Below are 144179 nucleotides of genomic sequence, written 5' to 3' on the forward strand. Positions count from 1 at the left end.
ATGCAAAGATGGGATTGATTATGCTAGATTGATCCAAGAGACTAATTAATCTAATGATATGCATGATTAAGCTATGATGATAATGCAATTAAGCTAGAAAAGAGATTGATTAAGCTACACGATTCAACAATTATGCTAGAAAATGATCAAATTAAGCCAATGCAATTGCCTATAATAATGCACAAATGATATGTCTATAGTAACAATGCCTAAATTGATAATGAGATGGGATCCTTTGTGCTCCAAAATGGGGGATATTTATAGCATTTCCAAGGCCAGGAGTGAGTTGGTAGGAATGAATGGTCAAGATTGAGTCTAAAGATATCAAGGGTGAAATTGGAGGAGGTTGGAGAAGAGGTTGGAGGAAGGGAAACTTGTCATCTCTATGGTGACAAGTGTCAAGGATCCTTACTCATGAGAGGGAAAGTGTCCAAGGGAGGAAACATGTGGCCGAAGTGCCATGTGTCTCAAGGGAAGAATAGCCACACCATAAGAGGTTAGGATAAGGAGGTTAGAATGTGAAAAATAGGATAGGGTTAGGCAAATCCAAGGTTAGGTGGAATGGGTTAGGTTAGAGGGATGGTTAGGTTAGGTGGTTATAAGTTAGGAGGCATGTGGGTAATTTGAATTTAAAAATCCAAATAATAGGAAACAACTAATTAATTTTCAACAACTTGTAAATTTATTTGTTTTAATTAATTAGAGGATTAGAAGAATTGATTGAAATGGGGGGGGGGATTAATTAATCAAAGGGGACCATTGAAATGAACCTATTGGATAAATCCTTAGATTTATTAATAAGTAGATGAAAGGGAGGATTTAATCAAATTGCTAATGAATTCAATTAAACTAGGGAGGGGGATTAATTAAATAATTGCTTATTTAATTAATCATCTTCAGACCATTTTTAGGTGTATACACCTTCTAGTTTCCTGAAAATACTCATTGAGAACACATCATTGATGTGAGAAAAACATGCATACCCTTACGCATAGTGAGTTGGGGAGATTTCCAGTAGATGGGTGTAAACACAGGGAGAGGATGATGCAATTCCAAACCCAACAAAGCAAACTCTTGACTAGCTAGGATGAAAATCAGATATGAACACATGAAAAACCAGGGACAAACGAAAATTTTGTATTTGATTATGCAAGTGATAGCTAATAATAGAGGCACACTCAATAAAACTCCCAGGAGCACAAATTACAAGAATGAAATGACACATCCAAAAATCAAAAGAATTAGTACAAGAATTTCCCACAACACGGTGCAAGAGGTTTATAATTTCTACGAATTCATCCTTAAAGTGAATTCTTTTTAATTTTGTGGGAAATTGAGACTTACCTCCCTTTTTTAGACTTTATCCAATTCCTGGCAATGCAGTTCATACACTAGTCCCCATGTGTTCGAAAATACTCTTCACCAGCTAGAATAGACATGCTCTCAGAGCCTTTTCTCTTAGGAAGGCACAAAGCAGGGGAGATGCTTTAAGAATTAATCCATGCAACAAACCTACCACCTTCTGCTTGGATTTATTGTGTCTCTAGGTCGTATCTTTCAGAACATGCGATAATTAAATATGCTCAAGGAACAACAGATGGAAAACTAGCTGCGGAAGACAAACCACACTGAAAAATTCTCTCCCGCAACAGATGTCTCTCGCTTCCTTCAAGTTCTTGTAGAAAAGTCTCTAATTTCAATTGCTCCACTTCTATGTCTCGCACGTCTGCCCAGCGATTTTGTATCACATTCTACATGGACACAAGCTAGATGATGCACCTTGTGAAAATTTAAAAATGAAGGCTGGTTCAAAATTCATTCGCCACCCCATTTGTTTCCTCGAGTGATGTGACATGCCTTAAATGTTGTGATTACTTCTCCTTTCAAAATGGTCCTTAATTTGTCTTATTCTTGCTGACAAAGCAAACAACAATAATCTGTACAAAGACTTGACACAAAGGAAATGCCCCAAAATCTAGGTGAAACTTGAAAAGTCATTCGATTGGGAAAATATGAATTTAAGATCCTATCGTCAGGACTTACAAAATTTCCACAACTCTCACTAGAGCGAACGAAGCACAAGACAATGGGAGGTCAGGTGTTCGGAAACTTTCTAACCCTGAGACAAGCTTAGAAAAGGAACACATCGCACGACATGATTTCTGGAACTCATAAAACCCGCGACTGGAAGCTTAAAGCATGAAGCGACAAGGAACACTTAGGAAAAATTGAATGGTGACTCAAAATTTTAAAAAGGGGGGGGCAACACCTTACAAATATATTCAGACTACAATCTGGTTAAGATGAACTGAAAAGATAACATCTGCTAATGCCTGATGATAGTTCCGGTTAAGCATATTTGTCTAACCTACAACAATCTTTTCTCAATAAACTACAATGAAAGATAAATTCACTTGTTTTCACATAAACCACTCTCTGATAATGCAGACTCAACACCCATACCCAAATTAAATTAATATAACACCTATTTATACAAATCATCAACCTTGACTACAAGGTTGGCCAAACCCTTAATACCTAATTACAAAATCACATCACACAATACATAAATTAACCACCAGACCAATACAATGCCATAGACAACATAGCATAGATCCAAATCAACTCTCCAAACACACACCATCACCAGAAATCTCTCCAAAATAAATTGCAACATGTTACACTACCAAAAATACCACATAACGCAAAGAATATCACCAGACCCATAACATCTTCAATAAATCACACAAGGGTCAATGCAGACCACGAAGAAAAATAGAACATGATTAGGAAACACCAACAAGCACATTAGAAGCACCCGTAATAGCTGCACTAACACCACTTATTCAGATCTTCATCGATCAACACACTAACACACAAAAACACTTATCAGTAGCAACTCGGATAAGAAAGATAGCTTGCGGAGAATCAAATCATGAACCATTTGAAATGAAGATACACATGAACATCCCAAACAGTCTCCCAAATCCACAACACAAAATATAATCATACTGAAGCACAACAGACCAAACACCAGAACGTTGCAACACTGAACACTAAAAACTAGTCTCCATACCAGAATCCTCAACTCGATCAAATCATCACACAACATCATGGAATCAATAAAGAATGAAGTATATCTAGTTGATTCAACATCCCAAATAGATAAACCAACCATATCAACTAACTCCAAACATCAGATCACAAAAACAATTCTCTGCAACACCAAAACACAAGAATATGTTGACATCAATGACAACACCATATCCTAGCAGCAATAACATCCAACAATGGATATTAGTCCACTTTATTACACCATCACACTCTTATTTGCACCCTTAATAGTAGGTGTGTCCTTTATCATTTTATCCTAATTTATCCTTAATCCTACCCTAATTTCAACTCTCAAAGCATATTTTTCATATCTACACATCTTGGTTTGAGCCACCGAACTGGATTTAATATTAGAATCACGATAGCTTGCATCCCTTGAAATATGGAAAAGAGTTGATAGGACCATGGGCACCATGGTCCCACACTTTTTTCCCCAAATTTTGGGAGGATAATTGAACGGTCTTATCCTATTCAAATCTAGCTCCATGTGAAAATATATCAATTCTAAGTCAGCCTAAAGGTGATTTCAATAATGAAATCCCTATATAAGGCATCCTTATCAACTCATTTTCACCTAGAGAAGTTAATCATCTATCCCCACCATGTATGCATTCATGAAGCATTCATTATCAAGAATTTTCAGAGACCTCCAAGGTTCAATATTCATCATCAAGCATTGTGGAGCAAAGTCATGCCAATTTTCATGAAAGCATGTGTGTGTGATTAGGGTTTTGTCATGTTCATGTCATTTTATATAACATATGTGATCACATCCAAAGAGATAAACATTATCATCAACAATTACAGATCTAAGGTATATTTCCTTAAATAATTATTTCATTATTTGCATTATTTTATGTAAGATTAATTCCTAAATCAGGGTTTGACTTAGGCAAACCTCTATTCCCAACAATTTCCCCCTTTTCACTATGTGTAGGAACAAGTACAAAGTTGCATTCGAGAGAATCAATAGGATTTGCAGAGACGAACAGTTCACCTTTTGATGACGAGAAATTCAAAGGACCATGGCACCCACCACCATGGTCTCAAAAAATTAGGCCAAACTTCTGGGAATAGATCATTCATATTTTTTTCTACTCAAATCTAGGTTGGTGTCTCTATGTGATGACTGTAGCACATTGTTTATGTTCGATCTCTACAATAATCACCTATTTATCTTAATTTTAGCATTTTCAAAATTCAACTTAGAAAGAGGGAGTCAAAACCCTAACCGGTGAATCTAATCAGAAATATTAGCCCATTCCTTAGTTAGATTGAGGCTAGATCTATTGGATTCACCTCTCTTTCAATGTATAGGTTAATTTGGTTCATTGGTGGTCTTATCCTACTTGGTGAAGCCCTAGTTCCAAATTACACCTCTACAATAACATGCTAGTCTTTTGGACGCATGCTACCTTAAAGCAATTTCTCTCAATAAGGTGTATGCAATTGCTTTAATGTGGGGGAATATACTCTACTCAATGTTACTCTTTATGTACATACTATGACATGCTACATACTCAAGTTACTTTGCAAACTGAGACTTTTTCTTTTTAATTTGGTATTTTTCTTTTTCATGACTCATAGTAAGCAAAAGTTACTGGGCTAATGTAGGCATGTGCTATCTCTCCTCCTTTCTTATGTTGTCCCTTTTATCTCGATGTTAGAGTAGTGAGACCCCAAAGTCCTTGTGGGCTTAGTATGACTTGTCTCTTTAATATCTTGATAGAAGTCTTTTGATGCAACTTTGTACTTTACTGAGAGTATGCTTAGTCTCACACTCCCACTAAAGTGTGGGATACATGTACCATCCTAAATTGTACTTGCCTATAATTTTTTCCTCACGTAGGCCTCTCTTTGACATTCCATCTTCCAAGGCTTGATTAAAATGTTGATTCTGCTCACACCACTTACCTATTCCACATTTTCATCATTTTTCTAGCTCAACCCCCAATTTGGAGTCATAATTCTAAGATTAGGACATACCATGCCCTGGTCCCAAATCAGGACCAGGGTGTACTAAGCCCTAGTCCCAAATCAAGACCAATGCATACCATGCCTTAGGCCTCTCAATTAGGCCCCAAATTGTGCCCCCTTAACAATCATCATGAATGAGTGGGAATTTGGATCCCATGTCGACCTATTGTGGAAATTTAATTTAATTTTCAATAGTCAAGTATAAAAGGATGTCTACCCCTCTCATTTTAAACCTAATTAATCAATTTATCATCCTACACTCTATAAAATTCAAGTGAGTGAGAAATTAGTCATTCATCAATCATTAGAGTAGACTTAAAGTCAAGTTCAAGCATTAAAGATGGCATTCATGATCAATGTTTTATGAAGACATCCTACATAAAACCCTAACTTCTTTTTGTGAAGACATACAAAAATTCATCAAGGTAAACATTGTGGGTTTCGACACTACATTTCAAATTTAATCTTTCATTGAAAAGGAAAGTACTTCAGTCTTTCATTACATTTATCAATTCAATTTCATGGTTAATTCTAAAACTACGGTTTGACCTCTCGTAGACCCCTATTCCCAACATATTTCCATTTCTTTCTGTGTGCAAGAAATAAGTGCAGAGCTATATTCAAGAAATCTGGTAGAGTTGACAGTGAGGAACAGGTTTACCTTTCGATGGAAAAAAATTCGGAGGACTAAGAAAAATTTGTGCTACTTGGTCCGGATAAATCAAGCCCAACTTCTGGGAATAGGTCTAACACATCTTATTTTTCCCAAATCCAAGTTTGTGGCTTAATGGGATATTTGTAGTTTACTATTTATCTCAGATTGCTTCAATATTTCATTGTTTTCCCTTAATTTCACAATCAATCCAATTCAACTTAGGAAAGAGGTTTAATCATAATCAACCTAGTTGAATCCAATTAGAATCTCAGTCTCATTCTGACAAGGATTGAGCCTAGATTTATTGGGTCCAACCCTCTTTCAATATTGTCGTGTTAATTGGGCTAGTTAGTGGTTTTATTATCTTAAACCCTAATTCTCAATTTTCACTGCATGACACACAATTTTTGAGTGATAAATGCCATGACAAGGGATGATCATTCAATGGGTGTATAATTAAGGTCATAACCGACTAGAATAGGACTAATGTAATATATGGCTTGTTATTTTTCGTGTTTATCAACCTATGCAAGAAGTACCCTCGACACAACTATAATGGATGATATATATAAGAGGAGTGGTTGATCCAGAAGAGGAGGCATTAGAATGGGTGGAGAGGAAACATATTCCTTGAGTTTTTCAAATGTCTTTTTATAGAGACAATCTCACTAAAACTTTGTATCCTTATGAGATAGGTGGGAAAAGGGTTGACATTTTTCTACAAGATGAGCAATGAACCTATGGATAGACTAAAGCTTTCCTTGAAGACTGTGAAGCTGCTTGAGATTCCTAGGAGGTGGCATTTCTATTATAGCTTTAAATTTTGCAAGGATAACCTCAATGCCATGTCTTGAGATAATAAAACCTAGGAGTTTGCCTAAAGTAACCCCAAAGACATATTTCTCAAGATTGATTTGTAGCTTGTACTTCTTAAGTTTTTCAAAAATCTTGGTTAATACATCAATATGCCCCTCTCTTGTATTTAATTTTTCAAGGAGGTTGTCCACATAATTTCATGTAGAAGGTCATGAAAAATTATGCTCATAGCTCTTTGATATGTGGCACAAATGTTCTTGAATCCAAAGGGCATAACTTGATAACAAAAGGTTCCCCATAGTATATTAAAGGTTGTCTTGTTTTGATCCTTTGTGGCGATTTTAATTTGATTATAGCATAAAAATCCATCCATTAAGGAGAGAATTTCATGCCTAGCTATAAGGTCCACTATCATGTCAATATTAGGCAAAGGGAAATCATCCTTGGGAATGCTTTATTAATGTCTTAAAAGTCTATGCAAGTAAGGATACCTCCAGATGGTTTGTGACTGTGTACAATATTTGAGACCCATTCTAGATAATCAATGGGATGAATGAATCCAACATCTAACATTTTCTACAACTTTAATTTAACCAAGATGGCAATTTGTGGATGCATCTTTCTCAAATTTTTCTTAAAGCATATAGCATTAGGATGCAAATTACAAGATGATGAGCTGCAAGTTCATGACCCAACCCTTACATATCGACATATGACCATGCAAAATTATATTGTAGCCTTGTTAGAAATGCTATGGTATTCCTCTTTTCTTGGTCATTGAGAGTTTTGGAAATAAATATGTTCTTTGGATTCTCACTTGTCCCAAGGTTAACTTCCTTGGTTTCTTTAATCAATATGGATGATTTCTCTTGCTATGGGGATACTAAGATAGGGAAGTTAATTTCCTCATCCCCTAGAGCTTGATCCAGGTTTTCACTACTAGATACATCATTTCTTTTTACTTTTTTATTGTTTGATAGCGCATCATTGAGGTTTTCACTAGGAAACTTCTTATTTTTGTAGCGTCCTAAAATTGCGACACTTGCAATTTCGACTGCATTTCGGTCTTCACGATGGCGACGCAACACGCAACCTGAATGGAGACCCTGAAACTTGCTCACGACACTGAAAACTGCATTTTTCAAGCACCCTGGCCTGAACCTCCTTGCACCCTGCTGTCCCGGGAGGTGGGACCAGAGCGCCCAGCGCCCTGGTCCTTCAGGACCAGGGCGCCCAGCGCCCTGGTCCCTGGGTCCTATTTTGGGCCCGGTCTCCTAAGGAGATTGCGGGTCTTTTTGTTTGCAATTTGGAAATTACATTTCCTGGTCGGCCTAAGGTCGGGAAAATCAGTCTATCAGCCCTAAATGACAAGTATATAAACTACATTTTTCTCTCTCATTTGGAGATAACACATACATGAGGGAAAAAAGCGTGGAAACTATATTCAAGCATTCAAGCCTTCAAGCATTCCTTCAAGCAATTGATCATTTCAAGTCTCCATTCAAGGCTAAGTGTTGCATTCAAGTCAAGGATTCAACCATTGAAGAGGAGATCACATACTACATGCTACAACATACAACATACAACATCTATACCTTCGCACATAAGGATACAAACATCCTTAGAACAAGGTATTAGTACTTGTTTTACATACATTTTACATTTACAGCTCTTGCTCATTTCTTGGTTAATTCCAAAACCGGGGTTTGACCTAAAGGCAAACCCCTAATCCCTAACCCCCCAATCGTCTTCGCTTTTCTGTGTGTAGTTTGCAGGTACGCGGCTGAAATTGAAGATCTGGAATCCTTGTGCAGAGACGAACCGATCCCCCTTCGTTTGAAGGATTTTTCGGAGGACCATGGCGCCGGGCGCCATCGTCCCGACAACTTTTGCTCAAATTTGCAGGACAGCGCCGTATCGACATTTTACTGCTAATTCCAGGTCCACAGCTTCATACTATATTCCTATCTCAGTTTATAAGCGAATCTTTGTCACTTTCTATGTATTCCTAGCTTAATTCTTCTATGCACATTCTTTACAAAAGAGGGTAGCCTTGCTTTCTTAACCCTTGAAACACATTTAGCATCCAATCTTGCATTGCGTAGGATTGGATCTTGTGGGTTTCAACCCCTCTTTTGAATGTAAAGTCTCTCCCCTAAGTGAAAACCATCGAATCCTAGCGAACCACCCTTCTCTCTCCTCGGAGTTGGAAGAGGGGAGAACAACTAAGGTTCGATCGCGATTTTCCGCTTTACATTTTGGTGAACCCGACGTGAACATCCTTTCTGGTTTTTCATGCTTAGATCTGAAAAAATTGATTACATTTCCATGTTTGATCTTTTGCAAAATTTTAGAGGTGATTGCATAAAAACCCTAAATTTTCTTTTTAGTAATTGAATTTGCGAAATGTCTAAATTTTAATGCTTGTTTCAGATCTGCCCTTCTATTACAAATTATCAGTTCATATCTATGCTTTAATTTTGAAAATTAAGTGGTTAAGTGTCAAAACCCTAATTTTTGAAACCCTCTTGATTCAACCTTTGTCCGACAATTTCACTGATCAAAACATCTCCAAATCAGCTGTAACTTTGGATTCCGCAATAAAATCACAATATCTTTCATCCCTGAAAATTTGGAAAAAAGTTGCGAGGACCGTGGCGCCGAGCGCCATCGTCCCCGACATTTTTTCCGAAATTTCGGGAGCGAGATCTTACTGTATTTTCCTGCTAAAATCCAGAATTTTGGCTGATTTTATCAATTTTAACACCTTCAAAATTACAGTCAAAGTTGGTCTTGTGATTGCTTGGATTAAGGCTTCTAAACATTCAAAAATCATTGAAATTGAAATTTTGTGTCAAAATTGTGTTCTTACTGTCCTAAATCTGAAAAGTGTGTTTGCATTCATTCAAAATTTCAGCGCTTTATTCAAATTCTTGCATTTTGTGACTTTTGAAGTTAAGTGCTTAATTACAACAACTTTGATTTCCGCTTTCAAAATTGAATTTTGCGTGAAATTGAGTCAATTTTCAAATTTCAAAATTTGCATTGCTCTTGACATTCCCTCTAAAATCATAAAATTCAAAATTTCAGTTTCCCTCTCTTTTTCAAAAATTCAAATTTTGCATTTTTCGACAATCTTGGTAGGGTTCAATTTTGAATTTGCAACTTTAATTTGGCCTATCTACAGATCGTAAAATCACTCAATTTTTTCAGATTAGCTCTAAAATCATCATACCTTTCATCCCTGCAAATTTCGAAAAAAGTTGCAAGGACCGTGTTGCACTCCGGGCGCCACGGTCCCGGACATTTTTTCCGAAATTTCGGGAGACTGTCGTGATTGCATTTTACAGCTTAAATCCAGAAGATTGGCTGATTTTACTGAAAATTGCTACCTCTAAATTCAAAATCTTCTCTCTCTTTCTAGTGCATGAGTTTTACAACAATAAGCCCTACCTACACTATTCCCGTTAGACGAAGCCGTAGAATTAAGTCTTTCCAAGGTTTAATTACTGAGGAAATGGAACCTAATTTGAATAGCCTTTTTAACGAGGACATGGGTAATTCCTCTAATCCTCCTAATGATGAAGAAGCTCTCCATGAGGTTTCTGTAGAACAACTTTCAAAATTGGATAACCAATTTGATGATTTTCGACAATGGATGTCTCAAGAATACCCTGATAGTCAAGCTCTTCCTTTAATTGAGGGTCTAAAACGTATGCTTCAAAGTGATAAGAATGGAATTGATATTTTGCGTGGTATTGCACACATTGTGGATTCAAATGTGATGCCTATGAAGAGTTGTGCCGAAACCTTAGGTTATACACAACCTCCTACTCAAGACAATCATTCTATTCCTTTGACGACTCCTATTGCTAGTATACCTACTTTTACATCAAACATAATGACTACTTCAACACAAGACATTCCTCCTATGATCACCAGTCATGGGGGCAACCCTTCTTCTTCAATTAACCCTCTTCCTTCATTTAATCCGACTTCTTCATTCATTCCTCCAATGAGTGTTCCTATTACATCTCCACAAATGAACATGACGCAAGGGGGCAATTCGTTTAACCATTCCATCCTCCTTGTAGTGTTCCTCCTGTCCAATCATCTCCTATGACTAATTATCATAGAGTCCCACCACCTTACTCTTTACCTTCTTTCAATAACATAACACCTCCATCTCAATCTAACACATCCAATATGAATTCTTTGACTGAAGCGACCATTAACAATCTTGCACAAACTGTCTCTTCTTTACAGCAACAAATTGCCTCTATGAATCAATCTAAGTTTAGTGTGCCCACATTTGATGTTGTGAGCCCACTTTCTCTTGACATTGTTCGAGCTATCCCTCCTAAACATGTTGAAATCCCGCATTTGGAACTTTATAATGGTAAAGGAGATCCTCTAACACATGTTAAGACTTTTCAAACAATTTGTACTGATTTTGCTTATGACCAAAGGTTGCTTGCAAAACTGTTTACTAGAACATTAAGAGACAAAGCCCTACAATGGTATTGCTCGTTGCCTTCCTATTCTATTACTTCTTTCGAACAACTTGCAAATGCTTTCATTCAACAATTTCAAAACAATATAAGTCCTAAAGTTACTTTGATTGATTTAATGCATTGTAAACAAAGTGTTAAAGAAAAAGTGACTGATTTCATTGGTAGATATAAGCATTTGTATGCTCAAATTTCTTTTCCAGTACCTGACAATGATATTCAAAGAATCTTTATTTCTAATTTACAAAAAGATATTCGAGACAAACTTTTTTTTTCTGAGTTTACTTCTTTCCAACAGTTGTGTGCCACTCTTCACAATTATCAACTGACTGTGAGTCAAATGGAACAATCACATCCTATGGCTCCGAGTGATAAGGGTGATAGCAGTCAACAACCATTTGGGAAGTTTAAACCGAACAGAGATTCTATTAAATTCAATGAAAACATCATCAACAACAATGTGAATGCAGCATCAGGTGTGCCTCCTATTTCTAAATTTTTCAAGAAAGAAAGAAAGTATACTCCTTTGAATGAATCATTGCATAGTATTATGAATAAGTAATTGGAACAAAATGTGCTTACTCTTCCTCCTATAAGACAAATTGATCCTGCAAAGATTACTTCACCTTATTTTGATAACAAATCTTTTTGTCAATTTCACCGTCAACCTGGGCATGATACTGAAAAATGTTTTTCTTTAAAGGGTAAAATTCAAGATTTGATTGATAATAATACTATCTCTATTTCTGGAGTGAATGATAAAGGCAATACATCTGTAGCTCCTCCTAATCAAAATCTTCAGATTTTCACTGATCCATTACCTTCTCATACCTCTAATGCAATTGAGGCTAATGATTCCTCTCTCTTATCTGATGGTCTTGTGTCTATGGCTCCGAATGTGATTAACTTTGTAGAGCAGCAAGAAATCCCTGAAGAACCTTCCATCACATTTGATTCCAGTGAAACCATTAGGGCACCTGATGGTCCTTTATACATAGTTGCAAAAGTCAAGAATACACCTTGCCGTGGAGTGCTTATTGATCCTTCGTGCATGATTAATGTTATTACTGAAGAATTTCTTTTTACTTTGCAATTGAATCAAGTGATCTATGACAAAACAGATGTAATTGTGAAATTATTTGATGCATTTTCTTCTCCCGCAATTGGTTCTATTACATTGCCTATTGAGGTCCATAACAAATCTCTTAATGTGAACTTTGCTATTATTCCATCCTCCGAACAATTTCGTGTGAAGCTTGGCTATCCTTGGCTATCTTCCATGAAAGCTATTGCTTCTCCTATTCACAAGTGTTTGAAATTTCCCCATAATGGTGAAGTTGTTACTATCAATCATAGTCTCTTTAAACCAGCTGAAAGAACTTCTAGCGTTCCTATTGATTACTTTTGGCCTAAACAATTCCAATCTCTTCCCCCGCGAAGTGATCATTTTTTCAAATCTTATCAAAAGTGGAAAACAGATATGATCCTATCTCTAAGTGAACCTAGAACACCTAAACTTGATATTCCTATCATTCTTGAGAAGGAAGTTCTTCCTTTGAAAGATAAAACTAATGTCTTTCCTCAAGAAGATTCCCAACCCATCCCTATGGATGTGACTATGTCTATGCCTAATAAACCTTCTAAAAGTAGACCTATACCTCCTCGTCATGACGGACTTGGTCTTCTCCCTAAACCAAATATTTTTCCCTTATATGGAGCAGTTCCTCCTCCTTCTTTTTATAGAGAGAAGAGACCTTCTCCTTCTCCTATTATCCAGCCTAAGAGACCACAACCTAAACACCCAAGTGCTAAGGACGAGAACATTCCTCCTCCTCAATCTTCTCCACTTCCTACTAAGACTAGACGAAATCCTTCTGCACGTGAACGCCGGCAAAAGCGTCGTCTTAGAGCTCAAACTTTGCAATCTCCAAAAACACCTTCAACAAGCATTATTCCATTTTCTCCTCAGCCAGACATTGAGCCTAAATCTCCTAAACATAAGATGCATGATGGTCTTGATCCTGTGCGAGTTAAAGATCCTATTTTTATAAATCTTGATGATGATATAGATGAAAATGTTATGCATGATGAAAATGTTACTCCTCTTGCTTCTGATAGTGAATATGAACTTGTTGATGTTGATAACCATTTATCTAATGAATTTTCTAAAGCACTTATCCTAGCTCCTAGACAAGAACACCGTGGCTTGGGGTATGAACATAGCCCTTGTTTGGATCTTGTGATAGCTCCATCTGCTGTGTTGGATGTTCCTCCTCTAGTGTGTTCCCTGCCTTCCCGAAACATTGATCAGCAAGATCGGGGGGTAGATGACGTGCTAGACTAGTTACATTAGCATAGCAGATTCTCTCCCCCTCTCTTTTGTTACTTCTTCTATGTGTTATTCTCACTCTTCTATTTGTTGTCCTTGGTGTTGTCTACTTGAGGACGATGCAAAGCATTGAGATCTCTCGGTCTCTCTCATGTTGACTCAAAAGACACATGTGTTCCCTTCTTCTAGGTGACTTTCCTTGATTGGGGAATGAAGAACAATTATGCATACATACATATGATATATATACATGAATTATCATACAACATACTGACCCTGAGGAAAGTGAAGTCACCTCATGCTTTATGTTTTGTGTCTATTATCCTTGGGTTTATCTCACACTTGGGGGCTAAATCCTTGCGATAACGTGCTCCTTTCTCATTTCTTATGTGTATCACTATGTTAAAACAATCACCCCCGGTGAGGCGTGTGCGATCGCTTTAACATAGGGGGGCATACATCCCGTTCATATCTTTTCAAGATACTTGAAAATTTCTTGGTAAATTTAACCTTGCCTTGAAAATTTTTGATATCTTTCTTGCATGACTCATAGTGAGGGAACCTTACTACTGACAGTCATGGTTCTTCCTCGTGATCTTCCCTTTTACTTTTTCAATCGAAGTCGTAAGATCCTTAGTCCACTGGGGGCTTGGTGTATCTTGCCTCCTTGACGTGGTGAAAGTCTTTCAATATTGTTTCCTTGTACTTTACCGGAAGTATGAGCATACATACTCCCGCTAAAGTGGGGGCTAAATGTAGCGTCCTAAAATTGCGACACTTGCAATTTCGACTGCATTTCGGTCTTCACGATGGCGACACAACACGCAACCTGAATGGAGACCCTGAAACTTTCTCACGACACTGAAAACTACCCTGGCCTGAACCTCCTTGCACCTTGCTGTCCCGGGAGGTGGGACCAGAGCGCCCAGCGCCCTGGTCCTTCAGGACCAGGGCACCTAGCGCCCTGGTCCCCAGGACCAGGGCGCCCAGCGCCCTGGTCCCTGGGTCCTATTTTGGGCCCGGTCTCCTAAGGAGATTGCGGGTCTTTTTGTTTGCAATTTGGAAATTACATTTCCTGGTCGGCCTAAGGTCGGGAAAATCAGTCTATCAGCCCTAAATGACAAGTATATAAACTACATTTTTCTCTCTCATTTGGAGATAACACATACATGAGGGAAAAAAGCGTGGAAACTATATTCAAGCATTCAAGCCTTCAAGCATTCCTTCAAGCAATTGATCATTTCAAGTCTCCATTCAAGGCTAAGTGTTGCATTCAAGTCAAGGATTCAACCATTGAAGAGGAGATCACATACTACATGCTACAACATACAACATACAACATCTACACCTTCGCACATAAGGATACAAACATCCTTAGAACAAGGTATTAGTACTTGTTTTACATACATTTTACATTTACAGCTCTTGCTCATTTCTTGGTTAATTCCAAAACCGGGGTTTGACCTAAAGGCAAACCCCTAATCCCTAACCCCCCAATCGTCTTCGCTTTTCTGTGTGTAGGTTGCAGGTACACGGCTGAAATTGAAGATCTAGAATCCTTGTGCAGAGACGAACCGATCCCCCTTCGTTTGACGGATTTTTCGGAGGACCGTGGCGCCGGGCGCCATCGTCCCGACAACTTTTGCTCAAATTTGCAGGACAGCGCCGTATTGACATTTTACTACTAATTCCAGGTCCGCAGCTTCATACTATATTCCTATCTCAGTTTATAAGCGAATCTTTGTCACTTTCTATGTATTCCTAGCTTAATTCTTCTATGCACATTCTTTACAAAAGAGGGTAGCCTTGCTTTCTTAACCCTTGAAACACATTTAGCATCCAATCTTGCATTGCGTAGGATTGGATCTTGTGGGTTTCAACCCCTCTTTTGAATGTAAAGTCTCTCCCCTAAGTGAAAACCATCGAATCCTAGCGAACCACCCTTCTCTCTCCTCGGAGTTGGAAGAGGGGAGAATAACTAGGGTTCGATCGCGATTTTCCGCTTTACAATTTTATTTTGATTTTTTTGAATAAGGGAATTGATTTGACTACCAGAGTGTGCATTATCATTAAGTTGGATCCCAAATTGTAGTATGATCTTCAAGGTTTTCTATTTCTAGGAGTTCCAAGAGGGCATTATCATCGATGCAGATGTCAAGGGTTGGTGTTCCTTGTTGGTCCCAATTGATTAGCTTGGGGTATACAAGTGAGAGAATGGACGAGGTGGAGGGGTGATAGTGCAAATGTGGGTATCAAAGAATAGTTCATTAAGGTATTCGAAAGGAACTTTGTAGAATTCATCCTCATTAGAGTCATCAACATTAGAAAGAGAAACTGGTGGAGCACCTACAATGGTTATCTTAGAACCTAGGAAGTAATCCAAGCCTTTGTTGTGTTTGTAAGAGATAGGTGCAATTGGCTCCTTTATTCCTTGTCCTTTAGACCCTAGGCCATGTCCTTGATACCCCATTTTTTTGGCAATATCAAATGCCTTAGTATACTTTTATTTCAGAACATTAATGGGTTCTTTATCCTCCTCTTTGTAGAGCCATGCACGGTGAAATCTTCAAGAATTCTTCATCTTATGGAACCCACTGCTGAAAGGTAGTCTTCTCACATTGGATAGTAGGATTTTTCTGAATTTGAATCTACTTCCATAAGACTTGGGCGAGGTAGGGAGATTTCCTACATAAAGTGCATTTTGAAGACTATATTCTCCACATCCATTGTCAACAATCTTAGCCTTGATATTAGGTTGGATAGGATTGGGGATTGAGGCAGCATTGGAGTTATCAATGGGTGGTGTGGAAGTGGAGGTATTGATAGGGCAATGATGGATATGTTTCCCTTTAAGTAGTTTGCAATATTGGAAGGGTTGTGGATTGGCGAGGATTGTGATTTTCCTACCATTATATGGTAATTCAAGGATTTGATGGTAAGTGGATGGAACAACTTGGATGGAATGGATCCAAGGATGACCAAGGAGAATGTTGTATGGGAGATCAAGTTATAATATTTGACAAGTTGTTTCAACTACTATTGGGCCCACTTGGAGAGGTAATGTGATCGTGCCTTTGGAGACTCTTTTTGCATCACCATATGCTTTTATTGTGATTTCCCCCTTTGAATCAATGATATCCTTGGGGTATCCCAATTTTTTTATTAACTTATATGTACACAAATTTAAACAATATCCACCATCTATTAGGACCCTTTTGATTTTATGCTTATGTACAATGGATTCAATATGAAGAGGTTTATTGTGAGAGAGATCATTGGATGGGACATCTTTGGAGGTGAAGATGAGGTGGTATTAGGTAGAAAGATTTCCTATAAAGGCTTGAAAATGTGAGACGTTTCAATATTATCAGGGACACGTGACTCAGGTAAGGCCTTTTCAAGGATTTCCTTATGGATAGGTGATGTCTTAAGGAGCTCAAGAATGGAAATTTGTGTAGGAGTTTTGATGAGGTGATCAAGGATGTCATAGTGAGATGTGGATGGAATTGAAAATGAAGGAGGAGGAGGGTCTCCTTGGATAGCTACCCTTCCTTTGTAGGTGGTTACATTAGAATCAACAAAGGGAGAAGAAGCTCCTTGGATAATGACTCTGCCCCTTTGGGGTGTGGTAGGATTATTGGCTCCTTTAATTGTTATGGTGTTAATATGGTCATCAATTGCCTCTATTTGGCCCATAAGGGACTCAAAGGATGATATGATATTGGTGTAATAATATGGTACTAAATGAGATGATGAGGCTTTTCCTTTATCATTCTTAGGGAAAGGATCCTTACAAATCTTAAGCTTCTCATTGGATGTATTTGATTCAGTCCCTTCAACCTCAACTTCGCCCCTATTGATAAGGTCTTGAATATAATTCTTTAGCTTCATACACTTTTTAGAGTCGTGACCTTTAATACAATGTTATTAACAATATTCGTTGTCATTGTACCATGCGGGTTTTGGTTTATTCTAATCATAGAGTCGGGTGATGAGATATTGAACCATATTAGCCATGACTAGTTGTTCAAAAATAACATTGGTAGGTTGGGAAAGAGGTGTATACTCATGCTTTGCTTGGGTGTTGGATTGGGGTGGTTTATGGGTGATGAAAATGTTAGTGTTGGGTTTAGGTTGGTTTTTTTGAGCTAGGGGATTGTAGGGGTGGGTTGGATTTGGGAGGTGGATTGGATGGTACATGAATCATTTAGACATGATTGACATCTATCACACCATCATTTACCACATTCTAGTTCTTGGCCCAAAATTTGAGCTTGTCATTAAAGGATGAACCTTGGGACTCTTTTTGATAATGTTTAATGACACCTTGTTCCAATAGCACCCTTTCTAAGGCTAGAACTTTCTTAATGACTTCTTAAAAGTCTTCAAGGCATAGTAAACATAATCAAAAGGACATTTCAAGTACAAGGTTACACAAATAAAATTCTACTCGGTGTGATTCAGGGATGTCCCAAGGAAATGCAAGAAGTTGGCAACGGTTTCTTCATTTATTTGCTTGGTATTACATAAGTCCATTATGGAAGAATCACTCTCAATTTTGTACCTATAATGGGCCACACATTTTCAGTAAGATCGAGAAATGAAGTGATAGATCCATGTGGCAAGTTAGAGAACCCTGAGAGGGTGGGGCCTCCTAGACTCTTTGAGAAGAGTCTTCTTAGGTAGACACCACTATAAGAGACCTCTTGACAAGATATAAAGAACTCCTTGACATTTTCTCTAGGGTCTCCCTTTCCTTTAAATTGGCCAAATTTTGGAATTTTCAAAGTTGAGAGGATAGGGAGGTACAAAGATTGATTTGTTAAAAGGATAAAGATATATCTCTTCAATTGTATAGGCTTTCTTTTGGTGTCCATCCTATAGTTTTTAAAGTAAATTTTTTATGTCTTAGAGTTCTCTTACCAAATCATTAAGTTGAGGGTCATTAGGTTGTTGGCGGTGAAGGGGATGATATTGATGGTGTTTATTGGAGGTAGATGGGTGGTAGCTAGAGGTAGGGGGAATGATAGAGCCTATGTATTGCTATGAGAATATAGGAGCATGAGTGTTGGTAGTGGAAATGGTTGTAAGGGGTTGGGATATTTGAGCGGTGCTTGTAGGTGGAATACTTGTGTGGATGAAATCAGCCATGTTGTTCAAGGATATGGAGGTAACAGGTGGATTAGTGGTGGTTAGGGGATGGAACTATGTGATGATGCATTAATAATGGAGTTGAGGATTGGCTGGGTGGTATGAAGGAACTCATTTTTTGTTGGGGTGGTGAGGATAGACGTGTCAAAGTTTGGAGTCTAGCCCCCTGTGGAATGAGGTCCATAAAAAAGGCACTTGAATTAGCCTTAATTACGTTTTCCAGCATCTCTTGGTTATATGCATCATTTAACAAAGACGACAATCGTGGGGAGATATCGGGTTGATCAACTAGAACCTCTTATTCTTGGTTTGATTTGGACATCCCATGAGGGAGGTTTAGGTCAAGGAGCTCATTAGTATGAGGATCCATTGGTTTCTTCTTTTGATCTCACATGTAGAGCATACAATGGAAAACCTTTAAGGTGTGGGAAATGAAAGTGTATTAGGTGATGAAGATTGAAAGATTGTAAATGTATAGGTTGGATTTTGGACTACAAGCGAAGGTTTGGACTTAGGATAATAGATTAAGATTTGGATGAGCTTTGGACTTAGTACTAGGTTTTGATTGGATTGGTTTGGATTAGGTTGGATCAAATTTGGATTAAGTTGATTTGAATTGGATAGATTGGATTAAGATTTGATAGAGTAGGATTAGGTTTAATTTAGATTAAGTTTTGATTTGGATTGGGATTGTTTGTATTTGATTTGGGCTTGGATTATGTTGGATTTGATTTGTATGGGATAAGGTAAAGACAAAACTAGGTAAGACTAAGATCCTTAGTGAAGTACTATGATTTGAATTAAACTAGGTAAGACCAATATCCTTAGTGAAGGACTATGATTTGGATTATATCTTTTCCTACTTAGGATAGGCAATGTTCGTAAGAAATATTAGATAGGGATTATGGATTTTAACCCAATAATTAGGGCTAACTAAGTGCAATACTTAAGATAGGTAAGTTCTCAAGCACTACACTAATTAGGGATCACAAAGGATTAAGAATATAGATAAAAAATTGTTTAGTTTGATGTGGGATAAGGATTAAGGATTGGGGATGATGAATTTGATCAAAGGATTGCTTAAGGTTGATTTATTAAGTCCAAAGGGGATAATGGAAGGTTGATTTTGAAAGTGAATGGAATGAAGGTGGATGACTAGGATGATGAGGTGGAAGATGATCATGTCAATGAGGGATTTAGTTTGCAGGTCTATTAGGATTCCCTATAGTTGTAAGTTTGTTGTACCATGTGTCAGAAGTGTGTTTGTTAGCTGATGTGTCAAGTAGTGATGTTTCAAGTTTTGTAATATCACAAACAATGAAGGGCAGATAGAGACATGTCGATTGTTAGGTCTAGACATTGAACAACGAAGATGATGTTTCACAAGCGCAAACACCAAACCAGAAGCATAGACACCGAAGGATAGTGTCAAGTTTGTCAAACTCTTGGAAAGAAATGTCAAACAATAATACACATTGGCCAATTTTTTAATGATGAAGCTATGATAGAAAAGTCTCCTGAAAGTCAATCTCCACTGATTTCAATACAAATAAAACACTTCAAGAACTTTTCCACATCCTAAGGTCAAGGCTCCATTGCGATGGTGTTAGACTTGCGAAACCTGGAGTCTCTATTGACTCAAATGTGCAATCACCTTAACTAGTGTTGGACACTCTTGTCTTTGCAAGAGATGACAACTAGGAGCCTCAAGGATTGGAAGGATGACCCAATTACCCTCTCCTTGAAAAGTTACAAGAAGATTATGCTAAGCCAAGGATTTTTGTCTCATCTCAAGGGAGCCTTATGGAGAGTAGCTTCAAGGTGTGATTTTACACCTTTGTACCAACACTAACACAATGTTTGGTCAATCAAAAAGGGTGGCTTTTACTTACAAAGGTATTTGGTCATTATTCAGGGGACTTGTGTGCCTGCACTTGCTAGTAAGCCATTTAGGGCTTTAGTTTATCTCGTGTGGCTCTAAGTCCACCCCCAAATTGACACTAATGACATACACCCCCAAGTAAGGCTTTGGTTTTCACCTTTACCATTTGTATAGAAGCTGGAAGGAAATACCACTTTGGGTCATTCACCTTTGGAGTAATACTCTCTCCAAGAGTAGACCCTCTAAACAAAAATAAAATAATGGTAAGTTCTCTTGCACCCAAGGTCCACGAAGGTGAGGGGAGAGGATACTTTTATTCCTAGACTGAACGCAAAGGGGGTAGGTCTGGCTTTTGATCCCCAATTTTGCACAAGGGGAGAGCGTATGCCTTCTGCCTCAAAACATTGCAAACAACAATCAATTAGCCTTCTAATTATACTATGTGAAACTACTTTAACAAATGCAATGAAAAAATAAATAAACCTGCAAAACCACTAGTTAGTAGTTTCAAAATGTAGTCTTGGACAGTCAAAACAAGCTGCACAAACAAGTTAGAGTTACCATAAAACTAGAAAACCTACTGCATAGGCAGAGACGTCAAAGTGCAGGTGCAAACGCTGAACAATGGAGATGCTAAACATCATAGATGTTGAAGTACTAAAAACAAGTAAATCAACTAGTCTAACAAAACAAAACTAATCTATTTTTATTTTTTTTGATATGTACATTTTTTTTATTTTTTATTTTTTTTAATAAAATATAGAAAGGAAATGATTTATACCTTCCAATAGATACAACATTCTGCAAAGTTAGATGTTGAAAGACAAAGTTAACGTTTGACAAGTGGAGATGCCTAACCAGGGACCTGCAAAAAATAGTTAGAAACACCAACTGAAAAATATTGCAAAAAGATTATTAGCATGAAGACGATGATCTAGGTGCATAGACGTTGATCCATAGTCCGTTACAACTTTACCAAAACTCACACAAACTTATTTCAGTATCTAGAGATGTTGGTCCCACTAAGCATGCCAAAATGAAAGCAAATAAAAATATGACTTGAACAAGAATTTAACATTAAAATTAAGTGCAAAGTTACACAAGTCTATACCTTTAGTGCTCCATGGATAGAACTAAAGTGAAGGAACCCCTCTCCACTTGATTTGCTCTTTTGGTGATTGAATGTGGATTGCTCTCCTTGTTGCATAACAAATGATAGATTTTGGGGTTATTTTAGTAGCATAAGGATAGCATGAAATTGTGTTGTGGATATCAAAGAGGAGACTCCAATTTATAGATTTTTAGAAGGGAAAATTGATGATTGAGATTGAAAGTTGATGAAGGGTTGAGATTGAATGAGAGGATATGAGTTGGATTGAAGGCTTAGCCTTGTGACAAGTGTAACAAGATGGAGGCATTGGGAAGAACACTTCTCATGGGGAAGAGGGAAAGATGTGAGCACATCTTGGGAAGAACATGGGGATGACAAGTGAAAACAAAAGTGACAAAGTGGAAGAGATGTAAGAAGGTGAAGATGACAAATAGATGAAAAAGGAAAGTGTAGGGTGGCTCCATTGGAAAGATAATTTTTACACATATGTCAGCACCTATTTTTTATTTGGTCAAAGAATGTGTTGGAAGTGAGAAAGTGACTTGTGCATACAAGTCATTTAAGAGGGGTGGCACATGTAAACTTGGGTGGGTGTAAATAATTTAAAATTGGAAAAAATGTGAATACAGATTAATTAGCCTAAATCAGTTAAGTATTAATTAATTTATTTAGTGGGAGGATTTGTAGGAATAAAAAATATTAGTTAATTAATTGATAATTAATTAACTAATTTAGATCAGAAGAAAATTTGGGATATTGGCTTAAGTGGGATTTGATTTATTAAAATAATTTAGAGGAAATGGAATATATAATTCATTAATAAATAAATTATATAAAAGGGGGCATAATTAATTAAATATAACTTAATTAATTATTTTAGAAAAATAAATGGACATACATAATTAATAGAATCAATCATGTTACAAGGGACGGTTTCAAAAATAATTTCATTACTCAAAATCTTTTTAACTTGAAGTTAGTTTATTCCAAACCTTGTTATCAGGTAGTTTATTATTTGATTGTCTTAATATAAAGTTATTTAATTATGATTTTATAAAATTATTATATATACATATATATAGAAATTTAATAATTATATATATATATATATATATATATATATATATATATATATATATATCTGTTTCTTAGACGTAACTTTTAAACATCTTGTTTCTCGTTTCTCGTTTTTGGTAATATAGATACTAGTATATTAAATCAATAAAAATTAAAATATAATATTATTATATCATAACTTATAACATAATGTATTTAATATATGTGCATGTATGAGTGATATACCTATAGACACCTAAAATTAATTTTGTTTTATTTAAATTATATAGGCTGCATACAATTTTTTTTTACCTAATACAAATTTTTATTCTAATTTTTATTCAAAAGAAATATATTTTTAATTGAATTAATTATTCCCTATTAATAAATTTTGACAAAATATTTTCTATACATTGTAATTATGAAATAGTAGATTTTTTTAAAATATCCTTATTTTATTTTATTTTAATACATCTATCTAAATATTATAATTTTGATGAGAGTATATAAACTTATTATTTTGTAGTCTCATATAAACAATTTTCAAACAATCCAATTGAGAAATCAAGTAAATAAACATTTAGAATCCATATGCAAAAAATAGACAACATACCATCAAAGTTGATACAAGATATACTCATGATGAAACAACCAACCTTAAAAAACATTTATCATCCATGTATGATTAACAATACACCATGAAAGCTTTCAAAACCCTAGCCATCATAGCCATCAACAAACAGTTCATGTGAACATCATGCAACCACACATCCCATGCCATGCTTTCAACCTTCACAAATGCTAACATGTCCGACCCTCACAAAACCACCAAGTGGTATTACATCAAAACCATGTACTACTATCATGAGCTAACTACCCCTTGACCCCACATCTAATAATGGATATTTTATTATTATTTTTTTTAATATCAAATAATTAAATTATAATAACCCAATATTACAATACAACTCATTAAGTGGCCTTGAGAATATTCTTAAAGAATATCTTGTGCTACTCATATAATAAATAAAATATTACAATTATAAACATTATTATGCAAGGTGTACAACACCTTTTTCACAATTGAATTTTGTTAACATTAATATACACATGCCATTACACTCATAGAATGCCTCTCAACATTGATTGATTTTTTAAATAATTTAATATATTTTTAATATATCATATAATATTCATTATTATCAATTGGTAAAACTATCCATTTCAAAAAATTTAATCTATTTTTAAACTTCTTATGTTTTGTTTTAAGCGATGTTTTTGTTATTTTATACAGATCAAAATATTTTAGTGAATCAAATTGTCAAAAAATATTTTTTTACAATTTAAAAACTTAAAATAATCACATATAAATTTTTATAAAAACATTTTTTTTTTAAATAAACAAATTACTCTTTTTTAATAACCAATTAAACTAATTAGAACTAATTGCTATAGTACTAGCATAACTAAGAACTCAATATGAAGCCTTCGTAGTAGGTGAGATGATCGTTGAATTTTTCTGCGGTAGATGTACGTTCCTGCGGTTGCTAATTTTCTGTACTGTTGGAATTTAGTTCGTTGATAAGCGTTTACTTTTGGTAAATGAACGTTCCTGTGGTTGCTTTTCATAGCAGTTTGCTTTAGCTTCCGTTTCAATTTCCAAACATCTGATTTGAAATTTTCGTTTGGGAAGACTGTTAGATAGCCGCTCCAAAGTACTCCAAAGCATTCAATTAGATAGTAATTGCGCCGATTGGTCATGAATTGGATGGACCTATATAATATTTGCCGTTAATTGAATGGACCTGATACAATATATATATGCATTATTCTTTCCGGTGAACTAGATGCATTGTATGAAGAAAGTACTGTGGATGCATATGGAGTATTTGAAGCTTCCCAGCAGACGAAATAGGGATGTTTTGCATCAAAGTGGAATAGGAGAAGGAAAAGAGATAAATGATGATTATAATGGAGGAGATAATGATAGGCAAAATGTAGAGGCAGATGGAGATGGTGGTGCAGCTTTTGTTTTGGTCTCCAAAGGTATTTGCTACCCTCTAAACTAAAAGTTGTATATATGCTGTGTTTGATAGTGAAGTTGATAGACTACACACACTTAATTTCTCGGGGTTTCGAATTGAGAAAGAGCTAGTAGCTCATTTGCTCATGGTTATTAAGCTTGGTTTTATAAAATTTAAGTCATAAAATCTAAAGAAGCACATAAATTAAGAATTTGTTTAATAATCAAAGCTCATCTAACTGCATTTATTCAACAAAGTCACCACAATCTGGAGGTCAGACTCACAAATGACCTTTCACCACCCAAGATCACAACTACAGTCCACAACATATAATATGGCAAGTGCCTCCATCAAATTGTTAGAATGTAGACCCTTATAAACAGAAAAAATAAATTGAACAATATCATAATTATCTCGCCCAACTCCACCAATACCAGCATGACCCGGATTTCCATGAGATGAACCATCAATATTGATTTTCAAAACCCCGTGAGGAGGAGGGCACCAATGCCCCTCCCTACTAATCTTTTGAAGAGGATGGAGACACCTATTTCACATGATCTGTTGAACTCTTGAAATACCCCCTAGAAGAGGAATATTGAGGCGATCACAAAGAACAACATCACCCGGATCCACATGTTCGAATGGAATGGTGTTGCAGATTGTTTGGCCAAATGGGCCTTGTATCAAATGTACAATTGGAATATTGTGGATTGGGGCTAATTACCCCCAGAACTGTCCTGAGAGTTGGACTACTTAGTTGAGATTGATAGGGTTGGTTAATGTCTTAGCTCTGTGATGTGGAGCTTATTTCTTTAGAGGGCGATTCCTAACATATAACCTCTTGAATGATGTGCAATGGGCTCTAATCCATGCACTATGAGAAAATCAAGAGTTGAACTTTTGATCTGGATTACCTAAAGTGGCAGTTGAGTTTGAATGAGTTGATCATGCAAGTCACCACTTAACACTCATTACATCTAGGTGACGCTCATGGGGTGAAGCACGAACTTTCAAAGTGGTCACCCATTTAGTACTATTCTACACAAACATGCTTAACAATGGAGTTTCTTTCAAGATCAAACCCACTTCAAATGAGAAAGCAAACTCAATGGACTTGATGTTAGAAGAAGTTCTATGATTAAGTGCACTTGAGTTAGAGTAGTACTATAATGGGAACATCACATAGATGCAATAGATGCTAAGTGAACAATTTATTTTTATTTTTATTTGTTTTAAATGTTGTTTTTGTTATTTTATGCTTATTTTAACCAATCAAATTGTTAAAAATTAATTTTTTACAATCTTTTTTTTTTAATAACCAATTAAACTAGGGGAAGAGCACCAGTAGTTGAACACGTACCAATTGTTGTGAGGGTTGTTGATACCTTTTGTTCCAAAAATTGAACAAATAAAACCTATTGTTTGAAACATAAAATATCAAATTTTGTTAGTAAATGTACCAATAGTTGTTAGGAAATGTACTAATATTGTAAAAAGTAACCAATCAGGTGATACCATATCAGCTGCACAACTAATGGGGTCTCTTTTGCACGCCTATTGGTTTCACTTTTTCTTTGGGCTGTTTTGGACACCTTGGTAAAAAGCTTGCTGATGTGGCATCATATTTGATGATGTGGCCCTGAAACCTTAGTTATAAGCAGGGGACTTGCCAAGTAAGTTGCTGTAAAAAAATCGGAGTGATTTGAAATTTCCACGTAAGATTTTGAGAAGCGCGAAGTTAGGGTGCACAACTACTGGGTCCTTTCCCCTAATTAGAACTCACCTGAATACAATAATATTAGCGTAACTAAGGCTAGATGAGCTGCTGAGAGTTTTAGGAATATTTTAAATTTTGGAGTCTCATGAATTTTATATTGTAATTCAGCTTAAAAATTTAAGCTCCTAAGTTACAAACTTAAGATGTAAAGAGCTCTATTTTTTTAAAAGATTTTAAATAATCTGATAGTAAATTTTTCCGCATCTTTCTTAAAAATAGAGCTTAAGAGCCGGGGAGACCCATATAGGTGGAATGATCGTTGAATTTATTCCTACGGTAGATGTACGTTCCTCGGTGGATGTACGTTCCTGCGGTTACTAATTTTCTGTACTGTTGGATTTTAGTTCGTGGAAAACAGTTTGCTTTTGTTACCTATCATTCTGTGTTTCAATTTCCAAACATCTGATTTGAAATTTTCGTTTGGGAAGACTGTTAGATAGCCGGTACAAAGTACTCCAAAACATTTAAGATAGTAATGGCACCGATTGGCCATGAATTGGATAGACCTGTACTATATATGCCGTGAATTGCATGGACCTGATACAATATATGCATTATTCTTTCCGGTGAAGATGCATTGTATGAAGAAACTGTCGGATGAATATGGAGTATTTGAAACTTCCCAGCAGCTCAAATGGGGATATTTTGCATCAAAGTGGAATAGGAGAAGGAGAAGAGATAAATGATGATTATAATGGAGGAGATAATGATAGGCAAAACGTAGAGGCAGATGGAGATGGTGGTGCAGCTTTTGTTTTGGTCTCCAAAGGTATTTTCTACCCTTTAAACTAAAAGTTGTATATATGCCGTGTTTGATAGTGAAGTTGATAGAATCAACTTTCTTAATTTCTTGGGGTTTCGAATTCCAGACAGAGCTAGTAGCTCATTTGCTTATGGGTATTAAGCTTGGTTTTACAAAATTTAGCCTCAGGATTAGAAGTCCCAAAATATATAGATGTAGATGAAAAAATAGTATTGTGATATTTATATCAACATTCAATTGTGTAATTTTTGAGTCAAATTCATTGTCTCATATTTTATGAATAGTGGTTTATACAAATCCATTTCATATGAAAATGAATGATCTATTTAACATTCATTTTTTTAATTATTGAGAGGAATTGAGAGTAAGCTCTGTGACATGGAGCTTAGTTCTTTAGAGGGCCAGTCCTCACTATAACCTCTTGAATATTGTGGGATGTGCTTTAATCCATGTGGGATGTGCTCTAATCCATGCACCACGAGCAAATCAAGAGTTGAACCTTCGATCTGGATTACCTAAAATGACATTTAAATCTGAATGAATTGACTGCCACTTAAATCTCATTACATTTAGATGATGCTTACGGGGTGAAGCACCAGAACTTCCAAAGTGATGATCCATTTAGTACTATTCTACACAAACATGCTTAATAATGGAGTTTCTTTCCGGATCAAACCCACTTCAAATGAAAAAATAAACTCAATAGACTCGATCTTAGATGAAGTTCTATAATAAAATGCACTTGAATCGGAGTACTATTAAAATGGGAACATCACATAGATGCAATAGATACTGAGTGAACAATTTATTTTTATGAAAATGGGTGCTGCAGCATCAGTAGCTAACTGCATATAATTGTTAGTGTATATAATTGTTAGTGTTATATGATTCATGGAAAATATAACAAGGACTGGTTCCAGAAGAGAGATCTAAAATCTGGGACATTAAATTTCTATACAATTTATTCCAAAACAGTTTTATATAATTTTACGCTGCAAACAAGATCACCCTAAATAAAAATTTGTGTTGTTTGTTTTTGTTATTACAGGAACATGGTGGCATGCGGGGTTTCATTTGACAACTGCCATTGTAGGGCCTTCTATTCTTACTCTGCCATATGCCTTCTCTTGCATGGGATGGACGTTGGGACTCGTCTCCCTCTCTGTAGCAGCGGCTGTCAGCTTCTACTCTTATAACCTGATGTCCAAAGTACTCGACAATTGTGAGAAGAATGGCCGTCGTCACATCCGATTTCGTGAACTAGCAAGTGATATCCTTGGTATGCAATGCTGATTTATGCTTTTTTAATTAATAATCTAGATTTGTGAGTTGCCTTTCATACTTTTCTGTATAGCTTCCTTTAGCACAAGCATATTAACTCACCCATAATTCATCCTCCGATCGTTTGAGGATAAGCAAGAGATGCAATCGATTTTTTTCTGTTTAACAGAACTCACAATCGAATGCTCTGCTCACCTGATTCATGATGTCGTTTAATATTTTGAATTGACTATGAAGTAAGTTTGAGGATTATCACACAAGAAAATGGGCATAGAAAAACAAAGTTAGGCTTCCATAATTAGCCTACGCATTCAACCTCTGAGCATTTGGTAACCGTTAAAGTTTGTGGGTGATGAAGCAAGGAAAAAGGTTATTCTATTTATATATGCTTTGTGGATTCTGCAAAAGTTCTTGTTTTAGGTGGTGGAATAAATGCTGGGAAAGAAAGGAGAAAGTGTAAGTCCCAGTTGAGCGGGAAGAAACAACATTATAAATTTATAAAAGGGTTGTTGCAGAACTTGCAGTACCCACGAATTATACAAATAGAAGCAAGAAAAATGTCTCGCTCTCACCGGCTGTTTGGGTGATTAAGAGCCCTTCTATTTTTTTATATTGTTTTCTAACGAGACTCGCTCTACAGCTATTGGTAAGGGTAGAGCAAAGAAAAATTAGAGTAGAGTTGTTGCATATATTTAGACAGGGGGGAATGAAAGGGAGTCGAAAAAAAAAAGCAGCTCTATGTGGTCACCGGTAAATTGCAGATTTCACATTAGAAGAGTAAAAATTTATAGTCTTTCTTTCGGGAAGGGGTAATGTAGTATTCCCACTAATTTTTTTTTTTTTTTTTATCACAACAAATACTTCAATGCACCCATTAAAGTTAGGAAATATAATCTCAATACTGTTGAAAGTAACCCTTCCACTTTTTTTTATCACCAAGAGCCCAATGTGGGAAGGTGAGAGCATACGGTGATAAGGGGTTTGTTAGCTCACTGATCTGCTGGAAATTACAATGCAAGTGCAATACTGGACGGCAACCCAGCCCCTTCCACTTTTCAGCGGGATGAAGACCAAGAACTTGACAGTAAACCAGCCAAGGGAACAAAAGCATAACCAGAACCAAATCACTCTACCGCTTATGCAGTGGGAGGACTTATACATAAAAACTATCAGTCAACCGCATATTTCAGCGGGAGGACAATGCCACTCCACCACTTATTCAGTGGGAGGACAAAAGTACAAATGAAATTACAAACACTAAGGCGGCCCAACCAGCCTCTTCCACTTATGTAGTGGGGAATTACAATGAGCACTTCAAGTTCAATAAGAGGTTAGTACTACTAACCAATGATACAAGATGATTACAATGAAGTACTACAAACATTCAATCATAGACTAAAACTGATTTTAGGCTAAAACATAAAAAAACAATTTTGATATAAATACCAGCATCTCTAGAAATGGGCCAGCAACACAAAAATGCACACAACTCTTCCGGATCAGCTCCAAAATGCTCACGAACTCAGGCGAACAACTGCTAAGACCAAGGCAAACAAACAAGAAACTCAAACCAGCACCAAATTCACCACACACTGATGGCACGCAAACCAAGGCAATTCCAAAAAGGTACAGCTAGCTGAGAATTTCGGGTTGCTCTCATAAATTCCAATCAACACCAAATCAAACGCCTTTCCAGAGGAATGATCGCCTTTCCAATACGCTTCCGACGAGCCTCTACCCAAAAGAAACGGACACTCAGGCAGAGATCTATGAACAAAAATCCGCTTCAGCCACTCCAAACCAGCAACACAGAAAACTCACCAAAACTCTAAAACTGAAAATCCTCACACCAAAATCCATTCTCAACACACCCACCAGCTAGGTACTGTATTGCAAGTACGAAACTGTGCTAACTAGGAAGCCTCAACTCCGAAGCTCAGTTTTGCTCTCCATTTCGGTAGCATCACAATGCAAATTCTTTAGATGATCCAAATGAGAGCTCAAGGCTCTTATTTATATTTTTTTGCTCTCCTAAATTCAAATGCAAATGCGCCCAAATACACCCAAATTACATGTCGCTTCATTACACCCCAAGGGCACCCAAACACATTTGGAATATATTAAATAAGTCCCCTCAAAGGTGGCGTCCCCTTCCTTTAGGCAAGTTCGAACTTTGCCTAGGACTACAACTTGCAAACAAAACATAGAGTGATGCTCATGAAATAAGTTCGATTTCTCTTATGCCATAGACTTAGGAAAATTGATAAAATCACTTGAATAAAATAAACTTCTATTTCCCAAAGTCGTCCAAAATATAATAATTAAATATTAACCTTAGAATGCAGTGCTAATATTTAATAAATCATCCTGCAAGCCAAATACTGCTCAAAACCCAAATGAATTAGGACTGAAGTGTCGAACCATCCACTGGACGGAACTGAATCTTTGAATTGCCCTTCTATAAATAGAACCACTTGAACTGATACTTACTAAAAATAGTAAGTCATGCAATACAGCTCTGAAAAACATAATCTTCGCACCCAGTGATAGAACATGGAAAACTCAGTAAGATAGAATCATCCAAACAATCAACCCCTGACTTACTAAAAATAGTAAGTTCATGTTGCACCAATGTTTGAAACCCTAATTCTTCATTCCACATAGCCTACAGGTCCCTGGAATAGGCTAATGGACCACTAAAAGCACATCATTGAGAAGGGGACATTACGGTCCGCCCTCCCCAAAATTGCTTGTCCTCAAGCGACTGTAAGGCTGGATGCAGTAAAATCTCCTAATTTTCCCATGTAGCATCCTCTGCTGGCAAATTTTTCCACTTGATCAAATTTTCTTTGATCACCCTTCTCCTCAAAGAACGCTCCCTGAAATCAAGGATAGCTTCAGGAATCAAAACTAGCTCTCCCTCCTCATCAAGCGGAGGTAACTCTGTTGAAGCAACAACATTATGTCCAAGAGCCTTCTTAAGGCGAGACACATGAAATACATTATGAATCCTGCTGCTCGCCGGTAGTTCCAACTCATATGCCACTTCTCCAATCCTCCCGTTGACTCTGAAAGGCCTATAGAATCGTGGTTTCAATTTCTCAACTCCACTCTTCTTGAGAGTAGACTGCTTGTAGGGTTAAAGCATCAAATAAACCATGTCGCCCACCTCAAAGTTGCGCTCAATTCGCTACTGATCAACATACATCTTCTGCTGATTCTGCGCATTTCTGCGCATGTTGGAGATTGTCCCTCAGAATCCTCAAAATATCTTGACTCTATTGCATCACATCCTTCGCCTGAGGGGTTCTTCTATCACCAAATACCAAGTCAACGAAGCTAGGAGCTTCATAACCATATAGTGCCATGAATGGTGACATCCAGATGGACATGTGATAGGAGGATTTGTAGCAATACTCTCCTAGGTGAAGCCATCTCACCCATGTATTCTGTTGGTCCGAGACATAGTTTCTAAGATATCCTTCCAACCACCTATTGACTATCTTGGTTTGTCCATCAGTTTGTGGGTGATAACTTGTGCTTGGATTGAGCATAGTACCACATAATCTGAAAATCTCCTGCCAAAAAACACTTAGGAACTTGTCGTCCCTATCACTCACAATGTTCTTCGGTAACCCATGTAACCTGAACACCTCCCAAAAGAACACTTCAGCAACCTGAGCTTCTATAAAAGAACTGGTGATGGCGAAAAAGTGAGCAAACTTAGTTAGTCTATCCACCACCACATAAATGCTATCCTTCCCCTGAGCCCGTGGCAACCTAGTGATGAAGTCCATGGATATACTTTCCCATTTTTGACCAGGAATGGGCAAGGGTTGTAGCAAACCAGCTGGCAGAGTGTGCTCATCTTTGTTTCTCTGGCATGTATGACACTCCTTGATGTACCTCAAGACATCATTTTTTAGTCCTTTCCAAGAAAACCTCTCTCGGATCTGCCTGTATGTTTTGAAGTAACCTTGGTGACCAGCAAGGGGAATGCCATGGAAAGTCTTCAAAATCTTCTCCTTCAGCTTAGATTCAGCCACAATGAAGATCCTTCCTTTGTATAGAATCAACCCTTCAACCAATTTGTATTTTTCATCATGAAAAGTACCCTCTATAATGCTGGTTGCAAACTGATTTTTGGCATAATCAGCAAGCAACAACTCTCGCCAATCGGTAGTAAGCTCGCACAACGAGCTCAAATGGGGCCTTCTGGACAAGGCATCAACCACAATGTTATTCTTCCCTTTGACATACTCAATATCAAAGTCGTAATCCTGTAGCTTACTCACCCACTTCTGTTGCCTTTTGTTCAAGTCTTTCTGATGCATGAAGTGTTTAAGACTATTATGATCAGTCTTAACAGTGAACTTACTCCCCACAAGGTACTGCCTGAACTTTGCAAGGGCATGCATTATGGAAAGCATCTCCTTGTCATATATTGAATATAGCCTTTCAGGCCCTCTCAACTTCCTACTCTCGAAGACTATAGGATGCTTATCTTGCATGAGGATTGCACCAACACCTTCTCTAGATGCATCACACTGCAGTTCAAAAGGTTTGGTGAAATTAGGTAGAGCCAAAACAGGGTAGGAACTCATGATCCCCTTAAACTGATCAAATACTGTCTGTGCCTTTTCGGACCATTCAAAAGCTCCTTTCCTTGTAAGATCTGTGAGGGGGGCAGCCAACTGAGAGTATCCCTTCACAAACCTCCGATAAAAGCCATAAAGACCCAAGAATCCCTTTAAGTGTGTTATGTTCTGAGGAGGAGGCCCTGGCTCTAATCTTTTCATGTTCTACCTTCACACCACTTGCACTGATAATGTGACCAAGGTAGAGCAATTCTTCCATTCCAAATTCACATTTGGACTCCTTTGCAAACAGAGACTCGGATTCCAGTATGCTTAACACTTCATCCAAGTGTTGTAAGTGCTCCTTCCAAGATTTGTTGAATATGAGTATGTCATCAAAGAATATGAGTACGAACTTCCTCAGCCGTTTCTAGAAGATTTTGTTCATGCATGACTGAAATGTGGCAGGGGCATTCGTTAAGCCAAAGGGCATGACTAGGAACTCAAAATGCCCAAAGTGGCATCTGAGAGTAGTCTTCTCCACATCTGAAGCTCTCATCCTAATTTGACGATACCTTGACCCGAAGTCAATCTTAGAGAAGAACACTGCACCATGTAGCTCATCAATTCTCGGAATAGGATATCGATTCTTAATAGTTTTCTGATTCAGGGCTCGGTAATCCACGCACATGCACATGGTCCCATCCTTCTTTTTCACCAAGACAACAGTCGAAGCAAATGGGCTTTTGCTTGGCCATATGTAACCCATGTCCAGCAACTCTTGGATTGCTTTCTCAATCTCATCCTTCTGCTTCTTGGAATATCGATAAGGAGTAGTCATAACCGGCTTAGCTCCTTCTTCAAGCTCAATGATGTGTTCTGCACCTCTTTCAGGAGGTCTACCAGGAGGGAGGTTCTCAAACACCTTACTCCTCTTGGTTATCAAGGCCTGAATATCTTCAGGATTGCTCCGATTCTCTTCTAGTGGTTTAGAGGGCATAACCATGACCTTACTTTTGTCTGTGATCAATGCTTGAATGTCTGTAGAATAGCTGCCCTTGTCTACCAATGGATTTGATGGCATTATCAAACACTCTGCTGCCCACTCCACCTGGCTATGGCGGATCAGCCTCTCCATCCTCTTCAACGAGACAACTCGAAGCCCCCCATTTGACATTCCTCTCAATACCACCTTCTTCCCTTCAGACATAAATTTCAGCTCCATGGTTTGCAAATTTAATGTAATCTCACCAAGAGATCTCAGCCATTGAATCCCAAGGACTCCATCATCAGTCCCACCAATGCTAACCACAAAGAAGTCATCTCTAATTTCATGATTTCCCAACTTCAGAGACATGTTGGAAATCATCCGGTTGCAAGATATGGTGGAGCCATCTGCTACCATGACTTTGAAGCCTTCTACTTCCTCTGCCACTAGCCCCCTCTTTGCATCAATTCTCTCATCAATGAAATTATGAGTCAAACCTGTGTCAATGAGAGCAATGAAACGATGCTCTCCTATCACACCCCTAACTCTAAAGGATTCATTTTTGTGAATGCATGAGAGTTGAGCAACTACTCCTCTGTCTTCTGACTCAATTTCAGGCCCTTCAGGAGCCTCTTTGTACTCGTTGTCCTCAATTTCAGTCTGCTGTTCTGACATTTCAGAATCTGATCCATCTGCAGAATAGCACTCCATTTAATGCAAATTGCCCTTCCCATGACACTTATGCTCTAAGGCCCATGGTTCTCTGCAAGAATAGCAAAGATTCTTCCTTCGAAGCTCTTGACGGAGCTCATCATCCATTCGCGAAGGAAACCTCTTGGTTTGATTTGTAAACTTCTTCTTATCCTTTCGGAAAGAGAAAGGCTTGGACTGAAATTTGTTCCTTGGGGCAGCCAACTCCATGCTTCGATATTTCTTAATGGCTTCTGCCAAGGTGGGCGGATCAAATGCTTTAACCCAACCTTTCAAAGGTTCCTCAAGTCCTTCAGTGAAAAAGACCACTAACCGCTTCTCAGAAATACTACTTACCATAACCGAGAGATTTTGGAATTCAGTTATGTAAGTGTCCAATGAACCTTGCTGTTTGAGTTGAGCAAGTTCTCTAAATTTCACCTCTGGATCCTTGGTATCAAACCTTTCAATTAGCTTGTTGGTGAAATCAGCATATGTGGTGATCAAGTTATGACCAAGGGTGACCAACCCATGGTACCACCATTCGTGGGCCACTCCATCCAAGTGCAAAGTAGCAAACTTGATGGCGTCTTCTTCAGGCATAGGCCTCAAGGACAATTAATTGTCCAACTTCTGCACCCATGCTCTAGCTGTGCTCTTAGTGCTCCCATCAAAATGTGCCAGAGTCACCCTTCCAAGAGCTTGTTGATAATCTCTTGGGGCAGAAAATTGGTTGTCATTCCTCCTTACTCGCTTCATTTTTTGATTCATGAATTGATCCAGAGTGAGGATATCTCGGATCTCCCCAGGGAGAGAAGCATACTCCATATAGCTGTTCCTTATTTCATCTGCTGTAGGTATCTCCAATTCAGCTTGCTGTGCTTCTCTTGGCAGGAAGACAGGTTGCAGAGGTCTTGGGGCTGAACCTCCACTGTTGCTCCCATGGTTACTCCCATTTCCATTTCCTACAGGAGAATTAGAAGTGCTGGCTTCCAGTCCATTGTTGGGCTGGTTAGGGGTCCCAACAACATTTTGGTTAAGTTTGGCCAGCAATTGAGACATCATATCCATCATGGCATTGAATTGTCTCTCAGCCTTCTTATCAGGTGCCTCATTCTGTTCTGTAGCCTTATCTACTATTGAATCCACTGAATTTGTAGAATCCAATTCTTTCCCTTTGTTTCTCAATACCTCTGTAAAGGTATCTTCTTCCGGCACTACAGGAATCTGAAACTGTTGTTTCTTCTGTTCTCTGTTAGTAACGGACGCTCTGTCACTCATGGAGAATTCTGACGCCTTTGAAACTAATAGGATGGCAGGAAAATCAGCTTTGATACCACTATAGTATTCCCATTAATTTTTTTTTTGTTTTTGATCACAAAAAATACTACAATGCACCCGTTAAATTTAGCAAATGTAATCTCAATACTGCTGAAAGTAACCCTTCCACTTTCTGATCACCAAGAGCCCAATGTGGGAGGGTGAGAGCATATGGTGATAAGGGGTTCGCTAGCTCACTGATCTGCTGGAAATTACAATGCAAGTGCAATACTGGGCGACAAGCCAACCCCTTCTACTTTTTAGCGGGATGAAGACCAAGAACATGGCGGTAAACCAACCAAGGGAACAAAAGCATAACCAAAACCAAATCACTCTACCGCTTATGCAGCGAGAGGACTTATACATAAAAACTATTACTCAACAGCATATTTTAGTAGGAGGACAATGCCACTCCACCACTTATTCAGTGGGAGGACAGAAGTACAAATGAAATTACAAACATTAAGGCGGCCCAACCAACCTCTTCCACTTATGTAGTGGGGAATTACAATGAGCACTTCAAGTTCAATAAGAGGCTAGTACTACTAACCAATGATACAAGATGGTTACAATGAAGCACTACAAACATTCAATCATAGACTAAAATTGATTTCAGGTTAAAACATAAAACAACAATTCTGATATAAATACCAGCATCTCCAAAATTGGGCCAGCAACACAGAAATGCACACAACTCTTCCAAATCAGCTCCAAAATTCTCACAAACTCAAGCGAACAACTGCTAAGACCAAGGCGAACAAACAAGAAGCTCAAACCAGCACCAAATTCACCACACACTGATGGCACACAAACCAAGGCAACTTGAGGAAGGTACGACCAGTTGAGAATTTCGGTTTGCTCTTGTAAATTCCAATCAACACCAAATCAAATGCCCTTCTAGAGGAATGAGCGCCTCTCCAATACGCTTCCGACGAGCCTCTACCTAGAAGAAATGGACACTTAGGCAGAGATCTATGAACAGAAATCCGCTTCAGCCACTGCAAACCAGCAACACAGAAAACTCACCAAAACTCTAAAACTGAAAATCCTCACATCAAAATCCACTCTCGACACTCCCACCAGCTAGGTACTATATTGCAAGTACGAAACTGTGCCAGCTAGGAAGCCTCAACTCCGAAGCTCAGTTTTGCTCTCCATTTCGGCAGCATAACAATGCAAATTCTTTAAATGATCCAAATGAGAGGCCAAGGCTCTTATTTATAACTTTCTGCTCTTCTAAATTCAAATGCAAATGCGCCCAAATACACCCAAATTACATGCCGCTTCATTACACCCCAAGGGCGCCCAAACACATTTGAAATATATTAAATAAGTCCCCTCGAAGATGGCGTCCCCTCCCTTAGGCTAGTTTGAACTTTGCGTAGGACAACAACTTGCAAACAAAACATAGAGTGATGCTCATGAAATAAGTTCGATTTCTCTTATGCCATAGACTTAGGAAAATTGATAAAATCACTTGAATAAAATAAACTTCTATTTCCCAAAGTCGTCCAAAATATAATAATTAAATATTAACCTTAGATTGCAGTGTTAATATACAATAAATCATCCTGCAAGCCAAATACTTCTCAAAACCCAAATGAATTGAGGACTGAAGTGCCGAACCATCCACTGGACTGAACTGAATCTCTGAACTGCCCTGCTATAAATAGAACCACTTGAACTGATACTTACTAAAAATAGTAAGTCATGCAATACAGCTCCGAAAAACATAATCTTTGCACCTAGTGACAGAACATGGAAAAACCAATAAGATAGCATCATCCAAACAGTCAACCCCTAACTTACTAAAAATAGTAAGTTCATGTTGCACCAACATTTGAAACCCTAATTCTTCATTCCAGATAGCCTATGGGTCCCTAAAATAGGCCAATGGACCACTGAAAGCACATCATTGAAAAGGGGACATTATAGGTAATCGATGAACTATTTAAAAAAAAATAATTTTCTAGTTTAAATTGATCTTGGCTGTACTGATCTGCATCCCTTTCCAAATTGGGAGGTATTTATATTTTAGCTGTTGCTTCAATTATGTTTCTTAAACTGAGTGAGAAAAGATTGTTTTTGTGGACTACTATCTTTGTTGTTTGAGTGCCTTTTCGATTGCGGCCTTCATATGACAAAAAAAAATAATCATGTGAACTTTCTAGCTCTTAAAAGGCTATAGTAATGTAGTCAAATAAGATCTACGTTACTCGGGGATGCGTCCCCGGTTTTTTTTTGCAGGCGTCCCCGTTCCAGGTACATCCCGGGGATAGGGGACTCGTAGGAGACGTCCCTATAAATTCTGTATATTGACAGTGAATTTTGACAATGAATTCTATAAGCAATTTGACTTTAACTCTCAATTTAACACAAATTTGGCATAAGAACTCTGCTAGTTCTTATATGTTAAGGTTCTATAATGTACATGTGCATGCTTCATCAATGTTTTCATATGAATATTTTAAATTTCCCTATATATTTTAATTTTTCCTATTTTTATATAGCTGTCCCTTTTGCCGTCCCCTTGCCGTCCCCAAAATTGGAAAAAAAAATCGCCATCCTAGAAATGCGTCCCCTGCAATTTACTCTTCATCAATGACTGTTAGTTGTCTAGATTATGAGCTGCACAGATCTTTTGGGAACATTAATAAGAAAATAAAGTTTTCATTTCATTGCAGACTTTTTGTAGAATCTACTTAGCAACTTAATTCATACCCACAATATGCAAAATTTCTGTTTTTCATGTCGCATGATGCATAACCTGCATTGGTAACTTATTCCAGTTTGAATGATTACTACAGGTTCTGGATGGATGTTTTATTTGGTTGTGTCAGTTCAAACGACAATCAACATGGGCGTGTCCATTGGGAGCATTCTTCTAGGTGCCGAGTGTTTGCAGGTAAATAATCCCTTACCAATGTTTATCGCATTAAAAAGCATTTGCTTTTTTTTAAAGTTACAAATGCTGGGAAGGGCAAGAATCCACCTCGAAATTTAATTCAATAGGATGATCATCAGATATTATGTGAGAAAGAAGTCACAAAATTGCCTTGATCAACAAGAGGTATAAGAAAATTCTTCTTGTTCACAAGGAGTTTTTCTAGTCTACAATCAGGTCTATTGTTACCTTTCCCGTTTTTACACCAAGTCTACCAAATCCCCCAAATTATTTTCATGCCTAAATAGTTTTTAATCCATTCCTAAATAATTATCATGACATATCCCCCGTTACGCTTCTCATGCTTAGTAACAACATGAAAAGCTTCAGGCCAAATAAATTTGAGACACTATTCCATGGAATCGCATTAGCCTTCACCTAATGTAATTGAACAAAATCAATATTTTCTCTAGAACTGCAGTATATTCTAATCACAGCCTTCATATCACAAGCTTCTAGTCCCCTAACCTTCCAATTGGTGATCATATTTAACCTGTTGATGATGGGGGTTTGAAGGTCATCTCGAGGTTTGAAAATCTATGTAAATAGCTAGGTATATTCTACTCTTTACCCTTCTTACCCACTCTTAAATTCGGGTTTGGGATTTCTTTAGATTTTCATTTTAGGGTCTACATCATGGCTTTGATCGAGTGCCTCAGCATAGTTGTTATCTTCCATAGCATCATTTTACATCATGCATTTAACACTACTATTTGTCTTTTGGACCAGGCATCATTATCCCTTCACCTACCTTTTTTCATTTAGCACCATAAACAAAGGTGTACTGATCACCCTTTCAATGTTATCACCTAACGACTAAAACATTTCATTCCCCTCTCAAGCTCAAATAGGACTGGTAGGGCATCTAAGAGTACCAATCTTGTTATTCTCAAAATCTTGAATTCGATCAATTAGCATTATCTCAAGCCAACCAAAATCATCCATAGATTCATTTATGTTAATCACATTAGCAGCCAACTAAGAGATAGCCTATTTCATTTAAGGTTATTCTTAGGCTAACCACATACTCTTTTAAAACATTCTCAACATATTTAAGGCACATAAGTTCTGGATATTGAACATTGATTGGGGTATCTTTAACCTGATTAGACATCTCTTATGGTTTTCCTTGAAATTGACGATCACCTCTTCCCCATCCTTGTTTTTTTAATGATTGAGGATTACAAGACAATATTTCCTAAGATGACCATCTTTCTTGCAAAACAAGACAGTAATAATGCCACTTGACACTAGGAATTCATAAAATATCTCTTTCTGTAAAAATGAAATTTTGGGGGTTTATGGAAGAGACCAAAGGATGGTAGGTAGAGAAATGAGTACTCTGGAATTCATGTGAGGAAAAGTCACTGTAGCTTCCTCTATCTCAAAAACTTCACCAATAGGTGTAAGGGATTAAGGAAGAAATACCCACAAGTGAAGGGTTATGTTGTGAATTTCTACCCAATGAGTACTTTTTTAACTCTTTCAAATTTCAAATCAATATCCCAATCTAAATCCCTGAAAGGGAGTTTCCCATATTCTAGAAACACCTATTGAGAAATCTCCTAGCCATTCTAGGGCTTTTCAAGAAAACAATAATTTCTTTTGCATAAACACCACACATTTTTTCCTCAAATTGAGCTCACCTGATCTTAAAAAACTTGTGGGAAGACTCAACCACTTAATTTGACTACAAAAACAAAATTCTCTCTTCCTTTAGACCAACCTCTTCCTCATTAGGAGCTTTCTGCATATCTTGACTAGGGAACGGACAGGAGAAGAGGCCTAGCTTTATCTCTTGTTCCATCTTTCCCTCCATATCCTACATGCAAATATACACACAGTTCAGTTTAAAAGAACTCTCTACGATTGTCCTGCTGCTTTTTCCCTACCCACTATTGTAAGTTTGGAACTTGTGCCACCACACTTTCTACCTACATGATGTCCATGAATTTTCTCCTGTCAAACAATTGCCTGCTTTTAGTGATTGCAAATTGAACCAAAAAAGTTCCTATTTGGTTTCAATTGAAGTGTTTGTTTTTCCATTATACTTTTCTGAATTTTTGTTCAATTTAAGGATTGTTTCCATAATGCTTATTGTAGTGTTTGTTCGTTATCCTTTTCTGTATTTTTGTTCAATTTAAGGATTGTTTCCACGATGGTTATTGTAGGATAAAATGAGGCTAAAGGGCCTTGTTAGCAAGAAAAATGGGGAACATAGACCGAAGTTCTGAGCCCCAAGTACTTTTTGTGTGTTGTATTTATACCCCCGACTCAGTTATTGTAATGTTCCTTCTTGGGATCTTTCTGATTTGTGCCCTAGAATAACAATTCTAGCTTAAGTCTAAGGAGGTAGCTCATTTACAAACATAACTTTATAAAAATATTATCAAATGTAGTACACAATTTTAAGATAATCCTGGTTTTGGTCCTACAATAATATTAATAATCATTAAGAAGTAAGAATATATGATAACCCTTAATTTACAAGCATTAACATTAAATATCAAGATTTCATGATGTAATGTCCCCTTTCGCGTAATCGCTCCTAGAGGAATTATTAGCCTCTTTAATTCCCGTAGGCTGTAGAATTAATTAATTTAATTATTTAATATTATTCCTCAAGAGTAAATCATAAGGGTAATATTTATTATTATTTAATTAATTTAATAAATTTATAAAAAGACTTTAATGGTGATTTAAGTGATATTTTAATAGTCACTTTATTAAGTCCTTCAACTCAAATTTAAAATTAAAAAATGAGAGGGGAAGCCAAAAGGCATCTAAAAGCTTCTCCGATGGTTATAGAAAAGAAGAGATTGGGCTTCATTTGGATTATGTTTAGTTTTATTTCTCATATTGTTTTGGAGAGCTTTTTGAAGCTTGTGCCCTAGGATGAAAACCCTAAGGGTTTGTTGGTTTTGGTACCGAGACAATCTGTCTTGGCCAGTTGCATGAATATCACTCAGGTATTTTGTAGTGCTTTCTCAGTTGTTTTGATTGAATTTGTGAAGTCTCCTTTGGAGACAAATTTGCTGGCTGTCCTGTTTTATTTGAGATGCTTATTAGATATGGATGCTATTTTGATAGTTGGGAGGAATAACATGGGCATAGATTTCTTTTAAGTAGTGATTGCTTGATCCTTAGCTTAGCAGAAGGGATAATAAAAAATATTATTTACTTTATGTGAGTTGGCTTAATAAAGGGAGACTCATAAAGTTCGAGTTAACCCCACGATCCCATGCAGCTGCTTAAGTGCACTTTTTGCTTAAATTTAAGTAGTTGGAGTGTTCCACGCAAATTTAAAGTTATAGGAAAAGAATAGTTTAGAATCTTCACCTATTTTAGTGGAGCAGCTATTGTTTAGGAATTGATAATAATCTATGGGAAAAAAGTGGGGGCTGAAAATAAGCAGCAACTGTATATTGCCAAATATGTCATGTGGCTTCACAAATTTCTTTCCCTCTCTTTTAATATCTTATTTCTTTTTTTTCCCTCAAATTTTAATTGCACAATTTTTGTTTAAAGGGGTAAATGCGTCTGACCCGGAGCTATGAATTGCGGAGGTCTCAAATGGGAGATCTCATTCCCATTTGAGGATTTAACAATAGCACCATAGTGGGTTTGAACCTTGATGGCAAGAACAACAACACCACAACTTAACCATCACACATGCCAATACCTAATTGCATAAATTATTTTGAATACTATTAATAATAATTTAAAATGGCTACTTAAAAATAAGTAGAAAAGTTAAATATTCATGGAGCTACGAGCTCCATGAATAATTCCTAAATAAGTTGAAAAGTGGCTGCTAGCCAAAATAAGCTAAGCAGCCGCATGGGGCCCTGCCCTAAGCATTCATGTGATTTTACTAGCCCAACTCCTTTTTGTTTGGTGTGTTAATACTTCAAGTGCATGAGTTTCCTTTTTATCATGACATCCTTAGTTTTGGCAGAAGGTTTATTTTACGTGGAACCAAGTCGCACCTGTAGCATGAAACCTTCATTCTAGCATGGCTCCATTGGAGGCTTCGAATTTCAATGTCTCCGATAACCATTGCAACAAATATTTCACTCGGGAGTAGTCTCTTTTTTTAGTGATGGGAAATTAATCCGCCTTTCCATTATAGGAGTGGAGTCTATAGTTGAGCGTGGCCTATCGTCTTCTCTTTTAGTGCTAGGTTCTTGGTTGCATCTATCCCTAATTATTGGTGTATCTTAGTTCAATGAAATTTTTTTATTCCTTGAGTTGCAGAGGTTGATATTTATACCATTTCTCATATATAAGCCTATCACCTCTAAATGCAGGCTTATCATCTTGCCCCTATTGAATGTAATCTTCAATCTATACTGCTGCAATAAAGAGGTTAGACTGTTATCATTCTCATTGTCTGCAATATTTTATTTTTTGGATTGTTTGATGAATATGGTAGATGTTAGAAAAATGTTTGTTTGAATATTGCTTTGCAATACATTATTCATATCAAATTTGCATTAATTTGTTCAAACCTATGTTACCTGGAAATGCGTTTCCGGCTTCAAGGCACCTGTTTTGGAAACCGTCCCAGTTTCGGGGACTTGGGGATGGCCTGAAACGTTTCTCAGCCGTCCCCGATCCTCAAAAATTTCCGGAAACCGTTCCGGAAACTCGGGAACGGTCAACATTTTCCTCGGGGACGGGACGACAGGGGATGCCCAAGCTGTCCCCTGTTCGTCTCGGGGATGGCTAGCCGTTTCCGGCTCATACAACAATAAAATTTTAAAAAAATAAAAATGCAAAAAATTATTATTATTTTAAGAGCAATTAATTTAAAAAAAAAAAATTTGGATCCCTGATTGTTAAAGTAATTTTTTTATAAAAAAGTAAATTTAAAAAAAAAATAAAAAAATCACTTATATAATATTATAATATTTATTATTTATAAATAATTATTAATACATAATAAATATTATAATAATTTTATATTTTACAAATTACAAATAAATAATTATAATTTATAATCTATAGTTTGCAGAAAAGTTAATAAGTTTATTAACTTTATTATTATCACCGACGATTATATCGATATCATATGATATGATATATATCGATATCATATGGGACAATCATGCATAAGTAAAAAGAAAAAAAAACCACCAATGGCACAATTAGTTGAGGCTTCACCATTTGGCATATGACGAACAGGTGAAAATAGGCTCTCGACCACAGATGGATGTGTTGTATTCATGCATGACTGTACAAATAGATAATAGTTTTCTTATTTACAAATAGGAAATGGATAAAAAATGACATCCTCTATTTGTTTCTATTGGCAAATAAAGAAAACACTAATAAAGTTCACCAGTATTCACATTTTTTTTTACTGAGAAGTAAAGTCCCATTTTGAATGCAGATACATTTGGAAAGACATGTTGGAATCAGGGATCATTGAGAGGGGGGGGGAATTAGTGATCTACCGGTTAGTAGATTTTCAAACTTAACTTTCAACCACTGGATGCAAACACTAAGAATTGAAATGCAAAAACATGAAACAAACAACCACAAGATCATAACACTGGTATTTTTATGTGGAAACCCAAATGGGAAAAACCACGGTGGGATTTGAACCCACAATATTATTCCACTATGGCCAGTAGCAAAACAATATTACAAAATGGGAATGCATAGGCATTCAGGCACACTGCCTAGAGCTCACTGCTCAATTACAATAACTCGAAAGACTACAACCCTCAGGGAAGTCTCACTAACTTACAAAGTTGTTACAATGATAAATTACAATGTATGAACTTTGAAATAGCATCTACTATGCTTTGATGAGTTCTGGTTGAGTGCTAAATACACTGACTGGATCGCCTTCTCTGTTCTACCCCGTCCTCTGTCTCAGTCAGCTACCAGATCAAGAATGTGCATGTGAAACTGCGCCAAAACTAATTCTCGATCACCTCTTACTCGCATACAATTGCACCATACACTAAAAAGATCACCCACACCATACTTATATACCGGCAACCACAAAATAGGTCATTTACCATATCGGCCTGAAGATGTAACGTGTAGTCACATGTCGGCTTGATCGGATCCAAAACGATAAGTGCGGATCACCAAAATGATAATATAATGATGTGTCTAAGTCGGCCCAATCATCTCAAACACGCTTCAATGCACCGCAATCACCAAAAAGCTTCCAGACCCAAAACTGCTCTGTTCTTCTTGAAATACTGGTTAATCAGCTACCGTTTAACACCCGCTTTCGGATAAGAAGAATTACGACCACCGGATCAGATCTCCATGAAGAGATGCCATCAATGACAATCCTAAACCAATAATCATCCACCAGAAACCACCAAAAATCACCAGATGAGTGTCAATTGCCAACAATCTCCCCCTTTGGCATTGACGCCAACACTCATGAAAAATGACTAAGCGTTGAGCACTGCACACCGGTTCAAAAGAATCAAAAGAATTTCTAAGGATCCTCCTTAGACAAAGAATTCCACTCTTCAATAGCATTGCACATTTTTCACCATTCCTCTCCCCCTTTGACAACAATGCCAAAGATGGGGCGTTGTCCAAAATTTAGGTATAGAGATATTTATAAATACTTGAAGATGTTAGCATAAGTAGTCTTCAAAAATCCTAGGTGAGTATCCCACCTACTCTTCAAGTTGTCCAAAACTGTGATAAATGCACTAAATACAGTAGCATGAATTTCTAATTCCCTTAGGTCAGATGACACAGGCCAGGCCATCTCCTTCATACGATCCACCTTATTACTTAATATAGTGTCCAACAGGGTGGCAATTAGGTTTTGGAGTTCACCTACTTTTTTCAAAATTTTCTCCTTATCCACTTGAAGGCTTGAGATCTAATCATGTAGGGCTATAATCTGCCCTTCAACACTTCTAGTTAATGTTACATTAGGATCAAAGGACTGAGAAATTCCAACAAGGTTACGTTGGCAAACACCTATCTGCTTGTCAATATCTACAGTGAACTTAGGCAAAATTAGGCAGAATTTGTACAATTTACCGGCTTCTGACAATGTGTTAGAAATAATCTCCAATCTCTTATTCAGTCTCACTCTATCATCCTCTATCATCTTCCAGAATGTTTTCTTCCTAACATCCTTAAATTTATACAAAACTTTCTGTGTAGTAGTCTTCTCCAAAGAATCAAAACTGCTATTTACACTGTTAATTAATTGTAAAAATTTACCGGAGGGGCTGTTATTGGAATCTATTTGTACATTAGGAGCCACCTTCTGCAAAACATCTACTGACATCAAAATTAGCTTTTTATCCTTAGATTCCGACTTCACCAGATTTTGACTGGCCTGGGATTGCACAACAGCTATGAGCATAAGCTTCTCAGCAGGAGACATCTTTCCAAGATCAACAAAACCATCAAGATTAATAGGGATCTGAGGCAGGGTCCCTGTAAGTGGAGGAGTGACAATTGCGGGATCAGCTATACCTTTGCCTTTGTCAACCTCAACAACCTTAGCTTTTGTTGTCTCAACATTCTTCTTCTTTCCCTTATCCTCTTTATTTGTTGCACTGGTGTTGCCACTTGGTGCAGTATCAACCTGTTGGATCTTAGGGGCTGCAGAGCTATCCACCACCAGAGGAGCATCACCGGTCTCAGCATCAAGTGCAGTGTTACCTTGATCTTCTGGATGATCCTCAGACTGAGTTTCAACCTTGTGACGTCCGGAAACACCTTGCTTATCTTCCGGCTGATATGGTTTGAATGCATCCTTGTATAGAGGGTCATTCTGAATTATCTTTCTCTATACATCCTTTGTTTCTTTCCTCACCTCTTCCACATTTCCAATCATCAATCTGTTAATCCTGTTTTTACTTCTAAATTCCTTCTTGTTTGGCTCTTCAATCAATCTCTTTGCTTCACTTTGTGAAACACAAGTGATTGGAATCAGGGATCATTGAGAGGGGGTGAATCAGTGATCTACCGGTTAGAAGATTTTCAAACTTAACTTTCAACTATCGGATGCAAACACTAAGAACTGAAATGCAGACACATGAAACAAACAACCACAAGATCATAACATCGGTATTTTTACGTGGAAACCCAAATGGGAAAAACCACGGTGGGATTTGAACCCACAATATTATTCCACTATGGCTAGTAGCAAAACAATATTACAAAATGGGAACGCACAAGCATTCAGGCACACTGCCTAGAGCTCACTACTCAATACAATAACCCGGAAGGCTACAACCCTCAGGGAAGTCTCATTGACTTACAAAGTTGTTACAATGATGAATTACAATGTATGAACTTTGAAATAACATCTACTATGCGTGAATGAGTTCCAATTGAGTGCTGAATACACTGACTAGATCACCTTCTCTGTTCTACTATGTTCTACCCTATCCTCTGTCTCAGCCAGCTACCGGATCAAGAATGCGCACGTGAAACTGCGCCAAAACGGATTCTCGATCACCTCTTGCTCGCATACAATCACACCATACACTAAAAAGATCACCCACACCAAACTTATATACCGGCAATCGCAAAATAGGTCATTTACCATGTCGGCTTGAAGATGTAATGTGTAGTCACATGTCGGCTTGAATGGATCCAAAAAGATAAGTGCGGATCACCAAAATGATAATATAATGCTGTGTCTAAGTCGGCCCAATCGTCTCAAACACCCTTCAATGCACTGCAATCACCAGAAAGCTTCTGGACCCAAAACTACTTTGTTCTTCCTGAAGTACCGGTTAATCAGCTACCGGTTAACACCTGCTTCCGGATAAGAAGAATTACAACCACCGGATCAGATCTCTATGAAGAGTTTCCATCAATGACAACCCTAAACCAATAATCATCCACTGGAAACCACCAGAAATCATCGGAGACTACTGGATGAGTGTTAATTGCCAACAAGACAATCCTAACGTAAGGTAATATTTAATGATTTATCTTCTCAATATTATTATGTTGCTACTTGTTATTATTAAATTTCATTATATATATATATATATGTATGTATATACATATATGCATGTATGTATATATGTATATATGTGTATGTATGTATATATACATACATACATATATATACATATATATATATAGCTAGCCGTTCCCTGCCGTCCCCTATTCCGAGCAAAAAAAAGACGTCTCGGAAACCCTTTTCCCCATCCCCTCGTCCCGAAAACTCGGGGTAACATAGGCTCAAACATTCAAAGAAACCACAAATAGAAAACCCTACATTTAGTTAGAATAGAGAGTTGTGTGCAATCAAAAATTAATGTCCTAAGGCAAAAATTGAAATCACGGGAAGGGGTCTTATACATGATAACGTGTAAATCCATATAAACATCATTCATATTTAAACCAAGATACATCAATAGCATTAATAATTTTTCCAAGGAATATTCCTATAGTAACCATATTAGGGATTTGTTGAAAAATGTTTGCAAACAACAATCTCAAGGTTGGTTGTCCTTGTATTGTTAGAGCGTGCGTGAATCCCCCATCCCTCCATCTTGGGGTAGCATACTTGAGAAGACCCTCAAGCCTAGAAGCACTCATTTGCCTCTTGGCCCAATAACATGGCAAGATCTTGGGTCCACTCCATCCCTCAGTCCATCTTGGAGGCTGGCCATCCTCCTTGATCAAGCCCAAGGGCACTCATTCGCTTCCCAACCTGCGAGTATGGAAGGATATCCAATCCATCTATCTTGGGGTGGATTGATTGATAAGATCCTCAAGCCCAGGGGTATGTTTTTATTTCTGCTATGTTGATGTGCTTTTAATGCACATGCAAACACAAAATAAAATACCTTAAGTATCTTATCCTCTCTTGAACAAAATCTCTCGGATGCTGAAGATTAGCTTAAGGATCACTTGAGAAGACTCCAAGGTTCACAAATGTAGGGTCACTACGTGTGGATAAGCTCCGTTGGTTGATGTGATTATGCTGGAATCACAAGGGGACTTACATTCGAATGCTTGAATACTCGATTCGCCGGAACTTAGATCATCTGATGTTACAATATGGTGATGCTTTGATCCTAAACTAGCTGGAGTTTAAAAAATGGCAAATGATGAGGGGTTGAGAGAGTCTATTCTAATCCTAAGAATGTAGGAAGATGAATGAATGACTAGATGGAATCCTACTGAGCGAGGTCTCACCATCAAACTGAACAATTTGACACAATCTTAGTGCAATCTTCTAAGGACATTTCAAGGTTTTTCGAATCAATACCATCAAACATTGATCACCATTCAAGTTAATGCATAAGCAATGAGTGTAGAACGATTTGAAGTTAAGTTCATATCATTCCAGTTGACCATGCAAGGCTCACTTACAATCGGTAAGAGGCTAGTGGTATGGACAAAACAGATTCCACATGAATACATTCAACAAATTCCTCCATTCAATCTAATCAACATAAAAGCAAATTGAGAAGCAAAGACCATGTGAGTTGTTGAAGTAACAAATCAAATTCACCATAACTTCAATGAAATCAATTGTTCTTTACAACCATGTTTGGCAACAATCTTTGCCTTCTCCTACTCTAACTTCTATTCCAATTGCTATTCTATTCACTATTAGCCAACTATTCTAACACTATTAACTATTAACCTTTACAAATGAAGAGTTTGAGCTTTTATAGAGAGCTCAATACAATGAATGGCCAGAATTGAATCTCCATCAATGGCCAATATTTTACAATGAAAATAAATTAGGGTTTGTTACTGTTGTTGTAAATAATTATTCATCTTGGATATTATTACACCTTACTTAAGTTTACTTAGGTACATGCATTTAATAGTAGTTTGGGTATGAGACACTTGGGTGTTTGTGCCACATTGGGATAGTGTGTGTAGGAGAATTTCCACCTTTTATGGTGTTGATATTATCTTGTTGTTACATTCCACCTCATGTGGAATATTATATTGTTTCTCCTACCTACCCACACCTATTTCCTACCTACCCTTGTTTCTTATTGAGCCACATGTCATGTTTGTGTGCTCACATATCCATATAGCCTTGCTTATATAAGCAGGCTCATCTACATTGTTTGTATAGACAATCACGGACAATCATTGAACATCTTGTAATGATCCAATTGAACACATTTTGCATCTTGATAGACTACAGTTTATTCCTATCAAAAAATAAATAAAAAATGTTGGTGTTGTAAATAAGCCACACCCGGACCGACGATGGATTGGTCCAAGAGGGGCCAGTAGCTCAGTGGTAGAGCACTGCAGCAGCGTATGGAAGGTCCTAGGTTTGAGTCCCAGCTGGTCCATGTCTCAACATGGTATTAGAGCCATTAGAGTGTCATTGGTTTGCCAATTGAGAGAAATTTGATGCTATTTGGGGTTGTGTATTTTGGAGCTTTCTATTGCAGGTTATTATTGAAGTTTGATGGGTCAAATTTGAGGTTAACATTGGATTGGGGAGGTCCAAGAAAGTCAGTTTTGCCTTTTGTTTCATCCAAATCAGACTTCGGAGGCCAAATCTAGAGGCATTCGAAGTTTGAAGCTGCAACGGAAATTTTCTAGAAATCATAATTTTGCAGACAATTTTCAAATAGTGATATTTCACTCATCCGGACTCCTTTTTCTGAGCAGTTTTTTTTGTTTTGGGATATAATTTCGTGATCTATACAGTGGTGTAGGAATTTTCTGTTTTTTCGGATATAGGTGTTTCAGAATTCATGAAATCTCGATTTTTACAACTTTGGAGGCTTCATTTGGGCTCATATGGACTCCTTTTCAGGTGCTATTTTTTTTGAAAGTGCATAATTTTTTGTCTAATTTCATAAGCTGCCATTAGTTTGCAGTGATTGTGAGTAGAAATTGTACTTTCAATATTTGGTCATTTTTTGGCCTATTTGGTACTTGTATTTTGCTTGGATCTCAGTTTAGATCACTAGAAGTATTTGTTGAAGTCTCTTATATCTCATTTTGAGAATTTGTAATCATTGAAATTAGAAGTTCACTTTGCCATTATTTGAAAGTGCCAATATGATCTTTTTATGGGGGGTCAGTTGTTCATTTATATCTCTTGGTGAAATTCCATTCGGAGGCATCTTCATCTATAATAATCTACAGGGCTTCTTTGTTGGTGGCATCATTTCTCATGTTTCCACATTTAAATATTCTATCATGTTGTATGCTCTTTCATGAGCAATGTTGTACTCGCACTATCATAAAGTGCCACACCTCTTTGTATCTTGTCATTGTTGACTATTTGATGTAATCCTCTTGTACACGTAGATTAGGAATATCTTGTGAAACTTGGTGCATGGCTCCAGTTGAGACTTAGATTGTACACATTTGTGCATGGCTCCCGTGAGACTTGAATTGTACCAATATTTTTGCCATTTACGAGTATCCAGATGATGCTTAAAGCAGGTTGTCTTCATGCCTGATCTTCTTTTTGTTGCAGCGAGTGATTCATCGTCATCGATTTGGTACCTGGTTTTGTCACACTTTGACATTATTGGTGCAGCATTGGCTCTCTTTCTTCATTATGGGGAGGTATTTTGGTCAACATCATTGGACCATCCTTGGAAGAGATTCGATATTGAAGGGGGGCTTCATGGTCTCTTCTTCTCTCTTATGGGGGGGGCATTTTTTGTTCTTCTCATTCATCATTGAGAGCATTGTGTGCTTTTTTCATCTCTCTTTGGGGGAGTTTTTTCCCACTAGGTTTTCTCCCTTTCTCCATTTGTGAGAGATTGAATTGCATAGTTTTGCTTGCATTTGCATTTTGTACATGGCCTAGTAGCTAGGACCCATCTTGCATTGTTGACTTGAGTCTTCATTCCCCAAGTTACACTTAAGGGGGGGTGTTGGTGTAAATAATTATTCATCTTGGATATTATTACACCTTACTTAAGTTTACTTAGGTACATGCATTTAATAGTAGTTTGGGTATGAGACACTTGGGTGTTTGTTCCACATTGGGATAGTGTGTGTAGGAGAATTTCCACCTTTTATGGTGTTGATCTTATCTTCTTGTTACATTCCACCTCATGTGGAATATTATATTGTTTCTCCTACCTACCCACACCTATTTCCTACCTACCCTTGTTTCTTATTGAGCCACATGTCATGTTTGTGTGCTCACATATCCATATAGCCTTGCCTATATAAGTAGGCTCATCTACATTGTTTGTACAGACAATCACGGACAATCATTGAACATCTTGTAATGATCCAGTTGATTAGTATCTTCATCTTGTTACTTATTTACAACACCAACACCCCCCTTTAAGCCACAACTCTCGTGTGCTTGGGGCTCCTAGCCTGAACTTGACTCTGATACCATGTTGAGACATGGACCAGCTAGGACTCAAACCTAGGACCTTCTATACGCTGCTGGAGTGCTCTACCATTGAGCTACTGGCCCCTCTTGGACCAATCTATCGTCGGTCCGGGTGTGGCTTATTTACAACACCAACAGTTACAACAAACTCTCCTTAGCCAATGAGAAAATTACATTCCATGAGTGTGAACCAATAGATATTAGGGGTAGGTGCCTCGGAGTTTGTGCCATCATTGTTGAGTCAGGTACATTTCATCTAAACATGCTGATGTGGAACCCCTCTAATTGGTGAGTGTTAGTGACTGGGATGATGACTAGGATTCCACCTTTATCTTTCCCTTTGAAGGCTTGAGAGATCATCATCATGAAGATATTTATTGATACTCAACATTATTCAGCTTCGGTGATGATGACGATGATCGTTTAACTTTGATTAAACTCTTCTAAAACTATCTGCTCTTGAAGGCTTCAATCATAGATGTGCAAGGTGTAGACCTTAGTTTTGAGGTATTGATGTACTTCTGACGTCACCATTGTCTTTCTCCTTCGAAACTCCAAACTCCTTCTCTTGTGACTCTCTTCATGTCGTTGAAAGTTTCTTGTGTGATCTCCTTATTTCTTTCTTCATTTCCTGCAAAACAAACAAGCGAGTATCAAATATACTTGATATATAAATTTAATTAAAGCATATAAAGAGATTTCGCCCTCATAAAGGGACACTTGAAGTTGCTTTTTCACTCTTGGAGAGGATCTCTTGAAGTATATCCCATCCTTGATGTTCATTAAGTTTCCCTCGCCTTAATCTTCTTCATTTTCTTGAACTTCGCTCATATCTTTCAAATTGTGAAGTTTTCTCATGTAGGTCAAATTATGAAGTTGAGAATTGCTTATTTGGGCTTGAGCATGAAGATCACTCTAAGTGGCATGCACTTGAAGCTTGTTTCAATCACCTTCCTTGCTTGTCTTTCTCAATCCATGAAGTTCACTTGTATGAAATTTGTTTCATTTCCTTGTGCATGAAGCTGGTCCAAATCTCATTTTTCATTATCACTTTGACTCCCAAATCACTTTTCTCAAGCATTGAATCAGCTCGAAGCAAAAAGCGCTCTTGATCTCTTGCACATGAAATTCGCTCTTATATGCTTGGAGGTGAAGTTTGAAGTTCGCTGTTATATCATGAATCTTGAAGTCTGGTGTCCTAGGTGAATTCATCAAATTCACTCACCTATATGGATTCATGAAGTTCACTCTTTTACCTCACTTCATGAAAAGCGCTCCCCTACCTCAATTTATGAAGATGATTTTTTCTCTTGTAGGCTTGATCATGAAGTTATAATTCACTCTCCTTCTTGAACTCATGAAGTTTATTCTTAGTGGTTCGCTCCAATTTGCTCAAACATGAAGTTGACATTCTCTTATAGGCTTCAAGCATGAAATTCGTTTTGATCACCTTGCATCTTCAAGAAATCATGGAATTCGCTTCAAATATGTCACTCATGAAGTTCGCCTCAAAAGGTGAACTCATGAAGTTCGCTCCAAAAGGTGATCTCATGAAGTTATAAAATCTCTCCAAAACAGTAACTCATGAAGTTGCTTCAAATGTGTAAATTCGCTCTAAACCCTTCAAACCTGAAGTTTGCTCCAAAATGTGAGATCACGAAGTTCAACTTCGCTCCTCTACATGAAGTCATGAAGTTCAACTTCGCTGAGAAGTGCAACTCATGAAGTTAGAATTTCGCTTCAATTACTCAAGTCATGAAATTCGCTCCAAAACTCTAACTCATGAAGTTAGAAATTCGCTCCAGAAGGTGAACTCATGAAGTAAGTGCTCTCAACTCCTTCATTTCATTCCTTTATAGCTAATCTTGCCTATGAAATCTTGAAAGTGAAATTCGCTCTAGTGCCCCAACTCATGAAGTTCGCTTGAGATCATCTACTCATGAAGTTAAGAATTCGCTCCAAAAGGTGAAGTCAAGAAGTGTGAATTGCTTCATTGAGCTTGTGAAGTCCACTTCGGATTGTTCCCTTAAAGGTAAATGTTATTACTTCACCTCTTCAAATCCATTTATGAAGGCTTGAGTAGGAAGTTCGCCCCAAATTTCTCCAACATGAAGCTTTCTCCAAAGTTGCAACTGCTGAAGTCTGACATGAATTTTAGTTACTTACATAAGGAGTGTTCATGAAGTAAAATTTGCTCCCCAAGAGAAGCATTTGAAGAGGCCCTTAAATAACAAATCTTCCTCATTCATGATTGAACTCATCATATCTAGACTTTGCAAATCTACTTACTTCACACTTATGCAAAACTATCCACCTGACTCCTAGCCACTTAAGCGTTTATACCTCTCTAATGCAAAGACTAATAGCTAAGACTCGACACTACCTAGAAAGAAGGAAAAAGTGGGGGTCCCCATTTGCAATGGGGTGATGTGTGAATACCTCACAACATGGTCTTCTACACCCCTTGGCCCACAAGCATGGCAAGATTTGAAATATCCCCTGTAGTGAATTGACTGGAAAACAAGGAATATTTACTGAAAACTTGACTCTTCAATCTGCGTGTTATGCTGTTTGGTGTTTGCATGTTATGCTGACAGAGTGTCTTAGAAATTTTCAGTGTGATATGGAGGACTTCAAACACATACTTCTCATAAATGATCAACCATAAATGATTCCTAATAAATTGGACAATTACCAAAGATGCATTTGCTACTAAATTATAGAAAAAATGCTACTTTAGGCACACTTACATACACCAACAGCTTGCTGTCATTTTGACAAACAGTTAGCATGAGACCTCAGACAAAAATGAAATATGAATGCAACCTTATTTCTTCTCTTTCATTCAAAAGGATGTTCCAATAAGTCCTTACAATGATAATATAATGACCCAAACTCAACCTATTATTGACTCATAATTTTCTGAGTACAAAGACAGCCATGACTCCATACATAAATATCATCAAACATTCATTGAAATCAACACCAAAATGAACCTGGTTGAGACGCCTTGATGTAAGGATGAAGAAGCAATCAATATCCTATTTGTTAAGCCAACTCCATCAAATATGAAGTGTTTCCAAAATTGCCCCTGCTGTTCATGGAGGTCTGATCATGAATGATGGATCAGCTACTAGTCCTTAATCTCCTTTCCAAAAATGTTTGCCTTTCCTTCACAAGTGTAGCGCTGTTTTATTGATGAGATTTGATGCCAAATGGGTGAGTTATGAGCAAAATCGAAGGGTGGAGGCTTCTGCCACGATTTTGTCTTGACTGATATAGCACTGATTCTTCCACAATGCACCCTCAAAATGTCTCAAAAAGAATCGCCTAATTCCCCCAAAATCATCGCTGGCCTTAGTAGGAAGATTTGATGCCTTATTGGTGAAATATGATCCAAATCGTGGGTTAGGAGGAAAGATTACGAACTTGCTTCAGACCTGTAATTCCTAACAGAAAACTCACGAGTTCACTTCAAAATGTTCTTCAATAGGATCGCCCTATTCCTCCAATCAAAATCGATACACAATGGACACTCAATCTGAAAAATCTGAGAATACCATGAATGCATCCACCATGGAAATGTAGCAAACTCAATAAGCTCTATATGGAAGACTGATTTGTCTCCCACTCTTAGCTGCAACCCCTCGGAAGGTCTTTCACTCCCTCAGTTATGCTATCTATGGGATCTTTTGTTCCCAAAGACACTCTTCTGCAGAAACCTCCTGGTTCTACAAATCTAATCAATTCAATTGTCAACTCCTGGCTGCCTTGAAGCTCAACTTGATCTCCTTTAATACTTTTTCACTCGAACATCCAGAAGCTTCTAGAAGTGACTTTATGATATATTATTTAATTAGTCACTTTATTAAATTAATTAAATCCAAATTCATCTTTTATTTTAATTTGATAACTTTATAAATAATTAACTTAATATTATTAAGTAAAATAATTAATTAAGCTATCCATGAAAAATAATAATTATTTGGACAACTTAACTGATTAAATTAATTAATCAATTCTTCTCCAAAAATGGGGACATTACAAGATTTCTTATCCATCCATCTCGGGGTGGCGTGCTTGATATCTTGTGAACTTGGAAGGCTGGTCATCCTTCCTATTTGCAAGCCATTTCTAACAGATTCAAAACTGATTTCCTATAGAAATTCGTTATATGCATTTGCTAGTAAATAACCATAAAAGAAATGAAAATAACTTACTTAAAATTAGCAAATAATTGATTTCTGCAAAGTACATCTATATATCTATTAATTCATAATCTAATATTATACTCAAGTTTATCTCAAACAATATGATTTCTGAAGACAAAATTATTTCTGCCTTATATCTTAGTTTCCCTTTTGTTTTCCAATTATCACTTCATGGTTTCTCCTCAAAGAAATGACTCTCAATTAATATCTTTGTTTAATGGGGGAGAGTAACACTCCCTTGTGAACCAACATCTTTGTACAAGGGATGCCTCCCTCATACCCCATGTGCTGATTGCTGAATGTTAATCGCACTCCTTGTTAGAAATTGTCGCCTATCATTGTTAATCAAACATAATATTAAGTGACTGTTGACCCTATTATTTCTCTTGCCCCTGTTTAAAGGTAGTGGTTAGGATCTTATAATGCTGCGATCCTGGTGAGTGAAGAACTTAAGTCAGGGGCATGACAGTCTGCCCTTCTCAAGTGTAATATAATCTCCTGATTTTTTTTGAAAGTTGTTTTGCTGATATGAATGATCATAAGGAATGGATAATGAATTGTTTGCTGATTGTTCTTTATTGTTTTCAGATTTCATTAATGTTCTCATTGCAATGACTTTAAATTCAACACAGCATAATGAAGAGCAAGTGCATAGAATCACCAAGATATCTATTTTCTCATCAAAATCATATTACATAGCACCAAAAAGTAGATTAATTACACATATTGCAGAACTGTAGAATGCAGATTTGACTGTGATTAGCAATCAAAAACACTCTGAAAGCTTGGGGTCTAATTCTTGCTCCAATCTAGGGTCTATGGAGTGTACTTTGAACCTATTCCAGCAACATATCAACACCCAATCAACTTGCAGATGCAAAGAGTAATCTTCAATGGTTATTTGTTCTTTCCAACTTCTGAAATACCTAAATACCCTCCTACAACAACCTGGGAACCTAAATCATGAAGGGCGTTTGACATAAAATGATAGTAATCACATACCTTGATGACGAACTGATATGATCTCTTTCAGATGTATTTAGACGTCCTAGATGAATCAAAATAAGATGATTTTGCAGACCATAAAGGGCATATATGCCTCTTCAAACTCCCACATGCCAAAACCCAAGATGGGTGCTACCTTCATAGGGGTCATTTCATCTAGAAAAAAAAATGCAAGTCCAAACACACATGTTATATACTGATTCTCTGTGCCCAAGAGGAGGAATCACTTTGCAACAATATCCAAAATAATATCTGACATAATTTTTTGGAGATATGAGCCAAGATGTGGATCCCAAGGTTGCTGGAAATGTATGGCTAGCACTGAAAAAGAACCCAAAACTTAAAAACTCACACAACGATCTTAAAACCAACACTATACACCAAAATATTGAGCACCCATTCAAAAAACCTTGTAAATCTTCATTTCTATCAAACCCACTTCACCAAAAACTCAGAGTATCGAAGTATTTCTTGACTAAAACCCGACAACCAGCTAGGGTGGATCTCCAAAACCAGACCAATTGCAGAGGGTTTTCGTTCTTAGCAATCCCAAGAAATCTCCAGGTTCATTTCAACATCTCGTTATGTGTTCCAAATCAGCATGAATGAATGAGAGGCAAAATCCAAATATTCAGACGTGAAGGGAGAAATTAGGGCAAATTTGAATATTCATATATAATATTGACTCGAAAAATGCCCCCAAATGACTTTTAAAACATAACTTTTGTCACCGGCGCCTAGGCATCCCCCCTTTTGGAGACGTACATATAAAATATTAATCACTTAATATTTTAAGTTATAAAATATTAATCACTTAAGTTATACATATATTCTGTTTTGATTTATTAGTTCATTTATTTTTCTCATTTGGGACTCTATATCAGCCTTTGTAGCAAAAATATTCTTGAACTTGTGGGTGTTCCAAAATTTGATTTGTATTTTAAGTACTGCAATTTCTGACATAGTTGATACGTTTTAGAACCTTGGATAAAGGGTGCATTTTCCTACCAAGATTTAAGAAGTGGTAAGAAGGAAGGGTCTCTTAACAACATTTGTTTAAACTTGAAAATTGATCTTGGTTTAGAGAGAGCTTCTCCAAAGGACGGGTACAGTTGAAGTGAAAAATGATTAGAGCCAGAAAGTGGTAAAATATCTGATTTGCATCTGCTATGTGCAGCAATCCACATTGGATTTACAAAGAACTAGTCTAGTCTCTCAGCAATGAGAAGGAAATATTTCCTCTTATTAGTCCAAGTAACCTTACCATTTGATGGGATACAATCTAAAAGTCTGTTATTGCACACAAAATCATTGAAATCTTGGAGTGTTTTGAGGGGGGCAATATACCTCCAAATTTGTCTTGCAGGGAAACAATGGCATTAAAATCAAAACCCAAGATAAATGATTCTTCTTTTTGAGTTGCTAGGTTTACAGATATAGTGTCCCAGAGTAGTTTTTTCCCAACTGTCAAATTAGGACAATAAATGTTCAACAGTTGGAATTTAGAATCAAAGTGTTTGGATTGAACCTGCATCCAGTTAGCCTTGTTTGTAACACTTTCAATCTAGATATTTTTCTCTTTCCATAAATGGCTAGCCCACCAGATGCTCCCATGGAAATAGAGGCTAAATACTTCCATCTTTTCCATTTGTTGAAAGGTTGGTTACTCTGATTTTCAGAAAAAAAAATGGTTTCTTAGAGTAAAACAATATCTGCCCCACATGAATCTATTTGAGATTTGACGAGGCGATGTTTGTGAGGGGTGTTGAAGCCCCTAACATTCTAGGTTATGATTTTCATTGCTGGCTAGGAGAGAGACAAGCTCTCCACGACCTAATTTTGTCATCTAGAGTGGTTTGAATCCCTGCTTTAATTTCATCCTTAGTTTTCTTGGTCTTCGGGGGTCAACCTCTTATCTTTTTGACTTTTTTGAGAAGAGCTTTTTTGGACTGAATCAAGGGAGGCTGGTGAGTTTCTAGGGATGGAGATTGATCAGCGCATGAACTTTCTCCTGAAACTTGGTCTACTATTTCCTTGGCCAATTGATCGTAGACTTGCACTAAAACATCTCCAACCAAAGTGTCTAACTTTCTTGCTAGAAACTAACTTTTAATGGCTGCTAAACAGACCTTGTCTGAATTTGCATATTTTGCACCCTATTTTGGATCTAGAAGCAAAGAGTTTTATTTTTCTAGTTTAGAGAAGATAGTTTCTAATTTTCCACCCAAATCTGGTGATGGGGTTGAATAGACCTGATTTTGAAATAAAGAAGGTAGACTGATTGAAGGTGGAATCGGCATTCTGGACACCATCTTCTTAAGTTCGAAAGAAACCTCTTGAATTGGGGGTGGGAAAAGCTTTTCTCAGGAGTTTTTGAAGACCACCTAGCTCTATTCCTTTTCAATAACCATTATGGATAAAAAGAGATTTCCTACACCTAGACCATCGATTTAAGGGGTAGCACCATGTGTTGGAGAAGAGGTGACTTTCTGGAACTACCACTAATACATTCTGGAGAGATCTCTGATCTTGAAACACCCCAATTGTAGGAATATCTAGAGATTGATTTTGAGAATCTGAACAGCCAAAGAACAATCCAAACTTCTTTGAAATGTGGATATTTCCTATGAACAACCCATTTGACTTTATAAAAAACTCTATAAAATGAAGTTAAAATTGGTGTAATAGCTGCACAATATTCAAAATAGAAACTGAATGACTACTAGTCACGGAGTTGACTTTGTCTGCTATTAAAAAGTTTCCATAATCAGAATCCCGTGCATTAAAAACCTTCAGAGTGGGGGAACAAAGAGCTTCTGAAAACGGGTTTGAGGATTAATTTATCTTTAGGAAGAGAAGGTAATTCTATTTCTTGGATATAAAACATAAATCTGGGTTAGAAGTTGGATCCTCACAAACCCTAATATTGTCACCTAGGGAGATTTGACATTCATTAGTGAAATGCCTTAAGAAACGACACTTTTGGCACATTGATTCTGTATTTTCAATCAAATTGATACCAAAAACCATTCTTAGATTGAATTGAGAAAATCTTTAGAAGTATCAAATAGCACAGAAAAACAAATTAGATGTTCAACACAATAAAAAAAATTAAGATCATGTTTAAGGAAAATCCCCATTTGGTTCACAAGGGTTTAAACCAGTTCCAAAACATGATACTCCAAGGGAAGGGAAGGCAGTTGAACCCCGAATGGAACAAATTTGATAGCAACTTTACGAGGATTGAAATTAGGGACCCATAATTGAGTATGCAGCTTGACCCCATCTAAGAACTAAGAATTAACTTTATGGTCTGCATTTGTGTCTTTCTTATTGGAAAAAATCGCTACAAAAAACCATTTCCATGATCTAAAAAGAAAACCTCATTAACTCCTGCCCAATGGAAGTGAATCTATTCTAGAAGTCTATCTATTTCACAGTTAGAGTTCCGGAACTTAACTATCAAAGCTCTTTGTCTGAGCTCAAGTCTTCTCACTTAAGGATTCTTCTGAGAAGGTTATTTTGATTGAACCTTCTTCAACTTTGTCTGCCAATGTTAGAAGGACTTGGTTCCACCTTAGGAACCAAGGAGCTTGTGGCTTTTTGCGAACCCATTTCTTCATAATAGTTCATGAATTTGTAGGTTTGTGTCAATGATATCTATCTCCTTGAAACCGATTAGGGTTTTTGTGGAAAGAGTGGTATTTTCTATTACTATTGCCTCTTTTGAAACTAGTATTGTTTCTATTGGAACTAAAGTGGCCTGCATTGAAAAATTCCTTGGGCTAAGCAATTAGGTTGAAGGGGCCTCTAACAATAGGTATATTATTTGGGGTTGTGGCTGGAGAGCTCCAAAAATGGGAATATTATTTGGGAACGCTGTAGGTTTCTTGATGCTTGAGAGAATATTCAAGTAGGATGACCTTGCCCTAGGGCCTAAACCTCCTTCTGAGAGCATGGGTTTCTTGTTGGGCTACACGTGGGAAGGGTTCCCAACCAGGTTAGGTAGGAAATTTTGAAATCTGCCCGTTGAGGGCCATCCGACATATGCGAACCCCATTCATTTTCGGGAGGGTTAAGTTAGGACTAGAACTAGGTTGAATATGTCCCATTTCCAACAATTCTTTAATAGTTTTCTCAATTTCTTCTTTATATTTTCTTGAATGTTGGTAAGGTGTGGTAATAGAGGCTTATGCTTCTTGAAGTTCAATAGTATGTTCAAAACCCCTTTTTAAAGGAAGTCCTTGTGGAATGTTGCTAAAAAGCTTCTTATGTTTGTTTAGGAAATGTTGGATGTTAACATGTATAGCTTTGTCCCCATTGGATGAGGATTTGTCAAGTATCATACATTGTGCTACCCACTCTACTTGTCCATGTCTAAAGGATCTCTCCATTCTTTTGGATGATACTACCATTGGGTTCTCATTAGATGAACCTTGTAAGTTTACCTCCTGGCCATTGTGTTGGAAACAAAGTTCTATCTTTTGAAAGATTTGGTAATATCTCCCTAAAGAATGGAACCAATGGATACTCAATACCACATCGGTATCACCCATATTCACCACATAGAAGTCTTCGTTAATTTGATGTCTTCCTAATGTGATGCTCAACTGTTGGATCTTTTGTGTGCATGGGGTAGTGAACCCATCTGCCATGACCACCTTGAATCCTTCAAATTTTCAATTTCTATGTTCATCCTTGTGACCAATTCTTCATCAATGAAGTTAATTTAGTAGGAGAGTCACTTTTTGTCCTCGTAGAACACTACAAATTCAGAGAGGGTGGTATTTGGGTGCCCTCGAGAGTGTGGCTAATGTTCCATTTTTTTCATCATCTTCTCTACTTTTCTTTCTTTGATTTATGAATTCTTCTTTGTAATGTCCCCTTCTCATTAGTACCCAAACATTCACTGGGTTGGCCTATTATTTGACCCTCGTAGGCCAAGGAGTTGATAAGGGGGTCGACTTGGCAGCTAATATGGCTTCACATTTTATTTTACATGATTTTATGGTGAGATATTGTGTTCTCACGTATGATGTAACGTGTGCACTTTATAGTTTAGAAATATTTTAATATTTACTAAAGTGCGATTAAAAGATTTATTTTAAGGAGGTGATTAAATATTATTTTATTAAAAATGGAATCTTCTAGGAGGCGGCCAATTCATGTGTTGAAAAAGGATAAAAAGGGAATGAGCCTCATGTTGTGATCATCGGTTATTTGACATCTCTTCTTGTGTTAAAAATTGTGGAGCCAAGGGTTTCAGCAGATTATTAGTCATTGGGAACGATACCTCCCTTTGATTCACATAACTAAGGTGGTGAGAGATCCTCCGAAGGGTTGCAATTGAGAGTGAAGGATACCTCAGTCCTTCATACTCGAGCTTATTGAATTCATGGCAGCATCATGGTAGACAATTTGGAGAGTGCTTCAGCTCATTGCTATATTTGACATCTATGGGCATCGATATATTAAGGAAGGCAAGGGGATTTCACTAGGAGCATTTTGGAGGTGAATTGAGGTGGTTTCATGATTATATATCAGGTCTGAAGCAAGTTCGACTAGTCTGCCATATTCCACGATTTTGCTCATATCTCCTTGTTGGTGCATCGAACTTATCATTGGATTGGAGTGCTCACTCTTGGGGAAGGCCACGATGATGTTAGTTGCTTGAAAGGGAGCTAAGGAGCTGATATTCATTTATTAGTCACTTACATCAGTGACATGGGCGATTTTTGGTGAAGGGTTCTATTTGGCACAAGGAAAGCTTTAGGAGAGTTTATTTTGCTTGCTTCTTCATTTATACACCAAGGCGCTTCATCCAGGTACACTTTTGGCATTGTTTTCATTGAGTTTTCAGAATGTATGTATGAAATTCATGGCTGCCATTAGTACTCAGAAATTCTGAAACTAGTTCATTGTAAGCCAAGAGTATTGGCCATTTATAGACATTTTGTAATCAGTCTATTGTTTTCAATAATATGGAGGAATAAGGTTGCATTCAATCTATATGTTGTTACTTCAATCCTTTAGTTGCATGCCAATTGTTTGTAAGAATACCAGTCTGCTGTAGGTGTGCATTTCTTGCATTTAATTCATGTATATGCATCTGAAAAACACAAAAAATTTTGCATGATCATCCTAGAAGGTTGTCTTAATGTTTTAGAATCATTTGCAAGTATGAATATCATTGCCAAAGCAAGTCTGAACTCTATATCAGTCATATGCCAAGTCAAACTGCATAACACTTGGAGGCCTATTACACTACTGAATGTGTCCTATAAAATACTGGCCAAAGTTTTTGCTAAAAGGATTGAAAATGTCCTTCCTAAGATTATTAATAGCACTCAAACTGGCTTCATCAAAGGGAGATACATTTTGGAAAATCTCATCACCTGTTGGGAATCTCTTCATTGGACCCAGACTTCTAGGCAGAATGGTGCAATGTTGTTGATTGATTTTGAAAAGGCCTACAATAGGATTGAATGGAAATTTGTTCTTATGATGTTGGAGAGCTTGGGCTTTCCTCCTTTCTTTTGTCTAATGGTCCAAACTTTGTTAAAGGATGTGAGAGCTTGTGTGGAAGTGAATGGAAAGAGATTAGAATACTTCTCTCTGTCCCACTCTATTAGGCAGGGTTGTCCCCTTGCTCCAGCCTTGTTTGTTATAGCTTCTGATGCTCTTCACTATCTTTTAAGAGATAACTCTCTCTCTTGTAAGGTTAAAGGGGTCAACCTTCCTAATGGAGATGAGGTTCTCAATATCCAATTTGCAGATGATACTGCCATTTTGGTGAACCTAGAAGAATAAAATATGGGTGCCCTTATGACTAAATTGGACATATTTTGCAAGGCCTCCGGGAGTAGAATATCCTTGCCTAAATACATCATGCTGATTTGGAACCACCAGGCTCCAACATGGTTCACTAAGTACTCTATCTCTTGGGGTGGACTTGAACATCAGGTCAGATACTTAGGAATCCCCTTTGCCATTATCCTCAATTTAGAGGAGATGTGGGAATGGGTCAAATTGAAAATTGATAAAAAACTCAGAAAATGGAACACTCAGTATCTTACTATGGCAGGCAGGCAGTGTATTTACATAATCTTCTACTGATCCTTGCTTTAATTGTGTTAGTTCTTTGAAGTTCCTTTTAGTATGCTTTTGATTAAATCAAACTAGAGCTTTTATGTAAATTCATTGTAGGTTGTTATGTTTTGGTGCCTTTAATCCCACCAATCATGTACAACCTGTTCCAAATGTAAAATGACAAATTTGACAGCATCCTCTTAAGTCATGGGACTAAGGGAGAAATAGGTGTCCAGCTTTTGGGCCCATGAATGTGTCATGAATTATGGGGACTTCCATTTTATCCACCCTTTGATGTTAGTCTTTATTAGGTCATCTTTTTTCCTTTCTAGGAGTATTTCATGCCCTAGCATAATAATATTCTTTAAATGGGACATTTCTCTTAATGTCAGGTCAATTCTTGAGTAGGCCTCAACATGTTTGTCAATGTCATTAATTGGTGAATTGCTTTCTTCTTCTTCTTCTTCTCTTGTTGGCCCTTCCCTACGTAAGAATGAGGGTCTTGTTAACCTAGGTGTTGACCCTATTGTTATTCTCTGATTTATTAGAAGTAACATCCCTCCCATTAGTTTGGCTGAGCCTAAGGGTGTTACTTGTGTTATTCATGTTTTCTAGGGCTTGGAGAAATATTGGAGTTGTCCTCTCATTTTGTTACATGAAGGCCCTCAATTTATTTCCTAGTTGTTAACCCATTTTATTTCTTTAAGTAAGGTTGTTACTTGCTGCAAGTTTCTTTCTTTCTCTTTCCAATGCCCTTTGAACTCTTTGGCTTAGTTGAATAAACTATCTTTTGATCTGTAGGCTAGGAGGATCATAGCTCTAATACCAATTACAATATTGTCCCTTCTTGGGATCTTTTTGATTTCTTCCCCAAAATAAAAATTCCAGTCTTAAGTCTAAGGAGCTAACTCATTTACAAAAAAACTTTATAAAAATGTTATCAAATTTAATACATGATTTAAAATAATCCTGGTTTAGGTCCTACAATAATGTTAATAATCATTAAGAATTAAGAATATATGATAACCTCTAAATTTACAAGCATCAACATTAAATAACAAGATTTCATGATAACATATAAATTATTAAATCCATATAAACATCATTCATATTTAAACCAAGAAAAATCAATACCTTGTCCCTCCATCTCGGGATGGCATATGTGAGAAGACTCTCAAGCCCAGGAGCACTCATTTGCCTCCCGAATCACGAACATGGCAAGATCTTGGGTCCACTCCATCCCTCAATCCAGCTCGGAGGCCAGCTGTCCTCCTTGATCAAGCCCAAGAGAATTCATTTGCCTCTCAGCTGACGAGCATGGTAGGATTTCCAATCCATCCATCTCGGGGTGGCGTGCTTGATAAGACCCTCATGCCCAGGGACATGATTGGATTTCAGGTCCTCAACACTCCCTAGCCCACAAGCATGGCATAATCTCTTGCCCATCCATCTTGGAGTGGTGTGCTTATGCAATGTCCCCATTTTTGTGCCTTTCTAAGCATCAATGTTTTTTAGGGATTAGCCTAACTAATTGGTCTCCGTAGGCTAATGAGTTGATTCGGAGGCAATTCAAGGTTCTTCAGTTGACACTTTGGGTGTCATTTTCTTGTGTTCTCCTTTCCAGTGCATTGAGATATTTGAGATTTATCTTCCAGGGGTCATTTAGGCTCTATTTACACTCACTGTATTCAGTAAGTCACATGGACATTGGGCTAGACCTTACTCTTTATAGTAAACCATTTGGATGGTCAACAGGCATTGTGGTTACCCTTGGGGTGTTGGCAGAATTAATTAATTGTTTTTATATTGGCTTTAATTGGAGTTTATGTTTTATTTATTATTTTTAAAGTAATGACTTTAATAATATTAAATATTAAAAGTGAATTTATAATTAATGATGTTATAAGGGCATTAAATGCATGTACTTATTTAAGGATATAAAAATCATTTATTAAAGCCAAAAGTGGGCCCTAACAAATGGAGGTATAATGTAAAATTCCCTCTTTTTTTTTTTGGATTTCAAGCACAACAACATTACAATGCACTCGTTAAAGTTAGGAAATATAATTCCAATGCCACTGAAAGGTAACCCTTCCACTTTCTGATCACCAAGAGCCCAATGTGGGAAGGTGAGAGCATATGGTGACAAGGGGTTCGTTATCTTTCTAATCCGCTGGAAATTACAATGCAATTACCAAACTGGGCGGCAAGCAAGCCCCTTCCACTTTTCAGCGGGATGAAGAACACAAACTTGGCGGTAAACCAGCCAAGGCAACAAAGCATAATATAACCAAATCACTCTACCGCTTATGCAGCGGGAGGACTTTTAATTGAAACTATCACTCAACCGCATATCTCAGTTGGAGGACAATATCACTCAACCTCTTGCTCAGTGGGAGGACAAAATTGAATTACAAACATACAGGCGGCTAAGCCATCCTCTTCCACTTGTTTAGCAGGAAATACAACATAGAATGAATTCGTCAGTACTACTGAAGTAATTCTTACAATGATAGAAATGTGAAAGGAGATAGAGTGAAGTACATATCTTATGAATTCACTAACATATTCTAACCAATAATACTACTTGCTGTTCTGAAATCAAATACAAGGAAAACGCAAAACCAGCCATCCCGAAACCCACTAAATTGCTTGTAATTCACTCAAAACCCCATAGAATCATGTCAAATCAGAAGCAAATGAAGTGTATGACATAAAAAAACAAAACAATACCTCGAAATTGCAACTGAAGAGCACCAACAAAAATGCACGCATCCCAATGCAATTATGGAAATGGCGTTTTTGCTGAATAGTTCGATTTGCAACTAAAAATTGGAGAGTTCTCCAAATGCCATGCCAATATAGGAGACTTATCGTCTCTCCGGTACGCTTCCAACAAGACCTCACCCAAAATGATGCATTCAACACACAGGCAGCTACGAGCAAAATACACTTTCAGCCGGCACACACCAGCAACACCAGAAAACCAGCAGCACACAAATCTTTACCTACACACCCAAAAATCACCAAAAATATCACAACTACACACCACAGCTAGGAGTGATGTCTCACACTCGAAATCGGAAGGAAGGATCTAGGAGGTATTCACCCTCGAAGAAATGTCTAGAGTCATTCTGACAGCATAACGATATATTTTCTCTGGATACCCTAATGAAGAGCCCAACCTCTGTTTATATAGCTTTTCCAATCTGAAATTCAAATGAAACTGCCTCCCAATTTCGCCTCATTCCAATTGCATTTCATTTCATGGTGGAACCAAAGTGGCGCCCACTTTTCTAAGTCAAAATCATGCCAAGGAGAGGGGCCATGATTTTTGGCATTATAATTTTTTTTAAAATATAAAGAATGAAATCTCCTTTTAATCTCCAAATAAATCGCCCAGGCATGACTTAGGAAAAATATCATATTTTGCACAATTTCCCATAGCATCAATAAGTAATAAAATAATAAAATAATAACCTTAGGATAAGGAATAATATTTAATTAAATTGCTTATAGTTCTAGGACTGATTATTAACAGAATCTAGATGAGGTTGAGCAATGAGGATCACTGAATTGTGCTGGGACAGGACCAAATCCAGGACTGCCAAAAATAGAATGCCCCAAACTGCTACTTACTAAAAATAGTAAGTTATGAAATAATGCTCCAAAAATCGTTATCTTCGCAACCAGAGAAAGTGCTTGGCGAGCTTAGAAACTTTGTACCATCCTGACAGCCAAACCCTAACTTACTAAAAATAGTAAGTTCACATTCCACCCCTGACAAGTCTGGTTGGAACTCCAAGGAACATGGGAACCCTTAATTCACCTTTCCACATAGCCTACGGGTCTCCGGGATAGGCCAATGGACCACTGAATGCAACATCACAAGGAAGGGGACATTACATATAAGGATATTAAAGTGACTTTATTTTAATGAAGAAATTATATGAGGGGTCACTTTTTTATTATTTCCCTTTGGAAATTTAAATAGGTTCTGAAAACTTCATGAGAGGATTATAAAAGGAGATTTGAGGAAGTCATTTCATATACTGGGTCTATTTATTTTCTATTTGCGAAGCCTGAGAGCTTTGGCCTTCATTACAGGAAATTTGAGGACGGAAACCCTTGGAGTTTCTTAGTGGATTGGATGAAAACCCAACTCCACATTGAGAGGTGAATCCACCTAGGGTTCATCATTGAGTATATTTGCAGGTTTACATCAATCTAGAGCTTCAGCCAGCTAGGGTTTGAAGTTTATTTGCAGGAAGGCATATAGCTTCACGTTTGGTGGTTTTATTGCCATATTTTGCATAATACCTTGGATGGCTAGGGTTTGGCATGAATTTTGTGAAGATTTTGAAGCTTTAATTAATGTTGAAGGCTTGCTACAGTGACAAAAAGTGATGTGAACAGTGCCATGAATAGTTACTTGAGTAGTGAGTTCTTGATGGTGTTCCTACCACCTCAAATCTGCTGCAAATTAATCATGGCTTTTGTGTTAATTTCAGTCATTATGATGCATTAATATCAGTGTTTCTAAGCAGACAAAGACCCTTCTGCGGTACGTTAATGTGAAGAGATTCTACAACATATATCCATCATATCAACTGTTATCAGCACTGAGGAACAATCAGATTTGCAATCTGGGTCATAAATAAAGATTTCAGTCTGTAGCATCCATGTTCTAGTAACCTGTAGATAAGGGAAACAGCATTATGGTGGTTGTACATGGCTGTTTAAGCCTGATAAGGCTCCAGTGAAATTTAATATCATCACATTGTACTGACCGGCATCTTTGGAGTGGTAACAGAGCAGACAGGGTAGTAGAAATCAGCTGACTTAAGCTTGGCAAGGCATGACATGAACAATAGTTGAAGGCATTTAAGAGAAACATACCTTACTGCTGTTATCTAGTTATATCTGCTAAATTTCAAGGTCAGATTTTGTCCTCTTTGTACTCAGATTTTTGTAACAGCAGTTGTAAAACTTATTGATGCTCATTCCTTTGCAAACGAAGTATAGCTAGCTCTTGGAAAATGCTCTGAGTAATTTAATTTCTATTTAGCTTCATATCTCAATTAGTTTGGTTTTATGTAAGTTGCATGGTCTGAAACTAAATAAATCTGAAACACAGGCCTTGCAAACAAACCTTCAAGTATATAACGTGTTGGCAAATTGGTGTGGGGTAAAATCGCAAAACAATTTGGTGCTAGAAAAGGGGTAGCATATTACAGCTTAATATCTCATGAATTCAGAAGGCTGTGGCTGTCCTTCCTATTTGCAAGCCATTTCTAATCGATTCAAAACTGATTTCCTATAGGAATTTGCTATATGCATTTGCTAGTAAATAATTATAAAGGAAATGCAAATAAATTACTTACAATTAGCAATTTAATCTGTAAAGTACATCTATATATCTATCAATTCATAATCTGATATTATACTCAAACTTATCTCAAGACTCAAACAATATGATTTCTGAAGACAATATTATTTCTGCCTTATATCTTAGTTTGCCTTTTGTTTTCCAATTCTCACTTCATGGTCTCTCCTCAAAGAAATGACTCCCAATTTATGTCTTTGTTTAATGGGGGAGAGTCACATCCCTTTGTGAACCAGCATCTTGTTGCAAGCGATGCCTCCTCTCATAACCCAAGTGCTGATTGCATAAATTTTAATTGTTCCCCTTGTAAGAAATTGCTTCCCATCATTGTTAATCAAACACATTATTAAGTGAACTTCGGCCCTATTATTTCTCTTGCCACTGTTTAAAGGCAGTAGGTGGGATCTTATAATGTTGTGATCCTGTTGAGTGAAGTGCTCAAGTCAGGGGCTTGATCGTTATACAAAGGGAGCAAGGAGTTAATCCAAATAGAGTACTAACTAGGTAATTGAACATAAAGCATATAACATAACATATATGGAATTCCTGTATATTATTATTACCAAGATCAATCAGGTACATTCATTTCATCCTTATATCTTGTATTACATCATATACATTTATCTCTTCTATCTTCTATATATGTTCATTTATATTCCTACATATGCATACACACTCTGTTACATATATCTTTTGGTATACATATATCTAGAAGATGGGGCATGACTCATCTATTCTATCCCTATTTTAGATAATGTCTTTTGAGTCTCAAGCTCTGCAGCCTCTTTGCAATAGAGTGTGGTACGTTTGCTTTCGATTCTGTCTATTCTGCTACCTTCTTGCCAACATCATCCCGTCTTTCAAAACGTTGGATTGTCCTCAAGTCAACTCTATTATATAAGAAGAATATCCTTGTAGATCTCCTTCAGATTGGCAAAATTATTGTCCCAATGTATTTTGGCCTATTGTTGTTGCTGACTTTGCACCTGGATCTGCATGAGTAAATGCTCTTCCTTTGGAAGTGTGTAAGGAATTTGGATCTTCTGAGCTAACTATTGGGCTTTTTGAAGGAATCCAGTAATATGTGTCAACTTCAAACTCACTACCCTGAGTTGATGAAATTTATGCTTAGATTTATCCTGCTGATCTTGGAGCTATTGAAATTGTATGTGCAATGCTTCAATTTCTATTGGGGATTGGTCATCCATATCTTGAAGAGCATCATATGCGGTGGCTCTCTAAAGTATCTGCACCTCAAGTTGATCCATTTGAGCCTTGAGAGGAGTTGTCACTATCGGTCATTGTAAAGAAAATTGGTATACGGCGTTCATGAAAGCCTCGGTGTTCTTTAGTGTTCTAATGGGGGATTCCATAGTGGAATGGGCAATGACACATTTCTTTTTTTCCTCATCCATCCCTTTTATTTGCATCTTAGCCTAGATTTGTTGCCGCATTGTCTTCTTCTGCAGTTGGATGTCCTTTATGGCCCCATCTACCAATATTTTCAGTTGCACTGTTAGTGGTTGAAAGGGGTCCCCTTGTAATTGAGGAAAGTTTTTCAGAATATCTTTGACAACATCTTCTAATTGCTCTAAACTATCCACCCGTTGTTTCAATATCTCCTCCCTTTCTGTTTGATGTAGTATATCTCCCAATTGAAATTTGTGTAGGGGGGAGATGCTGCCAATGTCCGTTTGAGAGCCTACCAATGGGAGTTGGAGTAGTTGCGGTGAGGCTAGTGGTTGAATTTGATTTTGTCTAGCTAATGAATCTTTGATAGACTACATTGATGATGTTGCATAGGATGAAGGTGTATGTGAATGCGAAGGAAGAGAAGATGTCCCTGATGTTGATTTGGAAGAATTGTTTTTATATTTTGCTTCTTCCTTGCAAAGTTGTTGGTATGCTCAGACAATGGCTTCCCTTATATTTTTCTTGTACATTTTTGATGATGTCCAACTTCTCCATCATCAATTTATCTAACCTCTACTTTGACCAGAGTTCTTTTGTTTGGATTTCCAGGATTCAATGCTTTTGCGGAGGTGTAACAACAAGGGCTATCTCTCCAATTGCAAGATCCCTTATCTTCTCTTCTTGTTTTGCTTTCTCCCTTCTTGTCTTTAATGCAGTAGTGTTGTGACGTTTTCACACATCGCCCCATTGCAAATGGGGACCCATGTTTTTTGCTTTTTAGGGTTTGTTTTTTTAGGTTTTTAGGGTTTTGTCGGTTAGCCTTTGCATTTTGAGTGTCGCTCAGGGGATCACATGGATAGCAAGTCCGGCTTGAGTGATGTCTTGATCCTGAAATGTGGCTAAGTCTGGAATGTCCTGAAATTTGGCTAAGTCTGAAGTCTTGACCCTGAAATTTGGCTAAGTCTGGAATGTCCTGATCCTGAAATTTGACTAAGTCTGGAAACTGAAAAACCTCAAAAAGCTAGATTTTGGAATATAACTCCTAGAGGTCTGAAACCACTCTCAAACATCCTGAAAGTATATATGGAATATAACTTAAAGCACTTATACTTAAATGTTATATTCCATAAAAGTTATCTTGATAGAGAGTTCGAAAAGTCAAATTTCGCTCCTGTCCTTCACTGAGGATCCAGAGCGAATTTCGCTCCTGTCCCTCCCAGGAGGACCAAGGCGAAGCGCTCCTGTCCCTCACCAAGGGACCAGGGCGATAATACTTATTTGAGCCATTCCTGACCTTGTTTGGACGAATTGAGACATCAAAGGCATGGTGAAGGGCAAAATGAGCATGATGGAGCATCCAGACTTGATCAAAAACAATGAAATGATGAAGTTTTTGCCTAGAAGGTCAAATTCGATCCTGCCTCTCACTGAGGGACCAGAGCGATTTTCTTTATATGCACAATTTTAGACCTTTTTTGGATATTAACTTTTATTCATAGCATGAAGCAGGATGATATCTTCCCTAGCAAAAACATTTCATGGTGAAAAGTGAAGCATTTGGGCCTGGAGGACAAAAATCGCTCCTGTCCCTCACTGAAGGACCGGAGCTTGAAATCCAAAATTGCCTTGTCCTTGAAAGATTTGAACGATTTCGCGAATTGAGAAGATCAAAGGAGATACATTTTATCAGTTGAATATAATTTGAAAGTGCAATCATGAGGAAAATTTGGCCTAGAAGTTAAATCGCTCCTGTCCCTCAGCTAGGGACCAGGGCGAACTCAGTGATAGCTCTCGTCCCTCTCCCAGGGACCAGAGCGAAATTCCTCATGAGGCATGTTTTGGGCAAAAAGCAAGCAAGTTTTGAGTTTGAAGCGAGAAAGGAGGATGAAATGAACCCGTTGAAGACAAATTGAAGATTACAAGACATCAATAGGAGACTCAAATTGGCCTAGGCGCTCCTGTCCCTCTGTCAGGGACCAGAGCGATTTTTGCCTTAGGTCAATTTCTCGCCAAGTTTGAACAAACTCCCGGCCAAGGATGAATGAAAGGGGACACAACGAGTCTATTGAAGATAATTTTTGAAGTTAGCAAAGTGTGATGGGGCCTACAAGTCCAAATTCGCTCCTGTCCCTCAGTAAGGGACCAGGGCGATATTCATTTTATTAGCCAGTTCATTCAAAAATCACGCCAAGTCAAGGACGTACAAGGTTGCACAAGGTCGAAGATATCATTTGGAAGGCAACGAACAAGAAGCAAAGGTTGAAAGATAGCAAATGTTGGCTAGAGCATAAAATTCGCTCCTGTCCCTCACCAAGGGACCAGGGCGAAAACCATTTAAACATCGAATATGCCTTGTTAACGACAAGTAGAATATGCATGAAGCGAAGGGATAACGTCATTGCTTGCCATATAATGAAGATTGGTGATTGAAGAAGCAAGATCAAGGAGAAAAAACCAAGATCGCTCCTGTCCCTCACCAAGGGACCAGGGCGATATCAACCTCAGGAGGCACTCATCCACAAAATCAAATCAATCAAGCTCGAGGTTCTTAGCGAAAATGCCAGTTTCAACGTAAAGATGGAGATTTTGAACGTCAAAGGCGAAAATCAAAGGCTAAAATGGAAGTTCGCTCCTGTCCCTCAGTCAGGGACCAGGGCGATAATGGTTTGTATCTTTCCACCATCTCCAAGTTTTGGCGTTAAAACATTTTTTTGAATTTTATTAAATGCTAGAAAAATCGATAAATTGGAATATTCAATTGATAGCATTTAAAAATTAACGCATGAGCATTTAATTGATAATTTTGCCTATTTAAAAAAAAAAAAACGAATTAATTAAAAACGATGGCATTTAATTAATTAATTATTATTTTAAATGAAAACTTGGAGCGCTTGGATTTACTTGTTTTATTCTTACAAAGTCGGCCTTTGGTTTTATTTTAAAATTGCTTTTAATCACCTTATTTTGCAAAAGTCGGCCTAAGGTAATGCATGGGGTAAGCGCCTATAAAGGGAAGGTGATAATTTCATTTTCAAATCATCATTTCACCTTCATTCATATGCGATTTGGAGAAGACAAAGAGAGGTGCGATTTGTATTTACAAGGAGTGAATTTCATAAAGGAGAAGTGCGAATTTAGCAAAAGGAGTGCGAACTTGAAGTTAAAGTGGGGCGAACTTGCCAAAGACTACATTGAAGACCCCCCCCAAAGGTGGCGAATTACTAAAGAGGATCGCTCGTTTGAAGGAGATCACATTGAAAGTTTCAAACATTAATTTTTGCCTAGGCGATTTTCTTCATTTTGCATTTTTTGAGTTAGCTCTCAAGTAAGGTATGGCAAGATCCCTTGTTTTAATTTTAAATTTTGATCGTCATAGCCTTAAAGTTTGAATTTTGAAATTTTGAATTGTGATAGCTCAATCGTTTTTTAGGAAATGATAACTCAAGGACTTATCATGAAGTTTCCTAAATTTAATCTCTAATCTAGTTATTCATTGCAAAATCATGTTACTAATTTTGAAATGTTGTGTAGGCATCAAATGGAGATCTCATCAAGGAAAATCAAGCCAGATCAAGGACGGTCTCCTCAAGGACGATCAAGCAAGGACAAGGGCGGCCTCCTCCAATCCAGCGTTTCAAAGCAGGGTACAACAGTCGTCCTGCACATCAAGGACACAAGAAGTTAGAACAAGGGTTCGTTGAAGAAGCAGATAGTTCCAGATGAATTAATTAAAGCTAGCTTCTCAACAACACCAAGTTGAATATTTACCAAGTTACAAGTGTTAGACGAGGTGGCATCCTAGTCATCACTTCTCCAGTCAGTGTGGTCCACCTCAGCATGTCCAGATTCAATGTACCTAACTCACGGAAGGTGGCACAAACTTCGATGTACCTACCCCGGCTATTCATTGGTGGAATTTTCCAGAGAGGACATGTGTCCAAGCAATACAATTATTTCATTGGTCAAGCATTAAATGTTATGTAATGGTTGTAACAAACCCTAATTATGGGTTTCATTGTAAAATCTTGGCCATTGATCTCGAATTGATCTAAGCCATCGAATTGTATTGTGGGCACTATATAAGCCCTGGCCTTTCATTTGTAAAGGCTAATTAGCAATAAGTTAGAGATAGTATGTAAATAGTTGGAAGAGTTAGAATATAGTTGATAGAATAGCTATTAGAGTAGAGTAGAGAGAGAAGGCAAAGATTGTTGCCAAGAGGTTGTTGTAAAAGACTTGTAACTTCATTGAAGAAATGGTGAAATTTATGGGTCGATTCGACAATTTGCATGGTCTTTATACTTCTCGTATTTGATTTCATGTTATTAGATGAGTGGAAGAAATGTGCTTGATTGATGGTGAAATTCGTATATCCATACTACTAGCAGTTTGTTGATTGCAGACTTGCCTTGCATAGTCAACTGGAATCATTCAGCTTAAGCTTAACTTCAATTGTCGCTTCTTCATCGATATGCATCAACCTGATGGTGTCTATGCCTGCAGTGATGATTTGAACATCATAAAGCTTTCCTTCGAAGATCGCACTAACCTTGTGGAGATGTTCCTATGATGTCAAAACAAGACTTAGTTAGAATTTCACCAAAGATCAATCATTGCTCCTACATTCTTAGTATTAGGATTAAATCTTTTCCTCGCCCTCGTCTTTTTCCATTTTTTCAAATCTAAGCTAGTAAGAGCCTGTGTTCCAGCAAAGCGGATCAGAAGTTCAATCATCAAGTGTAAGTCCCCTTGTGATTCCAGCAAATCACATCATACCACTGGAGCTTATCCACACGTAGAGACCCTACTAAAAAGAACATTGGAGTCATCCTAACTGATCCTTCTTGCGAAATCTTCAGCAGTTAGCGACTTTATTCAAGAGAGGATAAGATGCCTTTGGGTATTTTATTCTGTGTATGATTGTGTACAAAATACACGTCAACAAGTAGCTAGGGAGTTTGGAAGGTGGTCCATTAGAGCCTCCAACATTGTGTTGGATGCTACCATGTATCACTTTAAAGCTCTTTCTGTGATCAGTTTATTGGGTACCGTCATTTTAGTATATTTCTACAAGGTCATGTCTAGGACCTATTGTGACGTTTTCATACATCACCCCATTGCAAATAGGGACCCCCGCTTTTTCGCTTTTTTTAGGTAGTTGTTTTTCTTATATTGTCTTTGCTTGGCAATAGTTTCCTAGTTTTAGCCTTTGCTAGTGAGGGAGAAATGTTGTCAAGGGATGCAAAAAGTTGTCAAATTGCAAGAAGGTCGTCCTAAATGTTAAGTCCTAACAATTTCGGAATGTGTCTATCAAGCCCTTACTTCACCTTTGACTCTAATGACTTCTCAAACTCAATGGTAAAAACAACACATAATTCAATGCATCATAATAAATGGCAAGACATGCCTCAACATCAAAACCCAACATGCAATCCAAGAACAATTAAAGTAACCTAAACTTAATGCCATTATACCAAGGAAGAAGGTAAGAATCCAAAATGCATTCCCTCAAAGAAATTAGAAGCTGTCCTGTAGGATACTCTTTCTCATTCTATAAAGATCTATTTATGTATTTAATGTGGTTTATGAAAGGAGTAAAGGCACATGTGCTAAATGTATGCCTTAAAAGATCATTGTTCATGAAGGATTTACTATGGAAGGGTGCATCACCCTAGGTGATGTCACGTATGTGTAATCGTGTAATTTAGAACTAGGGTTTTACTTAAGGTAATAAAATCACTAAATAGCCAAATTAATCATACATTGAAAGAGGGGTGAATCCAATAGATTTAGTCTCAATCCAACTAAGGAAAGGGTTGAGATTTTTTTATTAGATTCATTGGTTAGGGTTTGATTCCCTCTTTTTAAGTTGAATTGGAGAAATTATGAAATTAGGGCGGAATAGGTGATAAATGAGGTATTTTGATAGAGACAATAAGCTACAAATGTCCCACGGAGCCATCGACTTGGATCTGGGCAAAATAAGATGTCTGGAATCTGTCGTTAGAAGCTTGGCCTGATTTATCGGGACTAGGTAGAATCAATTCGCCATGGTCCTCCCAATTTTCCTTTGTCGAAAGCTGACCTGTTTGTCACTGTTGACTTTGTTGGATTCTCCGAGTACAACTCTATGCCTATTTCTTCCACATAGAAAGAAAGGGAAATATGTTGGGAAAATGAGTTTGCCTAAGTCAAACCTCGGTTTAGGAATTAACCTTGAATCAAATAATGCAAATACTAAAATAAATATTGAATAAGTATACCTCAGATCTACAATTGTTGATGATGATGTAATTCTTTTTCAATATAATCACAAATGTTTTATGTAATGGCATGACAAACACATGAACATGAAAAACCCTAATCACACACACATGCTTGCATAAGATTGATGTAATTTTGCTCCATGCTTGAATGATGAATATGCAGCCTTGAAGATCTCTTAAAATGCTTGATAATGAATACTTCACGGATCCATGAATGCCCTAATTGATGTTCTTCTATTGCTTAGGTGAAAACAGGTTGATAAAATTTCTTTATATAGAGTTCACTAGGTAATTTATCGATGAGAAAGAGGAGCAATTAGCACCCTGATCCCCTTCAATGGGACCCAACTTTCAAGAGAAGGGAGGGACCTATCTCTCCTGCAGGAAATGAATTTGGTGGCTCTATATGATTGTTGGAGGTCGGCCTAATCAGTAAATTGACCTAGGATCTCATATATAAAGACATTAATCAATTCATTTCAATCCTAAGTCTCCATATCCAAGCAATCAAGTACTCAAGCATTGAAGCATTCATCATCAAGCATTTTCAAAAATCTTCAAGGTTGCATTTCCTTCATTAAACCATTGTAGAGCAAAATTAAATCATTCATATGCAAGCATGTGTGTGTGATTAGGGTTTTGTCATGTTCATGCCATTTCATACAACATATGTGATTACATTCAAGAAGCAAAGCATCATTATCAGCAATTGCAGATCTGAGATATACCTTTCCATTGTTTATTTCAGTATTTGCAATATTTCATTCAAGGTTAATTCCTAAACCAGGGTTTGACTAAGGCAAACTCCTATTCCCAACCCATTTTCCCTTCTTTTTGTGTATAGGAAGTAGGTATGGAGCTGCGATCTTTATGATAAGCTTTATTTACAGAGATGAATAAGTTCCCCTTTGGACCGCGAAAAGTGCGGAGGACCGGTTCAACAAGTATACCAGTCCCAAGATTTGAGGAGCTCCTTATGGGAACAGATTTGAATACATTAATATTCCTTGGATCTAGATTTGTGGCTCGATCCGGCTACTGTAGCTCATTGTTTACATATAATTACTTCAATTCCAACATATTTACCCTATGTTCAACATTTCAACAATTCAACTTAAAAGAGGGTAATCAATTCAAATCTAGTAAGTCCAATAGAATTCTCAGCCCTTATCCTTGCTGGTTTGTGGCTAAATCTATCGGGTTTACCCCTCTTTAATGTAGTGGTTCCTAAGTCTAAATATTAGTGGTTTTCATACTTCTAATTATGGAAACCCTAATATTTTCACCATTATAGTATGTAATGGCATGATAAACACATGAACATGAAAAACCCTAATCACACACACATGCCTGCATAAGATTGATGGAATTTTGCTCCACCATGCTTGAATGATGAATATGCAGCCTTGAAGAACTCTAAAAATGCTTGATAATGAATACTTCATGGATGCATGAATGCTCTAATTGATGTTCTTCTATTGCTTAGATGAAAAAGGTTGATCAAATGTCTTTATATAGGGTTCCCTAGGTAATTTACTGATTAGGCCAACCTCCAACGGTCATGTGTAGCCATGGGGACCATGGCGTTTTGGGGCAACATAGTCTAGACTAGGGCGTTCCCTCTTCAAACAGGACCAAAGTAAGGCACAAGGGGGAAGGGTACCCCACCATGGGACCCACCAATGGGTGTTCATGGCCTCAAAGTTGGAGAATAAGGTCAAGCCATACCTAGAGAGGGGATGAGGGTAAGATATGCTAAAGTGGGAGCACGACATGAGGTGTATATTGGACCGGTGACAGTTTACGATGCTACAATATGTTATTGATTTTCATCAAGAAGAGAAATCCCTCAGACATCATGATATTTTTGTTAAATATTATTAATTCAAGAAGAGTGGATTTGTGGTATGCATTGAAGCTATTAATGTGGGTACCATGGGTCCTAACATTAACGTGATGACAATAAAACTATATAACTTACTCTAAAGAATGGTTATAAGAATCAAATAAGAATTGGAGCTATACAACATATTCTAAAGAATGGTGATAAGAATCAAGAACTGGAACTATAAAATTTACTCTAAATGATGGTGATAAGAATGAAATAAGAATTGGAGGCCTGTAATCATATTGAATGTTTCATAGAAGATCCTTGCTAAGGTGTTGACCAATTGAGTTAACCAGCTCCTTCCCAAACCTTTGTCTGCCACTCAAAGATATTTGGAGGCTCAATACATCTTTGATAATTTTATCACTAGTTGGGAGGTTATGCAAGACTTTGAAAAAGCCTATGACATATTTTAGAGAGAATATATTGAATTATTGCTCAAAGTTATTGGTGTGGGAAATGTTTTTATCATGATAATTTTGATCCTTTTATGTAATCTTTTCCTATTCTATTATGAAGCATTGTCCTTTGGCTCCTCCAAGTTTTGGGCAACCCACAAGCTCAAGAGTGTTTCCATGTTTCAATAGATTGTTGAACTCTAAGTTTGGTAGGGTGCAAATCTCATTGACAACATGCTTGATCAAGGTTTGTGTGTTTTTCAGGTTATAGAAGTGTTGTGACCTTTTTCACACATCGCCCCATTGCTAACAGGGACCCCCTCTTTTCTTGCTTTCTACGTTGTTAGGTTAGGGTTTTGGTTGCTTAGTGGGCAATTTTGTGTTTCCCGTGCCCGAGTCTCCGAGTTTTGATCATATCTATTGTCGTTTATGGTTTTGAAGTTATAGGATCAAGCGCATGAAAATTGAGATTTTAATGATCCTAGTTCTGTCTAAGTGTTGACCCTTTGGAGTGTTCACGTATTTTTAGACTTCCTCATCGGTGATTTTAAGTGCTAAAGTGTTTTCAGACCTTTTGGAGTTGTTTTCTCTCTCCTAGGGAGTTATTCGAGTTGATTTTGCACTTTATCTTGATAGATTTCCTTGTATTACGCTCCAATTTTTGATGAATTTGTCTAGGTCCAATTGAGTTTTATTGAATTTCGAAGTTTCCAAGTGATTCTGAGTGAAAAATCATCATTTTTCGGATGAAAATCCATATTTTAAGGGTAAAAGGTCAAAATTGTATACTAGAGGTTCTTTTCCCCTCATATTCCTGACTACCCATGGTTTTCCCCACTCAAAATCCAAACTGGACATGGATTTCCCTTGGAATCCATACTTGCTTCATTTTTCCACCACTGTGAATCCATACTAGGGTCGTTTTTCCCCTGGAAGCATTAAATTTTGATTAAGTGTCAGGATTTGTCCTGACTACCCATGTTTTTCCACCAGGGAGGTATGGATAGGATTGCGGATGACATTAGTCTTGATTCCACACCTGGGTCGATTTTCCACCAGGTCTTCTGTGACAAGTTTTGAGAATTTTTGTGTAGACTCTCAGTCCAGACTCAAGGCGATTTTCCACTGAGAGCATTTTTAATGATTTTAAGTCCGGATTTTCATCCAGATTGAGGTCAATTTTCCACCATGGGGTAGTTTGAGTGAGTGAAGTGATTTTTAAGTCCGGATTTTCATCTAGACTAAGGTCGATTTTCCCCTAGCCCCATTTTGTGTGCATTTTGATGGATTTTGTTGGGAAATTTTGTCCATACTTAGATCGATTTTCCCTTATGGGGAATATTTTGACATTTTAAATGATTTTGATGAGATTTTTAAATCCCTACTTGGATCGATTTTCCTAAGTGGCTCAAATTTTGATTTAAATTGCAATATTTTGATAAAGAGAGCCTTGTTTTAATTGTTTTTTTGTAAAGCAACGATTATTTAATAAATTTTAAAAAACAATTAAATGATTTGCAATAAGCATTTAATGTTTTCAACCTTCTAGAAGCAAATCGGTTTCACCAAAGCAAGTATAAGAACAAGTTTTTTATCCCACATTGCTTGTGTGGTGAGATTTGATGATGAAAGTGAGTTCAAATAGAGAGAAATCTAGCATTATTTTATTGTTAAGTTTGCCAGGTGTCTCCATGCAAGGGCGATTTTCTTTCTTATTGGCGATTTTTGATGAAGTGTTTTGGTGAAGAGGTTGATTGAAGACTAATCTTTTTTCTCCATTGCTGCCATTGAAGTTCCTTGACTCCATTGTTTTCAGATTCTCGACTTTTGGGGAGAGAGCGATTTTTCCTAGTTTGGCAACTTTGATGATTCTAGAGGACTCTTACCTCTAAGTTGGCGATTTTCCTTTAGGTCCGCCATTCTTACATGTTCTTATCAGACTGATTTGGCTGCCATTGAAGACAAGTCATGCCACGATTTTGGTCAAAGTCCGCCATTTTGGAGAAATCCACGATTTTGGTGAAGGGGCGATTTGTTGTGATGGGGTTTTGACTCCAAACTTTGATGATTTTCCTTGATATCACCTTGCTCACTTGCTGTTCTCAGACCATTGTTGGCAGATTGTATGCAGATTGAAGACATTTTCCAGATTTGAAGGTGATGCCATAGTTGGGAAAATACAAGTTTTATTTGGCAAGTGTTTTGGGGGCATATTTTGATGGATTCCATGCGTACTTGATACTCCCATTGCTCCTTACTTGCTGTCATTCCTCAGATCTGAACTTTAATGCCATTGTTGTAGCAGGGGTGACCTCCATTGTTGGCTGTCCATCTATTTTCAGAGTTAAACTTTCATTGCCAGCCAACTCTAAACTTAACGATTTACCTTTGGGAGAATTTTCAAGTCTTTTTCAGTCAATCGCTTGACCATTTGAGAGCTGTTACAGGTCTGCAACTTCGCCATGGCTGCTTGTCCTCAAAAAATTTAACTCTTACCAACCATACCATTTTTCCCAGACTTGATTTGCTTTCATTGTCTAAGTTGTTCTCCATCAAATTTATGCATATTTGGGTGATTGCAACTTGTTTTGATAGGCTAATTTGTATAGTTGCAGGTTGTCTTCAGACTTTGTTGACCTCCATTTGTTTGCCCTCTCGAGTAAACGGTTAAATGCAGAAAGTAAATGCACGGAACATAATGGAAATACATTAAATAACCAGTCTCTGTATTAATTCAACAATCCATGTACATCAAGTGCTTATAACATTACATTTTACACAACTATCATGATGATTCTCTAAGAAGGAAAGGTAGTGCAATATATAACAGCCGAAGGGGTGCGACACAACCGTCGCGACTCCAACTATCTACCCGTCGGCTAACTAACTGACCGCCGTAACTCATTATTACCGACGACAACATAAACATAACATAATGATTATTCCCGGCAACATCATCCCCTCCAAGAAAAGAAGTCGACTCCGGATGACTTAATACAAAATAGAGATGACATTAAACAAAGCCAAGGTAGAGAACTGCAGGAACTGCTGACGCCAGTCGAGCCCGGAACTCATACACCTGCTGCGTCTCGCCTGAAAATCCTTTTCTGCTACCATTCGATGCTCAAGTGTGGATTTCCCCATTATTGCTTCCTTTGACATCCTAGTCCTCCTGTGCCTAAACCAAACTTGTTTGCAAAACAAGTTTTTCAATCTCAGCCTCCACCAACTGCTACTCAAATGATACTGTCTCCCTAGCCAATTTGTCCTCGATAGCCACCCATGCTGCTCTCCCGGCATCCAACTCCTGGGTACACTGAACTAAGTCTCACGCGACTACTGCCTCCAACCTGGTAGTCAGCTCCTCCTGAGCCCTCTGTGCATCCACCAAGGCAACCTCACGTCCAACCGAGACATACTCTGAGTTCCTCAAAGCATACCAGTCATGCCTGGAGGTGGCCACAATCCTCTGGCACAAATGCTAGCAGACACCTCAAATCCTCCATCACACTCCCCAAAGGCTAATAACTGAACTGAATAACTCCCTGTTGTCGTACGACTGCGCGGACCTGCAATGCCTTCCCGCAACTCTGTTTGTTCGCACCCTCCAAATCCGTCTCCCTCTACGGCTTATGGCTGCCCGCCAATGCTTAGCTTCAGGCTTCTTTCTCACAGTACGAAACAACCCACACTTACCATGACTTCTCGGATGCCCTTCGCCCAACTCCAAAAAGTGCATTGTAGCTCAAAAATAAACTGGGGGTTTAGGGTTTGGGGACAGCGCCCCAGCGGGGTCGAGGGGCAGCGCCCCTCGCGGGTTTAATTTGTTATGTGCCATCCTGTCGTGCCGTGGTATTTTCTCTTTCCCCCTCGTTTAAACCGTAGCCGCCATGCTCCTTCAGGTTTACTATGCTGCCTGTGCGGTTATAAGGCCACCGCACGGTGATCCCGCAGTGTTGGTGACGTGTGCAGGCTGCTCCTTTCTTTTTGTTTCTTTGTTTGCCCTTGGCAGTTCTTATCCCGTCAGTGTGACCACCGCATGGTGGTTCCACCTTCGGTGACTCCACCCCACCTACGGTGGTTCCACCTTCGGTGGCTCCACCTACGGTGGTTCCACATCTTTCTCTTTCTTTTTTTTTTTCTTTTTTTTTTTCTTTTTTTAAAATTTTTTTGTTTGTTCCCCCGTATGGTCAGCTGACCCGTACGGCCATACGACTTTTTTTTAATTTTTTTTTTATTTTATTATTAGTTATCTAGAGAGTCTTCGGCTCGAGTCCCCTGTCTCTGAGATCGCCCTTCATCCTTCTCAGTTTTCCTCGCCCAATGGTCTCCTGCTTTTGTCTCGTGCCTCTCGAGTCCCCTGCTCGGCCTCTCAGGTCTCCTTCCACCCTCTCGGGTCCCCCTCCGACCTCTCGGGTGTCCTTCCAGCCTCTTGGGTCGCCTGCGCACTTCGCGTGGTAGGGTTTCAATTTGTACCCATTGGTGGCCAATCTATTTTCAATGTCCATCCGAAGACCTGGAACCACAAATTCTACAGGGACCACGGTCTCCTTCCTGGAACCACAAATTTGCACCCCTTCGGCTAACTAACTGACCGTCGTAACTCATTATTACCGACAACATAAACATAACATAATGATTATTCCCGGCAACACCATTGTTGTAATGTCCCCTTCTCAGGCATGATGTTTCAGTTGATCGATGGCCTATTTCGGAGACCCGTAGGCCACTCAATGGGTGAAATTAGCGTTTCCAGTTTTGGAGGTTGTTGTTGCTCGTGAATTAGAGTTTGGATCGCGGATTCTTTCTGGGTTTTCAGAGGGCTTCGTAGTGGTATGTGCGGCTTTGCGTTTCAAGCACTTGACTCATTTGAACGGGTTCTTGGGTCTTTGTGGTTTTTACAGAAGATTTGTGAAGGGCTATTCATAGAACGCTGCTCCTCTTACTGACCTCACGAAAAAGGGAGCTTTTTGTTGGACAGAAAAGGCTCAAACTACTTTTGATAAGTTTAAGAAGATCATGAGCTCTTGTCCGGTTTTGGCAATTCCAGATTTCTCCAAGCCCTTCGAGCTACAGTGTGATGCATCTGGAGAAGGTGTTGGGGCTGTTTTGATACAAGACAAGCATCCCATTGTGTTTGAGAGCAGAAAATTAAGAGGTGTTGAAAGGACCTACTCCATCTATGACAAGGAAATGCTTGCAATCATGCATGCATTAGCTAAGTTCAGACAGTATTTGGTGGGGAGCAAATTCGTGGTCAAGACTGATCACAATAGTCTCAAGCACTTCATGCATCAGAAGGATTTGAATGAGAGACAACAAAAGTGGGTGAGTAAGCTTCAAGGTTACGATTTTGACATTGAGTATGTCAAAGGGAAAAACAATATTGTGGCTGATGCTCTATCTAGGAGACCTCATCTGAGTTCATTGTGTGAGCTTACTACTGATTGGAAGGACATGTTGCTCGCTGATTATGCCAAAAATCAGTTGGCAATCAGCATCATTGAAGGTACTTTTCATGACGAAAAGTACAAGGTGGTTGACGGGCTGATACACTACAAGGGTAGAATCTTTGTGGTGGCTGATTCTAAGCTCAGAAAGAAGATTTTGATGACATTCCATGACATTCCAATTGCTGGTCATCAGGGTTTCTTCAAAACATATAGGCAAATTTGAGAAAGATTTGCTTGGAAAGGGCTGAAAGGGGAAGTTCAACGCTACATCCAGGAATGTCCTACTTGTCAGATGAACAAGAATGAGCACACTCTACCTGCTGGTCTGTTGCAACCTCTTCCCATTCCCAACCAAAAATGGGAAAGCATATCAATGGACTTCATCACTGGGTTGCCAAAGGCCCAAGGCAAAGATTGTATCTATGTTGTAGTGGACAGATTGACAAAGTTTGCTCACTTCTTTGCCATCACGAGCTCTTTTTCAGCAGCTCAAGTTGCAGATTTGTTTTTTCATGAGGTGTTTAGATTGCATGGGTTGCCGAAAAACATTGTGAGTGATAGGGACAGCAAGTTCCTAAGCACCTTTTGGCAAGAAGTCTTCAGGATGAGTGGTACGGTGCTTACTCCAAGCACTAGTTATCACCCCCAAACCGATGGACAAACAGAGACAGTGAACAAGTGGTTGGAAGGCTATCTGAGAAACTATGTTTCGGAGCAGCAAAGAGCCTGGGTGAAATGGCTCCACATAGGCGGGTATTGTTACAATTCTTCCTTTCACATGTCAATAAGGATGTCTCCCTTCATGGCTCTCTATGGTTATGAGGCTCCTAGCTTTGCTGATTTGGTGTTTGGTGATAGCAAAGCCCGTCAAGCCAAGGATTTGTTGCAGCAAAGTCAAGACATCTTGAAATCCTTGAAGAACAACTTGCAGATTGCTCAAAATCAGCAGAAGATGTACTCTGATCAACGACGTGTTGAGCGCTCTTTTGAGGTTGGAGATATGGTTTATCTTCGACTACAGCCATACAGACAGTCTACTCTCAAGAAGAGTGGAGCTGAGAAGCTCAAGCCTCGTTTCTATGGGCCATTCCAAGTCATCAGAAAGGTTGGAGCAGTAGCTTATGAGTTGGAGCTACCTTCGAGTAGTAAAGTGCACAATGTCTTCCACGTGTCTTGCCTCAAGAAGGCACTTGGACATAATGTTATTGCTTCTTCACAATTACCACCTTTGGAAGAAGAAGGGCAGTTGATTTTGATTCCAGAAGAGATTATTGATTCCAGAGAGCGTTCTTTGAGAAGAAGAACAATCAAGGAATACTTGGTGAGGTGGAAAATTTGCCCTTGGAGGATGCAACTTGGGAGAATGAGGAGATTTTGCAGCATCCAAACTTGCAATTGCTTGAGGGCAAGCAATCTTGGGGAGGGCGGACTGTAATGTCCCCTTCTCAGGCATGATGTTTCAGTTGACCGATGGCCTATTTCGGAGACCCGTAGGCCACTCAATGGGTGAAATTAGGGTTTCCAATTTTGGAGGTTGTTGTTGCTCGTGAATTAGAGTTTGGATCACAGATTCTTTCTGGGTTTTCAGAGGGCTTCACAGTGGTATGTCCGACTTTGCGTTCCGAGCACTTTTTGGAATTTACTATTTTTAGGAAATTCTATTTCTAGTAGTGGTCTTGATTATTTCGGCACAGTTGGTTCTCTTCTTTAGTTGGTTCAGTTGGCTTTGTCACTTTTGGCCTTGGAATGTTTTTGGAGAGATAAGTTCATTTCATTTAAATAATGTTATGTTTTAATGTTATAATTAAAGTTGACCCCTTGGCCTAGCTTCATCACTTCAAGTTGTTTTAAAAGGTGGTCTTCAAGGGTGGACGCATCATGGAAGGGATTTAATATTTCCTAAGGTCTAAAATCTTGCTTATGAAAAGGGGTGCCAACTTTATGAAGAGAAGTGAATTAAAATAAAGGTTAATTAAAGCTTTTAAAAGTGGTGCCATCTCTTGGAGGAAAATTCAAATGTGAAATTAGGGCGCACTTTCTAGAAGCCTCTTGAGATTCCTTGTTAAGCTTATAAATGAAGGCCTCTTCCCTTCATTTGGGCATCTTATGTCTATTATAATGTTACTCTGCCGGAATGGTATTGGGGTTGCTTCGAGGAATGAATGCCTCCTAGCCTTGGCATTGCTTCTTGCTTGAAAGATAGCAACTAGTGGTGATTTAGTGTAGTTGTGAGAGTTTGTAGTGAGGATTGCATTGTAGCTTGAGTTGTGTTGGAAGTTCAGTTATTTGCATTTCATTTCATTTTCGGGAGTCGCGGTTAGTAGGGCAGATTTGTAGTTTCACTCATGTATTTCAAAACAAAAACATATTCATTCTGGGTATTGCATATTTCCTCTTGTTTTGGCTGGGTGCTCCTTTGTGCAAATTTGCAAATTCTAATATGAAGTGTGTTATTTTATAGAGAAGAATCGCCATTATTGCTTGGCATCACTGCTGGGAATTGCCTTGGGGTTCGCGTTAAATAATCTGTTGGGTTAATGTCTGATTTCTTGGTATTGGTTTGGTTGCCTCCTTCATAGGAAGCCATTGTTTTTGGTTTTGGGTCATTTGGACTAGTATTGAGAGAGTAATGATCATTTTAGTGATTCCATGGTGTTGCTGATTAAGCATTTCAAGTGCAGGTCTGTCATAAATCAGAATATTAAGATTGATCCTTGAGAAGAATTTCTTGGACTTATCATTTTTGTTAAGCCTAGTAGAGTCTTCTATATTGTTGCAGCATTGTATAGTCTTAATCTTATGATCTTGGCAAGCATTCACTATCAAATTGTAAGCTGAACAGTAGTACTGGCAACATTTCTTCTCATTTTCATTTCACGCTTGTTATTTACATTTAATTCCATTTCTAAGTTCTTAGCATCTCTGCCATATGGTAGCTCCATTCCCACCCTGGGTTTGAAAGCACATGCTTGGTGTCGAGTTTTCCTTTCAGTAGTTGTAATTGTAAAGATCCTCTGACCATATGTTAGTCCATCTTGGGTACATTCTTGGTTAGAGTTGTATTCCACATTGTTTTGGTTTAAGTGCTAACCCTAACGGACGTGTGTTGCATTACTTTTTGTAATTGAAAAATTGAAAAAATTGGTCTGGGATATTTCAGTGGTATCAGAGCTTCACATCCTGCCATCCTGTGAAACAAACCTTCTATGAGTGACAGAGAAAGAAGGTCAGACAACATCAGAGGTTTTGAGGGCTCATTGGGAGTCTTCTTCGGAAACAGAAATGGGGGACAGTGAGAGGCCAGTGGGTGGTACTAAGAGGTTTACAAGCAATCGGGATGAAAGTGGAAAAGGAAGGGAAAGAACACCAAGTCCGGGAAGGAGGTTCGAGAGGAAGATGGATGCCTTATTGGATATGGTATCTCTCATGATGGGGAAAATGGGTCAGAGTTCTAATTCACAGAACAATCAAGGGCACACCGGAGAACACAGCGGCTCCAACCAGCATAGTGAACATGTTGCTCCGCATACCTCAAATAGAACAAACATTTCTTCCAGGCCTTTTAAACCCACCTTCTTGGCACCGGTGAACCCTCAACCTGATCCAGGAGAGAATGCATCATTTGTGGAACAGTTGAGACTTGATCATGCTGAGTATATGATTTCGTGGACCATAAAAGGAAGAATAAAGGACATGGGAGACATCGTGAACATAGGGAAGCAACAGTACAGAGGGATTTGCATCAAGCAATCAACAAGGTTATGCTTCCACATTTTGATGGGAGTGACAGTAGTTCAGCTAGAGCTTGGATACAGAAGTTAGACAATTATCTAGCTCTTAGACCCATGACAGAAGAGGAGGCAATCAAGTTTTCTACGCTTCATTTAGATGGGGTAGCACACGAATGGTGGTACCATGGTCTAGTCACCTTGGGGCATCGGTCGATCACTACCTATGATGAGTTCACCAATAGGCTCATACAGAGATTTGAGAAAAAGGATCCAAAAGTGCATTTCAAAGAATTGGCACAACTTAGACAACATGGCACAGTCGATGCTTACATAGCTGAATTTCAGAGGCTTTCAGTAATGGTCACGGGAATTACCGAGAGGCGGTTGGTGATCCTATTCAGTGAAGGGCTTATGGAACCACTCAAGGGTTGGATTACAGCTTTCGATCCACCCTCCTTACAAGAGGCAATGAAAAAAGCAAGAAATATGGAGTGGGCTGCTCCTAAGGCAAAAATTCAATCCAAGCCATTATTTCACAAAAAGGATAAAGGAAAGGGACCTCACCAAGGAGTTCAAACAGCATAACACTCATGTCACAAGGCTGGATCCAGAGACACTTAATGAACTCCGAAGAAAGGGATTATGTTTCCGGTGTAGAGAAAAATCGTCCCAAGATCATATTTGCCCAAAGGGAGTCAAAATTCATCAAATTGAATACTATTCAGCTGGAGAAAGCGATTCTGATTCTTCAGACCGGCAATCAGATTGTGATGACAGCGAAGTGGAAAGAGTTCCCGAAGAATCTGAAGGTGAAAAAGGAAGTGGGGGTACCTTGGCTCAACTTTCGAGCTTTCAAAAAAATGAATCCTTCAAGGTTCGAGGGATGATTAAGGGGCAGCGAATAGTTGCTTTGATTGATACTGGAGCAACACATAACTTCATTGATGAAGTGGTGGTGGCAAAGAAAGGGCTGCAAACAGAAGATTTTGAAGGCTTCAAGGTTATGGTTGCTGATGGGTTTCACATTTCTTGCACCAAGAAGATCCCAAATATGTCTATGCAATTGTGCAACTACGAAGTCAAGGATGACTTCTATGTAGTCAACATTGGAGATACGGATGCTATCCTAGGCATTCAATGGTTGCGTTCACTTGGAGAGATCTCCCTAAATCTGCAAACCATGGAGCTCAATTTTCAATCCAATGGGAAGAAGGTGGTGTTAAGAGGAATGTCTAACGGTGGACCTCGGATTGTGTCATTCAAGAGAATGGCAAAGTTGATTCGGCATGATCAAGTTGAGTGGGCTGCGGAATGTATGATTCTCCCAGCTAGTCCGGTTGAAACAAAGAGGGACTACCCTCCTGATATCCAGTCCTTACTCACCAGGAAGAGTAAAGTGTTTGCTGATTTACCTCCTAGGCCACCTCCCGAACGAGGCTCAGAGCATGTCATAGAGCTCAAGGAAGGGGCTAAACCAGTTATCACAACTCCATATCGGTACCCTAAGAAGCAAAAGGATGAGATTGAGAAAAACATTAAGGAACTCTTGGAGATGGGCTTCATTCATCCAAGTAAGAGTCCTTTCGCTTCAGCAGTTGTTCTTGTGAAGAAGAAGGATGGTACCATTCGCATGTGTGTGGATTATGGTGCTTTGAATCAAAGCACCATTAAAAATCGATACCCCATTCCAAGGATAGATGAGCTCATAGATGAGCTACATGGAGCCAAGTTCTTCTCAAAGATTGATTTGAGGTCGGGCTACTACCAAATTCGGATGAGAGAGTCTGATGTTGAGAAGACAACATTTAGATGTCACTATGGTCACTTCGAGTTTTTAGTCATGCCATTTGGGTTGACTAATGCTCCTGCTACCTTCCAATCTTGTATGAACAGAGTCTTTCAGAAGCAGTTGAGGAACTTCGTGTTAATCTTTTTTGATGACATTTTGATCTACAGCAGGACATGGGAAGAACACCTCAAGCACGTAGAGGAAGTGCTTAGCATCCTTGAATCAGAAAGTCTGTTTGCCAAAGAATCCAAATGTGAATTTGGAATGAAGGAGCTACTTTACCTTGGTCACATAATCAGTGCTAATGGAGTGAAGGTTGATCCCGAAAAGATCAAGGCAATAGTTGATTGGCCACCCCCAGAGAACTTGACTCATTTGAAAGGGTTCTTGGGTCTTGTTGATGTGTATTTTGTACACAGCCAAACACAGAATAAAATACCAAAGTATCTTATCCTCTCTTGAACAAAGTTCCCGACTGCTGAAGATCTCGCTGAAGGATCAGTTGGCGTAACTCCAAGGTTCTGTTATGTAGGATCTCTACGTGTGGATAAGCTCTCTGTGGTATGATGTGATTTTGCTGGAATCACAAGGGGACTTACACTTGACGACCTAAACGTCTGATTGGTTGGAATCACAGGATTTCACTGGCTTAGATTTTGAAAAAAAAAGGGAAAAAGGACGAGGGCGAGGAAAGGATCTAGTTCTGACACTAAGAATGTAGGAGCAATGGATGATCTTTGATGAAATTCTAACTAAGTCTTGTTTTGACATCCCAGGACCATCTCCACAAGGTTAGTGCGATCTTCGGAGGAAAGCTTTATGATGTTCAGATCATCACTACAGGCATAGACACCATCAGGCTGATGCATATCAATGAAGAAGCGACAATTGAAGTTAAGCTTAAGCTGAATGATTCCAGTTGACTACACAAGGCAAGTCTGCAATCAACAAACTGCTAGTAGTATGGATATACGAATTTCACCATCAATCAAACACATTTCTTCCACTCATCTAATAACATGAAATCAAAAACTGAGAAGTATAGAGACCATGCAAATTGTTGAATCGACCCATAAATTTCACCATTTCTTCAATGAAGTTTTACAAGTCTTTTACAACAACATCTTGGCAACAATCTTTGCCTTCTCTCTCTATTCTACTTTAATTGCTATTCTATCAACTGACTATTCACTATTTCTAACTATTCACCTTCTAACTACTGACTAACTATTTTCTATTAGACTTTACAAAATGAAGAGCCGGGGCTTATATAGTGCCCTTAATACAATTCAATGGCTAAGATCAATTTGAGATCAATGGCCAAGATTCTACAATGAAAACCCTAATTAGGGTTTGTTACAACAAATTCAATTTTGACCAATGAAATAATTGTATTAATTGGACATGTCTTCTCTGGAATATTCGACCAATGGATAGCTAGGGTAGGTACATCGAAGTTTGTGCCACCTTTTAATGAGTCAGGTACATTGAATCTGGACATGCTGAGGTGGACCAACCCGACTGGAGGAGTGATGACTGGGATGCCACCTTGTCCAACACTTGTAACTTGGTAGATATTCAATTTGATGTTGCTGAGAAGCTAGCTTTAATTAACTTTTCTGAAACTATCTGCTTCTTCAACGAACCCTTGTTTTGACTTATTTTGTCTTTGATGTGCAGGATGATGATGTACCTCGCCTTGGAACGCTGGATTGGAAGAGGTTATTCCTGATGATGCTTGACCGAAGAAGGCTGTCCTTGTCGATGCTAGACGGGAGGAGGTTGTCCTTGTCCTGACTTGATCTTCTTTGATGAGGGTCCGCCAAGTAGTTGATCTTCCGACTCCGGGATCGCCATTTGATGCCTACACAAAAGATTAAAGTTAGTCTTTGAGCATCAAACCTTAAAGCATAGAATTTAGGACCTTCCAAGAGAATGATTTAAGATATTAATTTGGAAATGACATGACAAATCCAGAATTCTAATTTTTCAAATTAAGTATGAAAATGGGATTTTGAAGACTTAGACCTATGAAAATCAAAACAAATCCTGAATAAGAACTCCAAACAATTTGATTCCTCATACCTTCCCTTGAATGCTTAACTATAAAACTTGGGGAAATGAAGAAAGAAGACCGGATTTTGCTGGACAAAGGTTGAATTGTGGTCTTCCTTTGGATGAATTATGCCTCCATTAGCCTTCAAAAGAGCTTCACTTTCCACTAGCCTCCAAACACTTAGCAAATTCTGGAAATTATCCTCCAACTTATCAAGAAATTCGCCTCCAACTCAGCTAGGATTCTCTCTTCAAATTGCTCCTTAATTTCGCACTTAGAAGGAAGAATGAATGATTTGAAACTTGAAGCAATACTCCCCCATTATATAGAGCGCTCACCCTAATCAACCATGAGGCCAACCTAGCAAATAAGCCTTAAAATAAAATAAAAACCACTAAAAAGGAGGTCGACTTGACAAATAAAGGCAAATAACAAATATTGAGCGCTCAACTTAATTTTTTCATTTTCAAAATTAATTTCAATGCCTCCAAGGTGGATTTTTTTTAATTATTTCAAGGCCTAAAAATTAATTTATTAAATTGCCAATGCCTTAATTAATGCGAATTTAATTCAACCTCCAAAATGTTTTAATTTAGGGAATTTAGTGCAAATTGGGAATATCAAGGTTTGATTGAGGCTTAGTGAAGCTTCTTCAAGATTTCGCCCTGGACCCTCTGGAAGGGTTAGGAGCGATTTTTCAATTTTAGGCCAAAATTTCACCTTAGTTTGATCATTAAACTCCTTCAAGGCGATCTCCAGGGTTCATTTACGTCCATTGTTGAGCTAGCTCATTAAAATTTTGAAGGAAATAGTGCATTTAGGGGGATTTCGCTCTGGACCCTCTGGAAGGGTCAGGAGCGAAATTCATAATTGGGCTCCAAAATTTTCATTTTCTAAAGTTCACAACCCCTTCAAGGCATCCCAAATAGGCTTTTTCATTGCATTCCAAACTTAGTCTCATTCAAAACTTGGATAAAAAGGTGGATTTAGGGTTTTTCGCCCTAGACCCTCTGGAAGGGTTAGGAGCGATTTTTCCTCCTTGGGCTTACTCTTTCATCATCTCAACTTCAATCCACTTTACAAAGCTAGGCAAAGGTCTTCTTCTTTCACTCCATCCAAGCTTGGTTCGTCCCTGCAAGGCAAAATAGGGGATTTTCAAATTTTCGCCCTGGACCCTTTGGAAGGGTCAGGAGCGATTTTCAAGCTTTGAGCATGCTCCTCCATCCTTTCAACTTCAATTCACCTTCAAGGCTAAAAAAACACTTCTCTTTTCATGTTCAACCCAAGATTCACTTGATTTTGCAAGAGCAAATAGGTGTTTGAAGAATTTTCGCCCTGGACCCTTTGGAAGGGTCAGGAGCGAATTTTCTCATTTGGGCTCAATTCCTTCTATTTTCACCTTATCCCATACTTGCCTTAGCAAAAATTGATATCAAAGAGTGATTTTGAGAAAATTCGCTCTGAACCCTTTGGAAGGGTCAGGAGCGAAATTTTCATTCTTGACCAAAAATCATCATTTTTCCAACTTGAAACTTCTTTGCAAGGTAGGTTTTCATCTTTCATCATGCTAGGAATAAAGTCTCATGTCCAAGGAAGGCCAAAAATGTGATTATGAGGAATTTCGCTCTGGACCCTCTGGAAGGGTCAGGAGCAAAATTGCCTTTCCTGGACAAAACTCCTTCATTCTTTCATCTCCAAATGTGCCTAGGCTTTCATCATGTTCTTTCGACCTTTCATCATGCCTTTGATACTCCAACTCGACCAAACTGAGCAAGAAATGTCTCTCATAAAGATTTTCGCCCTGGACCCTCTGGAAGGGTTAGGAGCGAAAATTAGGTTTTAAGCAAAATCCTTCATCATTTCAAGTTGAAACTTCCTCAGGAGGCAAAAAGGAGTTGTCCTTGTTTCACTCATGCCCAAAACTTGACCTCTTTTATTGCAAGATAAGAGATATTCAAATTTTCGCTCAGGACCCTTTGGAAAGGTCAGGAGTGAATTTTTCTTCCTTGTCCAAAACTCATCATTTTGCATGCTTCCAAATCTTCAAATGATGTCCCATCTTCATTCCAAGAGACCCTGCACATAAAAATTTAGCCAAAATTAGTGACAAATAAGTTCAAATAAGATTTTCGCTCTGGACCCTCTGGAAGGGTCAGGAGCGAAGTCTTCATTCCAGACTTAAAATCCATTATTTTTCAAGGTTTTCAAACATTTCCAATTTTCCCTTCAAAATACCCTGCAAATCAAAATTTGGTCAAATAAGGCAAGAAATGAGTCCTAGGTTGAAATTCGCTCTGGACCCTCTAGAAGGGTCAGGAGCGAAATTCGCTTTGGACCCTCTGGAAGGGTCAGGAGCGAAATTTGACATTTTTAGACTCTCCGTCAGGATAATTTTATGGAATATAACATTTAAGTATAAGTTATATACTTTCAGGATGTTTGAGAGTGGTTTGAGACCTCCAGGAGCCATATTGCAAAATCTAGTTTTTGGAGGATTCTTCAGTTTTCCAGACTTAGTCAAATTTCAGGACTAGGACATTCCAGACTTAGCCAAATTTCAGGATCAGGTTATTCCAGACTTCATCACTCATCAACTTGACCTCACTCAAGCAGAACCTGCTATCCAGGTGATCCCCTTGGTGACACTCGAAAGCTAAAGGCTAATAGACAAAACCCTAAAAGACCTAAAGAACAAACCCTAGAAAGCAAAAAGCAGGGGGTCCCCATTTGCAATGGGGCGATGTGTGAAATGATCACAACAGGTCTTTGTGGTTTTTACAGAAGATTTGTGAAGGGCTATTCACAGAACGCTGCTCCTCTTACTGACCTCACGAAAAAGGGAGCTTTTTGTTGGACAAAAAAGGCTCAAACTACTTTTGATAAGTTTAAGAAGATCATGAGCTCTGGTCCAGTTTTGGCAATTCCAGATTTCTCCAAGCCCTTCGAGCTACAATGTGATGCATCTGGAGAAGGTGTTGGGGCTGTTTTGATGCAAGACAAGCATCCCATTGTGTTTGAGAGCAGAAAATTAAGAGGTGTTGAAAGGACCTACTCCATCTATGACAAGGAAATGCTTGCAATCATGCATGCATTAGCTAAGTTCAGACAGTATTTGGTGGGGAGCAAATTCATGGTCAAGATTGATCACAATAGTCTCAAGCACTTCATGCATCAGAAGGATTTGAACGAGAGACAACAAAAGTGGGTGAGTAAGCTTCAAGCTTACGATTTTGACATTGAGTATGTCAAAGGGAAAAACAATATTGTGGCTGATGCTCTATCTAGGAGACCTCATCTGAGTTCATTGTGTGAGCTTACTGCTGATTGGAAGGACATGTTGCTCGCTGATTATGCCAAAAATCAGTTGGCAATCAGCATCATTGAAGGTACTTTTCATGACGAAAGGTACAAGGTGGTTGACGGGCTGATACACTACAAGGGTAGAATCTTTGTGGTGGCTGATTCTAACAGGTGCGATGTCGAAGTCCGGACTTAAGGAAAGAAGAGAACAATAGAGGATTGTGGAGACTAGATTCTATCCAGAATCCAAGATGTCATCCAGATGGAAGGAGATTACGGATACAAACATGCATTTCTTGAGCCTAAACCTGATGCGATAGTGGATGTTCGGAGTTGGAAATCAAATTCCTTCCCCAGCGTATGTAAACATTATGAAGAGTGGTATTTTTCAAGCCGCTGGATTTCCACAGTCCATACAGTGCAGTGAGCTTATACTAGAGTGTGCACGATGTTATGATCCTCGCTCACGAATGATCAAGACTCCTAGGGGCGTTGTCATTGCCTACCTTGCTAAGGATGCGATTGTTGAAGTGTTTGGAACTCCACATGGAGCAGACATGAAGGATGTAACTAAGGATGAATATGAAGATTGATACACGAAGAAGATGGATGCGTGTAAAAATTTGGTGAATAACGAGTGGATGATCGAGCCTAGGCTTCATCATTCCAAGGGTCCCAAGACGCTCATGTGCACAGACTTCAAAGAGGAATATAGTGACTTAGTATTCCTGCTTAACCGACTGATGGGGATGCCGCAGGGTGCAATATACAATAGATGGATGTTCTATTTCATTCAGGATTGTCTTAGAGAGACATTGATAAATTGGTTCAAAATCATAAGTGACAATCTGGAATTTCAGTTGACGAATGTAGAGCGGTCCAAGTCATTCGCCATGACTTCCTGTTTGGTGTACATGCTTGCACAGTTTGTTACATACAAAGGATTGATATGCAATGGTGAAGTCGGGAATGGGCAAGGACAATTCAGGAGTTATGAGTGCTATCCCCAAGTGAGCATGTATAGAATTGAAGATTATAAGAGAGTGAATGATGTATTCACAATGTACATCACGCGGATGCTGCAAGGCGGAATCCACAAGAGGTTGTCCAAGGAGGCAACAAAGCTAATATAGAAATATGGATCATGGTATATTCAATTTCCCACTTTCACTTACCTTAGGATTCATGGGTTTCAATCCGAACCCTATAGGCTTCCTAGGTATCCTTCCGACAGAATGATCTTGTTGGAAGTGGTGAGACAACTTCTAGAGTTTAATTCCATTCAGAAAGAGAAGCATAGGACAGGCATGACATTCCCTATTTCAGTTGGGAAGACGTTGGAGGTTTGCCAGTTTGCCTTAGCCGCCAGCACTGCGAGTGAGGAGCTTGCATTCTATCCAGATAAGAAAGTTGGAAGGATCAGGGGAGAGAATTTCATCCACAAGATAGACATAGAAGATTATTGGGCCAACCCAATGGACGATCAGGCAATGAAAAGACGAATGTGGTCCAGAATGTTAGTGGATTTCATGAGGAAGTGTGGACTTTTCCTCATTCCTGATCAGGTGTTAGATGATAGGGATCATACACATCCACAGTATGAAAATGAAATGAAGAAGGTGATCTTATTGCCTAATTGGTCAAAATCAGAAGAGATAGATTTAAAGATATTGATGAGAGAGGTCTTGAGTTTCTCCCATGCATGGGTGGATATTCAGACGAATAAGTTAGTTGACATGGGCGTTTCCTTCTCTTATGAAAAGATGAAGCCGGATGAATCTGCTTCCGAGGATGATCAGAGGACTCTCATTGATGTCAGGATTCATGTGGATGAAGAGAATCAAGCTCCCAAGAGAAAGAAAAACACACCAGGAGGAGTCAAGGCCAGAGGGAAGAAGATTGAGGGGGTCAAGAAGAAGAAGCAAAAGACCATGATTCCTTCACCCCCTCTCAGTGTCTCATCAATTAAGGAAGTTGAAATAACAGAACAGAATAAGGAGACCCAACAATGTTCCAACAGAGTGATACTACTAGAGAATATTCAGGATTTACATGCCACAGCGACATCTGCTCCACCAAATGAGAATGATGACCAGTTGGGATCCCCTACCGTCCTTTTGGAGGTTAGTTTGGGAAATGAGATATATGATTTGACCAGGAGTAATCTTGATGATGATGATGATGATGTTATCTTGGCATTGAGAGGACTTGATCAAGATATGTGTCTTGATGATGGTATGGAGATATCCGCTATTCCTGATTGGCTGATGAAAAGTATGGAAAAGAGTAAAAAGATGATAGAGGTACAACCTATTGATAACATTGATGACTACCTAGCTAGGAGAAATAAGGAGAAAGAACCCAAGAGAGCTGAGATTTTGTCGCACATAGCTAGAGATGAGACAGGAATGCGGATTGTGCAGGTCGTTGTTCCTATTGGAGGTGTGATGGCAAACATTGCTACTCCTATGGATTTCCAGATTTCTTCAGTTGCCCTTGGCCATACTACAAGAGAGCAAGAGTTTCAGGAGGTTGGTGATAACCTTAGGGCGATCAGCGCAAGGTTGGATAGAGAAATAGAAGAAAAGGAGAAGTACAAAGAAGAGAATATCAGACTTAGAGAGTATATTGCAAGGATAAGGCGTGAGAATCCCACCCTTATTTCCCTTATTGCGGTTGATCATGGACTACATTCACACTATGAGGCAACGAGAGATACACTCTCGGAGGTGGAGAAGTGGATTGAAAGTGCAAGAAAATAGGCGGATGATTTCCTTACTCAGTTTGTCCAGGCATATGATAGGACAACAGGGCTCATGTTAGAATCCAGTATTTGGAGGGAGTTTGGGAAGAACTCTGGTCTATCCAAGAGAGGACTATTCCACGCCTCAGAGCTTTGAAGAATATTCCCAAGTCCACGTTGATCAGCGAGAATATTGTGCATAGTGGAGACAGATACGATTTCCTTGGCTGGTATTGTTCATTGGCCATGAAGAAATCAACTTATGAGAACACCCAGTAGAGTTGTACAGAGATGGAAGGATCCATTCAGGACATTCGGATGAATGTGCACAGTGGAGACAGATACGATTTCCATGGTTGGTATTGCTCATTGGCCATGAAGAAATCAACTTATGAGAACACCCAGTAGAGTTGTACAGAGATGGAAGGATCCATTCAGGACATTCAGATGAAGATCTTTGCCTCAATTGAGGAATTATTGGGTGTTGATGTTAGTAATGCTAGTGGTTTACACTTAGTTGAATTAAGAGACAAGATGAAACTTATGTATTTTTGTTAGTTGGACTCTTTGAAGAAGAGTCAGATGGATGATTTGGTCTCTTTGTTGATTCATGTTCATAGTTCGCAGAAGCTCATGCCAAATTGGGAGAACACTTTGGACGCTTGCTCAGATTCATTGGACGTGATTGATTTGCAGCAGGATACCTTACCTAGCATTTCCATGGAAGAGTTAGATTCTGTATTGGCTAGATTCTTGGAGTATGCTAGGAGAGAGAGATCTAGGGAGGAATCTTCTAGAAGATCCCCTATTTGATGATTAGGTATCTTTTTATTGGCCCATATGTTGGTGGCGCCATTTTTGATGTAAACCCTAATTAGAGCAATTCTAGGGTTTTGTTGGCATGATTTTGACCCTTGATTTAGTTTTAATCTTGGCCATCCATTTTGTAAGAGATTCTATATATACCTCATTGCCTCTCACTTGTAAGAGAGAGTTTTTGTAGAATTGTTGGTATATGCTGCAGCTATTTGAATCTAAATCATTGTTCAATTGTTTGTGATTTTTCTCTTCAAATGTTGTCTTTGCATTCATGGTTCTCAATTCCTCCAAGTTATATTACAATCTTAGATTAGAATTTGTTTTCATGTTTATTAGATTAAGTGTGTGAGATTTTGCCAAGATCAAGGGCACAATGAAAAGTATAAAAGAGAGACAAAAGAATGACAAGAACAAACTGTATTCTCATCAATATGCAAATGATCAACTAGATTCACCAATACAATGAATATAGGCCTGCTTATATAGGCAAGGCCATATGGATGTACGAGCACACAATCATGACATGTGGCTCAATGAGAAACACAGGTAGGTAAGAAATACTAGGGGTATGTAGGACAAATAATATAATATTCCACAAGAGGTGGAATTTTTCCTACAAGCTATATCTCTATGTGCACACTTCCCTAAGTGTCTCAAATTCAAACTACGAAGAGATGCACTATCCTAATTTAACTTAAGTAAAGTGTAATAATATCCATAATGAATATTTATTTACACCAACACCCCGCCTTAAGTGCAACTTAGGGGAATGAAGACTCAAGTCAATACTGCAAAATGGGTCCTGGCTACTAGGCAATGGAAAACACAAATAAGAGAGACAAAATATATGATAGGAATTGAGATTTGGACCAGCTCTGATACCATGTGAGATTTTGCCAAGATCAAGAGGCAATGGAAAACACAAATAAGAGAGACAAAATATATGATAGGAATAAATTGTATTCTATCAAGATGAAAATACTGATCATCTGGATCATCAATCGTTACATACAATGAATATGAGCCAAATTATATAAGGCAGGCTATATGGATATGTTAGCACACAAACATGACATGTGGCTCAATAAGAAACAAGGGTAGGTAGGAAATAGGTGTGGGTAGGTAGGAGAAACAATATAATATTTCACATGAGGTGGATCACCCACTGAATGTGGAATGTAACAACAAGATAAGTCCACAAAAGGTGGAAATTCTCCTACACACACTATCCCAACGTGGCACAAACACCCAAGTGCCTCATACCCAAACTACTATGTGTAAATGTTATTGCAATTTCCAATTTAATAAACAAGTTATATGCTAGATAGTGTATTCCTGATTTTGGTATTATTATTATGACAATAATATTATCGTCTTTCTTTTCTGCAAGTCTGAAGGATGAACATGTATCGATTTCAATGTCATTCCTTTTCTTTTGAATGATGTATATATAGCAAGGCAGTCACGATCAAGTGGCACCTTGATCGGACATGTCTTTTAGACATGTCCGACCAAGATGTCACTTGGTCGCGACTGTCTATCGATATAACTAATTGGTGCCATTTGTATATGTCAACAGATCGATATAAACATACCCGATAATGAATCGGTGTTAAAGCAGATTATAATGGATCGATATAAACATACCCGATAATGAATCAGTGTTAAAGCAGATTATAATGGATCGATAATAACAATAACTAATAGCATTATCTGCTATCAGGTTAATACCCCGATAGTATATTAATGCCGATTCATAAATGAATCGACATTAATATGCTATCGGGTTACTTAATATGCTATCGGGTTACTAGCTCGATAGCATTTAGATCGACGCTTAACTATGTTAAGCAGGTCGTCGATCTAATCCGTCTTTATCCAATATCAATATCATAATCAAGATCAAAGTTACAGTCTGATAAACATATTCAGTTTGGAAAGCATAAATCAGATAATCTAATAGCATAGATGAGTAAACCAAAACAGAATAGAGGAGATTAACGAGTTAGGAAAATCTTATCTTGCAGAAGCTACTAATGCATTAACACTCCCTCTTAGCTTTGGAAGATAGATAAAGTAACCTGCATCACATTTCTTTTTCCATAATGTCAGTCTCCAAGAATATATATCATCTATACATATGATATGAAGTATCATCAGGACATAATATACAAATATAAAGTATCACTCTAAGCATGTGACATAGAGTATCACCTAACCGTTTGATATAAAAGATTCATCATTTCATTATGACAAGATATCACCTAAACACGTGATATCAGTATTGCCTAAACACGCAATACTAAGGATAAACATATGAGGATGGTTAGATTCTCATCTTATCTAGGTTGTGATATGTGCACAAACATTTCTTACAAATATTTTATCACAACATCATCATGGCACATCCATGACATACCAGATATCCAACATGATAATTGGTTTAGAGAATCATAAGATTGTCACCTTATGATGTCTACATACAAGTGTTCATAATCTGAGAGATTGTCACCTCTTAGATATGAATACAAGGGGTGAAACCCAGAATGTCCCAACATGACAAAAGAAGTTTACACATTAAACATCTTATTTACAAAGCAGATTACCTTTCTATCATACCTAAACCTTTTCTGAAGTGATCAACTTTCACTCTGGAAAGTGGTTTGGTCAGAATATCTGTAGTCTGATCTCCTGTGCTAACATATTCAAATTTGATCACATTTTTGTCTACCATGTCTCGCACATAATGGTATGGAATCTCAATATGCTTGGATCTGTCATGAAATACTGGATTTATAGAAAGCTTTATGCAGCTCTGGTTATCACAATGGATGACAGTGGGTTTCATAGGTTCACCAAATAGTCCCACAAGCAACTTCCTAAGCCATACTGCTTCTCGAGCAGCCATGGAAGCTGCAATGTACTCGGCCTCGGTGGAACTCTGAGCTACAGAAGACTGTTTTCTGCTGATCCAAGATATCATGGCTGATCCTAAATTGAAGCAACACCCTGAAGTGCTTTTCCTATCAGTCACACTCCCAACCCAATCTGAGTCTGTAAATCCGTGTAGGTCTAGATTGACTTTCTCATATTTGAGACCAAGGTTTAGAGTACCTTGTAAGTATCTCATAATGTGTTTCACTGCAATCAAGTGAATTTCCTTAGGCTCACACATAAACTGACTTAAGACATTGACAGCATAACAGATATCTGGCCTTGTATTCACCAGATACATCAGGGACCCAATCATCTGTCTGTAGAGTGTAGGATCAGTGGATTGTGACTCTACTGCTGCTTCCCTAAGTTTATGTAAATTTGTTTCCATGGGAGACGTCATGGGTCTGCAGTTATGCATTCCGAATCTCTTCAAAATGTCCAAGGTATACTTTCCTTGGTTTAGTATAATATTGTCAAAATTCTGCCATACTTCCAATCCTAGGAAGTAATGAAGGAGTCCTAAGTCCTTCATAGCAAATTCTTTGGATAGATCATTCTTGCATTGATATATAAGATGACAATTTCCTGTGATTAATAAGTCATCAACATATAAAATCAACATTAGCATATCATCTTTATTTCTTTTGTAGTAGAGATTAGGATCTGCATCATTTTTATAGAAGCCTAGTCCTGAGAGATAGGTGTCAATTCTTTCATACCAGGCCCTGGGGGCCTGTTTAAGCCCATAGAGAGTTTTCTTAAGTCTGCACACATGAGACTCTGCATCATAAATTTCAAACCCTTCAGGTTGCTCTAGGTAGACTTCTTCTGAGATCTCACCATTTAGAAATGTTGTCTTAACATCCATTTGGTGTACCTTCCATCCTTTTGCTACTGCAATGGCTAATACAGCTCTCACTGATGTATACCGGGCAACGGGTGCAAAGGTTTCTTCATAGTCTATTCCCTCCCTTTGTGAGAATCCTCTGGCTACAAATCTGGCCTTGTGTTTCTCAATACTACCGTTTGCAGCATGTTTGATTTTGAATAACCATTTAGATGAAACCACAGATTTCTTGGTTGGCCTAGGAACAATCTCCCAAACATCATTTTTCATAATGGATTGATACTCTTCAGACATGGCATCCTTCCATACTTGATGTTTAAGTGCATCTGATACATTGTTTGGTTCAGTTTTAGAGAGATCATTCATAAGAGCAACATAGCTATTGAATTTATTAGGTCTTTTGCTTTCCCTGAAGGTTTCTGAAGGAGCAGCAAACTTCTGAGCTTCTGCTACAGTCTTGGTGGCCCATAGAGGTCTTTTCTTGAGGTTTTCTCTAGGTGTGTTTGAAGTTTCACCTATGGTTTCCTCAAGATTCTCCCTCTGAAGCTCAGGAGTGGGGTCTTCTTCTATGTTAGGAGCGGGGATATAGATTTCAGGCTCTATTGTACTTAGGGCTCTTTTGAAGGCTAAGTCTTCTTCAAAGATTACATCCCTACTAAGTTCAATATTTCTCTGACTATGTATATATATTCTATAGGCTTTGGATGTTTCGCTATATCCTACAAGTATTCCCCTTTTTCCAGAAGCTTCTAGTTTTAGTCTTTTCTCTTTAGGTACATGTATATAGACAAGACACCCAAATATCCTAAGGTGACTGATATTTGGCTTTAGTTTGGTAAATACTTCCTCAGGAGTTTTATCTTCAAGATGTGAGTGAGGACATCTGTTTTGGATATACACAACAGTGTTAGTTGCTTCTGCCCAAAGATTGATATTTAGATTCTGATCAAGAATCATGGCTTTGGCAGCTTCTACAATTGTCCTATTTTTTCTCTCAGCTACCCCATTTTGTTGAGGATTATAAGGTATTGTTAGCTCCCTCTTAATCCCTGAGTTTTTACAAAAATCTCTAAATAATTCTGATGTGTATTCCCCCCCATTATCAGTCCTTAGGGTTTTGATTTTATTACCTGAGTAGTTCTCTGTCAATGATTTAAACTCTTTAAACCTGCTAAGGATTTCTTTTGATTTTTTACACTTCAGAAAGTAGATCCAAGTTTTCCTAGAGTAGTCCTCAACAAATATTACATAATACAAACATCCTCCTAGAGAGGGAGCTGACATAGGTCCACATACATCAGAATGAACTAACTCTAATACTTTGCTTGTTTTCTTAGTACTATTATGGAAGGCACCCTTGATATTTTTACCTAGGGCACATCCCTTGCATGCCTCTGAATGATATTGCTGCAACTTAGGTAAACCTGTGATAAGGTTTCCCATAGATGACAAAGCTCTATAATTCAGGTGGCCTAGTCTTCTATGCTAGACCTCATTTGCATTTGTTGCTTCGTGAATCAGGGCTAGGTTGGGCTCTGTGCACAACTCATACAAATAGCCTCGTCTTTGACCAATGACTGTAGCTTTCATGATGGAAGAATTTTTCGGCCAAGCCAACACCTTGTTCTCCATGAAGGTTACTCTGTATCCGTTATCTTCTAGGGCTGATATGGAGACTAGATTTCTCTTGATGCCGGGGACATACAGTACTCCTTCGAGTTGCAATGATATGCCTGTCTTCAATTTGATGGTGCAAGAACCAATTCCTCCAACTGGATGTGAGGAATCATCTCCGATGGTTACTTCCTCTTCATTATCCTCTGTCATGGAGTCTAACACTTCTCTAAACCCTGTAATGTGTCTGGATGAACCGCTGTCGATCACCTAGGAGTTAGACTTATTTGATGCATGGCTTGTAAGTGCTGAGTAGAGGACATAGTTCTGGGAGTTATCTTCTCTTTTAGATTTTCTTGCTCTGGCAAATGTGGCTTGTTTGGCTCTCTCTGGACATTTCGCAACAAAGTCCCCGAACTTATCGCACCTATAGCATTGAATATGTGATAGGTCTCTCTTTGAAGTGTTCTTGCCTTGATGACCCTTCCTCTTCCTAAATTGCTTCTTCTTGGTTGTCTTATTTGTGTTATTATTTAGGACTTGAAAGTCTTTATCTATGTTCTTTTGTTTTATTCCCATCTTGTTCAATCTTGATTCTTCTTGGAGACAATCGTCCCTTAATCTTTCAAACTTAGGATATTTGGACCTTGTACTGATGCCTTGGATGAATGTACTCCATCCACTAGGCAACCCATCTAGAGCAATGAGTGTTAATTCTTTGCTTTGGATTTCGTAATCCAGAGTTGCTAGTTCATCTCTTAGAGTTGATATCCGCATAAAGTAGGCATTGATTGTCTCCCCCTTGTTCATGGTGATATGATTTATTTCTCGTTTTAATGCCAGAGTTCGACTTGCATTCGATATCTCAAATGTGCTTTCAAGTGCTTTGAACATTTTATAGGCTGTCTGATGTTTTCTTATGATGGGCATTATGTTGTTTCTCACCCCATCAACTATTATTTTGATGGCTTTTTCATTTCCTTCAATCCATGCGGTTTTGTCAGATTCATTTTCAGGTTGATCATTTTTAGTTTGAACAAATGAATCCACTTTGTTCTCCTTTAAGATCATCTAGATTCTGAACTTCCAGGCTGAAAAATCATCGCCACCTCCAAGTCTGTCTTCGAATCTGATAGCACTGGCCATTGGAGAAATGTGATGTAGTATATAACCTTGTTCTTAAATTATTCACAAAATTGAATAGCCTCAAGTTCGATCAACTTGGCTCTGATACCATGTAAATGTTATTGCAATTTCCAATTTAATAAACAAGTTATATGCTAGATAGTGTATTTCTGATTTTGGTATTATTATTATGACAATAATATTATCGTCTTTCTTTTCTACAGGTCTGAAGGATGAACATGTATCGATTTCAATGTCATTCCTTTTCTTTTGAATGATGTATATATAGCAAGGCAGTCACGATCAAGTGGCACCTTGATCGGACATGTCTTTTAGACATGTCCGACCAAGATGTCACTTGGTCGTGACTGTCTATCGATATAACTAATCGGTGCCATTTGTATATGTTAACAGATCGATATAAACATACCCGATAATGAATCGGTGTTAAAGTAGATTATAATGGATCGATAATAACAATAACTAATAGCATTATATGCTATCGGGTTAATACCCCGATAGTATATTAATGCCGATTCATAAATGAATCGACATTAATATGTAACCCGATAGCATTTAGATCGACGCTTAACTATGTTAAGCAGGTCGTCGATCTAATCCATCTTTATCCAATATCAATATCATAATCAAGATCAAAGTTACAGTCTGATAAACATATTCAGTTTGGAAAGCAGAAATCAGATAATCTAATAGCATAGATGAGTAAACCAAAACAGAATAGAGGAGATTAACGAGTTAGGAAAATCTTATCTTGCAGAAGCTACTAATGCATTAACACTATGAAATGCATTTCCTAAGTAAACTTAGGTAAGGTGTAATAATATGCAAGATGAATAATTATTTACACCAACACCCCCCTTAAGTGCAACTTAGGGGAATGCACTAAAGTCTACAATGTAACTAAGTAATGCAAGATGGGTCCCAGCTACATGGCCATGTTAAGTACCCATGTACAAATGCAAATGCAATCTCCCATAAACGGAGAAAGAGAGAAAACCCAATGGGAAAAACCCCTCCCCCAAAAGAGAGATGATGAAAGAAAACAATGCTGTCAATGATGAATGAGAAAAACAAAACATATCCCCCCATAAGAGAGAAGAAGAGACCATGAAGCCCTCCCTCAATGTCGAATCTCCTGCAAAGATGGTCCAATGATGATGACCAAAATACCTCCCCATAAGGAAGAAAGAGAGCCTATGCTGCACCAATAATGTCAAAGTGTGACAAAACCAGGTACCAAGTCGATGATGATGAATCACTCCCTGCAACAAAATGAAGATCAAGCATGGAGACAACCTGCTGTGAGCATCATTTGGATACTCAGAAATAGCAAAAATACCAGTACAATCCAAGTCTCACAGGAGTCATGCACAAATGTGTACAATCTAAGTCTCAACTGGAGCCATGCACCAAGTCTCACAAGATATTCCTAATCTATGTGTACAAGAGGATTACATCAAATAGTCAACAATAACAAGATACAAAGAGGTGTGGCACTTTATGATAGTGCGAGTACAACATTGCTCATGCAAGAGCATACATCATGATAAAATATTCAAATGTGGAAACATGAAAATGATGCCACCAACAAAGAAGCACTGTAGAATATTGTCGATGAAGATGCCTTCGAATGGAATTTCACCAAGAGATATAAATGAACAACTGACCCCCCATAAAAAGATCATGTTGGCACTTGCAAATAATGGCAAAGTGAACTTCTAATTTCAATGATTACAACTTTTCAAAATGAGATATAAGAGACTTTAACAAATGCTGCTAGTGATCTAAACTGAGATCCAAGCAAAATACAAGTACCAAATAGGTCAAAAATTGACCAAATAGTGAAAGGACAATTTCTAATCACAATCACTGCAAACTAATGGCAGATTATGAAAGTAGACAAAAAATAATGCACTTTTAAAAAAAATGGCACCTGAAAAGGAGTCCATATGAGCCCTAACGAAGCCTCCAAAGTTGAAAAAATCGGAATTTCATGATTTCAGAAAAAAATGTATCCGAAAATCAGAAAACTCCTGCACCACTGTACAGATCACAAAATTCTACCCCAAAACAAAAACAAATTCTTGAAAAAAGGAGTCCGGATGAGTGAGATATTGCTATTTGAAAATTGCTTGGAAAATTATAATTTCTGGAAAATTTCCGCCGCAGCTTCAAACTTCAAATGCCTCTAGATTTGGCCTCCGTAGTCTGATTTGGATGAAACAAAAGGCAAAAATGACTTTCTTGGACCTCCTCAATCCAATGGTAACCTCATATTTGACCCATCAAGCTTCAATAATAACCTGCAACAAAAAGCTCCAAAATACACAACCCCAAATAGCATCAAATTTCTCTCAATTGACAAACCAATGACACTCTAATGGCTCTGATACCATGTGAGATTTTGCCAAGATCAAGGGCACAATGAAAAGTATAAAAGAGAGACAAAAGAATGACAAGAATGTATTCTCATCAATATGCAAATGATCAACTGGATTCACCAATACAATGAATATAGGCCTGCTTATATAGGCAAGGCCATATGGATGTATGAGCACACAATCATGACATGTGGCTCAATGAGAAACACGGGTAGGTAAGAAATACTAGGGGTAGGTAGGAGAAATAATATAATATTCCACAAGAGGTGGATGACCCACCGAATGTGGAGTGTAACAGCAAAATAAGACCGCAAAAGGTGGAATTTCTCCCACAAGCTATATCCCTATGTGCACACTTCCCTAAGTGTCTCAAATCCAAACTACAAAGAGATGCATTATCCTAAGTTAACTTAAATAAAGTGTAATAATATCTATAATGAATATTTATTTACACCAACAAAGTGAAAGCTTTGTTGAATATATTTGTGTGGAATCCTTAATCCATACCACTAGCCTCTTGCCGTTGGTAAGTGTGCCTTGTGTGGTCGACTGGAAATTTGAGTAAGCTTAACTTCAACTATTACGCATCCCTTGACAAGCATCAACTTGGATGGTGTCAACGTTTGATGGAAATATTCTGAAAATCCTTGAGTATACCTTAGACGATTGCACTAAGCTTGTGTCCATACCTGTTTGTGAGACCCTGCCTAGTTTGATTCCATTAAATTTGTTCATCATTTACTACATTCCTGGGCTTATAATAGATTTCCTGAACCCTATTCCTTTTGCCCATTTTTTAGTAGGAATTAAGTCCGGAACTACATTGCTAAATCCTAAGTTGTCACAGCACAAATTCCGCATATTTCATGATCAAATAAGATAATCCGAACATTTGTGTAAGTCCCCAAGTGAACACAACAATTCACATCGACCATTGAGTTACCCACTCGTTATGACCTGACATGTAGAAACCTTGGAATCATTTTAGTTGATCTTACCCTTAGCATCTGAGATGATTTTGTTCAAGAGAGGGTAAATTACTTTGGTATTTTATTCTGAAATGTTATGTGCATAAAACACGCATCAACAAGAACCAAGGAAGAAGGAACTCTATCACTTGAAGGAGATTAAGACTCATGCATCAATGCCAGTGTGTTCAAATTAAAGTCAAGTGTGACAGGAGGTCAACATCAATATTAGCAACATGAGAGATAGAGTAAATGCAACATGAAAATGAAGGCACTCAAGGGAGAAATTTTTTAACAATCTTGAATTCCCTTCGGGAATCCAAGAATCAAAGTTAGTGCATTGAGGAGTTAACTCCAACCAGGTGTATCATTCACCGAGATAGGATCATGAGCAAGACAAGATCAACCAATGGCATCACATAGTCTACATCAAACATGATCAAGGAAGAGAATAGTTCTAGAAGAATTAATCAAAGTTAGAAGATTACCTTAAACAACACAATATATTTGGGGACATGCCTTCATCATCATCACTGCTGAAACTTGAGATGTTGAGTATCAAGAGATATTTCTCAAACACTTTGTGTTGATCTACCAAGTACAAGCGAATTGAGGTGTCATCCTAGTCACCACTCACCAAATCAAGGAGTTCCACATCAACATGTCTAGATGCAATGTACCCGATTCACCCATGGGGACACAAACTCCAATGTACCTACCCGCACTATCTATTGGTCAAATATTCAAGAGAAGACATGTGTCCAAATATTTTAATTATTTCATTGGCTAAGGAGAGTTTGTTGTAACAAACCCTAATTAGGGTTTCATCTTGAAATCTTGACCATTGATCTCAAATTGATTTGAGCCTTTGAATTGTAATGAGCTCTCTATATATGGCTCAAACTTCTCATTTGTAAAGGTTAATAGTGAATAGTGAATAGGAGGCTAATAGTTTAGTTAGTAGTCCAAGAGTAGTTTAATAGCAGATAGTAGCTAAAGTAGAATAGGAAGAGAAGAGGAAATCGTTGCTAAGGCTTGTAAATGGATATACTCTTTTCATTGAAGATATGGTGAAATGTGTTAGTTCAACAAGCTACATGGTTTCTACTTCTCATTTGATTTCATGTTGATTAGTTGAATGATAGAGCGTTGTGCATGATTCATGGTGAAACTTGTAATCCATGCCACTAGGAGTTTGTTGATTGCAAATTCGCCTTGTGTGGTCAACTAGAATACTTGAATGAGCTTAAGTTCAATTGTTATTCAATCATTGATATGCATTCAATTAATGGTGTCTATGTTTGATAATGATTTGGAAATCATCTAATTTCCTTAGAAGATCGCACTAAGCTTTGTGGAGTTGTTGCTTTGCATGTCAAAGCAAGGCTTAGTGGGGTTTCACCAAAGATTATTCATTGTTTCTTGCAAGCTTAGGAGTAGCATAGTCGTTCTAAACCCACCTCTTTTGTGCTTTTTTAATTCTCCAATCAAGTAGTTATAATCTAAGTTCCAGCAATTAAAGCATTCAAGTATTCAATGTAAGTCCCCTTGGATTACCAACAATCACATCAACCAATTGAGCTTAGCCACAAGTCAAGACCTGACAGTAGAAACCTTGGAGTTGTCTCATTTGATCGCGAAGCATAGCATTTGAGTTTAATCAAGAGAGGATAAGATACCTTGGTATTTTATTCTGTGTTGGATTGTGCATAAAAAACACATCAACACTAACTATTGTTAAGCTTTAGGAAAGCATATTTCCTATCCATGATACTTCATGTTGGGATGAGATGAAAAACCCCTATATTGGGCTGTTTATCAAGGGTGTGAATGGTCTGGCTCTCAAAGGATTAATAGTAGGCATCGGTTTTCCACAGTCCAAGAAGATGAGTATATGAGTGCTTTTAGATTCAATAGTGTAAGTTTTTTTACATCAAAGTTTGACATCACACTCAGTGATCCATCATCAACATAAGGAAATAATTGAGAGTTGGATCACAATTGTGATCCGAAACATTGACAGAAAAGAACTTACACTATTGAATTAAAAAGCTCTCATATTCTCATCTTGTAGGATTGCTAGATATTATTCCCTTGACACACACACTCTCTCAAGGACATGAGGTAGTGGGCGTGAGAAAGTCTACAAGAGGGTTAGTGAATGTTAGGGATATTTACCTCCAACTGCAAGTTTGTCAAAAAATTCTTTCATAAAATATTTATTATGCCTCTTGTTGGTTGCTTATAATGCTAGTGCATGCCAGCTACATGAAAATTTGTGGTTCAATGGTGGAGATGATGAGACAATACATGCAATTGCATGGAGAACTTGTGTGAAACACAAGAGAGTTGTTGGGATAGGTTTGTCAAACCTAAAACTTCAAGGCATCCTCTAAGCAGTTAAGTGGATTTAAACATCAAGGGTCTTTAATGCCAATGAACCTTGGGATTTTCTAGCTAGATACAACATCTCTAAGGGCTTCCATATGGGAAAACTTGAGTGGAAAGGGATTAGTTCTGTAGACCTGATGTTTACTCCTTTTAGCATGATATTTGTTAGCTCAAACATTTCTGTCTTTGGAGAGGTGGGGAATTTGTGAAGCATTTAGTGGTTAAGATAGATTTTTTTCTCTTGGTTTGACACTATATAAGTTTAAATTCATATGGTGGGATCTGCAGTATAATAAAAAAATCCAAGGCTTATATTAGAGGTCATTTTGCTAGCCTTTGTTTATAAGGGGATTGCAACTTTTTGCTAACATCTTCAGTAATGGTTTACTGAATCTCTTGCTATTAGAGGTTGTTTTGTAGCTTTGCTAGCCATTGGTTCATCAAGGGGATTGCAACTTTTTCGAATATCTTTGCTAATGGTAAATGGATCCCTTGGTCTGAAATTGTGAGATGATGAACATGTATAAAATCCTACATATACAAAGAACATATTCTATGTTGATCAAGGCCTTGATATGCTCTTCATAGTATAGTCTTCTTTCGGATGTTTAAATCTGTAACATTGTTTGTTGGATTAAAGGATCTCCTCTGCTTGTGATTACTACTAATGGTTGCATGGCAGGCTTTGCTATATCCTGGACATTCACTTAAATATTAACAAGAAGTTGTGTTGCTATGATCCCTCAATAAGGTGCTTTGGAAAATTTTGCCATTCTTTGGGCTTCATGTATATAACCTAAAAATTCTTATTAAAAATGGCTTCTTTTACATAAAAAAAGTGCAGTGGTGGGATCTCTGCTTACCGAAGGTAGTATGGCTATTGATGGGAATTATGTTTGTGGTCTAGGGGAATTTGTCAAGCATGTTTTTTGAATACATTCCTGTAATTTTCTGTCTGTTTCGTGCACATCTTCATAAAATTTCTGCTTCATTATTTTTTTGAAGAAAAGAAAAGCTCATGGTGTGAATTTGATGTCTGTGTAGGTGATGTACTCAGATTTGGATCCTGATGGAAATCTAAACTTGCATCATTTCATAATCATGGTGGCCGTGGTTATGATCTTGTTGTCTCAATTACCTTCATTCCATTCTCTAAGATATATCAACTCTGCATCTCTGTTTCTAAGCTTGGGGTACAGCTTTTGCGTCGTGATTGCATGTATCATTGCAGGTACTATTTTACTCAGTAAGTATTCCTGATTTTATTAATTCTGTTGAACACCAAATTGATCAATCAATATCTCAAAAAACAATTCATATTACGTCCCTTCTTCTGAGGTAGGCGTATAGCTCTTGCATTGTAATCGGATAAATTAGTGTGGACACAATATAATTTTCAAATTCAGTATTCCTGATTTTGCAAGTTCCATTTAACACCTATTTCGGTCAATTAAAACTTTGAAAGCAATAAAAGAAAAAAGAAAAAATAAATTTAAGAGTGTTTTCTACAGGCTATTCAAGTGAAGCTCAGTCAAAAGATTATTCCCCTACTGGGTCAAAAATCATCCGTATTTTCAGTGGATTCAAAGCTGTGTCCATGATGGGGACCGCATTTGGCAATGGTATTCTCCCTGAAATACAGGTTGAGCACTAAACTTTATTCTCTTTATCATCTAATTTCTGACTAAATGTCACCTTCTTTACTTTCACAATTGGACCCCTCTGAAGAGGCTGTTATTGAGATGTGAAGAGATGACTTCAATGTCCACTGGGATAAAGTGGCATGTTGTTCCTATCAAATATATCTGCTTGTTTATGACTATTTTTGGGTATTTTGGCTTTGTATTGTCATTTCGAAGATTTTATTTACTAGATTATGAAACTGTCATTATTGTGCCTAAAGAAATTGTGTTTCATTCTCTGCATTATATAGGCAACACTTGCCCCTCCACTTACAGGGAAGATGCTTAAAGGGCTATGCATGTGCTATGGAGTAATAATGGCAACATATTACAGTGTTGCAGTATCAGGCTACTGGGCATTTGGCAATAATGTCCGTGATAACATATTGGAAAATCTTATGCCAGATGATGAGGGTATAGCTCTAGTACCTGTTTGGTTGCTTTCTATGGCTGTGATTTTTATACTCTTACAGCTTTTCGCTGTAACACTGGTAAGCTGATGTATCCTTGTTGCTTTAATTTGACTCTGTTTAATGGTGATAATCCTCCACTAATTGCTGATGGAAAATAAGGTGTACTGTCAAGTGGCCTATGAAATCTTAGAGAAGAACTCAGCAGATGTGAGTATGGGCGTCTTCTCACTGCGAAATCTACTTCCTAGGCTATTTCTGAGATCTATGTACATCATAATATGTGCATTTATTGCAGCCATGCTACCTTTCTTTGGAGACATCAATGCATTGGTGGGGGCTATGGGGTTTATTCCATTGGATTTCATCCTTCCAATGCTGCTTTATAATATAAGTTTCAGGCCAGATCGTGCTTCTATGATTTTTGTAGTCAACAGCTTAATCATGATTATTTTCACAGGTGTAGGAATCATGGGTACTATTTCCTCAGTTCGGCAAATAGTTGTCGATGCAAAACTATTCAAGCTGTTTAGCACCACTGTAATTAGCTAATTGTTTCTCTTTTCTGCTACTTAAGTTCCAAGAAATTGTTTAATAGTGATAATCCTCCTCTAATTCTTGATGGAAAATAAGGTGTACTGTCAAGTGACCTACGAAAACTTAGTAAAGAAATTAGTAGATGTGAGGATGGGTGTGATTTCACTGCAAAACCTCCTTCCTAGGTTAGTTCTGAGGTCTTTGTACATAATAATCTGTGCATTTTTTGCAGCCATTCTACCTTTCTTTGGAGACATCAATACATTCGTGGGGGCTATTGGGCTTATTCCATTGGATTCCATCCTTCCAGTGTTGCTTTATAATATAAGTTTCAGGCGGGCTTGCACTTCTATGATTTTCTTGGTCAACAACATAATCAATGATTGTTTTCACAGGTGTAGGAATCGTGGGTACTATTTGCTAAGTCTGTTAAATAGTTGTTGATGCAAAACTATTCAAGCCATTTAGCACCACTGTGGTTGACTAATTGCTTCTTGTTTCTCCTACCTAAGTTCCAAGATATTGACTTTGTAACAGCAAATGGGGTTGCAAGCTAAGTGGGTTTAACCTTGGGGGGAACTCCGTGGTTAAGCGCACTTGAGTTGGAATAGTACTGGGATGGGTGACCTCCCGGGAAGGCCCAATGCTTCACCCTTGTGAGCATCACCTAGATGCAATGAGTGCTAAGTGGACCATTCATTCTCATGAGAGATGGGTTCTTGTGAATCACTATTCATGAAACATGGGTCAATGAGCTTGACTCAAAAACTACACAGTTGAACCCTGATAGCAATATCATAGCATTATTTTATTCAATACCTATTATAAATGTTGAAATTGTAAACAACCAAGAACAATGGCCTTTGGCTCAGAGCTTAAACTTAATTTTCAATATCTATAAAGGATATTTTAGCATCTTTAACATCATAAATTAAATGACATACTTGACAATTTTACGCGGAACATGAATGTCTGCAGTGTTTGTAGAGTATCTAATTACACTATGGATTTCTTGTAAAATTATAGGAATTGATGTGGCTATGATTAAGGGAAAAGCAGAGCATGCCAATTACTAAAGACAATACATTGTTTGAATAAACCACGAATCCTGAAAACAAAGAAACTTAAAAATGGTAATGAAGGTGTGAAAATTTTAATAAATTGTTAAAGGCAGAGAAAATGTCTATACTAGTTGGGGTTCCTTAGGCATTTAGCACATTTATGTGTGAAAGTATCACAAGTGATGTTGTCTGTCAAGGGTAGGGTCTTCTTGTAGAAAGACCACAAAACCTCACTTTGGACCTCATAATATGAGGTCTAAGAGATAAATGATTGATTTTTATATGATATCTCAATATAACAACAATGGAAGGATTACTCCAAGGAAAACTCAACATGCCACAATGCACACTTAATTAGACTAACTAATTTTTATGGACAAAATCTTATTTGTTGGTTTATAACATTTTTATACTCATCCTTCTTAATTTGTCGATGACACTATCATTTTTGGAGAAGCCTCTATAGTGGAAGCTATTCGATGGAAGGAAATTATGAATGGATATGCCTTGATATCAGCCTTCAGGTCAACACATAAATATAGTAAAAGTAAGTTATACTTCTTTCATACCTCCCCAAAGTAAGTTATATTTCTTTCATACCTCCCCAAACCTTCAATGCAAAACTCTTCAAATTTTGAGATGTAACTATGCCTCTCTCCCGGATTCCTACCTTGGGCTTCCCCCTTATCTCTAAAAATCCAACCACTAATTTTTGGAATTACATTGTTGAAAGAGTTCAAAAGAAGCTTGTAGGTTGGAAAGGAAAGCTTCTAAGTCAGGCAGGGAAATTTAAATTGTTAAAGGCTTCCTTACAGAACGTCTCAATTTACTATTTATCCCTTTTAAAAATTCCTGCTAGCCTTGGGGAAAAAAAATAGAGAAAATCTAAAGGAAATTTTTATGGACATGTATTGAAGAAAAATCTAGGATTTCTCTTGTCAATCGGGAAAAGGTATGTAGAACAAAGAGACTTGGAGAGCTAGGAATTAAACAAATCAAGATCTTTAATAAAGCTCTTTTAGCCAAAATCGAGTGACAAATCCCAGAAGGTGGTAAAGATAGAGTTCAAATTATAAGAGCTAAATACCTAAGTAATGGGTTATCCAATCACTTTATTTATGATGCTACTCTCCCTCATGGATCTGTGGTTTAGAACAATCTATTGAAGATAAGGAAAATTATCAAAGGTAATAGAATGTTGGTTGGGAATGGCAAAAGTACCCTAACAGGGAGGTTGTGTGGAATAGGGATGATGCTTTATCCTCTATTAACAGGTTTTAGCATATTAAAACTACTTCTATTAGACGTAATGGTAAATTCTTGCATGATTATGTGGATTGGAACAATGAACCGCCAAGGTGGAAAGGTTTTGGAGCCCAACTAAATAACATTCAGTCTAATGATATTCCTTGTCAAAATGATAGGGATATTGCAGTGGCTGATCTTTGCCAACAAATGGGAGAATGCTCCTTTATCTCAACTATCAGGGAGGATGAAAGGATATGGAAGGCCAACTCCTTGGTAACTGTTTTGTGTAATTTGCCTATAATTTCTCGATAAATGTTCCTAAAGAGAATTTCGATTGGCAACATGTTTGGATTCCGAAACTAATCCTTAAGATTAATATGTTTTGGTGGATTAGTGCTCTCCATAATATCCTCATGATTGATAATTTAAATAGGAGGGGGTTCATGTTTGTCTATAGATGCTCTCTTTTTTATGAAGATGCTGAAAGTATAGAGCACATTTTTTTTCATTTTCCTTTTGCTTGGGAGATATGGTCAGTTGTTCTCTCTATTTTTGTTGTTTGTTGGGTTATCCTTGAAAATATGAAACAGTTTTTGGAATCATGGAGCTTATGCCCTTTCTAATTGTTGACCTCTGGAAGCAAAGTCCTCCTTTTGTCTGTTGGGGGCTTTGGAAGAAAAGAAACAATTGCATCTTTAGGGAGCAATCAAAATTTGCTAATGACTTGTTTATGATGATTAAACAACAAATCAAAGAGAACATCGATATTGTTTCTTTTGGATTTTCTAAAACCTTGTCATTCTATTTTGAGATGAGGCTGAAACAAGTTTGAGGTTTAAACCAAGACCTTACAAAGTTAAATTGGCAAAAAAATCTCCTAAGGGAAATGAGCAAATGACACCCTCCAATGGAAGGGTGGCTTAAGTGTAATTTCAATGGCTGCTCCAAAGGCAATCCTGGGTTATCTAGTGTAGGAGGTGACATAAGCGATGATAAAGGAAGACTCATAGAATATTATGGGAGAAACCTAGGAGTTGGAACCAGTGATAATGTTGAGGCCCTTGTTGAGTGGTGGGGATTAAAAAGGTTGAAGGAACTTAATTATTAGAAAGTTATTCTTGAAGGGGATTCTAAATTAATTGTGTATGTCCTAAATGGTTCTCCTAGTTGTTTGTGGAATATTAGATGAATTATTGCACAAAGCAAATTCATTCAAAGGAGATTTCTTCAATCCAAGGTTTTGCTTGTTTACAGGGAATCAAATAAGATTGCAGATGAAGTCTCAAACTGGGCACTTAACTAAGTGGAGGAGTATTCAATTTAGTCATTGTTCAACCAAGGTGAAAGAACTTTTGTTTAATGAAAGAGGAAATATTATTTGTAATGATACGTCATTTTAATTCGTCATTTATTATGACTATGTGTTATAATAATAAAATCGTTATGTTATGGGTGTCTAGCCTGGTCGAAAATCTTTTTGGTACAAGCCTCTCTACTATGCTGCATATGGAGTGGGAAGGTGATCATTCCCAAGATGGTATCCTTCCTTATATTTGCATGCTATGTAATAATGACAAGTTTTATCAAAGTACGCCAGGGGAAAGGATTATTTAATTGATGCTTAGTTCGCTTGTGTGCTATCTTTAACTTATTATGATTTCATATACTTTCAAATGTATCAAACAAGCCACATATTGAGTTGGGTCTTCAATCGAAAACTTTCTTTGTACATTTTTCAGCTTAGGGATATTATCTATTTGTGATAGAAAAGGTAGGGTGGGAGGCCCTTTGAAACATTTGAAGCCTAGGAAACGTGATGATCTGAAGAAAAATGAGAAGTTGTGGGAGTTGTTCATTCAAGCTATGAGGGGATACAATCGTACTCACAACTAGTTTATGCAATTCCTGGAAAAAGGGTGAGGTGAAGATTGCTAGCATTCAATTCCAAGTCACCCCTGAGCTAATTGCCAAGGTGAGGGACCTAAAATGCGAAGGTGTCAAAGGGGTTATAAGTAGCATCAGAGATTATAAGATGTTCATGAGCGAATTCTTTGAAGAAGGTGAGAATGCGATTGTTCTTCAAAACGGATTCGACAGGTTGGTTCTCCCCTCCCCTTATGCCTTGGTCAGTTATCATGTAATTCACTATTTTACTTTAGAGGGTCGCTACTCCACTATTCATTGTTATCACTCTCTATCCTCAACCACATTAAACATAAAGAATTCATCAATGTTTTGTTCTTTCTGTTAAGCTCTTTATATGCTAATATTGAGGTTGAGGGAGCTAGCTCCTCATTACACTAGGGCCTAATCTTTGATCTATAAAGTTATGTTTCTAGGCTCACACCCAAGAGTAGTAGGCTCCTTACTCAAACAGATAATCCTTAATGTTAATTTCTTTTCAGTATTCTATATTTCAAGTACTCCTCTCATCCAAGTTCCTTCTTGGAGGTCAAACTGACCTCAACAATTTTAGAAGAAAAACTCTAAATACGAACCTCATGGAAACAAAGCTAGGTTAGGTACCAAATGATGGTATGATGAAAGAATAAGTATCCGGTAGAATACTAAGAGGCGGGGGGGTGAATCAGTATACTGAAAAACTGATACAAAGTTCCCAAACTCAAATTCAATCACACAGTAAACATATCACAGTTAAGATCAATATTCATAAGAATACTTGACATCAACCGGTTTGACTGTTATGACAACTTAACAGTAAACAACTCCAATCTTGTAAACATCAACAATGCTTAATCATATCTCAACATATTCATCTCTCAATGCTTCTAGGTATCATGCCTTATCAGAAGTTAATCAAATCAACAAATAAGATCATAACCACAAAAACATTCACCACTTGACACAAATGTTTATATGTGGGAAATCCAAATAGGTAAAAAACACAGTGAGATGAGACTCACAAGGATAACTATCTGAACTCTTTTGAAGTTCGCCCTGTTAGGAGCCAAGCCTGTTAAAGTTTTACAATAAGTCCCGTTAAGAACTAATTCCAGTTACGAATCACCCGGTTAAGGGATTTACAAATATGCCTTGATGAAAAACACAATACCTTATTAGGAGTAACCTCGCTGGAGGATTTGAGAATCCAAGCTAATGGACCACCTTGTTAGAGGATTTAATAAGTAACCAAGCTTGTTAGAGCTTACTTGGTTAAGGGATTTCACTTATGTTGTAATTGTTAGAAAACAACAGGTTTTCTTGATCTGTCTGAATAGCACTACATTTTCTTGATCAGATCCTTTTAAGCTTCAATCTGCCTTACTCAAAGTGCAAATCCATTCACCGGTTAGGTAGCTAAACACTCAACAAGTTTCTGCCAATCTTGCCAACAACTTTTACAAACAACTTCATCGACCTTAAATTCAAATTAATTAGGTTGGTAACACAACAAAAACCTAATTCTCATCATCGAGATTACAAACAAGTCGGTACAATCTTGATCGTTAGAAATCATAACAATCTCTTCACATTCTTCAAGAAAATTCCAACCGCTCCATGATCACCGCTTCATCAGACTTTGTAACTCATCACGCGCTATGCATTAGATGCAATCCACTTTGCTCCTTCCCTAGACAACAAACAAACACGCCAAAACAATATGAACTTATCCTCATACAATGATCACACATGTCTCCATAATTACCGCTCATTAGATAATAAACCAACAAAGTTGATCAGTTAGGGTTTAACAACTGATAAGGCTTACCTGTTACATTGCATAGAAAGGTTTAACCCTTTACACCGGTTTACCAGTTCAACTCACAAACTTAACACACTATTTTACAACGTCTTCCACAAAGCTCTTACCGGTTACTAGCCAATATCAAAAACAACAATATCAACAATAACATGAATACCATTACCGGTTCAATTGACATCGATGACAACATATCATTAATGCAATCTATATGCAAAATGCCAACAAACTAAAAATGCCAACAATCTCCCCCTTTGGCATTGATGGCAATACAAATATCAATGCCTTTGATTGTTGCTGAGATTGGTGAATAGGAATCCTGGTTTACATTACCAAGTATTCACCTTGCCCTGTCTATCTTCAGCCTGCCATTGGTTCACCTAATCAGACACATAATTCTTCTCAATCACATAATTTTTCTCCCCCTTTGACAACAATGCCAAAGTGAAAGTAAAAACAGACAATTCTGCTCTCACTGTAAATCAACAACATACTGCAACTTGATGCTCCCCCTGTGGAATACATCCACTCCTTCATCAATCCATGTAAGATTTTACAAGTAATTCAGAGACTGATGCAATCAACATCATGCTCAATTAACTTCATGAAGACGGACAACCCCCAATTGACTTCTAAGATACTCAAAAGTGGTCTTAGGCAGAGGTTTGGTAAAGATATCTGCAAGCTGCTCCTTGGTAGAAACATGCTCCAAGATAACATCTTTACTTTGAACTTTTTCCCTCAAGAAGTGATACTTCAATTCAATTTGCTTAGTCCATGCATGCAAAACAAGATTTTTAGAAATTTTTATTGCACTTGTATTATCACACAAAATCTTTATTGGTTCTGAGATTTCCATCTTAAAACCTTCCAAAATGTGCCTCATCCAAATAGCTTGTGTGCAATTCATATAAGGTGCTACATACTCAGCTTTAGCAGTAGATTGTGAAGTACAACTTTGCTTTTTGCTACTCCATGAAACTAGCCTTCCTCCTAGAAAGAATGCTCCATCGATAGTATTCTTCCGGTCATCAATATTTCCCGCCCAATCAGCATCCGTGTATGCCTTCAAATCAAAATTTCCACCATATGGATACCATAACCCATAGTGAACAATACCTTTCAGATATCAAAAAATTCTCTTGGTTGCCATCAGATGTGCTTCCTTTGGATTCTTCTAAAATCTAGCAACAATACCAACTGCATGGGCAATATCTGGTCGACTGTGAACAACATAGTGTAATTTGCCAATCATTGACCTATATTCCTTTTCATCTACAGACTTAGATGCATCTTCCTTGGACAACTTACAACTTGTAACCATTGGGGTTCCAACTGGTTTACAATCACTCATACCAAAAGTCTTCAAAACCTCTTTCACATACTTAGATTGAGTAACGAAAATACCATTCTTCATTTGCTGTATCGGCAAGCCTATGAAATTTTTTATTTCCCCTACTAATGACATCTCAAACTCATTCTTCATTTCATGTGCAAAACTATTAATCATGTCATCATTACCTCCAAATATAATGTCATCAACAAATACTTCACTACCCAGTATTTCATCTCCTTCAGACTTGAGATAAATGTTGCTGTCATCACTGGTTCTAGCAAATCCTATCTTCATCAGATGTGTATGAAGTCATTCATACCATGCTCTGGGTGCCTACTTTAATCCATACAAATCTTTATTCAATTTGCATACCATGTCTTCCTTATCTGTCAACACATAACCATTAGGCTACTCTTTACAAACATCTTCTTCCAATATCCCATTAAAAAATTCAAACTTAACATCCATCAGGTATACCTTGAACTTCTTATGAGCTACAAATGCAAGTAAAGTTCCGACACCTTCCATTCTTGCTACCGGTGCAAAAGTTTCTCTATAATATTCTCCTTCTTCTTGCACATAACCTTTGTAGACTAATCTTGCCTTATTGCGAACTACAACACCATCTTCATTTAACTTGTTTTTGAACACCCATTTAGTACCTATAACATTCTTGTTTACCGGTCGGGGTACCAGGGTCCAAGTGTTGTTCTTCTCAATTTGATCCAATTCCTCCTCCATAGCTTTAACCCAATGATCATCACCAAATGCCTCCTTAGTACTTCTAGGTTCAAAGGTGGAGATCATGCAAGAGTTCTCTCTTATTCTCTTTCTAGTTAGGACTCCAACATCCTTATCCCCAATAATCTATTCAAGACTGTGATTCAATCTCACATACCTAGGAATAACATGATATTTCTCTCCAGGTTCGGCTTCTTCATTATCATCTTCTTCTGAAATTATTTGTTCCGGTTGAACAACTACATCAGGATTTGCTTAACCGATTTCTGATTTAACAGTTTCAGGTTCCAAAAGCAAAATGCAAGGATCTTCATCCTTTTTTTCAGAACTGGTTCCTTCAGAGACTTCAGGACATTCATCTACATGAACATCAACACTCTCAACAATTCTCTGTGTCCGGTTGTTGAAGCATTTGTAGGCCTTACTCTTGGTGGAATAGACAAGAAATATGCCTTCATCACTCTTAGCTTCAAACTTGCTTATGTAATCACCTCTTTTAATAAAACATTTTCTTCCAAATATCTTAAAATAGCTAACATCAGGTGATCTCCCATACCAGTATTCATAAGGGGTCTTGTCCTTACCTCTTTTCACCAGAACTCGATTAATTGTGTAGACATCTGTACTTACAGCTTCTTTCCAAAAAAAATATTTCCACACCTCCTTGTATCAACATAGTTCTAGCAGCTTCAACCACTGACTGGTTGTTTCTCTCTGCTATACCATTATGCTGTGGTGTCCTTGGTGCAGAAAGTTGTCGCTTGATACCATTATCATCACAATACTTAGTGAATTCCTCAGAAGTTAATTCACCGCCTTGATCTGTTCTCAGACATTTTATATTTTTTCCACTCTCTTTCTCAGCTAAGGTCCTGAATGCCTTGAATTTACCAAAAGCTTCATTCTTATCCTTCAAGAATGTGACCCACATCATCCTTGAACAATCATAAGTGAAGATCATGAAATATCTGTCACCTTGAATGCTTCTTGTTCTTATTGGTCCACATAGATCTGTATGAACCAAATCTAACAAGTGCTCTACTGAGAAGGACTTGCTCTTGAAAGTTGAAGAAGTCATCTTTCCTAGCTGACATTCTTTACAAAGAGCATTAACCAGTTTGTCTAGCTAAGGCATACCTCTTACTGTCTTAGACTTGCTCACTTTAACAATATTGTCAACATTTATATGACAAAATCTCTTATGCCAAAACCATCATCTATTTTTGCAATCAAACAGTTGCTAACTTTAGGATTAAGATGAAATAGATTACCTCTGGTCTGTTTCCCGGTTTCAATCAATTCACCTTTGTTGTCAAAGATTTTGCACATACCATTTCTAAACTCCAGTGGGTATCCTTTGTCATTAAGTTGTGCAACATTCAAGAGATTGTGCTTTAGGCCTTCAACCCAATAGACATCGTCAACACTACTTTTTCCATTAAGAGAAATAAGTCCCTTACCTTTAACCATACATGGTGAGTCATTGCCAAATCTGACAACACTTCCATCAAATTCCTTTAGGGAAAGAAATTTGCTCCGATCACCGGTCATGTGATGTGAACAACCACTATCAATGATCCAATCATCAGAGTTATCCATTCTAGATACTACTGCCTTCTGACCTGATAATTCTTCCTTAATAGCTACAAACACAATATCTTCACTAGCATCATCATGAGATTCTTCATCAGTAATACCACTGTCAATAGCTACAAGACAATCTCTCTTGCCTTTACCCTTATACTTCTTAAATTTGTCTCTCTTGTATTCATTTTCACCATTAGGGCAATTAGGTGTTATATGACCAATCTTGTTGCATGCAAAACATTTTAAAAGTAGCTTACATCTATATTTATCAGTGCCTCTAGGCAGTCGTTTTGTCAACAATGCTTCAAGTTCCACTAAGCTATCTTCATCATCAACATCTCTGCTGGATCTAGATTCATAGCTATGGCCGATATCTTTACTTCTTCTCACATATGGATTAGAGACAAAAACTCTGAATGTAGATTCTGATTTTTATACACTGTCATCATAGCCATTTAATTCAAAAGCAGTAAGTTTGCCAATAATAGAGTCAAGAGATACCTTTGTCTTGTCAATGGATTTCAGCTCCTGAATAGCTGCAACTTGGATAGCATAGACCGGTAGCAGGGTTCTCAGTACCTTATTGATCACTATGGCATCTTCCACTTTCTCTCCTACACTCTTTATTTCACCGACTATCACTTTTATCCTTTCACCATACTGCTAGATATTCTCACCTTCAGACATTCTCATGTCATCAAACTTTCCTCTTAGACTCTCCTTTTTAGCAATCTTAACATGTTCATCACCGCTATAAATCTCTTCAAGTTTTTCCACACTTCATATGCAGTTTCAAGACCATGAACATCTACATATTCAACATCAGACAGGGAACTGATAATAGCCTCTAATGCTTGGTGATTTTTTTTGTTGTTCTTTCTTCTGATCATCAATCAGGGTTCCAGTAGGTGTAATATACTTAGTTCCTATATGATCCCAATACTGACTACCAAGACTCTTAATGTAAATCTTCATTTTGTCGCTCCATATTCTATAGTTATCTTTGTTGAACTTCAAACCTTGTTTCTTCATCATGATCTACAAGATCTTTTCCTCAAGTTGTTAGGCTTTTAGATAAAAGAGGACCTGAGATGCTCTGATACTAATTGATGATATGATGAAAGAATAAGTATCCGGTAGAATACTGAGGGGGGGGGGGGGTGGGTGAATCAGTATACTAAAAAACTGATACAAAGTTCCCAAACTCAAATTCAATCACACAAAGTAAACATATCATAGTTAAGATCAATATTCATAAGATTACTTGACATCAACCGGTTTGACTATTATGACAACTTAACAGTAAACAACTCCAATCTTGTAAACATCAACAATGCTTAATCATATCTAAACATATTCATCTCTCAATGCTTCTATTTATCATGCCTTATCAGAAGTTAATCAAATCAACAAATAAGATCATAACCACAAAAAAATTCACCACTTGACACAAATGTTTATACGTGGAAAACCCAAATAGGTAAAAACTACGGTGAGATGAGACTCACAAGGATAGCTATCTGAACTTTGCTAAAGTTCGCCCTGTTAGGAGCCAAGTCTGTTAAAGATTTACAATAAATTATGTTAAAAACTAATTCCGGTTAGGAATCACCCGAATAAGGGATTTACAAATATGCCTTGATGAAAAGCACAATACCCTGTTAGGAGTAACCTCGCTGGAGGATTTAAGAATCCAAGTTAATGGACCACCTTGTTAGAGAATTTTATAAGTAACCAAGCTTGTTAGAGCTTACCCTGTTAAGGGATTTCACTTATGCTGTAATTGTTAGAAAACAACAGGTTTTTCCGATCTGTCTGAATAGCACTACATTTGCTTGATCAGATCCTTTTAAGCTTCAATCTGCCTTACTCAAAGTGCAGACCCATTCATCGGTTAGGCAACTACACACTCAATAGGTTTCTGCCAATCTTGCCAACAACTTTTACAAACAACTTCATCGACCTTAAATACAAATTAATTAGGTCGGTAACACAACAAAAACCTAATTCTCATCATCAAGATTACAAACAAGTCGGTACAATCTTGACCATTAGATATCATAACAATCTCTTCACATTCTTCAAGAAAATTCCAACCGCTCCATGATCACCACTTCATCGGACTTTGTAACTCATCACGTGTTGTGCATTAGATGCAATCCACTTTGCTCCTTCCTAGACAACAAACAAACGCGCCAAAACAATTTGAACTTATCCTCATACAACGATCACACGTGTCTCTATCATTACCGCTCATCAGATAACAAACCAACAAACTTGATCGGTTAGGGTTTAACAACTGATAGGGTTTACCGGTTACATTGCATAGAAAGGTTTAACCCTTTACACCAGTTTACCAGTTCAACTCACAAACTTAACACATCGGTTTACAACATCTTCCACAAAGATCTTCTTATTGGTTAGTAGCCAATATCAAAAACAACAATATCAACAATAAAATGAATAACATTACCGGTTCAATTGACATCAATGACAACATATCATTGATGCAACCTATATGCAAAATGCCAACAAACTAAAAATGCCAACACCAAATAGAGCCCATAATCAAATGGTGGATGTGAAATTTTAAATTCAATCTTGCTTGATGTATATTATGGGTCAATTGCATCTATCAAGAGTCTTACTCAAGCCAAGCACTAATTGAAAACCTTTAGAACTTAGTCACATAACTCAGGTCTTAGAGGATTTTGAGCTCCTCAAACATGAAGATAAACCAACTTTTTCTTTGCACTGAGTAGTGGACATGAGGCTTTGATTAATTCTGATTGTAAATAACTTTGGATCTACTAGAGCTCTATTAACATAGTTGTCTAGCTTCTCAAAACTTCAAAGTTCTTATTCAAGGATGAATTAAGATGTGATGGTGAACAAACTAGATTCCAAGTAGACTTTGGGTTTGTTGACCAACTTGGAAACGTAATTCAGGAAAATAAAACTATCTGTTCAATCTGAGTGGATGCGAGACTCATTTATAGTTTTAACTAAATTTCTTCTCAAGTTTTTGAGGTTTAAGAGACTTCAAACTGTAGCAAATGTGAGATGGGCTAGGCTTATCACACACACTAAATTTTGACTTCTTAGGTGGCATATGGGATTCGTTCCTTTCACCAATGTCCTTTTTTGTTCTCCTAAATAGTCACGATTATACTCAATAGTTAGTAGTGCACCTAATCAGTTGTCATTATTATCAACAACCAGAAGCCCACAATGTTTGTGCATAAGAAAAAGTGAACTAAAACTCAATGTTTCCACACTGTAGAAGTATGGTGGATACCCATATCATGTTTGATTACATAAGAGAACAAGATAGTCTCTTATGAAATATGGTTATTGTATCATATAGATATCCATAAATGCATAAAGGATTAGGGAATTTAATAAAATTTTGTTGTTGGAAATGCTCTGGTAGACACATATGCAAAATGTGGAAGCATATACAAGGTAGTGATTTTTTTATAGAATGCTTCAAAGAAATGTGTTCTCATGGAATGTCTTTGACTGTAGGATATTCACAAAGTGGATTTTTTGAAAAGACTATAGAAACTTTCAAGCAAATGTAGTTGGTAGCTATAAAGCCACAGTTGATAATATTTTCCAACATCTTCCTAGCTTGTGCCAAATGGGATCTTTGGAACATGGTACAAACATACATCAAAGCATAAAGGATAGAGGAATTTTGTTAGATGCACTTTATAAGACATGTATGGAATATGTGGAAGTATAGACAAGGCATGTGAACTATTTGATAAAATGTCTTAAAAAATTTGGTCATGGAATGCCATTATTGTGGGGACATGGACAAATGAATTTGTTGACAAGACTTAAGAAACTATCAAGAAAATGAAATTGGCAATTGTAAAGCCAATATCCTCCCTGACTATGCCAAAATGGGAGTTTTAGAACATGGATAGGCATCCATCAAAGTATGATGGAAGGGAGATTTTTGTCAAATATTATAGATGGAAATTCTTTGGTAGATACACATGAAAAATGTGGAAGCATAGACAAGGTACATGAATTGTTTGACAAAATCCCTTGAAGAAATGTGGTCTCATGGAATGCGATGATTGCACAATATGCACAAAACAGATTTGGCAAGATTCTCTCAAAATATTTGAATCGATAAAGTATTTTGGAACATGCCTTGACATTATACATTATAAGCTTTGCTTGTGTTCTATGTGCATGCAACCATGCAGTTTTAGTGGATGAGAGTTATACATACTTCAATCCCATAAGTAACCCTTAGGGATTTACACCTAAAATTGATCATTATGTGTGAATGGTTGACCTTCTTGCTTATGTTGGATGTCTTGAGGATACTAAAATATTTATCATTAAGTTGCCAATCTGTAGAGCCCCTCCCCGATCAAGCTCTGGTTAACTTAGTTGACCAAGGTTGACCGTATTAATAAATGTAAAAAAAAGTCCAATAGGATGAGCTATGTTAGATGGATTGATTAGCGAGAAAAGTAATTAAACTCGGTTATGGAAGCATTTTACCTTGCGGTGCACATTTTGATGTGTTATGGATTTAGATCCTATAGGATCCACCGATTTGGTAATCTTGCTATGACGTATGTCAGCTATATCTGAATTTGCAGGACTTTATTATGATGCATGCCTTATGAATGGTTGGAATTTAAGTGGATTATGATAATTGCTTTATATGGATCGCATTGTTTTATGGTAAATTGATTTATATGATGTCCATTGTATGCAAAGTGATTGATTTGTATTCTTATTTATGTGGTTAATATTATATGAGGCTATTGGAAAGTACTAATGTGTAATTGAGATGCGCAGGAAAATTATCCATGTGACCATGAAAACATTATGGAGAATCAAGCCTAGGCCTATGTACGTTTGTAAAACCAGGGGTTGTCTATTTGGAGAGACAACACCCCATATGTATCGTATTTTATTCGTAAACGTAATTGTTTGCATGTGTGTAAATTGTATTCATTAAATTTGTTTAAATCATTCAAGGGACAATTGCCATGTGTGTATTTGTGATGTGGAATTATTTTTGTAATGTCACTTGACACATATGTTGTATGTTGTGTTGGCAATTGTCATGTCACCTTTTGGAGAGATTTATTTTTGTTTAATTGTTATATTTCCTAATTATCCTTGAAGGTACCAAGAAATCTAGGGTAATGAGCCATAAGGAGGGTCAACTCAGAGTTGACCCGTAGGTTAACTTTAGGTGGACTTTCAAAAGGGTTAAATCAACTCCTAGAGTCAGTTTTGGAGCATTTTTATTAGGCCTCATGGGGTACCTATGGGTTAAGGCCAAATTTGGCCATGTGTCTTTCCCTTAGGGCTTGTTTAACCACCCAAAAAAGTGGTTTTCCCAAGATGGACGAATTTCATCTATAGGAGTGTCATCCTTGGTTAGATAACCTTCATGGTATTTGTCATTCCTCTTCCCCATTTCATTCCTCTTCTTGAGGTGCCTTGGTTAGGGAGTGTGTAAGACCTAGGGAAGACCAACCAATGAGAGCCTCTCACTCTATCCAAGGGGTTGGAAAGAGTGAGAGAAGCCTTCTTAGGCTAAAGTTTGAGACTTAGTGAGTTAATCACCCACTCTCCGCCTTTGGAGATGAGATCTTACAGTTTTGAAACTGGTTAGAATGGAATTTCGGCTAAGTGTTGCAGAAAAGAATGGAGGAATTGGGCTGCTCTTCTCTAACCTATCCCTAGTGAACCCTTGGGCAGATTCAAGGTTGGGTCATTTCTTACTTCGCATGTTGAAAATTTGCTTTTAAAAGATTGCTTGAATGTAGATGTTCTTTCCCTTGTATTTTAATTGTGAAATTTTTTATGTGATTCTTCTCCCATTCTGTTATGCATTTTCTGTGTTTTGGGAGTATCCAAGGCCATCTTACCCTTGGGAGGGAAAAATGGTCTTGGGGGTGGAAGGTGTTTGACAGTCTTGAGTGAGAGGCTCTCTTCAAGAGAGTGATCTCAAGGGTTTGTATTGTGACCCTTGCTGCATAGCTATGTTTATGCATTTGGGGGTCATAAGGGGAGAAATTATGGCATGTATGCCTTGGGGGTCATAAGGATGTGGGGTCAAGATGGACTTGTGATGTGTTCTTGGTTGCCATGAGATGGCTTGTGAACTACTATCTTGCTGGACTTATGTTGTGATCTTGGTTGCCATGAGTTGGCTGGTGATCTTCTATCTTGCAGTTCTTCTCAAGGTACTTGGTCCACTTCCACCCATGTAAACATCACATTATGTGATGAAGTTCAGCCTTGGGATGGGAATGTGTTTGCTGTGAGCTTTTCCTTGCTTGTTTTTTGTATTGATTGAGTGTAACCCGTCTAGGTCTTAAATCTCCAAGCTCGGGGGTGGCTTCTAGTAAGCCTAGGCTGGGAGGTGAGCTCTCCATGGTCACAGCCTTAAGATTTTGTATTGCAGGTTGCTTTGGGAAAGGATTGAAGGAAAAACTTGGAAATGGTCTTGCAGGTTTTATTTTAGTTGCAGAAGTGAAAGAGAAAAGTTTTATGTTGTATTTATTTTTAAAGAGAAATGTATTATTTTATTTAAGTCCTCATTATTAGGAATGAGAGACTAGTTGGGTATTTCACCCATTGTAAAAGTGGACATATTGTACTCAGATTTTCCTTATAAGAAATGTATTTTTTGTTAAGTTGATATTGCAAAATGTGGTTAAGAGGATGTTAGAGGAGCTAATAGCCCTGCATTTTTAATATTTCTAAGTGTTTTCTAGACTAGATTAATGCTGTCATTTGGTTATCTCTGTCATTTATTTAACAAAAAAAAATGCAGAAAGTAAGATGGAGATATTATGAATTAGAAAAGTTGGAATGTTAGTAAGATAAAAGTAAATATGTAGTCCTAGTGATTTATTTATTCCGAATGCAAATATGGTTAAATAGACTTCAGAAGTATAACAATTTTTGCATTGTACATATTGATAATGTTTTTAAGTGTTTTCTAGACAAATTTAATGCTATTGAAAGTTTTATTTACTTCTGTCATTACTCAAAAAAAAAATGTAGAAAATAAAAGTAGGTAAAAAAATATTTCCCTATAGTTAACTCTTAGAGATTTAAAAAGAAAAGAGATACATTAAATCTAGCCTACAATATTCTGCTTTAATGTTCTTATGAAAAGACTATTGTATTCTTATAAAAAAGTGTTTTACTTTAAATCTGTTTTAAAGAAATGATAAAATAGATAACTATTACATTGTTGTTTAATTTTGTCTTTTGACAGTCACTATTTTTATGATGATATCCCTGCATATTGAAAAGTTAGAAAAACATTGCATGCATTTAAATAAGCATAATGAAACATATAGATATACAATATGTCTGTACATGCATTTTTCCTCCTATCTGCAAGTTAAGTAAATAAAAACAAAAAAATAATAATAATAGGGTTAGTCCCACCTCCTTTCATTTTTATCAGCCCAAATATGCATATACATGATAGGGGTTTATACATTTTAATCTACGAAATGAAATGTACATCTATTGACTGTTGTTGGTTTTTCCTTATCAGTCAGCGAATATTTTACATTCTTTTTATGTTGTTGTATATATATAAAAGAAAAAAATAAAATATATATATATATATAGAACAGATATATAAATATATAAACATATATATATATATATATATATTTTATATTTTAAAAATTTTAACAAAAAAAAAAAAATAACAAACAAAAAACTAGGGCAATGCGGCCACTGTGGGTATCCATAGTGGACGGAGCCATGCCCGCCACTGTGGACAACCACAGTGGGCGGCATCGACGCCACCACTGTGGGTATCCACAGTGGGCGGTGCCCACGGTTGCCACTGTGCGTAACCACAGTGAGTGGCACGAGGCCGCCACTGTGGGTATCCACAGTGGTGCCCTGCGGCCCCTTTTCGCCTTGCCATGGAATCTCGTGCATCGTTCTCCGCCATGGCCACCTCCCCCACCACCATAGACCCTGCACCACACACACACACACAACAATAAAAAAATAAAATAATAAACCCTAACCCAATTTCGGGTTAGGGTAAAGACAAAGGGATAGAAAAGAAAATTAGACGAGAGCTTATAGATTTAAAAAAAAAATATAAGCAAACCCTAGTTAGGGTTATTTAAGAGGATATTAATAAAATAAGAGAGGGGGAGAAGATTGCTTTTCAAATTTCGAATTGGAATATCCTCATTTGGTTAAAATTTAAATATTTTGTTTGAGATTGACTTTTGTATTAAGAATTAAATTGTATCCAATTACTTTATTTTCCATTTTATGAGTAGGTTGTATTGAAAAGATTATTAAAGAAAAGTTTAAATAGTATGTTGAATTAACTTAAGTCTACGAGGTAATTTTAATGTCAATATTTAATTTATTAGGGGATTGATTATTTTATAGAGAAATAATACTCTTCGAGTAAATTTATTAAAGAAGTTTATTGATGGTTTAGTGTAAAATTTAATGATTAAAATTAAATTAGGAGGTAATTTAAAGGTTGAGAATTAAATATTTAATATCTAATGTTTGGAGGATTAATATATTGCAACTTGATTTAAGTTGTGTAAATACTTTTTAGGGATTTTAGATGATATTTATAATTAAATGGAAGAATTTAATATAGGATATTAAATGTTTACCCGTAAGAGGGCATTGTAGTGACGTAATATATATTTCTAAAAAAGTCAATGAACTTGATCATGCGAACTTATTTAACCCAGATGGAACCATGTGTTTAATAAATTAATTAACATATTAACATTTGGCAGTCCAATTTTATTTGCTCAATTAATTAATATTATTACGTTGAAATCGTATTAATAATTAATTAATAGATGTAGGATTTGATTAAGCTATAAAGGGAGGATGTAGTAACAATGATGGAGGAAACTTGATATTAGTTAAATAATTGATATTGAACCTAGTAATTATACTAACGTCTATTTAGTAGAGGTTGACCTAATTAAGTATTATAATTCGCATTTGAAATGAAAAGGACATTTAAGTGGATTTATTATTGTCCTTACAAAATTAATTTGTTCCACTTGATAATAGTAGTTATCATATTTGTTATGTTAGTAATATTCTAATTCTATCGTCTAGGAGTTTTATCGAAACCTAAGGCCTCTAGTTAAATTTTTATTTCGTCGTCTCTTTAGAAACTCATTTTAATATCAATTAAGGTTTCGTTGGAACAACTTGTTAAGTTGTAACAACCAATTAAGCATAGGATGCATGTATTTAAGTGTTCAAAAAAAATAAAAATTGTACTTGTGTTTTTGGCCCAAAAAGTTTGGGCACGACATTTTGGTATCAGAGCCCTAGGTTCATACATTGGTGAACATGGGCTATATTCATAACTTAGTTGATCCGAACTATGTCTTCGAAGAATAACACCTAGGTGGAAACTTGCAAAATAACAAAGTGAAACATAAGTAAAAATTCTTTTAAACCAACATATAAACATATATCAATTCAAGGGGTTCCAAGGGTCACTAAAAGCCCTGAAATTTGAAACTTATTAGTCATAATGTTTATGGCATAATAAGACCCCAAGGGCTACGAAATTTTCAAATTATTTATTTATATGAAAGTATATTTGAGTGTTTAATAATGAAATTTAGATCAATATTACTTATGAGGTTACCATTCAATTGGAATCTAAACGCAATAATCGCCCTAATCAAATCAAGAATGAGGAGTTAATTCTACAATAAAATACCTTTGATGGTAACTAAGAGAATACCATCCTTTGAGGTATGTTCTTGACATGGCAATTCAAGCAAGCTAGTTAGACATGAGATGAAGGCATGATAATTAAGATAGAGACATTTCTAGTTAACCTTTTTAGCTATACGAAAATTTTGGTGGTCTGAGAACCAGGACCACCATTTGAGGCACCAAAGAAGAAAAGATATGAAGTAATCTTGCAAACCTCAGAAAGAAGCATTAACCTATCCTAATGGATAGGTACCTTAAGCATGTGGTCATGCTAGGTTTCTTATTAAGGACATTTGTTAGACAATTCACGTAGCAAGGTAGAAAAGCTAGTGTTGAATGACCCTGAAGATAGGGGCTAATATGATGAATGGAAATCTCCTTGATAAGTGAACCCTAGTAAAACTATGGATGGATCAAATAAGAAGAAAGGAGACATGAACTTCTCGGGTTAAAACACGTAATTGCAATAAACCCTAAGTTGATATGTGGTTATAATTGGGGAATCAAGCAAGTAAAGCCTCAACTAGTTCCTTTATGGGAAGATAATTTTGGAGAAATTAAATAATGGCAAAGAGAGTAGAGACGATTTGGAAATCGTACAAAAATCCCTATTGAAGTGAAAAGGGTGTAAAAGTATTAGAATCTTACAATCTAGAAATGATTAACTTATATTCGTTTAGAACCTAAGGAGAAAGGTGCAACCCAATCATGACTAGTAGCTAGATACAAGAGAGTAGGAAACACAATTTAACTACTTGGCACAGTTGAAGTAGGTTTGTAAATTATGGCACTCAAGGGTGAAAGTATGCGAAAACATTAAGTATGGATGAAACAACATGCAAATGGGAAGGGGCTTAGGGAAAGATAGTATATCAGTATTATAATACCAAAGTTTTAATCAAAATCAGTTGGTAGTATATAATATTTTATGAGAACAATGATAAGGAGCCGAATTATGTGGCTAGCTAAGGGAGAACTTAGAAATTATGGGAGTCTTAAGACGTTGGTAACTGTTGGACACCTTTATATTACGTCGTAATTGGGTAACAGGACATTATGATGATAAGGCAGTTTGTGTAGATTGAAGGAAATCATAAGTTGTGATATGCCGAAATTGGCTAGTAAGTAAATATAAATAAGTAATATGGAAAGAGATAACACTTTTTACCAAATTCTAAATTAATAAGGTGGGTTTTGGTCACAGCTCGAGTGCGCACCCCCTTGAATTCATAAGTTGCATAAGTGAAGTAGGAGAGAATAAGTCAACTCCTCGCATTGTTTGAAATATGTCATGAAATGTGTGGGTAGGAATTAGTTGTTAACCGTTATTGATTTTACTTGACAATTATTCCATCCCAAGTGGTTCTTAACCATAAGTGTTAGTAATTTGGCAACAAGCTCCTACTTAATGAAGTCAAGTGAATGTTAGAGGTGAAAATACAAGGAGCTAGCATAAAGTGCTAAGAAGACAAATGATGTCCCTAGTAAAATTATATGATTACATTTACAAACCCTAAGTGGTTCTAAGTATACAAGTGATAATTTTGTACCGAATTAGGAGCTGCGTGTGTAAGTTAGACATGAAAGTGTTGGTGCATGAGTAACCATGTAACATTGAACCAAGGTTTAACATATTAAGATTTATAATGGAAGTCTAAGAGGAATGGACAGAGAATGGTTAAGTTAGTGCAATCACCTATTAGTATATAATTATGGAGGTTAATAAACCCAAATAGATAATGGATTATATCAAAAAGTGTTGCTTGTGATAGCAATCACATGAAGGTTAAAATGGATCATGATCTTTAAAATGATTGAAATCTTTTGTGTATGAGATATTTCGTAAATAATAAAAGAATATAGATAATCTAAGAATCTTAAGAGTCTAATAATCACTTCCTAACACACTCAAGACATGTGATCTTGAGTGATGTGTTGCGGTTACTCCCTATAGTATGACTAATAAGGTCATCTTGTTTCAAGATATGATTCGTCAGTGTTTTCAACTTTCTTGAAAAGTATATTGTGACCTAGGGGCTAGTACTTTCTTTTATATATTTTTTTTTATGATGAAAGGACCACTAAATTTATGTTTCTTTTATTGGAGCTATGGCACTTGCCATGTTGCTAATCTTAATATCTTTCGATTGCCGGCATTTTTCTTCTTTTTATTGGACTTGAAAAAAGTAACTTTTATTTTGATCTTTTTAAAAAGTGTCAAGTGGTCATTTTGATGGTTGATATAGCTAGCCCTAGTGATGTGATTCGTGTAATGTCTATCATGTTTGTTGAACCACTGATAGTGTGTCAAGGGAGAATACCGCAAGGAGTGAAATTAGGCACAAATAATTAACAAAGAATGTTATACCATATTAAGATGAAGGTAGGAATATCCTCCTAAATAAAATTAATTGCGAGTAATCTGAAAGAGAAAATTTATAACCAAAAAAAAAGTGTAGTCTAGATATAGTGAAATGTAGAAGTGATGATAAATTGTAGACTTGTTAGTTTGGCATGTGCATGGATATGATTGTGTGAAAGATATCTAAATTAGGTATTATTATTTTTCATCACTCCCTTAAAATGGGATTGTTATACACGTTAATGTTAAGGTTTCTGAATAATGTGCCCTAGGTAACTAAAACCTTGGTGTCTAGAAAAATAAACATTGTAAGCCCTTAAGGTAGAAAACTACCCTATTTAAGGGCGGATTTGAAGAACTTAAATTTGATTATGCCTTGTTACCTAAGGAAGTTGGAAAAAATCATGCACCTAGGATGGTTTAACAAATATGTAATTAACACCCTTATGAGTCAACTTGATGTAAAATAAGTAGATTTATTTTGGATTAAGTATGATGCCGATTTTCTTAAGTAACATGCATGGATGAGAATTGCAGTGGGATAAACATGTTTTTACATGAATGCTTAACAAAGTATGACTCCTAGAAGTTTAATAAGTAAACTATTATGTGTAACCTTGATTTTGGGAGTTGATGTGCATTATTGATATGCTTTGGATGGTGCATTAATGTAAATTGTTGAAATATAAAATTTTGTAAACACCTACTTGAGATTGAAGGGAAGTGTAATAAAAATACTAAGAATTCAACCTTATGAAGATAGTAAGCTAATTACAATAATAAATTGGTTTTGGTATTGCATTTTTCTAGTAGGCAAAATAAGATTTAGAGTAACTTATTGAAATTGTGGGAAATGTCATGTCCCTATTTTGTATCCTAGTCATTCGACTTCCAGGAGTAAGTCAAACCCAAAGGGGGGAGGATGTAGAGCCCCTCCCCGATCAAGCTCTGGTTAACTTAGTTGACCAAGGTTGACCGTATTAATAAATGTAAAAAAAAATCCAATAGGATGAGCTATGTTAGATGGATAGATTAGTGAGAAAAGTAATTAAACCCGGTTATGGAAGCATTTTACCTTGCGGTGCACATTTTGATGTGTTATGGATTTAGATCCTATAGGATCCACCGATTTGGTAATCTTGCTATGACGTATGTCAGCTATATTTGAATTTGCAGGACTTTATTATGATGCATGCCTTATGAATGGTTGGAAGTTAAGTGGATTATGATAATTGCTTTATATGGATCGCATTGTTTTATGATAAATTGATTTATATGATGTCCATTGTATGCAAAGTGATTGATTTGTATTCTTATTTATGTGGTTAATATTATATGAGGCTATTGGAAAGTATTAATGTGTAATTGAGATGCGCAGGAAAATTATCCATGTGACCATGGAAACATTATGGAGAATCAAACCTAGGCCTATGTACGTTCGTAAAACTAGGGGTTGTCTATTTGGAGAGACAACACCCCATATGTATCGTATTTTATTCGTAAACGTAATTTTTTACATGTGTGTAAATTGTATTCATTAAATTTGTTTAAATCATTCAAGGGACAATTGCCATGTGTGTAATTGTGATGTGGAATTATTTTTGTAGTGTCACTTGACACATATGTTGTATGTTGTGTTAGCAATTGTCATGTCACCTTTTGGAGAGATTTATTTTTGTTTAATTGTTATATTTCCTAATTATCCTTGAAGGTACCAAAAAATCTAGGGTAGTGAGCCATAAGGAGGGTCAACTTAGAGTTGACTCATAGATTAACTTTAGGTGGACTTCCAAAGGGTTAAATCAACTCCTAGAGTCAGTTTTGGAGCATTTTTATTAGGCCTCATGAGGTACCTATGGGTGAAGGCCAAATTTGGCCATGTGTCTTTCCCTTAGGGCTTGTTTAGCCACCCAAAAATGTGGTTTTCCCAAGATGGACGAATTTTATCTATAGGAGTGCCATCCTTGGTTAGATAACCTTCTTGGTATGTGTCATTCCTCTTCCCCATTTTATTCCTCTTCTTGAGGTGCCTTGGTTAGGGAGTGTGTAAGACCTAGGGAAGACCAACCAATGGGAGCCTCTCACTCTATCCAAGGGGTTGGAAAGAGCAAGAGAAGCCTTCTTAGGCTAAAATTTGAGACTTAGTGAGTTAATCACCCACTCTCCACCTTTGGAGATGAGATCTTGCAGTTTTGAAACCAGTTAGAATGGAATTTTGGCTAAGTGTTGCAGAAAAGAATGGAAGAATTGGGTTGCTCTTCTCCAAGCTATTTGTAGTGAACCCTTGGGAAGATTCAAGGTTGGGTCATTTCTTACGTCGCATGTTGAAAATCTGCTTTTAAAAGATTGCTTGAATGTAGATGTTCTTTCCCTTGTATTTTAATTGTGAAAATTTTAATGTGATTCTTCTCCCATTTTGTTACACATTTTCTATGTTTTGGGAGTATCCAAGGCCATCTTACCCTTGGGAGGGAAAAATGGTCTTGGGGGTGGAAGGTGATTGACAACCTTGAGTGAGAGGCTCTCTTCAAGAGAGTGATCTCAAGGGTTTGTATTGTGACCCTTGCTGCATAGTTATGTTTATGCATTTGGGGGTCATAAGGGGAGAAATTATAGCATGTATGCCTTGGAGGTCATAAGGATGTGGGGTCAAGATGGACTTGTGATGTGTTCTTGGTTGCCATGAGATGGCTTGTAAACTACTATCTTGTTGGACTTATGTTGTGATCTTGGTTGCCATGAGTTGGCTGGTGATCTTCTATCTTGCAGTTCTCCTCAAGGTACTTGGTCCACTTCCACCCATGTAAACATCACATTATGTGATGACGCTCAGCCTTGGGATGGGAATGTGTTTGTGTGAGCTTTTCCTTGCTTGTTTTTGTATTGATTGAGTGTAACCCATCTAGGTCTTGGTTCTCCAAGCTTGGGGATGGCTTCTAGTAAGTCTAGGCTGGGAGGTGAGCTCTCCATGGTCACAGCTTTAAGATTTTGTATTGCAGGTTGATTTGGGAAGGGATTGAAGGAAAAGCTTGGAAATGGTCTTGCAGGTTTTATTTTAGTTGCAGAAGTGAAAGAGAAGAGTCTTATGTTGTATTTATTTTTAAAGAGAAATGTATTATTTTATTTAAGTCCTCATTATTAGGAATGAGAGACTAGTTGGGTATTTCACCCATTGTAAAAGTGGACATATTGTACTCAGATTTTCCTTATAAGAAATGTATTCTTTGTTAAGTTGATATTGCAAAATGTGGTTAAGAGGATGTTAAGGAGCTAATAGCCCTACATTTTTAATATTTCTAAGTGTTTTCTAGACTAGATTAATGCTGTCATTTGGTTATCTCTGTCATTTATTTAACAAAAAAAAAATGCAGAAAGTAAAATGGAGATATTATGAATTAGAAAAGTTGGAATGTTAGTAAGATAAAAGTAAATATGTAGTCCTAGTGATTTATTTATTCCAAATGCAAATATGGTTAAACAGACTTGAGAAGTATAACAGTTTTTGCATTGTACATATTGATAATGTTTTTAAGTGTTTTCTAGACAAATTTAATGCTGCTGAAAGTTTTATTTACTTCTGTCATTACAAAAAAAAAAAAAATGCAGAAAATAAAAGTAGGTAAAAAAATATTTCCCTATAGTTAACTCTTAGAGATTTAAAAAGAAAAGAGATACATTAAATCTAGCCTACAATATTTTGCTTTAATGTTCTTATGAAAAGACTACTATATTCTTATCAAAAAGCATTTTACTTTAAACCCGTTTTAAAGAAATGATAAAATAGATAACTATTACATTGCTGTTTAATTTTGTCTTTTGACAATCACTATTTTTATGATGATATCCCTGCATATTGAAAAGTTAGAGAAACATTGCATGCATTTAAATAAGCATAATGAAACATATAGATATACAATATATGTCTGTACATGCATTATTCCTCCTATCTGCAAGTTAAGTAAATAAAAACAAAAATTAATAATAATGGGGTTAGTCCCACCTCCTTTCATTTTTATCAGCCCAAATATGCATATACATGATAGGGGTTTATACATTTTAATCTACGAAATGAAATGTACATCTATTGACTATTGTTGGTTTTTTTCTTACCAGTCAGCCAATATTTTACATTCGTTTTATGTTGTTATATATATATATATTTTATATTTTAAAAATTTAATCAAAAACATAAATAATAACAAACAAAAAACTAGGGCAACGCGGCTACTGTGGGTATCCACAGTGGACGGAGTCTTGCCCGCCATTGTGGACAACCACAGTGGGCGGTGTCGGTGCCACCACTGTGGGTATCCACAGTGGGCGGCGCTTGGGGTCGCTACTGTGGGTAAGCACAGTGAGCGGCACAAGGCCGCCACTGTGGGTATCCACAATGGTGCCCTGCAGCCCCCTTTTGCCTTGCCATGGAACCTCGTGCGTCGCTCTCCCCCATGACCGCCTCCCCCACCACCATAGACCCTGCACCACACACACACACAACAATAAAAAAATAAAATAATAAACCCTAACCCAATTTCGGGTTAGGGTAAAGACAAAGGGATAGAAAAGAAAATTAGATGAGAGCTTATAGATTTAAAAAAAAAAAAGCAAACCCTAGTTAGGGTTATTTAAGAGGATATTAATAGAATAAGTAATAAGGGAGGGGGAAAGATTGCTTTTCAAATTTCGAATTGGAATATCCTCATTTGGTTAAAATTTAAATATTTTATTTGAGATTGACTTTTGTATTAGGAATTAAATAGTATCCAATCATTTTATTTTCCATTTTATGAGTAGGTTGTATTGAAAAGATTATTAGAGAAAAGTTTAAATAGTATGTTGAATTAAGTTAAGTCTACGAGGTAATTTTAATGTCAATATTTTATTTATTAGGGGATTGATTATTTTATAGAGAAATAATACTCTTCGAGTAAATTTATTAAAGAAGTTTATTGATGGTTTTGTGTAAAATTTAATGATTAAAATTAAATCAGGAGGTAATTTAAAGGTTGAGAATTAAATATTTAATATCCAATGTTTGGAGGATTAATATATTGCAACCTGATTTAAGTTGTGTAAATACTTTTTAGGGATTTTAGATGATATTTATAATTAAATGGAAGAATTTAATATAGGATATTAAATGTTTACCTACAAGAGGGCATTGTAGTGATGTAATATATATTTCTAAAATAAGTCAATGAACTTGATCATGCAAACTTATTTAACCCAGATGGAACCGTGTGTTTAATAAATTAATTAACATATTAACGTTTGGCAGTCCAATTTTATTTGCTCAATTAATTAATATTATTACATTGAAATCGTATTAATAATTAATTAATAGATGCAAGATTTGATTAAGTTATAAAGGGAGGATGTAATAACAATGATGGAGGAAACTTGATATTAGTTAAATAATTGATATTGAACCTAGTAATTATACTAACGTCTATTTAGTAGAGGTTGACCTAATTAAGTATTATAATTCGCATTTGAAATGAAAAGGACATTTAAGTGGATTTATTATTGTCCTTACAAAATTAATTTGTTCTGCTTGATAATAGGAGTTATCGTATTTGTTATGTTAGTAATATTCTAATTCTATCGTCTAGGAGTTTTATCAAAACCTAAGGCCTCTAGTTAAATTTTTATTTCGTCGTCTCTTTAGAAACCCATTTTAATATCAATTAAGGTTTCGTTGGAACAACTTGTTAAGTTGTAACAACCAATTAAGCATAGGATGCATGTATTTAAGTGTTAAAAAAAAATAAAAAATTGTACTTGTGTTTTTGGCCCAAAAGGTTTGGGCACGACACAATCAAACCTATGGTGGTTGTGTGGATGTATTTTCTTGGTGCGTATAAATCACTATAGATATAAACTAAGGATTATTTATAGTGACATTGATTTTTGGTCAGGTGGAGTTATAGAATATAATAGATGTGTGGGTGGAAATAATAGAAGGTAGAGGGTTGGTTACTAGAGTTGGTGAAGGTTGGTTAATAGGCTTGATGATGGAATAAGAAGTAGCAACAAATGTAGAAAAGGACGTGTAGGCGGAAATAATGGAGGGTTGTGGGGTTGTTGAGGGTATGGTTACTATAATTTGTGATGGAAGATGTAGCAATGCACGTAGTAGAAGAGGAGGTTCTAGAGGTACCAATTATGGAATGAACACTCTGTCATGTCCCATTATTTTTGCTTAATTAACTAATGCATAAATCTTGATTTAGATATTTAATTAATTAATTTTTTTTTTATGTTTGAATGAATAATGTAAAAATATAATAATGATGTATTTAAATTAGATATTAGTGATGTTGTAATGTTAATATGAGAAAAATGATGACGACTTAGATTATGTATATGTGATGACAATGATTTTTGACCTATTAATGTATATGTGATGATAATAATTTTTGACCTATTAATCTGTGGGTTTAAGTGGACGCAAGATTAGTCGAAAACCAAAACATGGTCGAGGAGAGGGGTCCTAGCCACTTGTGTAAACAATGTCCATAATGGGAACCATATCACACATCACGTAGATCATAAACTGATGCATATGAATGATATAGTGGATGTTTCTATATAATTGTCATGCATACATATTATCATTAATGCTTTTGAGTAAATTATTAGAAAAGAAAAATAATGTTATGTACCTTGTATTTATTTCATGTATATTGCTTGATAACAAGTACAAGTTGGAGTGCTATGAAAATATGCTTGTAGTATGTTCTTTTATTAACAATTGCACATAGAAACTTATAAGTCCACTAATAAGCATGACTACATTACCATATGAATATGAATATATGGGTACATACACGTACATATTTATATGTATACATATGCACTCACATAGACACATTCCTATGACGGTATATGCATGCCTATACATTCTCTTACGAATAGCTATTGTGGTTATTTTGCTATGCCTCAAAATTTTAAGGCCGATTATTTCAATAATAAACATAACATGCAATATTGTAAAAATAATATTACATGTATTTTTCTATCTTGTAATACTTATAATGTTGCAATGTGATATCTCCATTTGAATGTTGCTTATTATGTGCAACATGTAGTAACTGAACAAATGAAAACCCAAACAACATTGAATGATTTTTAAACCAAATTCAAAAAGAATAATGTTGACTGCCAACTTTCAAACCATAATGCTATTGTACCTTATTTAGAAAGGTTGATAAAGACATGAATTGTAACAGCCACTAAGTGGCACCTACACGCAATAATGAATGCAAGCATATATGACTACTTTGGAAAAGAGAAATGCCTCCACTAAATGGCAATAAGAAAGAATAGGAAACAAGGTTATTATAAGCATCACTTGACATGAAAGAAGTTTGAAACAAAACTCTGTAGAATTCATTACTCATTTCTTTGGCATTGCATTCTAAAAGTTAGCTTTTCATACATAAGCCAACACAGAAGCATAAGAGATATATGATAACTCAATGATGAACCACTAGTACCAAACCGGTACTAAGAGGGGGGGTGAATCAGTACAAACACAAATATAGTCCAAAACCGATTTGATAGCAAATACTCCAAATGACTGACAAACAGGGATACCGATAAAATAGAGTGCAACCG

At 37.2% G+C, this 144179-nt stretch overlaps 1 protein-coding gene across 1 annotated transcript; it reads left to right on the top strand.

The window, feature by feature from the left end:
* Positions 1-26807: 26807 nt before the first annotated feature.
* LOC131063462 (probable GABA transporter 2) lies at positions 26808-115105 on the top strand. The gene is made up of 7 exons (XM_057997265.2): positions 26808-27175; positions 28218-28448; positions 38833-38930; positions 113166-113352; positions 113633-113763; positions 114055-114294; positions 114376-115105. The coding sequence occupies exons 1-7, from the start codon at positions 27004-27006 to the stop codon at positions 114763-114765; spliced, it is 1449 nt and encodes a 482-aa protein (XP_057853248.2). The 5' UTR covers positions 26808-27003; the 3' UTR covers positions 114766-115105.
* The last annotated feature ends 29074 nt before the right edge of the window (positions 115106-144179 follow it).

The sequence above is a fragment of the Cryptomeria japonica genome, chromosome 7 (genome assembly GCF_030272615.1).
Source record: "Cryptomeria japonica chromosome 7, Sugi_1.0, whole genome shotgun sequence".
Taxonomy (NCBI): domain Eukaryota; kingdom Viridiplantae; phylum Streptophyta; class Pinopsida; order Cupressales; family Cupressaceae; genus Cryptomeria; species Cryptomeria japonica.

Coding starts and splice junctions, on each gene's coding strand:
- LOC131063462 (XM_057997265.2), top strand. CDS start 27,004: ATGAATATGGAGTATTTGAAACTTCCCAGCAGCTCAAATGGGGATATT. Junction 27,176..28,217: donor TTTTGTTTTGGTCTCCAAAG/GTATTTTCTACC, acceptor TTGTTATTACAG/GAACATGGTGGCATGCGGGG. Junction 38,931..113,165: donor TAGGTGCCGAGTGTTTGCAG/GTAAATAATCCC, acceptor ATGTCTGTGTAG/GTGATGTACTCAGATTTGGA.